The sequence below is a fragment of the Ctenopharyngodon idella genome, chromosome 23 (assembly GCF_019924925.1).
Source record: "Ctenopharyngodon idella isolate HZGC_01 chromosome 23, HZGC01, whole genome shotgun sequence".
Lineage (NCBI taxonomy): Eukaryota > Metazoa > Chordata > Actinopteri > Cypriniformes > Xenocyprididae > Ctenopharyngodon > Ctenopharyngodon idella.
Window position 1 is genome coordinate 21,596,198 of NC_067242.1, and position 131,251 is coordinate 21,727,448.

A 131,251-nucleotide genomic window follows, 5' to 3' on the forward strand; every position below is an offset into this window, starting at 1 on the left:
TTCTTAATGTAAAGCAATGAAATGTCTATGTATAATATAGGCTATATTTGCGAAAATATGTATTTTAGGGTTCCTGAATCTGTCTCTAAAGAATTCTTTTGGCTTACAGAAGGAGGTGATATGTTTCCAACCCTATGGGGGAGACAGACCTTTAACACAAAAGCAAAAGCCATTTCTGAAGGAAACTGGGTTTAAACAGAGCTCAAAGGATTTACAGCTGCTTACACAGATTCCCCTTAAACTCCCCCTAAACAAAAATCAATGATTCATGTAACAAATTCATTTTATTAGTTATATAATTATATTTATGTTGATTATTGCTTGCTTACTTATACCTTTACCTATATGTAAGAATCAGCACAATTTCCCCTTGAATATCCCATTGGGCCTTAGTGTTTAATATTAAAGCATGAAAGAAATATATTTTTGCCCTATTTCACAGACAAGGTTTAAGCCTAGTCCCAGACTAAAATGCATGTTTGTGCTGTTTTAACTGAAAGCAACTTGACATATCTTAAAATATGTCAGTGCTATTGTTTTGTCTTAAGATGCACACCAGTAATTACAAGACGTAATTAATGCATTAAAAATACTTTATAATGCATTACATAAACACTTCAAGTAGAGTGTTACCAGACAATCATTCTGAAACAGTGATGTCACATTTCAATATTATGTTATACTGTTACCATTAATATTTAAACTATTATTTAATTTATTTTAACATTATATATTGTATTTTATGTAGTAAAACAAGCTAATTTTATTTTTTAGTTATTGCTAATTATGTGAATTAGAAAACAGAGGAGGAAGATATAGGGAAAACATTGCTCAGCAAATGGCATGTGTGATCAGAAGACTATTCAGGGGTCTTTGGTCCATTCTAAGACCCTTTTTGTGGCCCCGGGGGACAACAGAGGCCCTGGCAGCTAAGGCCATTAGCAATTAGCATGGATATCTTATGAGGGAATGGGTCAGAAATGACCCTCAGAGTAGGCAAAAGGAGAAAGAGAGGGAGAGGGGCTTGAGTGCTTTTTCTTGTTTCTCCTCCTGTGTGGCCGACAGGGAGTAAGGCGATCCCAAACACACACACATACAGTACACACACATTGACACGCGCACACACTCCCCAGGTCCCTTCACATATGCTTTTTGGCATGAAGAACTGCCCTGGGAGCCCCTGTTTCATTAGTGTAATTAACTGTGAGAGAGAGAGCGAGAAAAAAGGAGAGCGCGAGAGAAGGCGGGACTTTAAGGTAGATGCTATGACTTTACATGGATTATTTATTATAATCTTTTTGAGAAAAAAAAAAAAGTTAGTTTGTTTAATTTGACAACAGCAAATAATGGACAAAAACAATAATACATTTAAAAAAAAAAAAAAGTTTAAAAGACTAAATGTAAAATTACACTACCGTTCAAAAGTTATGTAAGAATTTTTGGTCACACTTTAGGGTCCAATTCTCACTATTAATAACTTACTATTAACTACAACCTTTTCCTCAATAAACTCCTAATTACTGCTTATTAATAGTTAGTAAGGTAGTTGTTAAGTTAAGGTATAACTAAAGTTAACAAATTTTTAAATGTTTTTTTTTTAAAGAAATCTTCACCAAGCCTGCATTTATTTGATCTAAAAAAAATAAAAAAAAATCAGTAAAAAAAGAAGTATTGTAAAATATTATCACAATTAAAAATATCTGTTAAAATATTTTAAAATGTGATGGCAAAGCTGAATTTTCAGCATCATTACTCCAGTCTTAAGTTTCACATGATCCTTCAGAATTCGTGTTGATTTTTTGCTCAGGAAAAAGTTCTAATTATTATCAATGTTGAAAACAGTTGCTGCTGAATATTTATGTGGAAACGGTGATACATTTTGTGTCCCTTCTAAATAAAAATAAAAATTTCTTTTAAAGAATCGTACTTTTGAACAGTAGTTCAGTTTAGTTCAGTTTATTTCTAAAGCACATTTAAAAAAAGCAACAAGGTTGACCAAAGTGCTGTATAATTTTGTAAAAGCAGAGAAGAACTAAACAAGACATTACAATGTATTAAAAGCCAATAAAAAAAGAGATATGTTTTAAGACTAGATTTGAATGTAGATGAGGTAGAAGCAACCCTAATGTGTTTTGGAAGGCTGTTCGATAAAGTGGGACCAGCCACAGAAAAAGCTCTATTGCCCCGGCACTTTAAGTGAGTTCTTGGAATTTGGAGTAAGTTTTGAACTTCAGATCTTAGGCTTTGTGAGAAATTACAGGGTTGGAGTAAATTAGACAGATAGCTCTGCGTTTGATTATGTAAAGGTTTATAGACAAGTAATAGGATTTTAAACTCAATTCTAAAATTAACTGCCAACTAATGTAGGTCTTTCAGAAGAGGAATGACATGTGAGAATTTTTTACATCCTTTCAGAAATTGTGTTGCTGCATTTTGAACCACTTGTAAACAAGAAATTTGAGACTTTGAAATACCGTAATAAAGAGAGTTGCAATAGTCCAGCCTAGTTATAATAAAAACATGGATTGCAACTTCCAAAAAATTCTTGGATAGAAACGGCTTAATTTTAGCAAGTAAGCGGAGATGAAAGAAACTAGAACCAATCTCAGAGCTAATATGTTTAATATTTTGAGAAAATTTGTCAAACTTCAACCTAAATTCCTCACATAAGGAGAAACAAAAAAATAGATATCCAAGATCAATCTTGTTACTTCCCGAAGAATAACCTCTGTTTTATATGAATTCAAAAAAAGGAAGTTTTTAGAAAGCCAACATTTACCCTCATCTAAACAGGCAAACTTTAAAGCAATTTGATTAAAGTCACGGGCATGTAAATTTGCGTATCATTGGCGCAACAATGAAATGAAACCTCATGTTTCCTAAAGATAGAACCCAGGGGAAGCATATAGTGAAAAAAGAGCTGGTGATAAGACAGAACCCTTTGGCACTCCACAAGCCAGATTTTCTGACATTTCCTATTTTAACTGAGAATTTTCTGTTAGTTAAAAATACTTTTTAATACATTTAATGCTGTTCCCCCTAAGCCCACACAAGATACTAATCTGGAGATAAGAATCTTGTGATCAATTGTATCAAAGGCAGAGGAAATGTCTAACATAACTAAAATAACAGAGTTACCGAAATCTGTTGCAATTAAAATATCATTAAGAACTCTTAAAAGGGCAGTTTCAGTACTATATCGAGACTTAAACCCAGATTGAAATTCTTCAAAAATCTGATTATCAGTTAGAAAAGATTGAAGTTGTAAGAGCAATACCTTTTCCAACACCTTAGAAATAAAAGGTAAGGTGGATATCGGGCGAAAGTTTGCTAGGACAGTTGCATCGAGTGAAGGTTTCTTTAGCACAGGTGTAACAGTGGCCAATTTCAGTCTATCTGGGACAGACCCAGTTTGCAAACTTTAATTTATAAGTGACACCATCCCCAGACCCACGGAGTCCACTATTTGTTTTAAGTATCGAGGATAGATTACATTGTTCGGACACAAGGAATGTTTAAGATTTGAAATTATTTTTTATTAATTGTAAGGAAACAACATCAAAAGTTGACCAAGAGGCTGACACATTAAGATGTTAAACCATGTCAACATCTACCACCTGTAACTGGTCCCTCTAGTTTATGATTTTATCACATGATGTAACACTGAGTTTATAACAGAAAACAATATTATCGGAGTACAATAGTGTTAAGTAATCAAATTTGAAAAGTAAGTAGCCTTAGCTTTCTTGACAGCTCTTTGATACGTAGACAATGCATCCTTTAAAATTTCATAGGAGATTTGTAATTTGTCTTTTTTCCATTTTCTTTCCTGCATGTTTGTCTCAAAGTGTGAATATTCTGATTAAGCCAAGGTTCTGACTTGGGTTTTGAATGGTAGTGTATATTTAATTATTATAAAATAATAAAATGAGTAACTAGCAATGAACCACCTTAGCAAGCATCTAGATCTTACACACCTTAGCAACTGCGTAGAAGTACCCTGGCAACCAGTTGTGGTGAAAACAAGCACTTTCTTCAAAAAATTGTAAAATCTGGTTATAACTTGTGAAAAAATTCCCATTCTCTCTTCCCTCATTCTTTTTCTTGTAATTTTTCCTTCTGTTTTATTGTGCCCTCACTTCTCCAGCAGCCCGTGGTGAAAATTACATTGTATTGCATCCTCTCAGGCCTGTCCCCCCTCTCTCTTTCTCTCTCTCTCTCGGCCTCTCACAGCTCTCGTTCAGTCAACAGACTGTAAAGAATAAATAATAAAAAAGTATTGATTATTTTGATGACTTCACAATTCAATTAGGTATTAATTTTGCCCTCCACTGGACCTATCAGGCAGCTCAAAGGGGAGAGAAGGGATGGGAGGAGGGAGGGATAGATGGATGTTGTGTCTTAAATGAATGCAGAGTTAGAGCGGCGTTCTGAGATAGAGGGGCACATCGATGCGTTGGTGAGTCGCTTGTGCATAAGTGCACTGAGAAAAACTCCAGTGAAGCGATGACAAGAGACATTGTTGCAAAGCATATGAGTATTGACCAAGCAGGCCGTACCGCAAATGACAGCTTAAACTATTCCTATTGATTAACATTTTCATAGATTATCATGTGTCATATCAAACTCTCATGCACTCCATCTGATAAGCACATTAACAGAGGCCCCACGGGCTGCCATTCATCGACCCTCCTGAGGACGAGGAGAGGTGGGGCAGAATTAAGGGGGGCAGAAGCCCCGTGATGGCTCTTGATTTCCTCCTTTCCCTGCGAGGCTCGATCCAAACTGGTCATCTGGCCCCCATCTCTGACTCATTTGGGCAGAAACGACTCTATAAATAAGGGAGCGTGAAAAGAGAAAAGCTGCTTTTTTGCCCTCCCCATGTCTACACATTTGTTTGTGCGTCTCACCATCAGAAGGTGTGGGGGGAGGTACTTCTGAAGCGCACAAGAGAGAGAGAGAGCGCGAGAGAGAGAGTGGAGGTGACATCTCGAGCAAGTCTCCAGAGGCAATCCCAGGCTTGCACCAGCAGTGCTCACTTGATGTATCTGCGTTATCCACACTGGTTTTTGGGCTTTGTGACAAGCATGCACTGACTGATCTCACACCACACTCTGGCATGCTTTAACTGCTCTTGGATTTTAGCAAAGTAAGATTTTTGGAGCGTAAAAATTCAAATATTTTTCTCTTTAATCTGGAAGCACCTTTCTGGTAAGTTTCATGTTGTTATAGAACTTTTTCTTGCTTCTATCTATTGATTTAAACTTTATTTATTCTATTTATTTATTAAACTCTTTACTTAAATTGTCTTTAATTTTTATTTAGATATCTTTATTGAATTTAAATCAATGTATTGATTGTGTGTTTTAATGAATAGTTCTTCAAAAGAACTCTAGAGTTAATACTTAAAAAAAACATCAGAACATTGCTCTTCCAATCAACAAAGCTAAATGGATGATTAAGAGAAAATGTAAATCAAAGTTGACTGAAGTGGGATGAAGTCTCAATGAAGTGTTTCTGATTCTTTCTCAAATATATCTACATATTTTCTTGACAACCAAAAAACATTTTAATTCTCATTTGCATTCTTACTGTTAAGTGCAAAAACTTTTTGTTAATTAAAACAAAACACTTTTTTTGCTTAACAAATGTGGCACATTTATATGTAGCTTAAAGTGTTCTATTTTAATGCTGATGGCTCTTGGGTGATACTCGTGAAAATGAGTCATTTGACAAGTGGAGCATTTTTAACCAAAATCTTTTCAAATTTCTGCCATCCACAAGAGCTCTTCAGCACTACAACCAGCAGCAACAGCCAGAGTACCGTCAGAAAAAAGAGAGAGAGAGCAAGCACTACCATTGAGAGTGTTAGAAGAGGTGGTGAGTTTCAGAAAGCAAAGAGAGAGAGATAGAAAGCGAGGAAATGAGCGGACATGTGTGTGCGTGAGACCCACAGAGAGTGAACCAGTGCGTACCAAAGCTAACATCACTTCTTTTGCCTTTTTTCCCCCCCTCATTGTCTTCCCGACCTGGTTCTTCCTCCACTCGCATACAGGATCCGATGATCACAGGGCAGCTGAGCAAACCGCTGCTCCCCCTGCGTGCCGATATGGACGTCTGCGAGCTGCGGGATGACGACAAAGCGGCCAGCCCGGACAGCGAGCTCAACGAGGAGCCCTTGCTGCTGTCAGCTGACACAGACTCGGAAGAGAAGATGTATGGTGAGTCCAGCTTTCATCGTCCTTGTTATTGTGACTGACACCCGGGGTCATGCGCGGGGGAACTTAACACCGACGAGTGTGTTTGTTTGTTTGTGTTTGCGAGATGTTGTGGTAGAATGTGCTGGAATAGAGCAGGTGAAAGTTGTGGTTCAAGTGTATTGATTTTTGTGCCTCTTATTCCTTTTTAAATGCTGAGTGACCTCATAATTCCTTAGATTTAAGTTTATTGTAACATGTTGTTTCTATTGAAAGTAAATGTTTAGAAAGTCCAAATGAAGTTGTTCTTCAAGTTTACTCTGTGTATTTGAATAGTTGATATTTTCATTTCATAATGCGTTTTAACTGCCAATCTGTCAAATTTCCACTGTGGAAAGCTTGTGGAGGAAGTGTCCTTTTCCTGTGACGCTGGTGGGGTGCAGCCATGCGGTATGTGGGGACCAGTTTTTTTGTTGGTGTTCATAAAGCAGAAAAATGTGACAGAATCTGGGGCAAATAGGCAACAGGAGACATATAATGTACACGCACACACACACTCGCACACACACTCATCTGTCATACAGGGTGACATTTCTTCACATTTGAGATCTCCTCGGCTTAGGCTGAAGATAAAATGAGAGAAAGTGAAGAGGCCTGAGGGAGAGAAATGTGATTGTTGTGGCTCCACGGCCTCATGAGGAGTTCAGATCTAAGCAGACTGAATTGTATATTCTTGATGAGGAGCAACTTATACCCTGAATCTCTTTAAAGGACGCTGCAGACATTCAAGAGTGACGTAGTTGTTGTTATATTATTATTATGGTTATTATTATTATTATTGATTAAAATAAATTGATATAGTAAATCATATCGTTATTACCAATATTTTATTATGATATAATTATTAATAATATTTATTATTATGTACAATTATATGAAAAGTTCTGTTTCAGTGCACTGCTATTTCAGAAGATTAAAATTGTTAATATGCTAGATGAAGTTCAATTTAAAAACATTAAAAAATTCTTTTGATCATTAAACAGGCTCTTTAATTATGCTTTATCTTTTCTGAGTACTGAGGATACTTTATCGAATTTTGGCATATTTGATGAGCGCTGACACAAAATATATTAAAAAATCTTAACATGTTGGATTTAATTAACATCCTAAAATAGTATGCTCTTCTGTATTATGTTAAAATTTGATGTTCCTTGCAGTCAGGATGATTGCTCAGACCTTGTTTAAAAAAAGCCTTTAGAATCCTTAAACTGATCGCAGTGATGTACTTTGTGAAAAGACAAGTTTCCAGCCCTTTGGATTCACCGTGCATTGATGGACTGTTTGCTGTTATTGTCAAATTTGCAACGTTAATGATACACTTTAAGACTCGTGTAACCTTGCCGCTGGCTTCTGTCAGACAGAATTTTATTTTTCAATTTGAATAGAAGTCAGAAACACATAAACCATGTTTCAGAATCAACCTACAATTTTCTCAGTTCGAATTCCTGCTATTGAGCTCATAGACTTCAAACATCACTTTTACATTTTTTCCCTTAAGAAAAAAATATATTTAAAAGTAACACACACCACACAGGAATTTTGTAACTTTTAGTTTATCTTGTGTCTGTCCTTTTCTCCTCTATAATCTTCTACTTTATAAAAAAAATCTTATTTTCAGTTGTGGTTATATATTTAATTTATGTGCATAATACTGAATTGAGTACAAACAGTTTATTCTTACTGAAGAATGCACTTTTAATGACAGAACAAAGAAGGACAAGTGCGAACATGTGCACACCACCACTAACACATTTGTACTATGCTTTTTATTAGAAAATTACATTAATGAAAGTGAGTCAACATGTTCTCAGAGATGCATAAATGTAAAAGAGCACATGCATGAAAAGGAGCAAAAAAGTAAAGTAAAATGACCTCCTCAGAACACTTACAGGCTTTAGAAGTGTTTTGTACTCAGCCTCGAACATGTTCTGCTGCTATTTGCATTCATCACTGTAATTCCTGGCAATTTATCACATTAATATTTCTAAAGCTAATTATTTTAGTTGATACAGTGTAAAGTCAGACAGTCAGGGTGGATTCTGTGCTTCAGGTTTGATATTCAGTAGCTGTGACTGCATCTTCCTCTTGTCTGTGTTCATAGTTAGACTGACTGATGCCCGTAGGGAGCTTTTCTATTGCTTTCTATGTTAGAACTAACAGCATTACATTAATGATAATAGATTTGGACCCCCTGCCGCTTACCTGATCAGAATAAACTTTTAATGCAATCAGAAGACTTTTTATGTCTATAAAATCCAAACTATTAATTTTTGTAAATGTGTAAAATATATGCTTTTATTCACAGTATTTAAGAATATCCTCTGTAGGTTGTTACAGAAGTAATAATTTTCCTTTTTTGTTTCAAAAATAATTTACGTTTTATTAGAATATTACATTTGTTGATTTGTTGAAAAATTATGTCAGGTTTAAATGAGTATTATATTTTTTCGTAATGATGAATTATGAAGCATTATTGCTGAATTCACATTGTTTTTTGTTCTATAATAACCTTACTTTTGATGAACTGGCTCAGGTCCTCGGTCCTCATTACAGTCCGGTTTGAGCTATCACTGAAGTTGTGTTACATTAGACATTAAAAGAACAGAATAAAGAGTATTGCTTGGTGTTTTGAGATGAATTATACATCAAACATCAGCTACCCCCTTATGTGCACCAAACGCACATAACAAGAGTGTATGTGTGTGTTTGCGTGGGGCGCATAGTTTAGAACGCGGTAGACAGAATTTTTGGAGAGAATGGATTTGGGAGCGGGACTGCAGGCGGGCGAAGTGTAGGCTGTCACCACGGTGATGGTGTGTCACCACGGCGGGTCTTTTTGCTGATTTGATTTCGGGAGTTGGGGTGGGGGTGTTGGCAAGGGGGGGCATTTGTGTCTGATCCCCGTCCGAACCTCTCTGTCAGGCCCTGATCAGTCTTGTGGTTCCCGCTGTCAGTCTGATGAATTTTTTAGAATATCCCAAGGCAAGAAAAGCCCAGTTACTGTTTCATAATGCCAGTGTTACAATTTTCTTTAATAAGCATCAAACCTGCTTTTGTTTGCTTGTTGCTTTTTCTCTTTACGCTCAGCTTTACAGCTCATTGTCTATCTGTCAATCTATTCTTTTTTGTAAAATCACACTTTTTTTTGCACGCTTACACAAACATAAGCACGCACACACATTTTGATGTAGGCGCATTCTTTTTCAGACCTTTTTTTACCGAATCAATACATTTCTCATTTTCTAGCATGTGGTGAGCATAGGTTTAACATTATTAAAAAAAGATTGCCCTTTCTTTTTAAGGCCACCAAATGGAGCATCCTTTACTCTTTTCTTGCCCCGTGAGAGGTACACCAGGCTGGGGCCGTGGGCAGTGCCAGGGGGCTGCTCGGGGCAAACGGGCACGCAGAAATCTGTCCTTGGGCATAGTTGCCCATCAGTGAAATGTCTGAAAGGTCATTGTACTTTGGTTACAGAAAGAATTGAAAAGGAAAGATGGGAAATAACAGGAAAAAGAAGTGCATTTTATGATATTCTGTGTTAGTTTTCTTTTTATTTGAACTCTGGTGTGCATCTTTTTTGTATTTGTTGATAAATATGTAACATGACGTTTTGCCATCAAATTGAATTAATATTATTGTAATGTGTATATATATAATATATATATAATTATTAAAATTTCATTTTATATATATATATATATATATATATATATACACATATACACATGTATGTATATATATATATATATGTATAAAATATATATATATATATAAAAATCAAAGAAAAGACACAACATTTGAAAAAAATTAAATCCTAAAAAATACATTAACCTAATTACAATAATTAAACCATATTGAGTGTTATAAGTTTAAAAAAAATCACTAAGATTGATTTGAAGCCACCTGCTGGTGCATCTACATTATTTGCATATACATGCTGGATGCTTGCAATCTCAATTTTAAGCTTCATATTGAACATTCAAGAGGCTATATTTTCTCATCAGCTCCATACGGCAATTTATGCTGAAGTGATTTCTTTTCTTTGGCTAGACATTGTTTGATTAAATCATCTTCTGCTGCCCTTAGAGGATGTTCTATATGTTTAAAGGTCATAGAAGTGCAATTCATATGTCTAGCAACTCAATTGATGCTCAACAAATTGATACGGCATTGAGTGAGCTTTTGCATCCCATGTTTGAAAAGATCTGACCAAGAGGATGAGGAAATTAAAAGGCTTCTTTTCATCCTTTTCCTTGGTTGATTTTCTACACCGATTGAGTGTAGGTGATAATAACAAGAATGTCGCCTAGATGTTTTTCAATGAAAAATTCAGCATAAAAGGCCACATCAAAGAATCACTTGTGCATGTATGGACAAATGTGCAGTCTAATTTCCACACAAACGCATACGTGTGATGGCCGACAAAAGACTGGCCTTGACATTTGCTTTGAAATGTTGAATATGGGGGGGGGGATGGAGAGAAAAGATGGAGAATATGATAGGAACATTCTGTGGGTTTTGTCAAGATGTTAACTTCATCGAAGCTCCCAAAGAAAGCATGATGGGAGTTTGTTGCAAGGACAATGGAGAGAGTAAAATATATAGATGATTAAACAAACACTGTTACTTTTTTTTTTTTTTTTTTTTTTTTTTTGCGGTGGAGTAAATGAATGCAACTGAATTTCCGTGAATATGCAGTATATATAGGCCTATATTTTTCCATTATAACATTGTCTACTCAAACAAACAAAGTACAAAAAAGTGAAATATGTTTTAAATAGTTATAAAATGGTTCATATCCAGCTGCTTTTATTCAAAATGCACTTAAAAATCCTTGACCAATTCATCTGGCCTGCTCGGGTGGTGTTTCATGATAAAAGAAGCTGATTAGTTCTCAACCATGTGTTTCTGCAGTCTGCTTTAAACCCTTTTTGTGTCATTCGGAATGGGATTATGACTAAATTTAAGGCCGTCGACTCCAGAATAACATCTTTCTCCTTCATCTCCTTCTCACTTTCAACTCCCAATGTTTTTCGACCTCCCCCGCCTTTTAAAAAGCTCATTTCTCCAGGTTTCACTCCAGCTATCACACGCAAACATCCCCAACAACCCCGTCCCTATTTATTGTCAGGTACATTAGCTGCAAAAGCAGTGGTTAGGAGGCCAAACTCCTGTTTTTTCGCTCTTACTCACAGAATAGGAGATGGGTTGTGTGTGTGTACAGTGGCTGTCTACTCTTTTCTAAGAGACCCGCCTCCTCTCCAGCATCCCAAGACAAGATAATAAGGCACTCGGAGGCACAATCCGGCATTATATTCAGCCACCAAAGCCTCGTCTCTTGTCAGTTTGCATTTTATTCGGGCCCAGGATGTGACGCTTCTATCATCAGCCTGTCAGGAGGAGAGGACCAGAGAGAGACAGGGCCACTCATTTCATACACTTAACGTCCACGCCAAATGGCCAGCACTTATACCGATTCCGCCGAAATGGAGGACACGTTCCAGCCCAGGGGTCACCTTCAGCGGAGAGAATGGGAGGAAAAAAAGGCACGAAAAGATAAAAGAAATGTGTATTGATTTGTGTAATTGAGGGGGAGTTTGAGAGGAAAATGTATCTGTTGTAGACAAGAGAAGGGGGAGAAGGTTTATGACTCAATGCAGTGTTCTTTAAGAGAGAACGTACCATTCAACTGGAACATGCAACTTTTTGAGTCGGGAAATTGTATTTTAAGCTGAGGTGATGTTTTTGGACAACCAATCGTCATTCAAAAGTAACGCTGAGTGTCTCAAAGTCAACCTGGAGCCATAAATTAATGTATTTTAATGGATAGCCACAAGCAAAACATTAGTAGCTTGTCCTAGTCCTTTTTTTCGGCCTCATTTGTGCACATATATGTGCATGCACATACACATTAGCCTCTAAGGCCCCCCAAATAAAAAAACACACACACATTATGTTTGTGTAATCAGCTTAGCTGAAAATAGGGAGGAGGGGGTTCAGTGCTAATGCAAAAGGGCCTTGATGTGCCTCGCTCAGGTTAAGTAATAAAGTGACACAGACACAGTCTTTTAAATGAGGCTGGCCCTCTTTAAATAGAGCGCACTAGCCCCGAGTGCCTCTCCTCAGGAGTTAGATCTCATTATAGGGCAGGCTTGGGCCTTTAGTTGGCTGCTTTGAGCTGGGATCTGCCCCCATCTCCCTAATGCATGCCTACCAAGCATGTGTAATCCACTCGCTAATGCGTCTGTACCGCCAGCGGCTACAGATAAGATGCTATTCAAGCAGGGAAGGAGGGGTTGGGCAGGAGTAGTCCGGGGTCCGCTTTTGTTTTAGAAACATTGCTGGTAGGGTCAGCGAGGACAGGGGAAATTAATTGGCACTTCCATCTAAAGTTTGTAATGGATGGAGGAAGGCATTTTCTGCTCAATTGGACAAAGGGCTGTTATTGAAGATATTTTGGGTTGTTCCACAAGTATTTGCTGATTGAAGTGAATTGTGTTGTGCTCGAAGTTAATCTCCAAACTGCTTCTCAGCATCTTATGGAGACAGTTTCTGAGCCTAGTTAAATTAAATGTTTGGGTGTGTTCATATTTCACAAACCATAATGCAAAACATGGTCTCATAACGTATTATGATCTGAAATTATTCCCTTTGATTATGTAGTGTGACATTGCTCTTTAAAAAATCTTTCACATCAGAGATGTGTTTTGGATGCTGGCTCCCAGTGTGGGATGTTGGTATGCTGGAGTCCCTACCAGGCTTCTTAACTTTTTAAGACATTTTTTCACCTTTTTTTTTTTTTTTTTGGCCAGTTACAAATGATGATTTTTATTATTTATTTATTTTTTATCTTTTTTTTCTTCTTTTTTTAAAACGAAATTTTACATTTTCTTTGTAATTTATTCCTTCACATTTTTTTTTCCTCTTCGCAATATTACACTATATATATATAAATGCAACAAGCTGGAAATTATACAGCTGTAATGTAACTTTATAAATTCATAAACACACTTTCAATGTCAGCTTGCCTGAAAACTCTTGCTCTGGGCCAGTGGGCTATCCTTGTTATTGATCCTTGATCAGAAAGACCATGAAAGACCATGTTGGTTGACAAGGTTGATATTGGATATGCTAGTTCAATGGCACCAGTACTGAACCTATAGCTCAGACCAACATGTTCAAAAGTTTGAGGTTGTTATGATTTATTTATTTATTTATTAAAGAATGACTACCAATGCTGCATTTATTTGATCAAAAATACAGTAAAAACAATTTAAATAACTTTTTCTTCTATTACTATATTTTAAAATGTAATTTATTCTAGTAATAGCAATGCTGAATTTTCAGCAGCCATTACACCAGTCTTCAGTATCACATGATCCATTCTAATGCTGATTTGGTGCTCAAGAAACATTTCTTATTATTATCAGTCTTGAGAACAGTTGTGCTGCTACATAATGGAAACCATAATCAATTTTCTTCAGGATTCTTTGATAAATAGAAAGTTGAAAAGAATCTTTTGTAACATTACTGTCACTTCTGATCAATTGAATGCATCCTTGCTGAATAAAAGCATTATTCAAAAAAAAGAAAAAAAAGAAAATAATGATATGCTTATTCCATATGCTGATTTATTATTCTGAATGTAAAAAGAATGCAATATTTACAAACAGTACAGAAAGTCCTCTTCTCCATTGAGATATGGACAAATGTTCCCTCACAAACATTGCCGAAACACATTCTACACCATCACTCTGCATGTTGCTTCCATCTTGTGGGATAATTGAAGCCGTCAGCTAATCATACGGGTAGAGAGGGTGGTCATCGCTGGATGAAAAATGACAATCTTGTGTTTGTCTGGTACGATGCGAAGCGCAGTGCGTAGCCGGTAACTAGAGTCTGGATGTCCTTCACAGACCCTTTATTATTTATGATGGAGTCTCTTTGAGCACTGACCAGTACTAATGCATAACCCCCTGTCCTTCTGCCTTATACCATCCCTTTGAAACCAAAGATTGAGGAGATGAGAGCCAGGAGTGACTGTGCGTGTATATGCGAGTGTTTGCGTCCGGCAATCCACAGAAGTTATAATGTGATTTTTTTTTTCCAAGGCATCCTTCCTGTCATATTTAAAGATGTGGAACAGAAACTGAGGGTGCCGCTCCTCTAGCAGGATGGAGTTCTAGAGCTTCAAAGCTCCAGACTTTCCCTGCAACCTTCATTTTGTTGTAAGACAGGTTGGAGGATGACCTTGCGTAGGGGGAGTTGGAGAGATTCGCCACGTTTGCGCTCCGATTGCTTGTGTTTATGATGATGTCTATTGATGCTGCCGAGTGACCTGGGAGAGAACGAGATGACTGCTTAGGATGAGATGAGGAATGAGATGAGAGACTCATGTGTAGATGCGGAAATGAACACGAGGGGAGGAAGTGTGAGACTGTAACAGGCAATTGAGGTTTACAATATTGTTTTTTCAGGATCTTGCTGAACATCAATACATTTATTTAGATGTTCCATTCAGATAAATAAACCCCACAATGCCTTACCTTTTTTGTGTATTTTAGTAGGAGTAGTAGTTCACCTAGAAATGAAAATTATTCACACTCATGTCTTTCGAAATCTCTATGACTTACTTCTGTAGAACACAAAAGGAGATATTTAGCAGGATGTTTATGCTGCTCTTTTCCATACAATGAAAGTAAGAGATTTTCAAGGTATACTGAGTTAGTTCACCCAAAAATTAAAATTCAGTCATCATTTACTCACCCTAATGTCATTCTACGACTTTATTTCTTCCATGGAACACAAAATAAGATATTTCTGTCAGGACAACTCATCAAAGATGATTGACAATTAGCATACAGTATGGATTGGCGGAATGGTTCTGTTCATGGCAAGAATTCCCCACCCATCCATGCAGCTTAGCATGGATAAGAGGAAGGAGCACAGCGATAACCCCCTTAGGGTAAACAGAACAGAACCAACATAAATGTTTTGTAGATATCATTAATGTTCTTAAAGGTTAGTTCACTTTCAAATGAAAATTACCCCAAGCTTTACTCACCCTCAAGCCATCCTAAGTGTATATGGCTTTCTTCTTTCTGATGAACACAATTGGAGAAATATCTTGACGCATCTGAGCTTTGTAATGGCAGTAAGCGTTACCAAAGAGTATGAGATGAAGAAAGTGTCTCCATCCACATCCATCCATCATAAACATATTCCACATGGCTCCGGGGGGTTAATAAAGGCCTTCTGAAGCGTATATAGTGTATATATACTTTATAAATATTATCCATATTTAACAAGTTATGAAGTAAAATATCTAGCTTCCACCAGACTGCCTTCCGTATTCAAATTACGGAAAAAAAGTTGAATAGGGAAGGCGTAGGATGTAGCGTAAGCTTTCTGAACTGCTAGAGTTTTACACTTTCTTCGTTAGTAGAATACAGAACGCAGTCTGGAGGAAGCTAGATATTTTACTTCATAACTTGTTAAATATGGATATTTTTTTACACAAATGCATCGCTTCACTTCAGAAGGCCTTTATTAAACCCCGGAGCCATGTGGAATATGCTTATGATAGGTGGATGGATGTGGATGGAGACACTTTCTTCAGCTCATACTTGTTTGGTAACGCTTGCTACCATTATAAAGCTCAGATGCGTCAGGATATTCATTAATATTTCTCCAATGTGTTCATCAGAAAGAAGAAAGGCATGGCTTGAGGGTGAGTAAAGCTTGGGGTCATTTTCATTTGAAAGTGAACTAATCCTTTAATGTCAATAATTTAATGTAACAACATAAATCAAGATAAATCTTGAAGAAGAATATCAGAAGGCCAAGTCCTGACTGGATGAGAGGTGGAGCTGGGGATGGAGGAGGGTAATTAGCTCCTGAGCAACACAATAAAGCTGCTGTAATATTGAATGGACTATTCATTTTTAGCAGAACTATTCATTTAAAATTTTGGGCTAAAAAGTTTGGGGTTAATAAGGTTTTTAAAATGTTTTTGAAGTCTCCTATAGGTCACTGATTCTACAGTACATAAATACAGTAAAAACAGTAATGTTGTGAAATATTATTACAATTTCAAATAAAAGTTTTCTATTTTAATATATTTTAAAATGTATTTTATTTCTGTGATGGCAAATCTGAATTTGTAGCATCATTACAGTCTTCAGTGTCACATGATCCTTTAAAAATCATTCTAAAATACTGATTTGGTGCTCAAGAAAAAAAATGATCAATGTTGAAAACAGTTGTGCTGCTTTATCTTTTTGTGGAAACCATGATACATTTTTCAGGATTCTTTGAATATAAAGAATATAAAGTTTAAAAGAACAGCATTTATTTGAAATAGAAATCTTTTGTAATATATAATTATGTGTCTTTATTGTCACTTTTGATTAATTTAATTTAATCCTTGTTGAATTAAAAAAAAAAAAGAATAAAAGTAAAAAGAAAAAAGAAAAAAAGAAAGGGAAACTAAATAAGAAAAAAATCTTACTGACCCCAAACTTTTGAATGGTAGTGTACGTACTGAACTAAAAGGCTTATTTTATTTTATACATATTTGTATGTAGACGCCTGTGAAAGATGTCTGCGTTAGGGGGAGGGATGGACACAAGTGTGGCTGTACAGCCTTGGGGTCAGTGGGCGATGTGCTGGCCATGACATGTGGGCATCTGGCGTGTTGCTAACACCATCCACAGAGCTCTTGTTGTCACCCCCACAGGCTCCTATAAACCCCCACTTGCATTTCTATGTAAACGCTATAAACACTGACAGATATGACACGCTTGCAAGAAACGACAAACGTGGAAACCAGTATTTTTACTGTAGTAAAAAGTAGTATGGGGATACAGACATTTTGAGGTTGCAAACAAAATTGCCTATTTTTTTAAAAGGAACAACGTGGAAACATAGAATTTGACTGTAATTGACCCTTCGCCGGGAGTTTGATTGACAAGCGATCTAACCAATCATAATGCCGAATCCGCCATTTTGTCTGACAAAGCAGTCAGGAGTTAGAAGATTAACCTCGGTGGACTTGAACTTGAAAAATAGTGTGTACTGACATCTTTCCGCATTTGAAACAACATTCCTTCTCATGTTCATTCACGTTTATTTGATGCTATAAATTAACTAGTAGGAAGAGATTGGTTCATGAGCCACTTGAGCTGAGGCGCTACAGCAATCTGTCACAACACATTAAAGAGCCACAAAACATTTTTTATTGTTCGAATTTCTGTAAAAATTACACAATTTGAAAGCTGGGACTTTATTTAATATCATAAGTAACCTGCTCTGTCTTGTCTGTCGACGTGTTGTCAGTGTCCTCTTTGCTCCGCAATGTATTTTTCACTCTGTGTGGCGTGACAGCGCCATGGCTTGTTGGACAAAGCAACAGTAACTAAGGGGGGGGCGGGTCTTTGCGAAGGGTCAATTAGAAGGAGAGTACCAAACAAGATGGAATGATGTAATTATTATTATTATTATTTTAGTTTTTGTTGCTTCTGATTTGCTAGTCCGCAAGCTGTGATTTTTGCACGACAAAGACAAGCAAACGTGCTACAAGAATACAGACTACACCCGAGAGTACAAGATGAATGAGCTTTTACTTCCAAGTACAAAGACTTTTACAGCTCTACAGCGTTAAGGATTCTACTCTGACGAGTTAAAAATAATGAAAAATATGTCCCTTATTTTCTTGCCACGATTGCAAATAGCTATTAATATTCTTATTCACAAAAAGTCAGAGAGCATGTGTTAAATCGCCACATGAGAGCCGAACAGAACACGTATAGAAAAAGAGAACAGGATGCACTCAAAGAGATGCCTCACAAAAACGGCGAAATAAGGAGAGACCTTATGCCGAAGACGGACAATGTTGGAGGTCAGAAGGCGGAATCCTATTTGCCACAAATATGCTTAAGGTAATTTAGGAAGAGCTTGGCGTCAGTGAAAAGCATGGCGACCCTGGCATTTTTCTGTCTTCGCTTTAAAAGGGTTTGATTTTCTTCAGGCAGGGTTGGCCTCACATCCTGGCTTTGCAGATGGGCCTAAAAGGATGAGGAGTCATGTGGATGGATCTTTGTCTCTTTCAACCCTGCGGTAATCGAGTTGACATTGCCTGAGGATGAGAGAGAGGAAAGGCTTCTTCAACAGATGTGGCCGTTTGTGTGTTAATGTTCAGATCACGCAAAATCAACACCCTGTCCTTTTTTTCAGGCCTTTCCTTTGCCTTTTTTATCCGTCCTTTCTCACAGATGTGTTCTGTGAGTTTCTATCACTCTTTTAATAACATAAATGCCCTTTTTTCTGCCCCCTGCTTTAATTCTGTTTTCTTCTTTTCTCCCTTTTCTCTACTTTTGTCTTCACATCGGTTTTTCCACCTCTAGCGTTCTCAGCTACATTGATCCATCCCCATGTTTGTATATTTTATATTTGATTTTATATGTTATATAAAAAATGCAATTCTGAACTAATTTGTCTGCTGTTGGGAATTTAAAGTTTCCTGTTATTAAGCTTTTGGTGAAAGAGCACCTTCCTATTTCATTGAGAGTTTAGTGGGTTTTTTTTTAGAGTATTTCTGTCCACAAGGAGGTTTAGATTAAGAAGCTGTGTACTTTGACATGCCATAGAGATTTATGGTCATTTAGATGTACCATATTACCAATTAGTGCTAGTTGTTGACACCAGATAAATTTATATCTTGTAGAAATAGGTCAGGATTTCCCTTCATGTCCATTAGGAGGATAAGAAAAATGCTTATATATTTGTCTCATATCTGTCAATGTCTGCTGCTTTATTCATCCCTGACTTCTCTATATCAGTTCATCGCACTACCATGTCCAGGATAGCATACTGATATTATTTTTGCATCTTAAAGTATGTGCATAGTGTATAAATCATCAGTATGCATGGATTACCTAGATAGGTAATGTTTGTCAAAATATGCAGTATACAACATAGCACAATGAAATAATATATCCCATAATGTAGTGCACTTGAGTCAAACTTTTAAAAAAAAATATTTGGCCAATACAGATAAGCTGGTATTTATTTTCATTAAGCAGCAGATAACCGATAAAAGGCTTATATTGAAATTCTATATAATTTTGTCTAAATAAATAAAAAATAAAACACTAAAATGCTACAAGTGAATTTAGGCATCACAACATTATAATGTACAGTATTAAAAATTTATATTTATTGTGAGATTTGCTAAAGATTACATTTAGAAAAATTCTCTATAACCTATATGGTTTTATACATGGATTACACTCAAGTAAGCCACTACTACAGTTTATCACTACTGTTTGACATGTTTATCATTACATAATACGTATTTACATGCTTTAAAAAATGTTATGTTCTTTGCCATATGCAGTAAGCAGGCTAGTACTCCATTACAAACATCATCCATTTCCCTGGTTTTAGCTGCCACATTAAGAAAATCAATAACCCAACAATTTGAACACAATTGGTTGATTATTGACAAGATTTACAATTGTGTTAAATGTGACCTGTCATTCATGTGGCCAGGGCTTTAAATTTTAAACTCTCTGTTGCACCAATGCAATCTATTGTCTTCCATGGGTTTTAACTTTGATTGATCCTGTGGTCAACAATACATCAGCGGTGCTTAAAAATTAAAGTGTGTTATGTGCCCTAAGCAAAATTATGAATCAAATCATATGCTCTGTGCCAGTACAGTTTAATGTGTTTCAAAGAGGTCACTGCATCAGGCTTAATGATTTGTATTTACAGTGGCTTCAATCTCAGTCATATTTTAGATCCGAATGGGGAAGATCAATACACCACTGAACATGTCTTTCAGTTGGATTGGTTGGATCAATAGATAATGCAGATATGATGCAGACTCTATTTTGTTATAACTCAACACATTTATGGCCTGTTTCAGTTTATCATGCCTTTTAGATGACACAAAAGCAAGTGGGACACTTACCGTGCTCTTTGAAATTCAAATTGGTTTAACTGCGCGATAGTGAATGAGATGATAAATAGACGAAAGATCACAAAGCGGACACACACATATGGGTTGTTTAAGATGAGGTTTGGGGGTCTGTCGATTCTGAATAGCCTGAAAGAGCATCTCTCACCATTACTGAAGTTATGACATAATGTATTTCCTTTGAAAGTGTTAAAGCTCCTCTTTTATGGAAGGAAAAATTGATTCATAAATGTCTGCAGGGGTGAATGCCAACCCCTAACTGAGCACTCGACAATGACTGTTTAATTCAGCCGTGTCGATTTAGTGTTGCCATCTGCGAGTGATTTGGCACTAAACGAGATGACAACAAAAACATTGGCTTTTGTAATTTTGCAGGAGCTGTCCTTGGTGGGTGGGTGTGGGTTGTTCATTCGGCATTGAAATGTAACATAGATGAGATTCCGTTGCCGTTTTGGTCCCTTGCGGATTCATTGCGCTGGGCCCGTTCAGCCTCACTGGATATTTACCATTCAAATGACCAGTGAAACTGAATTAATTTGATTAATTAATAAATGAATTAATATTCTTTTAATCAGCAAGGATGCATTAAATTGATCAAAAGTGACAGTAAAGACATTTATAATGTTACAAAAAATGTATTTCCCTTTCAAATGGGAACTTGCACTGCATCTGACTAGACGCTATGGGGAACGCCTCAGCATGACTGGTGTCTCAAGCACGTGTCAAACGCGACAATAACATTTGCCGCCGACAGCCTATGACATCAGTACCGGTGCGACCAGAGTATAAAGGGGCAGCTGAAATACACGTCATCCTCTTCTTTTTCTTCAGGGATCATTTGTGACCTGCTGTACATCTCCTTCAGATAAAGAAGTGGATGACATGTACTTCAGGTGCCCATTTATACTCTGGTCGCACCAGTATTGACTTAATAGGCTGTCGCGGCCAATGTTATTGTCGTGTTTGACATGTGCTTCAGACACTGGTCATGCTGAGGCGTTCTCCATAGCTTCTTGTCAGAAGCAGCGTCTCGTTCCCCTACTCAGGAAACCAGAGTTACATTTGTAACCTAGATGTTTTCAAATAAATGATGTTCTTTTGAAATTTTGAAACAATGTTAAGTCAAGTCGTGATGTATCGAATACTGTTTCTGGGTCCAAGCCTCAACTCCGTTTAAAGGGATAGTTCACCCAAAAATGAAAATTCTGTCATCATTTACTCACCCTCAAGTTGTTCCCAAACCTGTATACATTTCTTTCTTCTACTGAACATAACGGAAGATATTCTTCCCTTTAAAGTGAGAATACTGGTGTACACAGTCTTAGGGCACTCTGTGTCCTAGACACCAATATTTTAACGGTTCAATCACTGTCTGGCCACCTGAGATTTTGATATGGGGAAAAGGAGATTTCAGTAGTACTACAGCATACTACACGTTTATTAGCACTGTTTTTTATTAGTTAAAAAATGTAAAAAAAAAAAAAAAAAAAAAAAAAATTAAAAAAAAAGGAGAGTTAAGAGTTAAGACACTCCTAATCATCCTGCTTATAAAATATGACAGCCATTGAAACATATTATTTACATATACTGTATATATATATATATATATATATGCAGTCCACATAACATCTCATAACCATTCTGACCATTCAGAGGTCTTTTTCTCACCCCTGTGTTAAGGAAGTTTTTATAAGAAATAAAAAAAAACAGTTGAACTCTGACCTTTTGGAGTCTTAGCCACTTTATCAGAGCTGGCACATCCAGACTCACTAGGTGAGGTATTCCCCCTCTTACTGTCGGTCTGGGTCTCTGTTGTGTTTTACCTACCATAGATAGGGCTACACTGAGGAGATTACAAATGATACACTGTCTGACCATCTCAGAGAAACACGGCCTGTTAGTGTCCGTTGCCTGCTGTGTAGGAGGATGGGCGAATGTTTGAAAATATGCTCACTTATCAATACCTTTATAAATTAGTGAGCGAGGTTGAGTATCCATAATGGTCTTTGGCGGTTTGATAAGTGGTTTCTTTGGGATGCCGTGTGCTGTAAGTCTGTCAACCTTGAGAAGCATGTTTGCGTATTCTTTTGGACTCGTTGTCTGCGAGTTTATCGAAACACCCTCAGGCTTTTAAACTCAAACAATAACTAGTACTAGCAGTTTGGCTGCTAGTACATGGCATTTAGTTTGGTTGAGGGAAGGGATACTTCCCAGGAAAAATTCTCCTCAGCTAGAGTGTATATCAGTACGTTAGACGTAAGATATCCTCAGCGCTTGAAGGGTAATCCACTTAAGGCACAGGCTGTTTTAATAAACAGGTCATAAGAACAATGGGATTGGGTAATGGGAGTGAATCGCTGTTGATAATCCCCAGACACCCCATCACTCCTCCTTCGGCTTTTTAATTTTGTTGCATGGAGGAGAAAAAAAACACACCGAAAGCCCCCTGAGATGAGGGACCTGTACATTTATTCATTATTGATCCCCCCTCTTTCGCAGCCCGTTCAACTAAAATGTGTTAACTTTACTATTATTTGCAAAGGGATCAAGCGTTCCCCACTCAACCAATGAAAGACACTGGTTCAATAGGCCACGCTTTGCTGCTTTACTTATAGACGCGATATATTATTCACAACTCGCCAAGTTACACCAAAAGCATCAATGCGTAACGGAAGCATTATTTATATATGATATTGTCATGTGCTCTATCAATGCGATGCTCCTCATCAATTATGCAGCAGAGCGACTCCTTTGATTAGACGCGGAATCGGCTTTGTTTTTCATTTTTGATATTGAGCTCGTGAACATATGATAATGGAGTCTGACACAGGAGATTTTCCTCTGATGTTTGTCATTTGCCAAACTTTGAGACAAACGCGTCTTCGCAGCATCATTAGTGCTGTCGCTCATCTGGAACATCAAATACATGACAAAACATCTCTGTGATAATATGTGATCATCCCACAATTACAAAAACAATGGTAATAATGCAAAACTTTGTTTGTGTCATCTTTTTGCTTTATTAATCTTTTAATATATATTTCTGAAGGATCATGTGACACTGAAGACTGGAGTAATGATGCTGAAAAATCAACTTTGCAATCACATAATATTTCACAATATTACTGTATTTTATAGTATTTTTGATCAAATAAATGCAGCCTTGGTGAGCGTAAGAAACTTCTTTCAAAAACAAACAAACAAAATCTTACAGACCCCGAACTTTTAAACAGCAGTGTACATATAAATTAATGTGAAAATGTAGCATGTAATTAAATATGAACAATATAGACATTATTAAACTGGTGCAGCATCACAGACATGGCCGAACTGTATTGTTATTAATGTTTTTTTTTTTTTTTAATTAATTAAAAATGAATCAAGTTAAATACATTTTATTTTTTAAAATAATTTAATTATTTAAAATTTATAATATATTTATATTAAAACTTTTTATATAATTTAATTCCATTTTGTTATCATTTTAATTTGAAAAATTATTAATGTAAGCATCATAACATTAAAGTCACATCTTTCACTCTGTTGTGTTTGATTGACTGATTGATTGATTGACTGACTGACTGACTGACTGACTGACTGACTGACTGATTGATTGATTGATTGATGATTGATTGATTGATTGATTGTGTTATGCTTGGAAGTTGTGTAATAGTACTCAAAGATCAAGCCTAGCACAAGGAACACCATCCAACACAAGGACTCTGTGGACTGTCTCAGAAACAGTCCAAACTACATGATTTCATTTTTTAGTTATGACACATTTACTATTGACTTTACTTCTCTGGCTCAATTTTCCTCGCAGGCAAGATTTATGTTTTTGCAGGCATTCAGAGGAAACCAGAACTAACTAATCATAAGCTTGTGGTGTATAAAAGCACACATCAGAATGGCTCGCCGCTAACCAAACAACAGTGGGTTTAAGCGTCCCTTAGGTGAGCGGTCATCAGCAGATGTTCTTCATAAGTGTGCTGGGTAGCTTGATTACAAACTCTTTTATTAGGTTTGATCAGTGTGTGTGTGTGTGTGTGTGTGTGTGTAAGATTAGGGCCAGGGAGACAGGTCTTTACCCTCCAGTGATCTCTGGAATAATGAGGATATGTTACCATGGTGATTCTCAGAGAAGCCTCTGTAAGCGAAGAACCATTTAAAATCAGTTGCTTTGTTTTTCTTTGGCCATCACTGCCTTCCTGTTCCTAGTTATTAAATGTACAAGAACTGCATGGAAGTGTAGGAACAGACTCAGTACCTGTTAAAAATGTAGTAATGACAAAAGTTACAGCAAACTATTTTTTTTTTTTGTCAGTATTTTTAATCTACTCAGTGTTTCGTGGTACAGCTGTTGAAAGAAGGAAAGAAAGGAAAAAAGAGTACTATATATAAGTAGAAAAAAGCAATTGGTTGGATTTGAGTAGAATCCGGCCTTGACCATGAACCAAAGGCAGTGCACCACAAAAGTAGATGACTAGCTATAGCAGACACCCTTTTAAAAAGCAGCATTAACCACCCGAGACCTTGCCTGATCATTTTCTGACTGGTTAAATAGACTTTGACGGCATGGCATGAGCTCTATGAGTTAATTATACATGATAACATATTTGAATGACTTTATTCAAGTCAATGCGATGAACTTTTAACTCTTATACCAGCCTAATGTCAACTCTTTAACATTGCTGAAAGAGGATCAACAAGCCAGATTCCATGAGCTATTGTATGTAAACAAATAATAAAAAAAATTAAATACTGTGTTTTCAAAAAACGCTGATATAGGAGTACAGCAAAGTCTTTGAATCAAGCAAATTATGCTTATGCTAAGGCAAATTATGCTGTTTATATAGGCCTTGAATACACACAATTGAATCATTTTGAGACATCAGTTGAGTCATTTAGTCATTCTGTTTCTAATAATAATAATAATAATAATAATAAAGGTTTAGAAACAAATTAGTTGTTTCAAAGGCCACTCCTGGAATATATTTTAGTGTGTACTTTGTAATTGATATGTCAGAAGTTTCATATGCAGATGTTATGCACAAATGCATGCATATACACGGTTAGTGAATGAGTCACAGTGTTCCAGGTTCAAGTTATGCTCAATGGACAACATTCTTCTAGTTACCACAAAAATACACTACTGTTCAAAAGTTATGATTTTTTAAAATGTTTTTTATAAAAAGTCTCTTATACTGACCAAGGCTTCATTTATTTGTTAAACAATACAGTAAAAACTTTAATATTGTGAAATATTATTACAAACTAATTTCTATTTAAAAGAAAAGAAAATATAAAAATAAAAACGAATCCAAAATATTGATAAAACCTACTGTATAATAGTATCTCAATTATACTAAAATAACACTGCAGGTGTGTAGTATCTGTGGTGAAGCGCAGTATCTCATGTCAGCCCTGTGTATGTGTGTGTGTTTAAATGTGTGTATGTTGACAGCACAGAACTCAAGCATGTAAACTGATGTGTGGTTTGAGTCGCTGAATTAAGGATATGCCGTGACGTGTGTGTAACAGTGCTGATGTGTGTTTAGCAGAGAACACATGGTGAGCAGGCTCTTTTATTGGTAAAACGCTTTACAGCAGCAGTTACAGAGCACCCTACTGAGGGCTCACTGCCGTCACAGCATGATACTGTCTCTGAGTGTTTGAATATGTGGTTATGGGAGGGGAAAATGGAGGAATTTATTGAAAAAGGATTTTATTCTTTAAGAATGGACAAATAAGACTATCTTTTGCTCTCTCTCTGTCTCTCTCAGGGGGTCGAGTTGGTTCAGTTCAGTCTGATGCCAGCAGCAGTCCCACAGAACACGGTCATATGGGTCAATCTCACCCCACGTACCCTCTAGGACCACAGGTGAGAACACACACTTTTTCCCCTCACACCATTACATTAACGTCAATGTGAAATGGCATTTACCACCCATTTTACATCTAAAATGTGACATTTCTGAGTGAAAAAGTACATGGCTTGATTTTATCCATTACCAATTGATTGGACCATGAAACGTGGGTGTTACATACTAGAATGGAACCAGACTGAATGCGAGTTTGCAAAATGTGGCTAGCATTACCCAAAAGTTACTCCTCAACACTGGCCTGTCCGTCTAACTAAAAGTAGCATTGCTGCTAACTTAATATTTTTCAGTAGTGCAGAAGTAGCCCAGCTGCTTTTAAAATAATATACCTAGTGTATTTACCAGCTACTTTTTACAAATAAAAGCATAAGTAGTGTGGCAAAACCTGACATTAGTGGTCGACCGATATCTATCACTAAGGCTGAAATATCAGCTGATATAGGCATTGGCCGATAATTTGGCCATAAAGTGGGATCTTTATTTTGACAGTGCTGTAACTTGACAGTTCTGAGAACGCCTTGCAGTGCCAAAGCACAGACCTACAGAAGCTCCTATTCTTTTCTACATACGTTCGCTCTGTTAGTTTAATGAGTTATTAAGCAGAACTATGAATCGGCCATCACTAAATAAGTCGTTATTTTGTTTTTTTTGGCGCACCAAAAATATTCTCGTTGCTTTATAATATTAATATTGAACCACTGTACTCACATGAACTGATTTAAATATGTTTTTAGTTCCTTTATGGATCTTGAGAGAGGAAATGTCATTGCTCCCTATGTAGGCCTCACGGAGCCATCAGATTTAAACAAAAATATTTTAATTTGTGTTCCGAAGATCAACGAAGATCTTACGGGTGTAAAACGGCACGAGGGTGAGTAATTAATGACAGAATTTTCATTTTTGGGTGAACTAACCCTTTAATACCAGTTACAGCGCAAAATAAACACGACTAAACATCTGAAGGTATATTAAAATATACAGTACAACTTACCGAAATCCGTATTTCAACAGTGTTTCAACCTCGGAAAGACGTCAATGAAACAGCTTGTAAACAATGTCACGTAACGTCACATTTACCTCAGAAAAACATATTTAGTGACCATAAACTCATTAGTCAGCTAGAAAAGTGAACTCTAGAAAGCAACATTCTGATAAATATAGCTATGCACCATTACATATTCATTATCATTTTTAACGTTCTTCAATATTTAATGCATGTTTGAATAAATCAGTTATGACAAGCGCGATTTAAATGTTTATATTTTTTAAAAAAACGAATTGGAGTAGAAATATGATTATGTAATTCTAAACTTTATTTATAATAAAAACATCATTGAGTGTAATTTAAGTGTTTGTATATAAATAAGTTAATTTAACCTTTAATATTATTATAGTAGTACCAACTGACTTACATGTGTAGTTTACAGCATTAGTTGAGAGATTATACTAAGAAATACTACATCCAAAATAATCGATATCGAATTGAATCGAAACGAAATCGTAATTGTAATTTAATTGAATCGAATCGAAAGCATGTGAATAGTAATCGAATCGAATCGTGAAAATTGTGTCAATACCCAGCCCTACAAAAAAGCATTAACTTCCGAGTAGTACAAATGCCATGACATTCTACACAATGACATGATGTACATACGCGTTATAGCATAGGACATAGCGTAGTACGTCATGGCGTAGTGTAGAACATGTGTACTCCTTGCACAGTATTGAGATTTACTTGTTGGGCCTTAAAGGGATACAGTAGTTCACCCAAAAATGAAAATTCTGTCATCATTTACCCAACCTCATATTTTTCCAAACCTACACTGTAACTTTTTTTTCTCTTGATCAGAAAAGAAGATATTTTAAATAGTGTATTTATATTCCATGCAGTTACAGTAAATGGGGGGGCCAAAGTTCTGAACTTTTAAAAATGGACAAAAGCACCCTAAAAGTATTATAAAAGCTTTTAGTACATATGACTGATGAAATGAATAAATGTATGTTGTTATTCACTGATAATCTTTCTCTCTGCTGAGTCAGTGAGTTGAATTTGAGAAATCAATTCAACCAATTTAAACTGGTTTTGAGTCAGAATCAAACCAATTGTTAAAAAAGAATGTTCACTAATTGGACATTGAATACATTTTGACATGTCCATGAGAAAAATAACAATGAATAACACCTTTTAGTTTCTCACACATATCTATCAAATGGCTTCTGAAAACTTATAGATGGTGTACAAGTCATATAGACCACTTTCATGATGTTTTTATCCTTTTGATACTTGAAAAACCTCATTCCCATTCTTTGAAATTGTATAGGAAAAAGCACAGATAACTCTTCACATTTTTTTTTTTTCTGCAGAATAGAAAAGGTATATATTTTTAGAATAACATGATGGTGATTTTTGTTGAACTATTCTTTTAAGGAAAAAAATAAAAGATACATTTTGAAGACTTTATGATGACTTCAGGGACCATACCATCCAACCCAACACCTAACTATTGTCCCAATAAAACAAATAGATACGCACATACTTGCAGAAAATCAACTGTGGTCTTTTTTAGGATGAGTAGAACAAACAAGCTCTTTCAAAAGATGGAGAATGATCATTGTCTGTTGCCATATCCAGCTCAACACACCACAGCGATGTCCAAGCCCTTGTCTTCTCGTTCCCCTGAGCTCTGCCTTAATAGATGAACCCTGTCAGGACAGTCCCACAGAAACAAACACTTTTCAGCCACACTGCTCTCTCTCTGTGCCATGGCCAATTCCCTTGTTTCTGGATCAATATGTTTTGATGGATTCTCACTCTAGAGACGGATATTGTGTGCACTGCCATTACGGAACTGGATCAGTAAGAGGGCAGTTAGCCCTACATGGGTCCGACTCTTTCCTGTGCCTCTGGCTTCATTCGCACACACTGCTATCAGTCTGATTACAAGTAATCTTTCAGCGTTTCCTCCGCTGAGCCGTTCCCTCCGTTCTTCTTATTAGAAAGAGGGATGAGATGGGTGGGAGGGGTAGAGAAAAGAAAAGGGTAATTTAATCCCAAAAGCCAGATCAAGAAGGTATGGCATGTTGCTTATGGGTCAAAGGTTCTTGGAGACTCATACATTCAGTACTGATTCTATTAAATTAGTCTTTTTAATGATTTCTCATATTTTATCATGCCTTAACATTAAGATAAGTTAATTAACATGTCTTTTAACAATCCTTATACATGTTCCTTGTCGTATTGCGTACAATTAATCAAAGTGACTTCCTAAAACGACTGAGGTCACCAAGCCCTCCAACACCCACTTTTCACGATTCGGTTCAAATCTAATGGATAAGATCAAGTTCTGCCCTACATTTTCTGAATGAATATCCAATTTAACTCGAAAATACAATACAATGTCATTTCAAATGCTGTTTCACTTCAACTTTAACAATGAAGTATAATTTATACAACATTTATGTTAGAATGTATGTTTAAGACAAAATTATACGGTAGCAAAAGAAACAATTTTACATAAAAAAAAACAATACTGAGCTTTTATAAAATACAGAATGCACATGTACAATGAAAAACAAGATCTTCAACAAGAATCCTTTCAACTATTAGTATATGTATTTTAAATATGCCACAATATCATTGAAAAGTGTATTTAGTGTATGTAAATGGACATTTAGGAGCAGCGACGTGGTAGCGTGACTTAAACATCCCAAGGGTATTTTGAGTGAGGAGTTGTTCAGCCATTTTAAAGTGTGTTTTGATCCTGGGGGATCCCATTTCACAGACACGCTGGGGTTCAGATCAGTTTGTCAGCTGCCTTGTCGCTTAGAGAGAGGGCTGATGGGAAAACTGTGTGAGCCATTAGTGAATCTAACACGAAAAAAGAACGAGAGAAGATCTGGTTTTCATGCTGAGTCAAGGAGTATATGGCCCTCCCATGATTCCTGACACAGGCGTTCTGCTGGACACAACACAATAGTTTGAATTCCTTGGCAAAAGCCCATGAAAATGATAACAACTAAAGTTTTATTTTATCACAGTTAGATTTCCTTCCGCCAGCTGTCGTCATGTTCATACAGGTGTCCTATAAAGTAACCACAGTTGTAGTTCATCACATTATCTATGAACATGTTCAGCTTATGTTTGATGACCAGAAAAAAAAGTTTAAAAAGTATCTTATTTTATTTGGACAAAATCTAACTTGTTTCAAGTACATAAATAAATAATTATTAAATAAAATAATAAATTCAAGTTTTTCTATCAAGGAGATATTAATCTATTCATTTCCATACTTGGGTGCAATCTCTTGCTTTTTCCATTTTTCTCAATAAATGTGTGTTTTATTTTATTATTGATTACTGAAAAAAAAGCTATGAAAATCACCAGATACTATGTAATCTCATAGCAGATGGAATATGATTTGTGATGAATATGAAACACGGACTTGCCTGATTTTTAAATGTTTTCATAAATATCTGACAATGGTGACAAAAGTAGGGGCACAGCTGTAAAACCTTATAAAAGAGGTATATTTTTATTCATTTTTTTCTTAGTATTATTAATAAAATCTGTATGAAGTATGAAGTTATGAGGACAGGTAATTTTAAGTGTCATGATTGAAAATTTAGCATCTTCATTTCAATCAAATAAAGAGTAAATGAAATGAAATTACGGTAACACTTTAGTATAGGGAACGTGTATTCACTATTACCTACGACTTTTCCCTCAATGAACTCCTAATTTACTGCTTATTAATAGTTAGTAAGGTAGTTGTTAAGTTTAGGTATTGGGTAGGATTAAGAATGTAGAATAAGGTCATGCAGAATAAGGCATTAATATGTGCTTATTAATTACTAATAAACAGCCAATATTCTAGTAATATGCATGCTAATAAGCAACTAGTTAAAAGACCCTAAAATGAAGTGTTACCGAAATGACATATTTATCATAAGAACATTCCAGTGATCATCTCTGATTAATTTCAGTGCAAATGTTTAAAAATAAATGAATAAATAATGACAGGTGAAGTTGTGGGACATGTTTTGTACCAGGTCTTAAAAATCAGTGGTATGTAATTGTGTCACAGAGCCTATGAATTAACATAAAGATATCCTCATATTATATATATATTTTCTGGTTAACCTGCATCATACCAAATGGACTCTATAAATCTATGTGTTCTATAAAGTTTGCCCTAAGCTCTAAGTTAGGGGCCAGTTGCATATACATAGTTGCTAACTTGAGAATGTGTCTTAAGAACTAGTCTGACCAACAAGCAGTTAATCAGTCTTACTTTTTAAAATTCAAATTAGACCAATCTACCTTTTTATGTAACTAACTTAAAGTTATAACCAATCTTGAAGAAAAAAAATTAGATGACTAACTTGTAAGACTAGTCTAAGGAGTTTCTGCAACCAGTTTTAGTCATCTTCAGACTGATGGAGGCTGTTGAGCTCTGTTGTTTACGTCAAGTGCCTTTTTAATAATTTCCTCTGTACTATGAGTGGAGTTCAGAATGGGCCATTAAGAGTTAGTTAATTTGGACGAAAATGCCAAACCCAGTGCTATAGACAAATTTCATCCTTTGAAATAATTCAGACAAAGCCACACTAAAATGGCTACATTTTTTTAAAGGTACAATTAACTACAGTCCTGAAATAAACATGTGGGTCATTGAGGTTGTCTTTAATTTAACCCTTTGTTTATAGATTGAAGAACAATCTACCTGTGCCAAAAATATTTTTTCTTTGATGCATTGGCTTAAATTTATGGCAAAGCCTGATCTCATTATACACACTACTGTTCAAAAGTTTTTCTTTTTTAAATGAAATAAAATAGTGAGAATAGGATACTTAATAAAAAAATGTTTCGACCCCAGACTTTTGCACCGTATAGTGTATATTCTTAACTCTCAAGAATATGTCAACATATGGATTTCTAAACTGACTTATTCAAAAAGCAAAGATTTCAAGCATGGGCACAGAGGCAAACCAGGCAATGGCATTCACTTTGAGATTGAGATGAGATGCTGGCAGACAATCTTTGATTTTGTGCCTCAAATAACCAACATCACACACACTTAAAACAGCAAGATTAAGCATGTCACACAGCTATGTCAGAAGAGTCTTTGTTGTCGTCCTTTGACTGGTTAATTGATTTTTTTTTTTTTTTTTGCATTCTTTTTATGTCAGTGTTTAAAGTGAATGAAATGACAAATGACATCTCTCAGTATGTTCTATAAGAAGGTTTTTTTTGTCTTTTTGACATTCTTTTTGTCTGTTTTTTCCATTTAGATGGAGAAAGAATAATTAATACTGTTGTTTTATGCTGATTACCAATAGATTTAAGATGTTGTCGTAAATGAAATGTTAAAGCAACGAGTAAAGCCTTGTCTTATCACACAGAAGTCAAATAAATCAGGGAACCACTTTCAGTTTGAAAGTTTTCTCTAGATCCTCCCATATAGAATAGTTGCACCTCATATCTTTTATAGTCATTCTATTCCATTTTTTCATTGTGTTTAAAAATTAGGAAAACTGCATCGTGCCAGAAATTATTGGCCTTCTACTTAACTTTAAAGTCCTCAGATTAAAATTAATGTTGATCCAAACCTGTATAGCTTTCATTCATCTGTGGAGATCTAAAGAGTTTGAGAATTTATAAATTTATAAACACTGTTGTCAGTACACAAACTCACCACTGAGGAAACAATGCTTGAATAATCAGACTTAAATGGAAAAGTCCTCAGTAGTACTGTACGGTTGACTGTACAAGATCAAGCCAAAGAAACAGCAATAAATTACTAAATGGGAGTGATCATAATGTAGCCAATGTGTAAAAATGAGAGAGAGAGTGAGAAAATTGTAGGAAGGAGTAGTAGCACCTTGTATCTCCATTTTATTTTTTCTCTTCATAAATCATTACCAATGGTCACCCTTTATGCCTGTCTGTGGGTTTTGCAAATATGAAAAGTATTAAGAATAACTTGTGACTAAAGCTCTTAACTCCATTGGATCCTCAAACTGTCAGTAAAGCCTCATAACCCCACCCGCGCCTCAAGAAACACTATATGTTTAATGTTTATGCTTATGTTTTATGTGTTTGAGCGGAAAAGAGTCTAGCATTTGTCGTTGTGTGATAGTCAATATTGTTTTAGATAACCTGTGCAAAGCACTTTTATAAAAGAGATTTTGGCAAAACAACAGAAAAAACTGACTGCCCACATAGCTATAATAAACTTTATAACCTGTAAGAAAACATAATTCGATGCACTTACTGCCCCAGATGCGGCCCCATTCTAATGACGGAGAAATCACTTATGTCTGAAATCCTTCGAAATTTCTCAGGTCAAGCTCCATATGTCCGTATAAACTCTAATGCTGGTCCATAACTCCAATGTAACTCCATATGAGCTTGATTTTGGTAAAATGTTAATGATATAATAATAACACATGCAAGTGTCTGACCTTATATAAAGCCACAATATTAACTTTTACAACAGTGTTTAATTATTTAAAAAATTTTTTTTTTTTTTTCCCCATTTCCTAAAGAGTAGCAGTTTTGGACATACATGGTTTTCACCCAGAAGTTACAATATGTATATATATATATATATATATATATACTGTATGTATATAAACTTTAATGCTGGTCCATAACTCCAACTTAACTCCATATGAGCTTGATTTTGGTAAAACATGGTTTTCACCCAGAAGTTACAATATGTATATATATATATATATATATATATATATATATACTGTATGTATATAAACTTTAATGCTGGTCCATAACGCCAACTTAACTCCATATGAGCTTGATTTTGGTAAAATGTTAATAATATAATAATTACACATGCAAGTGTCTGACCTTAAAGCCACAATGTCAACTTTTACAATACAGTTTAATTATTTAAAAAAAAAAAAGGGGGGGTTTTTCCCCCTCATTTCCTAAAGAGTAGCGGTTTTGGACATACAAGGTTTTCGCCCAAAAGCAACAATATATAAAATTATAAAATATAAGTCATACATTGAAAAACTCCTCTCTTTCAGTCTCTACTGGTTGCTCAGCAGCTGGCATCGGCAGTTAGTGGAGTGATGTCCGGTGGAGCTCCGGGTCTGAACCAGCCCATTCTCATCCCCTTTAATGCTGGTGGGCATCTGGGTGGACAGCAGGGCCTGGTTCTCTCTCTGCCCACTGCTGCCAACATACAGGGCCTGGTGGCAGCCGCTGCTGCTGGTGGCATCATGACACTCCCCCTACAGAATCTGCAAGGTATGAGTACTTATTGTTCAGTATCAAAATTTTTTGTAATTATTATTATTATTATTATTTTTTTTTTTTACCACAAATTATTTAATTAATTAATCATTTGTTTTTTTATTTATTTTTTTATTTATTGAGATTTACATAAATAATGCTAACAGTCTATTTTAATTCTTTTAGTGGTCATCAAATGCACATCCTATGAATATATTCTTTAGCTTTTTGTTGTTTATTTATTGATTTATTGATTTATTGGATATCATGAAAACGTTCTTTGGTATACAGCATTCGGTTCTCTACAGTTTGTTGTGTTTTTGGGACTCATAAAAGTAGTGCCATCTCAAAGTACCATCACCCCAACCAAAAAATACATGTTTAAGATATACCTGCGGAAAGTGCTCGAAAAAGGCAGAGGACAGGAGGATCAGAGCGATATAGGCGGGGAAAGTAGTTCACATTCATTACAGGTCAGCGTTTTGCAACGAAGCGCAAAAGCACTTTAAGGCTCTTTCTTCTTTCAGTAGGAGTATTCACTAGCATGCTTGTGTCTTCTCCTCTTTACCTCTATCTCTCCCCCTCCTCTTTCCTTCCGTCCACACATCCATACTTCTCCTCGCTTTTTAAACTTTAATGCACGAATGTTCTCTTTTGATCATAGTTGTAAATGGTTTTCATTTTAATGTTTAAAACATTGTCTCTTTTATACCATTAGATTGAGGGGTGGAAGGGGGAAACCATCAGTCATAAATCTTAGATGAGGTACCTTCTCTAATGCCTGACTAAAAAATGATAGGTTATAAATTTGAGTGCATGTAAAATAGCACGTTTTCCTTTTTCGGATGTGGAGGAGGCTGAAGATTAAAATAATGCACGGCAGGAAACAGGTTGTCCCGAAGAGATGGATGGATGGATGGCTAAAATAGTGGGATGGAGAAGAAGTCTCTAATGGACACAAACATGCATAAATAAAAACACGCATCAGAGCACGTCTAGGCTTTTAATAAATGCTCACATGGGCTAAATAAATATCTAAAATTTCCCAGAATTCCCTCAGTCACAATAATGTGCCTGTGGGGCCTGCTTCGCATTTCGAGGACTCTCTAAAATAGATACTATAAAAGAGGTTCTTCGTTGCAGTGAATTTTAATGGTCCATTAATTGTCTGTCTTAACTGGACATTTACTTTTTATGCTTGTTCAGCAACAATGTTGTGAGTGAGTCCTTTTTTGTCTGAGATTCTTTTTTTTTTCAAGTGGTCATGAACAGTGGAGTCTTAAAGTCTGAGACTATGTGGAAAGTCTGGGATTAAAAATATTATTTAAACTTGGTGCAAATGATTTTCATTTTTTGTAAAAAAGTTAAAAAAAAATTCAAAATAGAAGTGGTCTGAGACTTTTCAACACCACTACCCTGAACACTTAAAGGGATAGTTCACTGACAAAAGATTCATGTTGTTCCAAATTTTTACGACTTCTGCAAAACATTTTGAAAAATGTCTCAGTGATTTTCCCCACATTCAGTTAAAGTCAACAGGGTCCAGTGTTGTTTGGATCCCAACATTCTTTAAATGATTTTTTTACATTCTGCCGATGTAAGAAATTCATACAAGTTTAGAACAACATGAGGGTGAGTTAATTTTTGGGTAAACTGTCCCTTTAAGTACTTCTTGCACTCAAATCATGAACATTGACATTGTGTTTATGTGTGGTGCAAATGCAAACAGAAAAGTCCTCATCCTAAAAAAATACCCAGTGACAAACTAGTGTGAATTATTCTGACTAGGCCTCTCAGTTTTAGAATCAGAACCTGGGGGATTCTCCAAGGGCGTAGTGTCACGGGTGCCATGTGACATTAAATGATTTGACTGTGTCTGCTCTCCCTACAGCAAGTGTCCCACAATCCCCCAATCCTATCCCATCACCCCACCCCATTGATGGAAAGCTGCTGGCACAGCGCTTCTGCCAGACAGTCTTAGTTGAGCGGTGAGCTCAGCCCCCCAGGCCTGATTAATCACAACCTGCAGAGATCTAGACCTCAAGTACCAAAAAAAGACACAGAGACACATAGGGTGCTTGTGTAGTATGTTCTAATTAACTCTAGATCAAAAACTCGAAGGTGAAGCAGACATGCCATTTTTTATACGTTTTAATAGAAAGTCACACTAATGAGGAGCAAATAAGATAATAGCTCATGTCAGGGTGAGAATTCAATTAAAATTTGTGAGTTTAAAAAAGTAAAAAGTAATTTATGATGTCATTATCTCGTGGATGCTTTGTGTCTATCAGAGCAAGATACCGATTATTTATGCATTGTTGCATCAATTAAACGAAGACCATAAAGTCCTGATGACGTCATCATCAGTACGGTTACACATTCCTAAATAGGGATAGGAGTTGTAAAGAATGCAACACTTTACAATAAAGTTCCTTTTTTAACATTAGTTAACTACATCATTTAACATGAACTAACAATAATAAAAATACTTCTAAAGCATTTATTAATCTTAGTTAAATGTTCCAAACTACTAATACATTAATAAAAACAAAAGTTGTGTCTGTTAATATTATTTAATGGACCTGAGCTAATTTTTATTAACTAACATTAACAATGATTAATAAATACTGTAACAAATGTGCTCTGCTCATTGTTACTAATTGAGCCTCATTTAAAAGTGTTACCTAAAGGGTTCAGTAGTGATTCTAATTCCTCTTTTAACAATTGTGGCTCCTTAAAGGTTCAATTAATGAATAATTAGGAAATAAATATTTGGCAGAAATAAATTTTATGTATTTATTAGTTTATTTATTTGGCTATTTAGCAGGGTCAATGCACATTTTTTTTGTAAATGTGCCAGAATTAGCCATTAACAATTTTTCATCACCCTAAAAATGAAAAATGATATTGAAACTACAAAATTATTAAAAATTATGTAATGCAAAATATATGCAAAGAAAATCTTTTTAAACTGTTAATGCAAAAGGTGTGTTTACATAGACTTTTCACACTTTCTAAAGATGGTAATAATTGGCCTTAACTATATATTAAATAGCAATACTAAAAAATACTACTTGAGAATTACAGTGTTTTTGATTCATTCAAAAGAGATGACTCATTAGAGGCATCCATTACAGTATTCTTTTAAAAACTGGAACTCATTCTGAAAAAGATCATCATTGTAAACATATTGACTTCTTGAACAGTTTTCTTGTCTGCCATTGGTCGGGCAAACATATGGCCCCACTCACTTTTTGTTGGTATTTAGCTTATAAATAATTTACTTATAGTTGTCATACTTACAGTTATATTCACTAGTTTCAGTATTACCTAGTTGCTTATTAGCATGCATATTACTAGGATATTGGCTGTTTAATAGTACTTATAAAGCACATATTAATGCCTTATTCTGCATGACCATATTCTACATCCCATAATCCTACCCAATACCTAAACTTAACAACTACCTTACTAAATATTAATAAGCAGTAATTAGGAGTTTAAGTCAAAAAAGTCAAAGTTAATAGTTAGTTAATAGTTAGAATTGGACCCAAATCTAAAGTGTGACCAAATTCTGTCATCATTTACACGTTTACTCAAAAACATGAGTTTCCAAACATGTATGACTTTCTGTAGAACATAAAAGAAGATATTTTGATAAATGTCTGTTTTTGTCTATACAATGGAAGTCATAATTTTTTGTTTTTTTTGTTTGGTAAGGACATGAGGGTGAGTAAATGATGAGAGCATTTAATTTTTTAGTGAACTAACCCTTTAATGTGTGAAGTGTAAAAAAAAACCCCATCACTTTTAAGGCAAAAGGACATGTATAACTGCAAGAGCCCCTTATGACATCATAGCGCTCACCTTTTCCAAATTAGGAGATGGCCGCCTCACTGTGACCATCCACGTGAGCGTGCCGAGCTGAAGGCTCAGTGGTGCGTGTGCACACCCGCCACTGCGTCTCTGCACTGATGAATGGTCGTCACAGCGATGGGGCAGCTTCATGAAGTTCGGCACGGTCGTCTAAATAAAAGCCTGCGCTTGCGTTACTCCGCGCTCATTTTAAACCCTGGCGCCGCTGTAGCTTGTTATTTTGTCAGGAAGATTAATGTCTGGACATGTCAAGTAAAGAAAGTGAATTCCCTCTTGAACACTATGTGTACGATTCCAGCCGTAACTTGAATAGAATAAGAATCAGCCTCATGTTTGTTTGTCCATCAGACTGTAAACATGGTGTTAGGAATAGAATTAATTATTTATTTTTTAGGAATTGTTAATAAAAAAAGAGATTGGATTTGAAATTATAATGTGAATATATATATGATGCAGGGTGTTGTTTCAAAAAACATGGCAAAATGAAAGTCTGTTTGCTTGACACTGTGACATTTCTTCCTGCCACAAATAACATCGTTTGATTTCATTTGACTTGATATGAGACTTAATGATATGATTTCGCTGTTTTGAAAATTACAAATCCCTCTGTTGTACATTCCTTCCATATTCTGTCTCATAACAAACCAAATGACAGAATGTGCTTCTCCTTACATCAAAGCGTCTTTCAATAAGCTGCAGAACGAAAATAACATCTACGTTGTTGCTCATCAGCTCAGAAAGCCTCAAAACAGGCCTCTCGCAAAAAACATAAGGGTAACCCTCAGATCATGAAATAACTGTCTTTTCATGACCTATGAAAAGGCTTTTTGGAAACATCCTTGTAATACGGCATATTTTCCCTAAAGAGATGTAAGGCAAATGAAAGATCAGTGCTACATTGTCAGCCTACTTTGAGTTAATGCAGAACAAATGTATACTCTGGCTCTTTCATATTCATATTGTAAGCTGCCTGATCGGTGCACATCAGAACCTGCAGCGTAGCGTGTAGGGGGAGTGTGGGGGGTTCTGGGAAGGAATAGTGTGCGCGTTCCCTTTGCAGGAAACATAAAACGGCACTCAGGGATGAGGAGTAATTGCCTGAGTCTCTCCGTGCTCGTAGGCTAATGAGGAACCATGTTGGCTCTAATCACAACACTGCTCCTCTGTCTCAATGAAAGAGCAGTTGTAGTCTCACAGGAATCGCTCTCCTGTCAGACCGGGGCATCGCTTTAGACTGAGTACTGACACAGACGGGGAACTTGAAGCTGCTAACTCACTTAGGTTAGCTAAAAGTAGCCAAGTCAAAGAGAAACTCGAAGCCTTAAGGGTGATAAAGTTGAACACAGGAAAGACAATAGAAAGCTCATAATTTGCTAGTGACTTGTTTGCAACTGAGGTAACAAGAACTGTTACTCTTGCCATATTTAAAAAAAAAAAAAAATACTGCAAGTGAAAGTTAATTTAAGAGACTTTCGTTTCGAGTCAATACTTGCTACAGGAAAGTTGCCTGCTACAGAAAATGATGCCTCCCTAGAGAACATGGGTTTACAACTGACAAGATGATAAAAACTTTGTTTTTAACTAGAACAATTACATTTAATTACATACATTTTTAATAAAAAAGGGCAACACACATATATCTGTTAAAATCTCAAAAATGTGTCGATTTATGACTCTTGAAGACACAGTTTTATCTCCATAAAATGCTTCTTGTGAGTGAGCTGTCCGTGGTGCTGAACTGAACCTGTTCACTTAATAATACTGTGTAGACATGAAAACACTGATATTTCATTATGAGGAAAAGGTAGAGAGTAAAAGACAGAAGAGTCAAGGAGAAAGAGGTTTGATGTACCCTGTATTTGTGTTTTAATGTTCTGCCACCAAAAAGAACATTTTGACTTTTGTGTTTAAGTAACATGAAAGATTAATTAGGTTTCATTGATTGATTTTCTTCAGTAAAGTGCCTTAGCAGTATGTTAAAGGATTAGTTCACTTTAAAATGAAAATTATTCCAAGATTTACTCACCTTCAAGCCATCCTAGGTATATATGACTTTCTTCTTTCTGATGAACACAATCGGAGTTATATTAATAAATATCCTGAAGCTTTATAATGGCAGTCAACGGGGCAAGTTTTAAGCTCAAGAAAGTGCATCCGTCCATCATAAACATACTCCACATGGCTCCGGGGGGTTAATAAAGGCCTTCTGAAACGAAGCGATGCATTTGTGTAAGAAACATATTTTCAATATTTAAAATATTTTCATTATAATGAATGCATTTTCTTGAGCTTCAAACTCGTTGCCCCATTGACTGCCATTATAAAGCTTGGACGCATCAGGATATGTATTAATATAACTCCGATTGCGTTCATCAGAAAGAAGAAAGTCATATACACCTATGGCTTGAGGGCGAGTAAATCTTAGGGTCATTTTCATTTTAAGTGAACTAATCCTGTAACCTAATTAAAGGGATGTTCTGGGTTAGATAGAAGTTAAACTATCAATTACCACTGAAAATAATCAACTCTAAAAAATTTTTTTATAGTAATCCACAGGTATAGGCACACAATGCAAAGATACCTGAAATATACAACACTGTTCATAAGTTTGGTGTCGTTAAGATTTTTTTTCATGTTTTTCAGTCACTTAAAAATAGTATTATTGTGACATATTATTATTTATTATTAACTGTGACAGCCATTACTCCAGTCTTCAGTGTCACATGATCCTTCTGAAATCATTCTAATATGCTGATTTGGTGCTCAAGAAGTATTGCTTATTATTATCAATATTGAAAACAGTTGTGCTGCTAAATACTTTAGTAGAAACAATGATGCATTTTTTAGAATTCTTTGGGTAGAAAGTTAAAAAGAACAGCATTTATTTGAAATAGAAATCTTTTGTAACATTAGGACTGTACTTACTGTCATATTTGATCAAATTAATGTGTCCTTGGTGAATAAAAGTATTGCTTTCTTATTGAACCTAAACTTTTGAACAGTGTTGGGTAGATTACTTACAAATTGTAGTCGGTTACTGATTCCAAATTACATGACAAAAAAATAATGATAAAAATAACTGTAGTCTAATTACAAGTATTTTATGAAGAGATCTAATCTAATTACAAGTACTTCATTTTTGGAATCTGATTACATAATCCAGATTATATGTAATCAGTTACTACCCAGCACTGCTTTTTAATAGGAGTGTACCTGTTTACATAGACAAATCCATCTATAGCATAGCAAGTTTATCTATCTAGAACGTTAATCCAGCCACTAAAAGGAGGATTTAGACAACTTCTAGATCAATCTCAAAAATCATATTTTGGTACAGAAGAAATTATGAGCTGCACTCTGGAATGTCTTTCCCCATTATAAGTGCATTACTGTAACATGCAAAAAAAAGTTAAAATTATGTGATGCTCTCCATGGAGTTTAACTTGTTTTGGACCCTAAACATTGATTTAATATAAAAATAGACAGTATCTTTTTTCTCTCACTCTCTTTCCCTGCATTTCTTGGTTTAACTTAAAAGTACTGTATTCCCAGCATGCCTTCCACAATGTCCTTTAATGTTTTAAGTTTGAGGCAGTTGTAAGACGACTCATAAGGAGAGAGTCATATTAAATAAGAGTGATAAAATTGCTGCCGCCCTCATACATTTCAAAGCTAATGTGACTAGCAATGCACTAGCAGCACCTGCACACAGACTTGCTGTGGTAATTTGATTGATTTGTTGTGACAGCAGCCAAATAATTGAGAGTGAGAGGTGGTGTTAGAGTGTGTGTGTGTTTTAGGGGGATTACACCACATGTTCTCCAAGACAATTGAGAAAGAGACAAAGATTCTCATGTGCCGCTCGCTTTGGATATTGTTCAGTTTTCTTTTCTTTCCCACTGAGTGTGATGCCGTGTGACTGCATATGACAGTGGCTTAGCCACAAAAATAACACAAATCGTATTGTACACATACGCACGCAGTGAGGTAGGCCCACACATATTCATGCGCTCAAACAGAAAGCACCTCACGTCACAAACAATAAACATCATTGCACAAGTACCAACACATTTTACCACATCACACTCAAATGAAGCATCTGCACACTCACAAGAAATGTTAGCTTGGTATAGCGTGCTTTTGCAGGTGCTTTCTTAGCAGAATGACTTTAAGGACATCATGTGATTTAGTAGGACAGGTAGCAAAGGATAAAACATTAGGTAAGCAAGGCCTCAAACAATAAGCATATATAAGTTGCAAAATGAATTAACATATAACTGTGATTCTTTCTTATTTCTACCTGTTTTGACCTTTTAAAGTTACTTTTTTTATTTGGAATTTAAATATATATATATATATATATATATATATAGCTGCTTTGTTTACGTGGTTTCTGGGGTAACCGCTGCATTTCTGCTGTTCCATCAGCGCCATCTGCTGTCAGAGAGTTAACATGCACTTTCATTTAGCGCGTCTCCTTCACTCGTTCCCTCATGTGCTTCTCATGCGCGTTGGGCTTGTTTATATCGAGTGCGCAGTGTCCCTTTGACGCAGCATACAGCAGTGATGTGCATTTTATACAGTTGATGGGGAACGTATTCTTAAAATGTAATTGAAAATTTGAATAATTCGTAATAAATAATTATTCATGGCATTTTTAAGTGCCTATGATAATAATATTGTGCATATTCATTATCGTGATATATCGGCATTATCGGCATATATCATCGGTATTTCTAGTGTGTGTGTATATATATATATTTTTTTTTTTTTTTGTATATATGTATTATCTGTATCTATATATAAAGTATCTGTATACAACATGTCTACATTATCGTTTAAAAGTTTAGGGTCAATCATTTTTTTAAAAAGAATTTAATATTTTATTCAGCAAGGATGCAATAAATTGATCAAAAGTGACAGTAAAAATTTACTTTCAATGTTACAAAAGATTTCTATTTTAAATAAATGCTGTTCATTTGAACTATTCATAAAAAATCATCATGTCCAGCACAACTGCTTTCAGCAATGATTGTAATAATAAGAAGAAATGTTTCCTAAGCACCAAATTAGAATGATTTCTGAAGGATCTTGTGTTACTAATGACTAGAGTAATGGCTGCTGAAAATTTAGCTAAAATTTAATGGAATAAATTACATTTTAACAAATATTCAAATATAAAACATATTTTAAAGGGTAATAATATATAACAATGTTACTGTTTATATATATATATATGATCAAATGAAGCCTTGGTGAGCATTAGAGTCTTCTTTCAAAAACATGAAAATAATGTTACTGGTGCTAAACTTTTGAACTTGTGAACGGTAGTCTATGTATGTATGTATGTATGTATGTACACTTTGTTAGTTATTTAGTCTTTTTTTAAAGGTATGGATGTGAAAACAATATGGATAAAACAAAATAAAAATAAAAAAAAATCTTCATTTGAGTGTTTAGAGGGAGTTATCCTAAAAAGAACAAGCATTTTATGTTTGTTTAATATTTATATTAATTTACATGTTTACATGCACAATCAATTTACATTACACCAATGTTCCCAAACTGTTCTTTTATCTTTTTGATGCAGTTCATAAGTGGCACATCATGTTTGTTCGGATTTAGTAGTCAAACCTGATGATTTAATTGTGATTTTCTTACAGTTTTTGGGTTTAATCCGCTGCTTTTGAGCGAACTGAATGTTATTATTTACTTTAGTCTTACTAAACAAAATAAGACCTTTAGCTACATCAATTGTGCGTGTGAAACATTAAGGGCACAGAATGTCCTTCGGGTGTCAAGTAAAATCGAGCTGTTAATGTTTGACATATTGGTGGCGTTTGTCATCTTGAAATGGCTTCACCAGCTGCCTGTCTTGCCACATACTGTTCTGTCCTGCATGACTGGTGGCATTGTCACTCTGTTTAAACTGTGAAAAGAGGAAAAATATCCGTCCTCAGAGAGAGAAAGGGGAAGAGAAATGGAGGGGGGATGTGAAGGAAGATTGGAAAAGACAATAATAATGGTAATCGGATATGGCTTTGTCCGTTTCGATCGAGGCGGCCACATTGCTTCGGCCCTCCTGTGGTAAAACCGAAAGAGACACACGTGCTCCGTATAAGCCGAGAACCGGGACACAGAGCGGCCCACATATACAGTATGCCTCTGTGATTCTGCTGGGATTTAGCCTCCCTCCACTCATCCATGTTCGATACATATTTTATGGTAATTGCATCAGTCTACAAATAATTGGGAAGTGCCAGTAATGTTTTTTAAAGGAGTGAACTGGCAGTTTTCTCTCCCGATGAAGAACTGGTGCAGGGAGGCCTGAAATAACTTAAGCCTCTCAAACTGGCATTAAATTAAACCTATCGTTTAGTGCGCGTTCACCGCGCCTCCTCCTAACCCCCTCCCACACCGCTGAGACTACAGCTCCTCGGAGGTAGAACATCTGAGGCAAAGCCACATGTTTGTGCTGGCAGAGTCCAGCCCTGCGCCCATGCTCACTCAGATATGTAATGAAAGAGTAGGAGGATGTTGGAGTAAGGGATATACATACATACTACAAACTGCTCAGGACACACTAGACATGGGATAAAAAAAAAGCTATTAAAGTAATGATGGAGAGGAAGCGGAGAAGGAATGAGAAACATAAGAGGTTTTGGAAATATTGGAACGAGAAGATTATTATGAGTGTCTTATCCAAAGAGGAAGTCTAGAGTCAAAACTAGATTTATATATTTGGATTAAGGTGTTTGTCTGTGCAAAAGTTGTTGCCAGGATGCTAATGTGTGGATGGTTGCCAGGATGGTTGATAATGTGTTCTGAGTGGTGTTTAGTGGGCTGTTATGCAGCTTCTGGGTGTTTTTTCAACTTTTATGTCTCAGAGGTTGATTTTTTTTTTTTTTTTTTTTTTAACTAACAGTTTTCTGTTGATAGTCACAATGAAACTGCCTTGGAATCTTACTAGCATGTCTTTTTTAGCTACTTTATAAATGCTCCTCATGTATTGTTTTACCCAGATCCAGACATTCAATCCTGAAATATGAAAATCTATCATAAAAATATACATTATGTGTAAATCTATTATAATCTAAACAAGGATTTTAAATAGTCAAAACAATTTAATATTTATTAAAAATATTTCTATCTATCTATCTATCTATCTATCTATCTATCTATCATATATATGTATATATACAGTACTGTGCAAAAGCCTTAGGTATGTCAGTATTTTCACCCCCCAAATATATATATATATATATATATACATATATGGTAACACTTTAGTGTAGGGAACATATATAAACTATTAACTACGACTTTTCCCTCAATAAACTCCTAATTTACTGCTTATTTATAGTTAGTAAGGTAGTTGTTAAGTTTAGGTATTAGGTAGGATTAAGATGGTCATGCAGAATAAGGCATTAATATCTGCTTAATAAGTACAAATAAAGAGCCAATATGTATGCTAATAAGCAAATAGTTCAAATACCCTAAAATAAAGTATATATATATATATATATTTTTTTTTTTTACACTGTCAGTTTTGCTTCAAATAAAGTGTTTGAATGTATTTTTTCTCCAAAATATGAGATAATTCTTCAACAGAATATTTTTATTGTGCGTCATTTTAAATTAAGCTGTAATTTTGTCATATTTTGTCACATGTCTGCCTTTTTATTCCATATATGCCATTTTCATTTCCACAACAGAAAAGCAAGAAAATACATAATTTGAGATGTGGTGGAAATGACTTTGAGAAATATGAACAAAAATGACAGAATTCTACTGGACTGCATGTATATACAGTACACTGTTGGACATAGTTATTACAAGTCCACAGCCAAAAGTACCCACAGTTGATTTTTTTTTTTTTTTTTTTTTTTTTTTTCATTTTAAAGTGGTATTAAATTAAATGTATTCATTCATTCATTATAAATACAATTTAAAAAATGAACTGAATTAAAATGCTAAAAAATAGTAATGAATTTTTTTTTTTAACTGCAATCATATATATTTTTTTGTTTTTTTATTTCTCCTCAACTATTGTTTTTATTGAATGACATACAGTACAGTTCTTGAACTTTTAGAATCACAACATTAATTGTGGTTAGTTAATTTGATATATGTCCCAGTTTGTTTTAATAAAAAGACAGGCAGCTTTGATATAATTACAGCATAAATACCCAAAGAAATATTTGAGCGTATACCTGTATCGGGGGCCTTCGATTAGTGTTGGACAAGGGGGACCTTTGAGTTGAGAACCACTGCCTTAGAAAAGTAATAGCACATCTCTCCTAAATGATTTATGCACTGAAGTTGAATACTTAGGGTTAGTGGTTTGATAAACCGGTTAGGATGGATTCTGAAGCCCTTGTTTAACTGCTTAAAGCCTAGTCATTCAGCACAGAGGTACTATATTCCTGTTGTAATTTTCAATACCTCGTCCCATATCTTATTAAAATCTTTACATAGACTTCTGAGACACATTTCATAGGCTTTCAGTTGTCAAGCTCTGGAAATGGAAATTGATTAGTGATTTACATGGTCAGTGAGGGGAGCATGAACTGACGAAACATTGTAAATGAAATATTAGAGTCAGAGCAAGCAGAAGGCGAAAGAGAGAGATGGTAATCTGTGGGGACTGTTATTCCTGTCTGGAAGAACCGGGTAGCGTTTTTACATTTATCTGGGTTCTGCATGACTCGTAATGCTAATGGTAATTTCATGGGAGTGAAACGGAATGAAAATGGGGTTATCACACTTCACTGACAATGTGCGATTGTGCTCTGTCACAGGACCTCGTAAACCATATTTCATTCTTTTGTGAGTGTGTTTGTGTGTGTGAAATGCATGTGTGTATAATATGACTTATGGCTGAAACTCCCCTGCAATTTACTGTAAGAACTCAGAGTTTTGGCAGAAACAATTAGACTGAGAGCGAGAACAAAGTGCATTTGTATGGGGAGATAGAGAGTTTGTTGCGACCTATACACCTTCTTGTGTGAGTAAATGGTATTTTATGTAAAAATATGATAATTAGTCTTCTTAATGGATGAAAACAAAGAATGTTTGGGCCTTTGAGTGGCACACATCGCTTTTATTTCATTTTAACTGGAAAACCACACTTTAAAACTTCATTTCAGCCTCTGTGGAAAGTCAAGTTTGGCATTGTTACAGCACCCCGGGAACTTTTAAAGAAAGTCCAAAAATACGTAGGTGTTCAAATGAATTTTGCTCTGGCCACTTACGGCTTAAAAGAAGAAACATTTCATCGATAAAGTACAGTGAAATCTCCAAATGAAAACAAGTGTATTGAATGTCCAAAACGATCAATAGCAACCTCACAGCTTATCATTGCCGACTTACAACGGAATCAATAAAAACCTACACAAATCTAGCTTCGTCATTACAGCTGTGCCGTTCAATCAATATCTAAAGAATCAGCCTATCAATACACATCACAGAGCGTTTTAATACAAGTGCTATAACTTTCTTTTCCTCTTTCGCTTAAGCTGCTGCAGGTGTATTAACAATTCAATCCATATAAACCCGGCAAACGTATTTTAATAAGGATCACTATTCAAGCCAATAGTGAGTGACACATGATAAGAGTTTCATTTGTCATTTCATATCAGATGAAAAGCCTAAATATGAGAGGGTCTAGAATTTGACCCTTCGGTCGGGTGAAGGTCTATATCTCAGATAACGGCGCTCGCCCTCCTCTCTCGGAAACACAAGATGCTGTGGTGATTTCTGACGCGGCAGATGGTGCTGAAACCAAGCCTTTTTGGAAGCGGCAGACAGGCTAAAAGCTATCTGCGGTTTCTAATTGCCATCTCAGGGCCTAATTACCTTAATTAATAGATGTGCTTTCTGGGGAAGGGCTGCAGATTCAAGGGTCTTCTGTAAGTGTTAAGGGGCCCTAAAAGGCCCCAGAGGAAGGCAGGGTGGAGTGTAATGGTCCCTGAGGGCTCCTTGCTGAAAACACAGCAGGCGCATCAGAGTTGGATCATGTAGCTGGTAAGTAGACCACAGACGTGAGAGAAGAGGAGATATCGTCACATTAAACTCGTACATCTTTCACAAACAGGGCTGAGTGTTGGACACTGCTGGAAGAGGAGAGGAGGGGGCTGAGGGCAAAGAGGCACAGTGAATGTGTCATTTTACCCTTAAAAACATGAAACTTTTCATTCTCTCTATCTTTTTCTTGCCCATTGCTTTTTAATGTCCTTCTTTTTTCTCTGTTGTTCGTTAACAAGTAACAGTTTTCATTTTATTCTGCTTTGTCTGTTTGTTCTCTCTTTAAAAGGCTCCACAGCATTCAAAATCATAAGAGTGTGTATATGATTTTATTTAATTTCATTAATAGAGAATTTTATTTAATTTTATTATCCTATATATATAGTGTTTTAGAATTTCCAGGCCTGGAAAAATCATGAAATTTATTAATACTTTGAAAATTCACATAAATTATCACTGCACCTGTCATGGATTGGCTGTAGCTTAATCCACAAGAAAGATGCGTGACGCAGAGTGAACATAGAAATCACTTTTAATAAACAACAGGAACAAATACAAACTACAAAGATCCATGTAACGTTAATACGAGACCATGAACCTATAGGAGAACAAAAGGCTTAAATACACAGAGGATGATGATTAACAGAATGGTGAACAGGTTAGGTCTAATTAGAAATCATAGTAACAAATGAGAACTCAGGCAATGACAATGAAACTAAACAAGACTAAATAATTACATGGATTATTCATATTTATACGCACAAGAGAACGCCCAACGAAATATTTCTGCCTAATTCACAACACGTGTGTATATATATATATATATATATATAGTCTATGTATAATGATGACATATATTTATGATGAAATATGTATAAAATTTCATTTTAACACATTTATAAGACCACCCAGAGTATGAGATTTTTGCGTACATTTGGTTTCAGTTGCTCCTACTTTCGTAGATTTTGAGTAAAATTAAAATGAAAGTTATTGATGAATCATGCTTTGGGTTACACTTTATTTGGTAACACTTTATTTTACAGTGTCATTTTTACATATGTTACATGTAGTTATATAGTTATTATATAGTTATTAGTATGGTTATAACAGTAAATTATGCATAATTGCAAGTAACTAACCCTAAATCAAACCCTAACTCTAACCCGTAACTCTATAGTAAGTACATGTAGTTAATATTACTCGGTACTCAAATGTATAATTACAGTGTAACAAAGACACCTTAAAATAAAGCGTATTTTATTTATACTTACTCAAATAAATCCTGAGTAATAATAATTAACAACATGTACTTACTATAGAGTTACGGTTAGGGTTTGATTTAGGGTTAGTTACTTGTAATTATGCATAATTTACTGTTATTACTATATTAAGTACATGTAGTAATGTGTAACTATGTTAAATAACCTTAAAATAAAGTGTTACCATGATTTGTTCGTGAAAACATATGCAGATTTCACGTACAAATCCTTGCGTATGCATGGTTAGTGAATGAGACCCAGTGAAACTAAACACGATCTTGACAGCACCATGGTACAGTGGTAGTACTTTATTTATAAGGGTGTAAGGTAAATTGCAAAGAATACTATGATATTTTTCATCTTCTTCTGCTTTATCCTTTTATTTTCTTTCTTAAAAAGGTTCCTTAGCATTGTTACCATAATAACTATTTTATTTTAATAAATGTAATTTTTTTTATTTTTTTATTTTGAAACTTTTGTGTAAGTTTAAACCGGATCTTTCATTTAATAAAAAATGACAGATTTTTTTTATATTAAAAATTCTCATTTGAAATATTTAATATTATGATAATGTGCTTTTTTAAATAGAAAATGATGACCTTCACTGACAAAAAATCCAACAGAGCTGCATCAACGTAATGTGTGCACAGCCTATGTGCATTACGGTATTTCATCATGATAAATCTCCTCTCTATGAGCCCTACGTGTGATATTAGCCATGGCAAGTTCTATTTGCTTTCCCGGCCTGGGCAGTTAATGTTAAAAAAATGAAAAAAGAAACAATGTCCATCAGCTAATAGGAAATCCGTTGTGCTTCCACACATCCCAGACCATATTTCTTTCCTCTCCTTCTCTCCTTGTTACCCTTTCCCTCCATCTTTTTTTCTTCTACATTTTCCACCCCCTTCTTCTTCCTCCTCCTACCCATAAGGCCGTTGTCGGTGTCCTGCACGAGCGGGAGACGCACGCATATACGTCTGGGCCGCATACATTTGCTCTGATGATGTATTGTCCTGCTGAGGAGTTTCATTTACTGTGGCTGGCCTCTGCTGAACCTGTTGCTAGTCACTGAGCACGATAAGCGCATAAGTAGCACGCCACTTCATTCATCATGTATCTCTCAGACCACTCAAATACCTCATAGGCCATGCAGGAGAGAAACTACTAAACCGGCAGAAAGGATCACGGTGCTTGTCTCAAAAAGCTGAGGTCGTATTAAACACCGTATGCTTGTTTTTTCCCCCCAAAGAATTGTGCAAGGAAGTCTGCTGTTTAAAATGTTGTTGCAAAACTGTTTGCGAGCTCATAAAAGGGTTCAGTGTATGTCAGGGATGCTCGTCGCAACCAAAAAAAAAAAAAGCGTTGAACAACGCACACAAATTTGTACGTATTTGATATTTCGGGATAATTCGCGTTTCAAATCAGTGGGTGACTTTTTTGCTTGCATTTTCCAGCAGTATTGGATTTTATTAAAGTGCATTAGGAATCACAAGCGGTGTCATGTCACTTAGAGCTCTATGTTTCAACAGACCGGCTGCCCGCGGGCACGACGCTCCTCTCCTCTTCATTCGGTAGTGCGCAATAGCGCTTACATGCTCCGCGAGACGAGCAAAAGGAATAATTAAAGAGGTGAATGATAGTGGGAGAAGGATTTAGGGCAAATCCTATTGTTTAAAGCTGTTTCATTCCATTGAAACTTCTTTTTCCTTTACACACTTTCTCAGAGCCCTGGTTTACACCCCGAATTGGTTTTTCAGTTACATGCGTACACATTCCGTCTTGTGTTTTCAAAGGCTAAAGCAAAGCACAATGCAGGCAGCGAACAACAAAGGCCTTATGATGTCTTTAAATCACTTCATTTCGACACCGCTGCCTGCACAGGCTTGCGCTTATCAACATCAGGAATGCAGCTAAGGGCAGAACAACAATGATTTAAAAATGCATTTTTAATAACAGGTAGAACAGGAGTGTAATCTTTTCTAAAAACTTTTCTTCGTTTAGAATATAGAAAGAATTGCTATCGAAATCAGACTTTAAATGAGGCTGTAATATGATGTGGATGGGCCAATTCTGTGCCGTCGTCCACCTATCCTCGCTTTAAAAGTGCCCCCTCAATCCCCTCCTCATGCTTTTACTGTCAGTCAAAGAGCACTCTTTCTCCCTGTGCATCAGGGCCCGGCGGTATTGATTTTTCCACCCACTGAAACCACCTCGTGAGCATAAATTTTGCATTAGACACTAAGGGGAAAACGGGCGGGGGGACAGGACCTCGGGAACCGGGCGCATGGGACAGCCAAGGCAGACAGGCGAAAGAGACAGACAGAGATGGTGAGCACAGGTAATGTTAGTGTGTTAAAGTGGGTGGTGATGAGCTGTCCCTTATAAAGAAGAAGTGCACTTTAGCATACTTATTACATACTGAAATACTTATTATGGAAATTATATAGTTTAAAAGAATATACTTTAGTGTGAACTGAATGTAATGTGTTTGGACAATTTATATCGAATGCAGTTATTTACATTTGTTTATTAATAACTTTTCCAACCCACTTAAGTAGGACTTAAGTAGATTTTTATATGTCATTTCATAGTTATATTATCTTTGAAATATAGTTAAAGTGTACTGCAGATTGTATTGATGAGCATTTATAGTAAACTAAAATATCCTCTAATGTCATTTCAACTGAAATGTCATATATTTATGTCATATAAATATATCATATATCATATATTTAAATGTATTTGTAATTACACATTAATGATGATTCAGTTGCAATTTAGTACTTTTATATATTAACTTAATATATTAACTTTAAATGTAATATCAAACAACACACTACAGTTCAAATTATAATCAAGCATGAACTTTAGTATTATAGTCAACACATCAAAATAAGTGTACTTCTTTAAAGCATGACAAAATATAAAAAAAAAAATTTAAATGTACTTTAAAGTAAAACTTATAAGCCCGGTTTCACAGACAGGGTTTAGATTAAGCCTTAGTTCAATTAGGGCATTTAAGTCGTTTTTATAAATTAAAAACATTTTTATAAAAAAAAAACATTACTGGTGTGCATCTTGAGACAAAATAATGACACTAACACATTTTAAGATATGTAAGTCAAGTCAAGTCAAGTCAAGTCACCTTTATTTATATAGCGCTTTTTACAATGCAGATTGTGTCAAAGCAGCTTTACAGTGATAACTGGTATATAATTTTGGCTGCACAGTAGCTCTTAAAGAAAATAGTGTCAATGCAGGCAGATCAAAGCACTGTTGAATATCAAATGTCAAGTGTCCCCAACTAAGCAAGCCAAGTCAGTGGAAGTTTTTAGTCTGGGACTAGGCTTAAACCTTGTCTGTGAAACCAGGGGTTAATTTGACATTACTAAATGAACTTTTTAAAAGTGTTTTTAAGAAACAGTCATGAAAGTGTATTTTTTTAAGTACACTTAAGTGGCCTTTTATTTCATTAATATTATATTATCTGCAAAAACAGTTTTGGTTACTTTATTTTAAGGTGTCCTTTTCACCGTGTAATTATACATATAGTAATATATTACTGAGTAATGTTAATTACCAACATGTACTTAGCGTACTTAGGTTAGCATTAAGGTTAGCTGCATGTGTGATTATGCATAATTTACTTTTATTACTACAGTAAGTATATGTAATATATGTAACAATGACATTGTAAAATAAAGTGTTAATCTGTTTTTTTTTTGTTTTTTTTTAAATGTACTTTTAAGATTTCTATTACACTACAAGTGCACATTCAATACAATTAAGCGCACTATCTCACAAGGTGTTGTAGGAATATTATCATTGAATGCCCTTACTCTGAAAAATGTCACCATTAAGTAAGTAAAATGGGTTGCGAATAGGTTTCTTATATTTTACTAGAAGAAAGAATACAAAATAAAAAGTTTAAATTACTATATTTCCACCCAAAACATATTCAAAGAACATTCTGAGGCTCAGTCAAATGTTTTTTTGTTTTTTTAATCATAAAACCACTTTTACACCTTCTTCTCTCTGGAAGACAGCCCAGAATTCCTTTAAATCCCCAGCAGAGCCCACAGCAGTAATACACTTTGATCAGACATGCATGTCAGACGAGGGGCTTTGTGGTCTGATCCTAACATGCTGTCCACTTCAGCGTTATAAACACTCAAGGCCTCTCACTTGCAGTCTAACCTTTCTGCCTTTTAGCATTGTCTGATCCCAATTCAAATCACTGTTTGGGAATCATTCAATGATGTCTGAGCGCCACTGTATGCAATGGAGGTGCCATCTGCTAAAGGTGGTACTGATAATTTATTTTATTTCCAATTTTATTAAGCCTTTTTCTGCTGGTAAGTAGGCTTTTATTTACATTTTTATAGTGCAAATGCATTTCCAGACTGAATTAGCATCCTTTTTTTCCCTGGCATCCTTTGACTAGAGTTACAGTATATGATCATTGCTTTCATTCATACTTTTAAAGTACTTTTAAAGGCACAATATGTTAAATTTTTGGATTAAAATATCCAAAAACCACAAGAACAGTGTTATATATTTTGTTGACTTGTGTACTTACATTATACCAAATGCTTCCAATAATGTTTAAATCGAGAGAAATAAGCAATTTTAATCAGGACTCGGGACGTGTCCGTGCATCGCTTATCAATGACATCATACCTGCATTACCCTCGGTTTCCGGTTTTATTTTGTAGAAACCATGGAAACACCAAAGACGCTTTATTATATTATGTGTTTTTATTAGACAGGTGAGCAACTGTTTGGATGGATACATTCATCGACAGAAAACTAATCATGTTATATAGCTAAACACAGTAAGTCTTATTGTTTAAATCTCGTTTTCTTGATTTACAGCTAGTACCATGTTTTACCATGCCTAATATCAATCTAGCATACTGCAGTGTGCAACAAGTGTCTTATAGTAGCTGCCGAGCGAACGCAGAGTAGCATTATAACAACTTTCAACACACAAATATATCTAATATGATAAAACAGCGCTGCTTTACCCCATATACGAATGACGAGAAGAAACAGAAGCGGCGACTGCGGCATAATAAAAGCTCCACTGCTCTCAAGACGTGTGTTACGCTCGTCTCTCATTATCAATTGCTCCAGCAGCCTCGTTTCTGCTCTCACAGCACTTGGTCCTGCTCTGCTTCATACTACAGTAATGTTAATAATTTCATCCAAGAACATGATTTCTGCCCAAGTCCCATCCCGATTCTTTTTCTCCGGCTGTAGATGTGAAGACAACACATCCCATGGTTCCGTGAAATCAAGGCGTCATCAAGCTACACCTTTATTTTGAATGAGTGACCTCTAGCGCCGAAAAATTTGCATATTGTAGCTTTAAAGCCAGTTAAGCACTATAAGATGCAAAAGAGAGCTCAATTTGGTACTGGTGCACTGTTTGTGAACACACACCCGAAACACGCACACAGAAAGCCGCTTCTCAGACAGTGCGCCGGTACTGATTAGAGTTCCCTTTTGAATCTTATTGTGCTTAAAAGGACAAAAACGAAACAAAAAATATGTCAAAATGTCCATTTGGCCAGTATCTTCATAATTAAATAAGTTAAAAAGTTTTAAATGAACATAAAGAGTTGGGGTGTTGTGTCTGATCTGCATCATGTGCGTCAAGTCTTAAAGTGACAGCAGCCTAAGATAACTGCTGCAGTCTGTGTCATTAAAGGGATAGTTCACCCAAAAATGAAAATTCTGTCATCATTTACTCACCCTCAAGTTGTTCCAAACCTGTATAAATTCCTTTGTCCTGTTAAACACAAAGGAAGATATTTTGAAGAAAGTTTGTAACCAGGCTGCTTTGGGGCACCATTGAGTTCCATAGTAGGAAAAAAAAATACTATGGAAGTCAATGGTGCCCCAGAAGTGTTCAGTTTCCCACATTCTTCAAAATATCTTCCTTTGTGTTCAACAAAACGAAGACGTTTATACAGGTTTGGAACACATTGAGGGTGAGTAAATGATAACAGAATTTTCATTTTTGGGTGAACTACCCCTTTAATGTTAATTAATAAGTCAAAAAACAAGAAAAAGAGAAAATCACTCACTGCTCTTGACTGAGTAACTTTTGTGAGCACATACAGTACATAAGAACACCATCAAACCTCTCTTGTTCTTCTCCTTTCACTTGTTTTTACATATCTTTTTTCCACCACAGTCATTTTCCACAGAATTAATTAACTCAGTGTTACTCACTTTGGCCTTGCGATTGGCCTTTAATTCACTGCGCAACCTGTGCATGTCTGTGTATGTGCGCTTGTGTGTGACTTCTTTTCTCTGTCACTATTATTTCTGCATCATTAAATTTTAGTAAAGTGTACTATTTTTGGCATCAGTCACTTTGACAGGTCTTTAACAGGATTAAAATGTCAGTCAATATTTCTGTGAGAGAATAAGATGTATGCTTGCATGTAATAGATTTTGCATTTTAATTGTTAGTTAATCTGTCACACTCACACTCTATCTCTAACTGATTTTACACACAGATCAGACCCAAACACACTTTGTTGTGTTCATCAGGTGGACGCCCCCAGAGAAAAGGGTGTTGTATGGGACAGACAGACAGTGTACCGTATTAATGAGACAGGTGGATACTCTGCTTTGCCCTGTACACACTCTCTGATACAAGAAACAAAAATAGTGCTATCACCTTGTCGCTTCTTGATGACCTCCACGCTGACCTCTGACAATCAGCCGTGCTGCGCTTCACACACACCCACACACACTTACACACATCAAACACACGACAGGTGATTTTTACACTGGGAGTATGGCACACACAGGGTCGTTGAGGTGAGGGGAATGAGTCTCTGTTAAACAGAGGCGCCTCTGTGATCTGTTCTGGAGAATTCTGTTTGCTGCTACTTTGCTTGAGTTCAGGTCAGTCTCAAGAAAAGGGAAGAAAGAAAAAAAAAGGTACTAAATTGGAGTGGCTTCAGGTGCAGGGAGGCAAAACAGAGCATCCATACGTCAGGCAGGTCACAGAACCTGTCAGGATGGGCCTGGCTTCATTTGTGTGTGCTGTTGTCAGGTATTATTTCATAACTATAGACTTTTGAGGGTCTGACAAGGTTTATATGTCTCCTCTTTTGCTTATGGAATAAAAATGAATTAAATAGTCAGGTAAACAACCTGCCAATTCATGTTTTAATATGACATGCGATTTGAATGTATTATGACCTTTAAAAGAGAAAAAGGACAATATATATAGTGTGCTACAAATCTAGATGCTTTGTCCACAGGCAGTGCATTTATTATTTATTTTTTTATTATATTGACTTATGAGCAATGCTAGCTTAAGCAGTGCAGGGGTATTCTGTGGTTTTGTAAACATAAAAAAAAATATTTATAATAATATTTAAAATAAAACAATATAAATATTAATAATTCAGCTAATAATAACAATAATAATATAAAATAGATAAAGGGATGTTGTTAAAGAACATATCTAATTAAGTAACTTTTTTATTTTTATAATTTAAATATAACTTTTTTCCAATAATATATTTTTAAATGTAATTTTCAGCAGCCATTACTCCAGTCTTCAGTGTCACATGATCCTTCAGAAATCCTTCTATAGAGGGTATGCACGTGACGTCACCGTCGACCGTTATGACTGCGGTTACGCCCACTGAGTGGCAAAAGACGAGAGTGGCAGCACTGGTTTTCATCGTGAATGCCACGCAAAACACATCCAAAACGGGAAAGAGCTTTGTGACTGACTGTACAAATAGCTTTGACACAAAATCTGAGGTATATTTTTACAGACTGCTGAAAGCTACAGAAAAAAGCAGCAAATACGTCGCTACAATTCACAGAAACAGTTGGACTCAAGGCAAAGAAACATGTTTTGCAGTTATCATTTTGTGTCAAAATGTTGGCTTTTGGGGTAAAATCATACCCTATATATTGTATTGTTATATATTGTGTTGACAACTCATCAATTAAATATTTACCATCTTATATTCTCCATGGGTGTTTTTAAATGAACACTGACAAAAACTATACAAGTTTTAGGGCTGGACGATATAACGAAATATATAACATTGATATAAATGATCACTCCGATTTAGACCTACCTATATTGTAGTTATATAAAGCATTCACAGGCTGATTTGCCTTATGTATTTCCCCGGCGTCGAAATCAGGCACATATAAATGTCAGGAAACACGATTCCTGGCTGCATGTCAATATCCATGGATAAGGTTTCTTTGACATGTCATAAAGAACACTTCCGAGCCCAACCTTTAGTGTAATCGCTTGTTTCACTCGTGTTTTCACAGTTTCCCCTATTAAATCCAGTCATGCAGCAGGTTCTTTTGCCACTCAGTCCAGCTGAGGGAGCGCGTTCCGGCGGGAAAGTGACGTCTATGCATACCCTCTATTATTCTGATTTGGTGTTCAGGAAACATTTCTTGTTATCAGTTAATTTAGATTAACTTTTTTAGGTTGCCTAAAAATCAATAATATATCTCAAATATCTCAATGATCCTCTATTTCTATACTTTCAGTTGTGTAATAAATAAATCATGGGTGATAAATATGCCATTTTCATTACCTTATTTTAAGTCTTGTTTAACAAGCTGTTTTAAGGTCTTAAAGTTCATCCAAAAATGAAATTTCTGTCATTAATTACTCACCCTCATGTCATTTCACACCCGTAAGACCTTCGTTCATCTTCGGAACATAAATTAAGATATTTTTGATGAAATCCAAGTTTTTTTTGTTTTTTTTTATCCCCCATAGAAAGCAATGTAATTACTGTCATTCAAGGTCCAGGAAAGTACTAAAGACATTGTTAAAATAGTCAACGTGAATTAAGTTGTGCAGTTCAGCCCAAAAAGTATTCTCGTCGCTTCATAACATTAAGATTGAACCACTGTAGTCACATTGATTTGAAACGATGTCTTTAGTACTTTTCTGGACCTTGAATGATGGTAATTATGTTGTTTTCTATTGGGGATAAAAAAAAAAAAAACCTCTTGGATTTTATCAAAAATATCTTAATTTGTGTTTTGAAGATAAACGAAGGTCTTACGGGTTTGGAACGACATCAGTAATTAATGACAGAAATTTCATTTTTGGATGAACTAACCCTTTTAAATGCCCTGTGGTTCATATGAAAACTGTTAGATTCTATACATTACTATTGTTGCCCTGCATCCTTGAATTTTTGTCATTCTATACATGCGTGAAGTAACTATTTACTGCTTTCTGTATCTCCAATGGGACATCAGCAGATAGGTTCATTTTCAATGGAACTGAATAGGGCAATGCCCATTGTCACTTTTATTACATGTTTTTGTCATTGTTGAAAAGAAATGATGCTTTCTTTCTTGGGTAAAGTCAAGGTAAAAGTTTAAAGTACTCTGGAGGTGTGAATGAGATCCAGTCTAGAAAACAAATTCACACTGTCATGTGTTATGTTACTATTGTTCAGGTATTTATAGATGATGACATGAAAACTTTTATGTTACAATGCTAAAGAATCTTCTGCTCTCCATGTCCTTGTCTTCTTTTCATATAAACACTCCAGCAAAGTAAACGCAGTATTTCTGCTCTGTATTCATGTAGATATTGTGTTTCAATGCATTCAGACCTTTGCAGCTCTGTCATTGCACCCAACTCTTTGGCTCAAGGTCTGCATCACAGAAGTGCGTATGCCTCCTCTTTCGCATGCAGCGAGACCAAGTCTGTTTAAAGGAGAACGGAAGGTTAGCAATGTTTCGTAAAGAGAAGACAGAGTTTATAAAGCACTCGCTCTCAACCACAGTTTTACCTGCAGTGCTGCCCATATAATAGGGCCACATGGGGTTTCTCTACCATTCTGTGCCTCTCTCTCCGTCTCTCTATTTGTTTTCCTTTTCTTTATATTCCTTTGTTGTTCTGTCTCTTTCTCCGGTCTCACGACTGCTGCGGGAGGAGACCCTCCCATCACCTTTGATCTTCCCCTTGGTTTCGATAATATCTTTGACAGGATTCAGGCTTTCTCTTTTCTTCGTCCTTTTTTTCCTGTCCTCCTCCTATTCTTTTTCACTTATTTTCTACTTGTAGCAGCTCGCTCGGTTTCCTCTATAGTTGTGCGATGGAGCGCCACATATGTACGCCCTGTCAAGGCCTGCGAGACAACTTGCCCCAACATTTCAAGCGCGAATTGGACTCTTGGAATTTTCCCGGGCGCAGATGATATATATAATTCATGCTGGGGTGTGAGAGCGGTGTCAACGTGTCAGGCGATTGAAGAAATGTAAAAGTGGGCTGTTTACTGGTTGAGAGACACTTTTTTTCTTTTCTTTTTTTTCTCGGAGTAGGGAAGAGAGAGCTTGTGGTGCGTCAAAACCTCGCCTGCCTGTCCGGCTGTGATGCATGAGTAGCCACGCTAATCAAAGAAACGTCAGCGCCAATGTATTTTCTTAGTTATCTTCAGCAAAAAAATCTCCTGGTTTTAATTATTCATCTGCGTCAATTAATTATGAACACTTCTTGTCAAGTACGCTGTGCACAAACACATATTTGCCGATACAAGTCTCGCTTTGTAGCTGAACATCGATCCATTGTTCAGTTATTTTGTGATTTATTTTTGGGATAGATTAAACTTGGCTGCGATTTAAAAAATCCTGCAAATTATTACTGATGTTAGCAATGTAGATGCTTTATGTCTATAAATGATGATTTATTTGTTTGTTTTATATAGGCCTAAATATAACATTTCTTAAATAATAACTTGTCAGTTAGGACATGCGTTTGAAGGATGGATGGATGGATGGAAGCAAGGAAGGATGTCCTATAATTATTCTAAATAATTATATCTTAAAAAAGCTATTTACTTAAAAGATGTTTTCAGAGAATGCATTAAGTTTATTTACTTACCACACTGGCAATTTTTTCTTGTTTTTGGTGTAATTTAACCAAATTTATTGAGCTTTGTGCTGGGGGGGAGGAAGAAAAAAAAAACAGTTTGTCATTGAATTAAAAATAAAATACATTTTTTTTACGTTTTAAAAAATTTGTTTTAAAAAACAAAATAAAGTAAATATATGCAATATTTATGAATATATTTTTAAAAATGTTAAAATATGTATATTCTGAACAGAAGATATAACACAATTTTGCTGTAAAACAAGATAACAATAGGCTACTGAAATGGTTTTTGCATTGTGCATGAACAGTAGGGGTGGGAGAAAAAATCGATCCATCGATGCATCGCGATTCTCTCTCCAATGATTCTGGATCGATTCTGAGAATTTCAGAATCGATTCTGAGCTTAGTTTTTATTCAGATGTGTGATGACACTGAATGTGCTTTAGAAACACCCGGATTCTTGCTTGCTTCCAATTCCTCACACAAATACACCACTCAAACCTTCTGAAAATAATCATTCATAAAGTTCGGAAAGGTTGAAGCGAATAACAACGACATTCGCAGGCTTCACTGCACGGGATGAGCTATGAGAGACGCACGCTTTGTTTAATGTTGCTGTGCACGGTCTCGCCCTTCGGTATTTTCCTTACAAATGCTCTAAGGCATCGTTTATGTCATTTGGAATGCAGTGGACTTATATATCTAAAATGTGAAACTCACTTACAGAAGGCTGCTTTCAATTTCAAATGCTGACGCTTTGTTTGTGAAGAGTGCTCGTGCATGTGGTTGTGCGCGACTCCGTGTAAGTGGTTTAATGTACTTGTGTCTCAAAATGGTTTTATGACGCAAAATTAATATAGCCTAAACACAGCCAGTTTTGTCTTAAGGGATTAAATGGACAGGACAAACCGCATTACTTTCAAAAGAGATCCGTGTGTGAATGCAACTTATTAGATCTCCCGCTGTCTATGATGTAACAATCAAACGACAGTAAACATGAGAAAGAAAATGTTCAGATAATCTTAAATACTGAAAGCACTCTTTGTTTATTGCTTGTAATATGTTTCGTTGTTCCTCTTTATTATTTGCTACTTGCTTGTATGTTATATTAGTTTAAAATTCTTTACGTACAATTGTTTTAATCAATTTTTTTCAATTTGTAATTATTTTAAAAAATAGGCCTACTTATAATTACTTATGTAAGGATATGTAAATGTAAGGAATTTAAGGTTAAGTCAGTAAACTAATTAATTAATAAGAAAAAAAAAGTAGATCAAGAATCATTTTGGAATCGGATCGTGAGTCCCAGAATCGGAATCGGATTGGATCGTGAGGTGACTAAAGATTCCCACCCCTAATGAATAGGATAATTTGAGAGTCACACTTGTTATATGGTTGTCAGTCTCAAACACCGTGTGGATTCCACACCTAAATGGATACAAATATTGAGATATTGCAGTGCAATATCATCTTAGTGCCACCAAAGGAGAACATCTTGGTGGTTTTATTTCTTTTATAACTTCAAAATAATGGTGCCCATAAAATGTATGTGACATCTTTGGTTTAAGTGCAGAGTAGAAGAAACATCTCTGTTTGATGACTTTGCATTATCAGAACGTTGAGCAGAGGGCAGGCATCTGTCTGCAGAGCATTGCTCTGGTTCCTACAGAGAAGAACAGAAGGTCATTTATTCATTCAGATATGTTGCCAGTGTGTTTCTCAGCGTTTTCTTTCATAAGGTATATGGATAATTTGAGTTGACACTTTTTGGTATGTGGGTCATGCTTCAGTGTGTGCAGGAATAAGGTTGATTTTGGCATGAGCATGTGAACGGAAGAGGCTACTTTCTAGAGTCTAACCTAGGCCATCTTGTTCTGTCATAGACTAAATTAAGTCTTGCTCAGTGTATAGCTCTTTTCGGAGTAAACTTGTTTCTCCGATCTCAGCAGAGTGTCCGGTGAGTCAGAAGGCTGTACGGCACAATTTAAGCTCTATTGCTTTCTTACAAAGAAGTCTAATAACTTCATAAGAATTAGAGTGAATTGCTTCTCTTTATGTATCACAAACATAAAAGCATTCATAGTTTGTGCATTCATAGTTTTCAGAGAATTCACATGAATTCTGTTCCATTTATTCAGAGGAAAACTATAAAATATGGTAACATTCCTACTTTAGTCATTTTTGTACTCACCTTTTTTCATAGTTCTGAAAAAAAAGATTTTCTTTACACTGAAAAGAAAAATGTTCCCTTTCTGAATGAACGCTGCGTCATGCCGTTGACGCTATAGGAACACTTCCGCGTGAGCCGGTGTCTGAAGCACATGTCAAAATCTCGATTGGTCAAGCTTTATGGATGTCGTGACATGACGTAGCGCATCACCAAGTCCATAAATATATGCCTGAAATACGCATCATCAGCTTCTTTGTCTTCAGAAGCCGTATGTTTGAGCGCATGTCTATGATTCTCAATTGCCAAGTCTGTGTGTGAAAATATCAGTCAGGAGATTCGTCTGTTAAAGGGTTAGTTCACCCAAAAATGAAATATCTGTCATTAATTACTCACCCTCATGTCGTTCCAAACCCGTAAGACCTTCGTTCATCTTCGAAACACAAATTAAGATATTTTTGATGAAATCCAAAAGCTTTCTGTCCTTCCATAGACAGAAACACAACTACCACTTTCAATGCCCAGAAATGTATAAAGACTTCATTAAAACAGTCCACGTGACAGTGGTTCGACCTTAATTTTATGAAGCAACGAGAATACTTTTTGTGTGAAAAAAAACAAAAACAAAAATAACGACTTCATTCAACAATTTCTTCTCTTCCGTGTCAGTCTCAGACGCTGTTCATGTTGTAAACACAGTGCAGCGCTTCCGGGTTATATGTTAGTACGCAGGCTATTGGCCGGCTCCTGCGTCAGCACCGCATGCGTCTTGGTGCTCACGTGAACAGCATTGGAGACTGACACAGAAGAAAAGAAATTGTTGAATAAAGTCGTTATTAATCAATTAATTAATTTATTTATTTATTTGTGCACAAAAAGTATTTGCGTTGCTTCATAAAATTAAGGTTTCATCCACGCGGCAAATGCTAATACTTTTTTCATATACTGTCTTTCTTTGTATAACAGCTCTATCTAATAACGTATTAGACAGGACTGTTAAACAGATCGTAAACTAATGAAGATGAAGAATGGGAGCACTCTGAGCTCAGGCTCTGGCATTCTCAGCGCCGTCACAATAAAGGTCTGCATCTGTTATGTCCAGTCCATACCTTGAGGATCTCTGTCCACTGCTCAGGCCAGTGGTGTAAGTCCTCTCAGCTTCTCATTTGCTTTGGTGGTCACAATAGAGGGAATACAGTCATCAAGCAAAGTATTTTGCATTGATACGGAAGTTCCAATAGCACCAATGCCATGATGCAGCATCGAACCTGAGATGTTTTCTTATTAATATTTTTCTCTATTTTTCCAATATATATATATATATATATAGGAAAACTCGCCAAGCGCCAAATGTGAGTAAAAATCGGTGTTGGCGAGTATATAAAACTGTGTCAGTCTCCAGATGGCTGGTAACATTTTTATGAGTTCTAACAATGCTGTGTTGTGAGAACATGAACATGTACGACGCTCTCTAAAGTTGACGGTCAGTGCTGCATCATCACGAAAGTTTAAGCCTTTCCACTGTAAACATTCAAGCGCTGGAACACGCGAAAGGTAATTCATGTGGGAAGTTCAACATCCGAAGCGCGTGCCCTGAAAGCCACGGATCAGACAGTGTGCAAATACTAAGCTAAGCTCTCTTTCATACCGTCCTGTGCTTGAACGGACAAATTCACACAAAATTATGTAAAAAAAATGCCCGTCTCTGCGAGTATCCTAGTAAACACAGTTGGTTATCTCTTCAGTTGAGAAAGAAAATGCATTCAGTCTTAAAGTGACAGCATCCGAATAATCCTGCTGCTGTGCTGTCTGCGTTTTTAATGCTAACCAAACAACAAAAGGAAAATAAAACACTCTCTTGAACTTTAAAAAGGATATGAAGACTATGTATCGAAACTGGAATAGAGGACTGTGAATTTTCACTAGTATCTAAAATATTTGTGTCATAACTGCCTGTTTTTGTTTAAAGGCTGGTAAAAAAAATGTTTTGGCTGGTAAATTTTCTTAAGTCACTGGCCATTGGCAGGTGAGGCAAAAAGTAGTTTTAGGTCCTGTATATACATACAGTATATTTGTCCCAAATCATTGTATTTCAATTACAACCATTTTAACTAATAAGAAGAAAACAAGCTTTTTCTATTACAGAAAAATAAATAAATAAATAAATAAATATGTAAAATATATTGAAATAGAAAACTTGATATTAATAAATGTTTTTACTGGTAAATTAATACTGTAATTTCATATTTCCAATTAATGATTTATCAGCTTGTAACATTCCTGCAATGTCAGTTTTCCTGTTTCAAGTTGTAACTCCGAAGGCTTTTTAGAGGGCTTAAGCACATTTAAGAAGTGCAGTGAATTACTTTAAATGACATCTAACAGTCCTCAAGATGAAATGGAGAAAAAGTTCTCTGACTTCAAAAGAGTGGAATATCGTTTTTGCAGGATGGTTCTTACCTTCTTGAAGTCTTCTGCTTGGGCTGTTCTATTATTTCAATAAAGTACCAAAAAAGTTATTGGCCAGCAATCAGTGATGGTTCTGCAGTTACGGGCTAGGGAAAGCTCTAAGTAAGGGGTATTCAATTAGTTCAAAATGTCCCAAGAGGTCCGGTCTTTATATTTCCTTCCCAGCAGAAGTCCAGACAATACTTTTTTGGAAGAGCAGCTCACTGTGTTTTTGCTATTGTTGTTAAAATAACCTTATCATCTTCATCGTCACCTTAGCGTCTTTTGTGGGACAAAGAAGCAATGTGCACAGAACGGAAAGGGCTTGAATGAAGCATGTTTGACTATAACGTCAAAAAATCATTACCATAAATGGCCCAGAGCGCTTGTGGTGTGTACATCGTGATGCTTGCTGATTTTTTTTTTTTTTATATATTTTATTTTATAAATACTTTGGCTAAGATCATGAAAGAAATCAACATCTTTCTTCCTCTTTCTCTCATCACAGCTACCTCATCCCTAAACTCTCAGCTCCAGCATCTCCAACAACTCCAACAGCTACAGCATCACCAGCAACAGCATCATCATCATCAACAGCAGCAGCACCAACAACAACAACAACAACAGCGAGAACGAGAACGAGAGCAGCGCGAAAGAGACCAACAACAACGAGAACGGGAGCAGCACCAACATCTCTGCGGCCCAACGCATCTCCAGCCACCCAGCCATCATCAGCTCACTCCTCCGATCCAATCACAAGTGTCTGGACATTCTCCAGGCTCCGCCTCCACCTGTACCACCTCTAATCATAGCTCAGCTCAGCCTCCCCAGTCTCCGCCCCCTCACAGGCAAAACCATTCACCAGCTCGCAGCCTGCCATCACCTGTCACACCTCCTCTACCACTACAGGTAAGATTGGAAAAGAAAATTAAACTTTTTTATTTTACTATTTCATTTTTATTTTATACTGTTAAAGTAATGAGTTGAATTCACTAAACACTTCCCCTTTAAAATAATAACTGAATTTTTCTGAATTCATATTATTTTGCATTCTGCATCCATTTTTTATTTAATTTACAAATTTGCTTACCACTTCCCATTTAAAACAATAACTACACTGTTTTATTTTATTTTATTTTATTTTATACCATTAAAGTGATGAGTCGAATTCACTGAACACTTCCCCTTAAAAATAATAACTACATTTTTCTGCATTCACATTATTTTGCATTCTGCATTCATACTTTTTTATTTTTATTTATGTTATTTTATATTAATGTAATGGGTCAAAATCACGTAAAAGGCTTTTTTCAATTTTTCATTTTTCATTTACTCACCCTCAAGTTGTTTCAAACCTGTATGGGTTTCTTTGTGGAACACAAAAGAAGATATTTTGAAGAAGCTGTTTAGCTGTTGACTTCCATAGTATTTTTTTTCCTACTATGGAAGTCAATGGCTACTGTTAACCGTCTGGTTACCATCATTCTTCAAAATAACTTCTTCTGTGTTCAACAGAAGAAAGAAACTCCTACAGGTATGGAACAATTTGAAGGTAAGTAAATGATGACAAAATTTTCATTTTTGGGTGAACTATACCTTTAACACTTCCCATTTAAAATTATAACTTATAATATTAATTATAATAGAATATTTTTCTCCATTCATATTACAACAGTCCAGAATTTTAGGTGGTTTTGATCTGGGAAAGGATAAAAAAAAAGCTTTCTTGTGATATCAAAATAAATGCCTCACATTTCCAGGCAGCTGTAGCCAGCAGCCTTTTTTGTATTGCTCCTCACCCAGTTCAACTCTTGTTTACACACTAAAAGTGAAGTTATTTAAAGCTATAATATAAGTTGACTCGTGATGGGGAGCAGCTCCGGAGTGCTGCATGGCACGGGGGCAGCAGAGACGGATCGACTCAATGTAATGACCCCTAAATATGATGTCGCCTCACTTAAAGAACTCATTCTTCTACATTATTCACAACATGTCTGGAAGAATGGAGCTTTGGAGTGAGACGAGGTCTAGGATGAATGTTAGAGAATGGGGCAGTAATTCAATTGAATGATTGAATCTGTCTGGGGAAATCTTGGATATTACAAATATTGTTTCTGGAGGAGGTGCCCGTTTGCCAAGCCTGTCCCTGAAAAAGAATGAAAATTGAAAGTTTATTGTTAAGAGTTTATCCAAGCCATCTTGCTAGCGACAGCAATAGACTATTATTGGAAATGAAGAGCTGCGGAATATTGAATTACGAGTAATGATGCTTTTGGTGTAACTTGATTTGAAACAATTTTATGATAATCACTTATTGACATGTTGTGAAAATGTATAGTATATGCAGCCGATTGAACCAGATTAGTTTTCAACATATTTTATATTTTGCAAATAAAATCTTGCATTGGGAAGTCCAAAGTACCATATGCCAGTGATGACTGGCTAAGATGAGTTTGTTGATATTTTATTTTGTTATCTGTTATTGTCATGTAAGCTTATAAAATTGAAACAAACCCCACAGATGGCACACATGAATCTTTGTTGCTTCAGTTATGGTAGCTCATGTCTTTTAAAGGGGTCATGTCATATCAAATTTGCCTTGACCTGACATTTTCATTAATAAAAAGCTTTTTCAGCTATGAAAATGTAATTTTCAGCTCAACTCAACTCAAAACTTCCTCAAAATGAGCATTTATTGGAACTAATCTGCAAAAACAACTGCAACTTTGTGTAAAACTAAATATGACATACAAAAAATGTTACTAACACTATATGATGTATGATCTGACACCCTTAAATTTTTCACACAGCTTGTGTTTTAAATGATAAACATACTATAAGTGACCTTTTCATATCTTTCTCCCTCAGTCTGTCTGTCTATCAGTTCCTCCTCTTCCTCTTCTCATCTGGCTGTCTGAGTCTGTCACTAATAACATGCCCTCCTCCCTACGTGTCCCAGTGGTTTCATTTCGGTTTGAGAGAGGCCAGGGTCGCCTCTCCGTCCTTCCCAGCATTCATCAGCGTCACAGCCCTTATTGCTCTGTGCTGTACCACAACCCCACTTCCCCTTCCCCCTTTTTATGGCTGCCATCAGTTTAGTCATTTATTTCACCTTCTGTCCCTCTGCCCGGCTTGTATCACCAGCTGGACCCAATGGGGCCCTACACTTAATGGTCTCCAGAGCCCAAAACTAGTGGTTTCCAAGGGATTCCTTAGGAAAGGCCAGCCATATATTTCTTCATTTATAGTTGAAGCACACCTAATTCAATCTGTCAAGTTATCATCAAGCCCTTCTGATACGTGATTCAGATGTATCAGTGGTGGAATAGATTAAATGGGGGGGATGCATCCTCAGGTCTAGATGTTTGTAAATTGTCTTAAATGGAAATATTTATCTAAGCATCTGTGCACAGGTTATAATTTATATTTGCGGTTGTAGGTGTAGGTTGTTTAATGTGTGTTGTGATTTTATCTGTTTTAAAGGGTTAGTTCACCCAAAAATGAAAATAATGTCATTTATTACTCACCCTCATGTCGTTCTACACCCGTAAGACCTTTGTTCATTTTCGGAACACAAATTAAGATATTTTTGATGAAATCCGATGGCTCAGTGAGGCCTCTATTGCCAGCAATGTCACCAAACCTCTCAAGATCCAGAAAGGTACTCAAAACATATTTAAAACAGTTCATGTGAGTACAGTGGTTCTACCTTAATATTATAAAGTGACAAGAATACTTTTTATGAGCCAAAAAAACAAAATAATGACTTTTCAACAATATGTAGTGATGGCCGGTTTCAAAACACTGCTTCAAAGCTTTACGAATCTTTTGTTTCAAATCAGTTGTTCAGACCACCAAAGTCACGTGATTTCAGCAGTTTGGCAGTTTGATACGTGATCCGAATCACAAAAGATTTTGTTGAAAAGTCGTTATTTTGTTTTTTTGGCGCACAAAAAGTATTCTCGTCGCTTTATAATATTAAAGGATTAGTTCACTTTCATATAAATACTCACATACTCACCCCCATGTCATCCAAGATGTCCATGTCTTTCTTTCTTCAGTCGAAAAGAAATTAAGGTTTTTGATGAAAACATTTCAGGATTACTCTCCTTATAATGGACTTCAATGGCCTCCAAACGGTTGAAGGTCAAAATTATAGTTTCAGTGTAACTTCAAAGGGCTTTAAACGATACCAGATGAGGAATAGGGTGTTATCTAGCGAAACGATCGGTCATTTTCGAAAAAAAATGTCAATGTATATGCTTTATATAAACAAATGATCACCTTCCAAGTGCTTCTGCCAAAACCATACTTTCGTGTTCTTCAAAAAGCATACGCTGTATGTCCTACATCTTCCCTATTCAACTTACGGAACGAACGCAGCGCCAGTTACATTTTTTGAAGCTGCACTGAAACTATAATTTTGACCTTCAACCGTTTGGAGGCCATTGAAGTCCATTATAAGGAGAGTAATCCTGGAATGTTTTCATCAAAAACCTTAATTTCTTTTCGACTGAAGAAAGAAAGACATGAACATCTTGGATGACATGGGGGTGAGTAAATTATCAGGAAAATTTTATATGAAAGTGAACTAATCCTTTAAGGTAGAACCACTGTACTCACATGAACTGTTTTTGAGAACCTTTCTGGATCTTGAGAAGTTCAGTGACATTGCTGGCAATAGAGGCCTCACTGAGCCAACGGATTTCATTAAAAATATCTTAATTTGTGTTCCGAAGATGGACGAAGGTCTTACGGGTGTAGAATGACATTAGGGTGAGTAATAAATGACCCTTTAAGGGATGATGTACAAGCATCTAGTCAATATTGCAAAATTAACCCTGACATTGTGGTCAGGAAAGGATTTATTTTGCAATGATTACTGGAGAAAGTGTCATTGATAGAGAGAAAGTGTCATTGATAATACTGAAGCAACCCTTTTTAAACATCTTTATAAAGTTACAAGATTTATGGTCTTAGCTACCTTCGTATCAGGTATTACATATGGAATATAAAATATTGCCCTATTCAGTTATTCAAGTATAATTAAATATGAGTTGTGTGAGCAGGTGAAGTACTTACCAGGGTTTTGACAGAGAGAAAACTGCATGAGGACCCAGAACAAAGCCTTGTAGAACACCCATCGCCTGGGGTGTGTTAAGAGAGCTTCTCTACAGGTTTTTGAGCTGTACTCTCTGGTTTCTTTATCCCCGGGGTCCATGATTAGATTTTACTGCTAAGAGTCATGTGCGACCCTCTTGTTAATCCAAAGAGAGAGTGGCACCAGAGACGACAGCATCATTACCCAGCCCTTCACTGTGTGTGAGAGTGAGAAATATAGAGCGATAAGTGTGCATGTGTGTGTGTCTGGAGTCAGAAGGGGTTTGAAGTTCCCGCTTCATGGGGGTCCACATTACCACTTAACCAATGTGATTGTGTGTGTGTGTGTGGCAGAGTTTGCAGGCTGCCTCTCCTGAGGGGCTAGAGTCCGTAATTGGGCTTATGTCTGAGTCTGCTTGAGAAAGTTACAGCATACTTCAACAGAGTGCTGTTACTAGCCTTTAGGGACAGCCACAGTTAGCCACTGCGAACACCTAGAGAATTTTGGGAATGTGTATTTCTAGGGTCTGTCATAATTATCCCTTCTGGTCACACAGGTACCACCCCGCCCTCTCGGTTTCTCTTGCCTCCCATTCCTCTCTTTGGGTGTAATCATTTTGGTAAGGGAGGGCAGACAGGTCTCCTATTATCTGAAGACACCTAAAGGCCCAGATAGAGGCCTTCTGTTGCTGAACTGACAACATGACAGCGTGTTAGCATCCCACTCTGATAATACCACAGTCAGTGTGTCCAGTGTACGAACCTAAGTGCTCACTCCCTCTCCCTCTGTCTCTCTCTCTCATTTTTCTTGTCTCGTCTTTTTCTTTATTTGGTCAAAATTTCAGACAGGGTTTTTTTGTAAGTCTCTGACCCTGAGTTCTTTTAGACAGGTCAAATTTATGATTTTCCAGTAAGACTTTGCTGAAGGCTGAGATGTTTATATACTGCTTTTAGTGCAGATTCGTACATGTACTAAAATAAAGAAATGACAAAACTAGTATTATTAATGACAACCTTTAATTTGAAAATGTAGTTAGCTACAATACAAATGACCAACAAAATTTATCCAAGTTCATTGAAGCCAAATCATTGAGATCCAAAAATCCAATATTTGGATCTCAATTATGGTCACTTCATCATTTAAACATATTAATGTACTGTAAATACAAATAGTACATTTAAAAAATATATATTAATCAAAAAATAAATAGCAGTATTTAACTACAATTTGCATTTTCACTATTGAATGATGAACCATTTAAAGCAGCGAGGTTTTTTTTTTTTAAACCTTATAAAAAAAACAACTGTTTAGGGCATAAATATGAAAAAACCATAAAATAACACAAAAAACAACAATGTAGCAGTTTTGTCATGCATGTTGTCATGTGCTTTCAAGAAAGTACACTATTTAAACAATTTTAAAGATTGAAACGTGCTTAAATGGATAGATTATTCAAAAAATGAAAATTCTGTCATCATTTACTTACCCTAATGTCGTTCTGAACATATATGACTGTCTTTCGCTTACTGAACACAAAAGAATATATTTTGAAAATATTTCAGAGTATTTTTTGTCCATACAGTGTTGTTTTGGACCCCATTGACTTCACAATCATATAAACTGAAAAATTAAAACCTCTCCCATCCATCTCTCCATCTATTTTTAAAAAAACCATGATTCTTTTACCTCCCAGCAAACTCTCCCTTTGGAGAGCTAGCATTAAAAAAAAAAGATCAGGGGAGGTAGAGATGGGCTTTTGTGACGACAACCAGGCGGTGGAGATTATGAAATTTGCCTAAGTGTGTTAATTGGCTGATTAGCAGGGTGGCTGGATTTGCAGGTGCTGATTGATTGGAGCGACGGGGTTTCTCCACGCTGAGGGGACTCGGGGATTTGAGGAGGAGGGGGTGGCTCGGTGGGCAAGCTGGTTACACCGGAATTGATCTTAATTAGATCTGAGAGACCTGCCACAGCAGAATGGTCACAGCGATTAAAATGAAAAACAGGAGAAATTACTGATCAAATTAATCATAATGTCAGCCTACAGCTGTAGGTCTGCTGTAATTTGCCACTCCACTGGCTTACATCAGCCCTGAGCCACACGCACACACTGATCTGTGGCACAGAGAGAGAGAGAGGGGAGCAGAGCAGACCATACACACACTGATGCAGGCACATATACAGTAGACACACTCATGTTGTGACGATTTGTGTGTGTGTGTGTGTGTGTGTGTGTGTGTGTGTGTGTGTGTGTGTGTGTGTGTGTGTGTGTGTGTGTGTGTCTGTGCGTGCATGTGTTTTTGTGATTTATGAGGACACAAATTTGTATAATGACAAGGTTATTACACTGGTATTATGAAATATGTCATTTCATGAGTCCTCATATTTAAACTAGCTTTAAAAACATACTAAAAAATGTTTTATAAAAAATGTGCAGTTTGTACAGTATAAAAACCATTACGCCTATGGAATGTCCTCACTTTGATTTTTTTTTTTTTTTTTTGAGGACAACAATAAATACATACATTTCTTTGAAAAGTATAAATACATATATATTTTTGAAAGAAATTTTAATTTATTTAATCAAAAATACAGTAACAGTAATAATAATAATAATAACAACAACAACAGTAAACACAGTAATAGTGTGAAATATTATTACAATTTTAAATGACTGTTTACTGTTTTAATATGTTTTATTAATATTCCTGTAATATAAGCTGAATTTTCAGCAGCCATCCGTCTTTAGTTTCACATGATCCTTCAGAAATTATTCTAATATGCTGATTTAGTTTCTTTTTATTATCAGTGTTGAAAACAGTTGTGTGCTTAATATTTTTGTGGAAACTCATATTTTTGTGGACACATTTTTTGTTTTACATATTTATGATTCTTTGATTAATAGAACTTTCAAAAGAACAGAATTTATTTGGAATCTGAATGTTTTGTTTAACACTACAAATGTCTTTGTTACTGTCACCTTTGATCAGTTTAATTCCTGTTCTTGATTGCAAACATAAAATGCAGTCTAGTAGCCATTGTCTCCTTTTCTGTGGTGTCTCTCTATCTCAATCTCTCTTATGTTCTCTCTCTCACAGCATGTCATACTCCTATGCTCTGTCTGTTCAGTCTTTGACCTTGCCACTGTGTCTGCCTCCATGGTTCCAGGGCAGACAGAGAGACAGAAAGACTCTGATGCCAAAAACATTTGTTCTTTGCTGGCAATATTCTGATGCAATAACATTTTTATATAAAATAAATTTATATTTTTGAAGGACTTTTAAAGGGAGATCACCCAAAAATTAAAATTTTGTCACCATTTACATGTTCCAAACCTGTATGACTTTCTTTCTTCTGTGGAACATCACAGAACATACTCTGAGAGATGCCTCAGGGTTTTTTTCTTCCCCATACAGTACAATCCCAGCAAATGTTTGGACGTTTAATGACCGTTGAAAAGACGTCCTTCCGACACATCCTGTCATGGTTGAAAAATATTTCCAAAATGAAATTTGAACGGAATTAATTATTATATATTGAACTACACATAGCTAAAAGTCAAAGTAACAATTATTCATGCAACCCCAGAGAATTGTAGACATGTACAAACATATCTAAATGCATTTTTAGGAAATGTTCTGTGTTATTTTTACCGATTTATGCCATCAAACCGCGACTATTTTTGGCTAGGGACACGGCGTTGCCGTCGGACCAATGTTTGCTGGGAAGTCAGTGGTTACCCAAACTATTAGGTTACCAACATTCTTTAAAATAAAAAAAAATAAAAAAAATTGTGTTCCACAGAGTAAAGTATCACAGGTTTGAAACAACATGCGAGTGAATAAATAATGACAGAATTTTCATTTTTGGGGTCAACTATCTCTTTAGGTTTGACTTCTTTTTGTCTGTGTGTCTTGCAATGATGTCATTTTTTTGTGGCTCCAGAAGTGATTAGTCACATGACATTTACAGCTTAATGTTTTTGAGCCTGTGCCCATGAGCAAAGATGCCAAAATTCAGATTGTGTTCTGCACCACTTCAATAACTGCCATTGAGACAGTTCTAACGGACTATTTTCTCCAGGTATTATAGACCACCTTGGTCTTAGCTGTCTCTCTTTTTCCCTTCTCTCAGACAGAGTGGCTTTAAGGGTCTGCCCGGACCCCCGACCCAGAGTCTTACGGCAGTAATTACAGGCTACTGCCCGGGATTCAGCCAACGCCAATTTATTGCCTCAGTGTATGGCAGACTCCCCCGTCTCCCCCGTCTCTCCGTCTTGCTCTACCGTTCCTAACTTTCATTGCTCTCCTCTTTCCCTCTTACCTATCCCCTTTTCTATCTCACTCTCTCACTCATTCATACTTTTCCTCAACCTCTGTAGACCGTACTGCGCCCTTACTTGTCCATCTTTTACCCCCACTTTCTCTCCCACTCGGCCGTTGCTCTAAGACACACCCCTTCTGATGTACTGATGTGTGCCACGGGAGGCTCAGACCCACGAGTGCTGCAATTACGCCGGCCTCTTCTCCTCCGTCCTTTCTATTTCTCTGCTCCTCTCTTCTCCTTTCCTCTCATCTACCTCCCTCTATCTTTGTCCATTCTCCACCATTCCCCAGCAATCAGCCATCATTATAGCTCGCTCCTGAAACCCCATCCCTGCCAAGGTCAGGCGCCCTTCCAACACTCATATGCTCATGGACAGACGCTTATACGCACACACACGCTGTTTTTGTTTCTCGCAGTGCCCCCTTAAGAACATACTGTAGTTTTTCTCGTCTCAATAAGCTGATCTGCTTTTAAACATCGCTGCCCTTGAATTTCCCCTCTGAACACTTATTATGTGGCTTTTATTGAAAGGAAACATGCAGCTTAATTTTCAGAAAATGATCAAATATATGCTACCGTTCAAAATATTGTGGTCAGTACAAATTTTTATTGTTTTTGAACAAAGTTGTATTTTTAAAAATAAAAATACAGTAAAAACAGTAATACTGTTATAATTATTAATTTTGTTACAAATATTATTACAATTTAAAATAACTGTTCTATTTGAATTTTAAAAATATAATTTATTCCTTTGAAAGCTGAATTTTCAGCATCATTACTCACATGATCCTTCAGAAATCATTCTAATATGCTGATTTGGTGCTCAAGTAACATTTCTTATTATTATCAATGTTGAAAACAGTTGCTGCTTAACATGTCAATATAAGGATTTTTCAGGATTTTTTTGAAGAATAGAAAGTGCAAAAGAGCAGCATTCATTTAAAACAGAAAAATATTTAATATAATATAATGTTATAAATGTCTCTCACTTTTGATCAATATAATGCATCCTTGCTGAAGGAATGCTCCTTGCAAAAGAAAAAAAAAATCTTACTAACCCCTTTTGAAACTAAGTAAGTAAATGCAAATGTATCACAAGTCCTGCCCAATTTTTATTTATTTTTTATTTTTTGAATATCCCATTTCACTCTGCATTTTACAGAGTAAAAACGTGTTCTAGTGTTTCATGTTGACATTTAATAATATTTGTAATGTTTAGCATAACAAGCTGCTTAAAGACTGTGTAATTAGGGTTGTAAGATCATTTAATATAGGATTATTTTATTTACTAGTAGTGTTTTGTTAATTATTCATGTTAAGAAAGACTTCACAGTACTTCCTGTGTAGCTGGAAGTTCACATTTTATATATTTAACCGCTGTCCTGTTCTCATTTTTCCTTTTCTCACTTGTTTCATCCATGCCCTTTAGAGTCTCTTTTCTCGCTCTTCTTTTTTTATTCTCCCTTCCCCTTCGTACCTCTCTCTCTCTCTCTCTCTCTCTCTCTCTCTCTCTCTTTCTCTCACACTCTGTCACTCACTCATTAATGCAGCCCAATAGACAGCCCTCCTTAAGAAGGCAGAAAATTGCCTTACATAACGAAACTCCCACTATATGAAAATACAAATGTGCACTGGTGACTGAAGCAGAAAATAAGACTATTGCCCATCAAAAGTAGCACAGCGTTTGGTATGAATAATTATAAAGCATGTGATGCAGCCAGTGAGGAAAATCTGGGTGCTGAAAGCAAAGCAACTTTTTTTATTTACTCAAAATGAGGGATTATTTTCAGAAAAAAAAGGGGGGGGGGGAAGAAAAGGCAGCACTGGGGCGTCTAGTAAGGAATTAAAGTTTATAAGACTTCCAACTGTAGACAGTTGGATCTAAAATTTGCCAGTATGTCTTTACACAATGACAATTTGACATTTATAGTGAGTTGTCACTTGCAGGTTAATCATTACTTCATATTTTCTGCATGTTTGGAGTAACCAATTTTATTAAAAGACATCTATGATAAATATAATAAAAAGTTTAAAGTCACATGAATTGTGTGACTGAAAAAACAAAACAGATGAAAAAGAAAATAAATTCTGTTTACTATAGCAAACTATGAGATTGATTCTGTCATCTGTCTCACATGTTTCTCAATGTGTCTGTACCTACTAACTGGACCAGCCTGGTAAAAAAAATAAATAAATAAATAAATAAATAAAATAAAAAACCTTTGTTTTTCCTGATTTAAGCAAAAGAAGTGAATTGAGTGAACTGACTTCACTTAATGGGACTTTACTGTCTCTTTGGCTATGTTCAGACTGCAAGCAAATAGACTGTCCCCACTATTAATTGCAAGTGATCAAATAAAATTTGTGTGCCCAGACATAACCAATCTATCTTCATGGGTTGCTTTGATAAAGTAGGTGTTTCTCGACATAGGCGTACCCACATATGTCATGAGGCTTTCAAAATGGATGCAGGAAAAATGGAGGTGCATCATTTCACTCTCACTGTTTTACCATTTGAATGCTATATGAATACTTCCGGCATTTTCGTCACCGGTTTTGATGTTATCAGTGTGTGTCGCATTTAGAGTAATGCAAAAGACAATTGGAAATCCGATTTGAGCAGCTAAAAAGTCCTGACTGAGATATATCTGTAAAAATCTGGAAACACATTTCAAACCACCTTCAAATGTGATTTGAATCAGATTTTAAAAATCAAATTACATTAGGTATGCACCAATGTATCGGCCAATTAAAAGGAATTATTTTCACTATCGGCCATCGGCTGATTGTTTAAAAACAGCCGACGATCAGTACTGATTATATCCTGTCAATTAAAAGAGGCTGGAAAAACGTGTACTGTGTGTAAAGAAAATGTTTATGTGTTGAATTTAGGTCTATCAAAGTTAATGTGACAATTTGACCCTATGAACCACCTGTAGTTCAAGTCAGGCTTGCCAGATCAGCAGTTTTTCCCTACACCAAACATTATTTGTAGTGCACCTCCCATCCAGTAATCGCAAAAAGAATTGTGCTTTGTTACTTCTGATAAGAAAAAAAGTCTCAGCTTTCAAATTCTTTCCATTTTATCTCAAATTTTGACACTCTTAAATGTGAAGTGACAGATCACTGTAGCGCCTCAGTTCAAACGGCATCGCGGAGTCCTTTCTACCACTTTAATACAAGTTATAGCACGAAAAAACATGCATGAACATCAAAAGGTATGTTGAAAGATACAGTACAACTTTCCGAAATGTATCATGTCTCATGTAATCGCTCAATCAGAGTTTTAACCGCTGAAAGACGAATTAAAACAGCTTGTGAACAATATCACTTAACGTTGCATTTATCTCAGGAAAGTTATCCAATGTTCACACTTCGTTAGTTAGCTATAAAAAACACTAGAGAGGATCTTATTTACTGCAAAGAAATCTATTGCAAAAAGTCCGAACATAGCCTCAGTCTCTCTTTTTCTCTCTCTCTCTCTTAATAAATATCTGGGGTAATCCTCAAGGTTCTGTCCTGGGCCCCATTCTGAAACGTTTTTATCTTCTACAACTCCTCTTACTCTTTTTACTCGCTACAATATTTATCCCTGCATCACCCACTTCATTTACACTTATCAAAAAAGTAATAAATGTGGCATGTTAACCCAGGATAATGGTGTGGTTGCAGAAAACACGTTTTTAATATCATTCAGCACTTAAGTTTCTTCTGACCTTTTTAAACTGCCCAGAGAAACACTGGGAACTTTCTGATCAATGTTGTGTCCAAATGTTGCCAGTTCATCATTCCACTTAGGGATGAGTGTTTGTGTTAAGGTTTGGTTTAGCGTATTTGCATGTGTGTGTGTGTGTGTGTGTGTGCTATAAATGGATGAGTGGGTCAGGTTTGTGTGTGTGTATTATCGATCGGACCTCTGACCACATCATAGCCACAGAGCCCTGCTCAGTCACCATTAATCTCAGTGCTCCGAGTTCTCAAATGGCAGCTGGCAGCCCCAGCTCCAAACCCAACCATTTCTCTTCATTAGCTCGGCTCACTCTGAGACGCCATGCGGAGGAGTAATCATTTACCATTATTCTAGTTATGAAACTCACACACAGCTGACGGTGGACTTTATTGAATAGAGGCCATCAAAAGATCACCAGCCATTGATTAAGCCAATATTAAAGTCATTCAAATGCGGATCTGTATGTCAAACAACAGCAAGTGAAAAGAGATGGCATTCTGTTCAAATGCCGGAGAGGAGAATTTGACATGATGAATTAAAATAGTTGAAGTTTCCTCAAAAAGAGACATGCTGTTCCATATTTTCCACTTAGATTAAGACATGCAATATTTTGCTTTCAGTCATTTTAAGACAAACAACCATTGATCATTTTGCATTTGATGGTTTTATTATTTTTTATCATTTTTTCATCACAGGAAATAAAAATCTGATGGAGACTTTGTCTCTGGTGACCATCGGAAATGTAATATTAACTTTTCACAAAACTGATGGTCCTACATAGTTACTCTTTTTTTGTGTGTGTGTACAGAAATAACAGTATGTGTAACACTGCAGTCAGCAGTTTTGCTCGGAACTTTAGTTTTTCAGCAAACATATTCTTTAATCAATCACATGGAAATGTGGCCAAAAACATTCAGGTAATTTTTCAATAGGAAAAATGATAAAAGATGGAATTTGTAAATAAATTTATAAATAAAATGTACATTTGTTTAAACCATACTGGTTACCCAGGCCTGCCTCTTTGCAGCGAAAATAGAGCAAGAATGACTGATGGCTTAAAATTACTGTATGGATTTTAAGGGCCACAGTTATGGAAGCAGGATTTTATATAATGACACCAAAAGCAGTTAATTATGCTTGAGTTAATGAGTCACATGATTGACGGTCAGCACTGGGCAGTCCATCACACCTTTATAGGTACATTTGTCATTAATTTCCTTCCTTGTTCCTCTGTCATTTGCATTCCGGCCCGTTAAACGTGACCCCTTTTGCCCCCTCTTTTCCCAACAGTTGTGCTTTTTATCTGATGAAGTGCAGCATTTTAAACAGCCCTTGTGTGCGTCAGAAGATGAGGCCCTTTATGCCGTCAGTGCAGTGCATCATGGGAGGGCTGACCCAAGACTGCCAGCTTAGCTTCTTCAACTTTTCAGCATTGCATGTCTCTTCATTCCTGTTTTTCTTCCTCTAGCTTTTTACTCTCTCACCTATTCTTCCCTTGAGTCTGTATATTTCTGTTTTTCTCTCAGCTATTTATTTATTTGTCAATGGGCAGGTGAAATGGGGCTCTGTAAGTAGCGTTGGTAGTGTGAGGAGAGTCCAGAGGAGACGGCAGGTGATGTGCTCCAGGGGTCCAACAGGGGAGCTGAGGTGTTTGGGACAGTCTAATGGTGTTTTGATGTACCCGGGCAGAGGGGAGGCTCCAGGCTGGGGAACGTGGGAGAAAGAGAGAGGGTTTTTTGAAGGAGGTAGCATAAGGTCTGGATGTGACGCTGGGGAGACTGTGAGCATGCTCAGATGTGTCACTTCTGATTATGTCCACTCTCTATAATGGGAAAACGGAGAGACAGAGAGAGCGAGGGAGAAAAGAAAAAAGGGTGAAACAGAGGTGTGATCATCTTAGGAATTGCTATGATGCAAAAACAATTTTCTTTCGGCTTTTCAGATGTTTAATAACCGTCCTTGTCAGATATGTCCAGACACAGAGCCATTGTCTCTCATCCCACTGACAAACTGACAAAGTAAAGCTGCACAATGCAAAAAAATGTTTTCTTTTTTCAGTAAAACTGTCCAAATACATTAAAAAAGTAAAATCGTGAAAGATAATATGATTTTTTGATAATATATCTTGAATTAAGTAAAAAAAAAAAAAAAAAAAAAAAAAAACCTTACCTAATTTGGAATTTTTAAAACAATTTTTCTTTTAGGCATAAATCTAACAAAATTTTAGTGAGGTTTTAAAAAAAAAAATTGGCAGTCGGATAAGGAAAATAAATTTAATAAAGTTATATTCTGTAAAAACATCCTGCCAGCATACTTTTTTTTAAACTTTTTTTTTTTTTTTTTATCTTTAGAGATGGTGTTTTTCCACTCTGTTTTTACTTGTAGTGTTAGCGGGAGTCTGTCCCTTGAGGCCTGCCTCTTCCTATTGTATTAGCAGAGAAAGCGATTAAGTGTAAATTTGCAGTCTGAACAGAACGGGCGGAAAATGAACTCTAGCTTTTGGAGTGCTTCACTTTGATGTCCAGAAGTCCCTTGCCATGGTAACGGCAAGCTGTTTTTTCCCTTGTTCAGGAGATTACATGGGTTGTTGCTCCATATGACCCCGCTGGTCAAACGGCCATTGCAGGCCTCGCAGAACTTAATAGAGTTTAAAATTTACTCACCCACTTTGCCATGAGGCGCAAAACCCGTGTGAGAGGGGTCATTTTTTTCTTTCCTTCTTTCTTCCTTTCTTTCTTTCTTTCTTCGAGTAGCTGTAGCTTCTCCTGTAACAAGCTTCTGCCTGTTTACACACAGGACTTTGCAGCCGAGCAAACATAGACAATATTTAGTTCAGATTTGACATGTAACCCCTTAAAAATTATTCACTGATTCTTTTAAAGGAATAGTTCACCCAAAAATTTGAATTATTTCATAATTTACTCACCCTCAAGCCATCCTATGGGTGTATATGACTTTATTCTTTCAGCCGAACACAATCAGAGTAACATTAAATAATATCCTGACTCTTCCCAGCTTTGTAATGGCATTGAATAGTGCCCTAATTTTTGAAGCTCGAAAAAGCGCATCCTTCCATCATACAAGTAATCCATACGAATCCAGTGGGTTAATAAATGTCTTCTGAAGTGAAGCAATGGGTTTTTGTAAAAAAAAATCCATATTTAAAACTTTATAAACTCTAATCACTGACTCCCGGCAATGGCCGTACGCACGTTCACCAGAGAGTCTAGTTCCGATAGAAGGGTGACCTCTGACCCAATGTATGACGTAGGACGTAGCTCCTCTTCTCTTATAAAATCCTCTGATATTTTTCTTTGAAACTTCTCGTTTTAGACTTCTAATTCATGACTGGCATTTTGTTTTGTTCTATTCTCTGCGCTTCCTCAATTCACACATAAGCTATACGCCTATGCCATACGTCGGGTCAGAGGTCACACTTCTGCCGAAACTGTGTACAGCGGTTGCTGAAAGCTAGTGATTATAGTTCATAAAGTTTTAAATATAGATATTTTCCTTACAAAAACCCATTGCTTAACTTCAAAATTAAAATTGTGATTTAATTGTTCTCAAAACTCATAAGACATGTAAACTTTTTTGCCACTTCATTTTCCCTGGCTATATTATTTACAGATATAATGTGTATGCATTGATGGCTATGAATTTCATTATTTAAGAAATTTCTTTCTGTTGCATTAAAAACAGCTTGTAATGGCATAAAGATGCTGAATCAAATTACTTCAGATGAATAACAGCACAATTTCCGGTTTAAAAGACTGCTTTTGTGCCTCTGACACCACAGCGCTCATTTAAACAGACAGAGCATCTTTGCCATGGCACCGACAAGACAGAGAATGACTAAACAATGATAAAGCCATACATTTAGTCACATGGCTGCAAACCACCTACAAGCCCAAATACGCAACTGTATCCTAGAAATAAGCCCCCAAAAAATACACAACCTAGGACTGCAAGCGACTTCTTGGTGGAAAAAAACAAGCTCAAGGTTGCTTATAATAAGTGGACTTGGCAACTCTGATTCTTATATGCTGATTTGGTGCTCAAGAAACATTATCATCAATGTTGAAAACAATGATAAGCAGTTGTGCTGCTTTATATATATATATATTTTTGTGTGTGTGTGTGTGTGTGTGTGTGTGTGGAAACTGATACATTTGTTGCACCTTAAGTACTTTAGCTTTAATGTATCAAGCTACTTATTGGTAGTAGCTTAGTAGTGCAGCTACATACATTTTCAAAAGGGTAGTTTGATAAATAAACTAAATCATGGGAATTTGGGAGTTTATATTAACTTGGAAAGCTGCAGTTTCAGAGTAGCTTCCTCAACACTGCTTATTAGATCAAGTCCTTTTCTCAAATCCCTTCAACTTTAACCTCCACCTCTCCAAGAGGAGAAAACGAGATGGTGTGAAAGAACAGGCGTTTTGTCACATTTACCCAGAGGTTTACCTGCTGTTTTTCTGTAAAAAGGATGCCAGCTGTTTAGATCCACGCACAAAGATACAATCAACACAAATAGTGGAGCAGTAACGCGGTTTCCTGCCTCCCCACATGGCTCCAAGTGGAGGCAGCCTGCCGGAAAATCACCTGTTTAGATGACAAACACTGCAATCCTCTGCAATCCGCACATTCTCCATGTCTCCTTCCTGCTGCCCCCCAAGATACAGAGTCTTAATCTGTCCCGCTGTGCTGCTGAGTGTTTTATAATGGGCTTAAATATTATTGATCGAAATGGTAAACAATAACTGGACAATAAGGCCTTCTCCATATATGCCTAAATATAAAAACAACAGTCTAGGTTCTTTGGCATATAGTATTTAACACAGTTTATTGTATTTACTTAACCTGCGTACAGTTTCTTAAATAAATTATTTCTTAAATAATCTTAATAAGATCATTGTTTGGATTATTTTTTAAATGTACAGTACATATCCTCAAAATGAAAATTATAATGATGCTCCGATATTACAATTCTGTCTCAATATATGTTATGGCCGATGACTGCTAAAAGACCAACATTAAAATTTATGCTATTTTGTCTAAATAAATAAAAAATAAAACACTTAAAACTAAAACTATATATGTTAAGAGCTAATAAATTCACAGCATTATAAAGTATAGTACGAAAATGCATATTCATTTTGAGATCGGCTAAAGATTCGATTTAACTGTTTTTTAAATTATTAATGTTTTTAAAATGTACTTTAAAGGGATAGTTCACCCCAAAATGAAAATTATCCCATGATTTACTCACCCGCAAGCCATACTAGGTGTGTATGACTTTCTTCTTTCAGATGAACACAGGAGTTAAATTAAAAAATATACTGGCTTTTCCCAGCTTTATAATGATAGTTAATGGTGGTCCTGATTTTGAGTCCAAAAAAGTGCATCCATTCATTATAAAAGTAATCCATACGACTCCAGGGGGTTGATAAAGGCCTTCTGAAGCGAAGCGATTGGTTTTTGTAAAAAAAATACCATTATTAAAAACTTTAGGTCAAAGATTACTCTTTTGCCATACGTTGATTTGCGTAGGCCATCTGCCGGAAGCAAGTTATTTTAGTTTATAAAGATTTAAATATGGATATTTTTCTTACAAAAACCCATCGCTTAGCTTCAGAAGGCCTTTATTGACCCCTGGAGCTATGGGGATCCATCTTTTATGATAGATGGATGCACTTTTTTGGACTTCAAAATTAGAAGAGCCAGGATATTTTATAATATACTGTAACTCCGATTGTGTTTGTCTGAAAGAAGATAGTCATATACACCTAGGATGGCTTGAAGGTGAGTAAATCATGGGATAATTTTAATTTTTGGGTGAACTATATCCTTTAAGTGAGTGTTAGATGATGACAAAGGTAATCAAAATGTAAAAAAAAGAACATGCACAATAAGAAATATCCAATATCAGCCGCTACCGATTTTTTATTAAAATGAAAAAATAGACCTCAGTTTGGTGCTTGTGAGCATGAGACCATATTTGGGACAGGGTGTACACCTCATCTTTAAGATACTTCCTCTGAAAAAATGTTTGACTCTCTTTTCAAGTTAAGCTAGGAAATGAACTAAAGCAGATTCAGATGTCAGTGGATCACTAAAGATGATCCTATATGTATCAGCTCATATAATTCACTGGCCTTCTTATCATTCCAGGAGAACGTGTTTTATCTTCTCCGTCAAAGAGAGAGTGAAGGGGCGAGAAAGAGAGAGTGTTTGCCCTCAGATAGGGTGAGAGGATTATCTATGAATTCAATCCCTGCTTGATATTGCCATCCTTGTCCATCTCTCTCTCGTGTGCGCTTTCTCTCTGCATCTCACCCCTCTCAGAAATACATGTTTTTATTATCTGAAGATGTTAGCCCAAGATAAGATGCTCTCTACACCGGCACCTTTCCTGCAATCACAAAGCTATTCTCCTTTTCTGTTTAACAGAATAAGCACTCACAGTGTCACTGGGTTACTCTGCAGGAAATCACAAGCAGTTTGAAATTATACTAATGCACAACAATAAAAAGGCTGAGGATATTAGTTGAAGCGTTGCAGAATAAATTGCAATTGTTTTTAAGTAGCATCTCCATGTTGCCTCTGCATACAGGAGAATCATTTGCAAATCTCTTGACAAATGCTAAAGATGAAAGGCTGAAATGTCCTGAAGTCTCAGAGAGCTTTTACCGCTCACAATAGCCACATGGTGAGGCATTGAGGAGCTAAAATCGTTGCCCTTAACATTTTGGGTCGCTGATATTATCAACTGGCACTTGACTTTTGCAGAAGGACAAAGAAACGCCGGCCACAAAGAGGCGATTTCTGTGATTAGTGATAAAAAAAGGGTGACTTTCAGTCCAGGGGACATAGTATCAATCTCAGGCAATTTTAGGCCACCAACATGAAATATGATTTCATAAGACAAATGCGGTGTCATTCTTAATGTGCTTAACCTTTACTGTCAATGAAAAAGTATTGATCGCTCCGTGGTATTTTCTCATCATTTGATTTCAGAGAGCCTGGTAATATATGATGGTGTGATAAGATGAAAGATGAATGGCAGCTGAATGCTCTCACTTTAACAAAGCTGAATGGCCCCTGCTGAGAGATGGGGGGTGCGGACAGAGGAGACAGGAAACAGGAATATAGGCTGAAATTTGTTAGAGATGGTTACTTCTTTAGTTCCTCCTGCTACTTCTTTTCACCCTAAAATCAAAATTTTATCATCATTTGCTCACCCTTGTGTCATTCCGAACCTTCTTTTTCGATGAAATAAAAAGGAAATAGAACAGAACGTTCTGGTCGTGCTTTTACATGTAATTAAAGAAAGCTTCACAAGGACTTAAAAGGATTAAACTCAAGAACCCAGTCAGTCCCATTCATTAACAAACTGATTCATTCTAAGGTTATGACTCAAAAGAACAAATCATTCGTTAAATACTTCTTCGATCATGAACTCTTATGAACATGACAAGAAGAGCTTGGAATATATCTTTTACAGTACCATTCAAAAGTTTGGGGTCAGTAAGATTTTTTTAAAAAGAAATTAATACTTTTATTCAACAAGGGTGTATTAAAGGGTTAGTTCAACCAAAAATTAAAATTCTGTCATTAATTACTCACCCTCATGTCGTTCTACACCTGTAAGACCTTCGTTCATCTTCAGAACACAAATTAAGATATTTTTGATAAAATCCCATGGCTCAGTGAGGTCTCCATTGCCAGCAAAATGATTAACACTTTCAGATGCCCAGAAAGCTACTAAAAAACATATTTAAAACAGTTCATGTGACTACAGTGGTTAATTATCTTGCTGGCAATAGAGGCCTCACTGAGCCATCAGATTTCATCAAAAATATCTTAATTTGTGTTCTGAAGATGAACGAAGGTCTTACGGGTGTGGAACGATATGAGGGTGAGTAATTAATGACACAATTTTCATTTTTGGGTCAACTAACCCTTTAAACTGACCAAAAGTACCAGTAAAGATACTGTAATAAGAAAAATAATTTCTATTTCAAATAAATGATGTCTCTTTACAAAAAAAAAAAAACTATTATGGTTTCCACAAAAATATTAGGCAGCACAAATGATAATAAGAACTTTCTCTTGGGCACCAAATCAGCATATTAGAATGATTTCTGCATGATTATGTGACGCTGAAGACTGGAGTAATGGCTGCTGAAAATTCAGCTTTGCCATCATAAGAATAAATTACATTGTAAAATATAATAAAATGGAAAACAGTTGTTTTAATTAAATACATTCAGCCTTGGTGAGCATAAGAGACTTTTGAATGGTAGTCTGTGTCCTTTTTGAAGTCTTAAAACTTCAGCCTCCATTCATTGTAAAGAGCGACCGATGCATTATTCCAAATTTTATGTTCACTTTCTACAGAAGAAAGAAAGTCATACAGGTCTGGAATACCGTGAAGGTGAATAAATGATGACAGAATTTTAATTACAGGCTGAACTATCCCTTTAAAGCACAGTGGCATCAAAAATATCATCACCCTACACCTGTGAACTCTTGTTCTGACAGCATCTTTTGGGATTATACGCTTTGTGATTCGTAGCAAAAGCAAACTCAGAACTTGTCAAAAAAGAATAGCAATTTGATTTCAGAAATAACCTGCTGTCTATATCACTGTTGACTGCCATTAGGATACGCTGTTTTTTATTCTTTCTGTCTGCTGTCACCGCGCCTGTTCTCCTCTGTCTGCTTGCAGCGCTGTTTCCATTACTGCCTCATTGTGATGAGTAATTGGGGACTCTGTGTGCAGTCCTGCGTGAGCTCTTGATCTACTTAAAGAACCTAATAAGCCTGTATTCTGCAGCCCTGCAACCAAATAAGCACTGCATTCACCCGGCTTATTAGGAGGTTAGCTTGATTTATTCACCTGTGCATTTGTATGTGTGCTTGCGTGTGTTATTAACACTGGCAAAGCACTACAATGAGGAGAAATCAACCACAGGGGTTAAGATGAGAGTAAAAAAATCTATCTATCTATCTATCTATCTATATATATATCTATCTATCATCTAATCCAACAGGAGCAGATAATATGGAATATTCACACTCATTACTTGGGAGTAACTAAAGTAGAGGTGCTACTAATTTAACTAACTAGAAAAACTTAACTATGATTGTTTTTCAGTATTGTTGCCAAATGTTGGCACTTATGTTGACAATCATGTTGAACAATGCAAAAACATTTATTAAATCTTTTTTTTTTTTCTCCAAAGTGACTTACAAATGAGGAGGAAAATGTAATTTACCATAAAAGAGCCAAAATGTTAGCAATTAAGCTGTTATTTATATGAAAAAAAAAAAAACATTATTTTTCCTTTTTTGCTGCTTTTTTGAACAAAATCAGCTTTATTTTGAAAAAAACAAAACAAAAAAAAAACAATGAAAATGACATATGCTCATTGTAAAAAAAAAAATAGTTATTTTCAGTGGGCTTACATTGCTATATATATATATATATATATATATTATGTATATTATGTATAATAGTTCACCCAAAAAATGCAAATTCTGTAATTTACTCACCCTCATATCATAACATCTTTATTTTTAATCCATTAAACACTGACTTAAGTATTATTGGTTCTAATAGGTATAAATGTATCTAATTTAAAGCTGTCACCATATTTAAAGGCACAATATGTACGATTTTTGGATTAAAATACCCAAAACCCACTAGAACAATGTTATATATTTTGTTGATTTGTGTACTTACATTGCCCCAAATGTTTCCAAGAATGTTTAAATCCAGAGAAATAAGCAATTTTAACCAGGATACGCACCGTGTCCGTGCATTGCCTATCAATCACTTCATACCCGCGTTACCCACGATTTCAAGTTTTATTTTGTAGAAACCATGGAAACACCACAGGCACTTTAATATATTATGTGTTTTAGGCACGACGCAGAGCGTTTTAAATTCACTAAACCACGGCTTCACGGGGCTTATTGCTTTTATAAAAAGGTTACCACACAATACAACTATTAAAGCCAAAAAATATGTATCAATGCAACTTTCATGAAGTAAAATCATTAAAAGGCTTCCTTCCGCTGGAAAAAATAGTCCCTGACTGTGAACAGCATCAGAAGTTACATTTATTACGCCATTAGATGGCGACAAAGATTGTCTTTATGAGCGAGTCAGTCGCAAAGACTTTTATATTGAAACATGTGAATAACACAGAACAAGACACAAATGACGACATGCTTTGACTAGCGCTGTCAGTGTCAGTGTCAAATGTTAAAAGGACAAGATCGCATCTGACATTCAAACAGATTTTTTATTATGAACATAGGACTGACCTGAAGGAAAATGCTGAATCTGAATGTAGGTAATACACTCGCTCACTCAATATCTCTCTCACAATACTCTTCTACATAATGCAGTAAGCTTCAATGAACAAAATCAATAGAGAACAAACATATGTTTACCATGTTGCTAAGAGTGGTTGCTAAGACATACGCAGCAACATACACACTCAGTGGCGCAGCGATACTTATGTCAGCTGTATGTTGTCTCTCATTAGCAATCGCTCCAGCAATTAAATCTTTAAATACATTAGCTCATCCATGAATATGATTTCTGCCTGAGTCCCGTCAGATTCTTTTCCACCAGTTGTAGACGTGAAGACAAGATCTCGCATGATCCCGCGAAATAATGTGTCATCAAGCTACGCCTTTTTTTTTTTCAATAAGCGATCTCTAGTGGCGAAAAATTACATATTGTGCCTTTAAGAATTGTTGTGGAAAAGGGCCTCTAATTGCAGAATTAAATCAATTCCTACTATAATTAATTTGTCGAATCATTCGTTTTTCATTCTATGTTTTCTTCCTTAGCTCAACCCTCTGGCCAGTCAGGCAGCGGTTGCCGCAGCAGCAGCGATGGGTTCAATTGCCGGGTCACAGGTGTTTGGAAATGCTCTCTCCAGCCTGCAGGGGGTCACTGGACAACTGGTCACCAATGCACAAGGACAGGTACATCCACAAACAATCAGCACATTAAAAAAATCACCGCTGAAGTCTGCCGCACATTAATCGTAGAACTATAAAACGATGTACAAGTAAATATGGAGAAGTGTTCTGAAGTAATATGAACATGATTTTCTTTATTAGTGTAATGTTACTCAGATACCTAAATCTAGTCTTGAGTTCTGACCTTCATGCCCTGTCTTTAGCCATGTAAGAGCGAGCCCGAGAGGGACGTTGTGTTTAGATTGGACAGCAGTGTGGGAGTGCAGGGGATAAAATGCTGACCTTGTCATATTTACGGGGCCGGCTGCAGAATTGTTCCATCAGTATCCAGAGGCTTGAACGATGAGGCTTGTCAGACCAGGGCCCTATCTAATGAATCATCTTATCGCAGGTGCGCACCGCTTCCATATTAAAGGAAAGATTGTATAGCCAATGTGCCCTTTCACGCTACAAACAGCATTATTTACCTTAACCCTTGTCTCATTCCCCTCCTCGCATTGACACTTTCTCTTCTGTAATACAATGGAAAGCATTATTTGAGAAATCACATGCTGGGGGCCTCTTTATGTAGCCGACCCACTCTTATTGAAGGCTTTATGGGTGCTTTTAACAGTTTTGGCTGTAAATGTAATCAAAAATATTTAATGACATATTATATGTAAAAGGAACCATATGCACAGTAAGGACAGCACAATAAATCGGCTTATCAACTTTTAACAGGGTAGAGAAAATGGTCTCCATATCTTTTGTTGTTGACGTTAAAGGCAATGCATCAAATCAAACTCATCTATAACCTAGTAGAATCTGGCCACATTAGGCAGATGGATGTGGATATATATGTTTAGTACACAAAATATATTTAATAAACATACACTACCATTCAAAAGTTTGCGGGTAGTAAGATTTTTTTTTTTTTTAAAGAAATTAATACTTTTATTCAGCAAGGATGCATCACATTGATCAAAAGTGACAGTAAAGACATTTACAAAAAATTTATATTATAAAATGTATCAGTTTCAACACAAAATATTAATCGGCACAACTGTTTACAACATTGAAAACGAGAAGAAATATTTCTTGAGCACCAAATCAGCATATTAGAATGATTTCTGAAGGATCATGTGACACTGAAGACTGGAATAATGATGCTGAAAATTAAGCTTTGCATCACAGGAATAAACTACATATTAAAATATATTAAAATCGAAAACGGTTATTTTAAATTGCAGTAATATTTCACAATATTTCATCATTGAAATATGGCATAAGAGACTATATATATATATATATATATATATATATATACATTTCATTTTTTTATTAAAATTTTAAATATATATGCATGTATTCTTTTACTTTTTAAAATTTTTGTTAATCATTTTTTGTAATTTTACATTTTTTTTGTTAGTAATAATTTTTTTAAATAATTTTTTGTTAATGTTAGTTAATAAAAATCCAGCTTTTCATGGATCGTTCATGTTAGTTTACAGTGCATTAACTAATGTTAACAAATACAACATTTGATTTTAATAATGTATTAGTAAATGTTCAAATTAACTTAACTAAGATTAATAAATGCTGTAGAAATATTGTTAATTGTTAGTTCATGTTAACTAAAGTAGTTAATTAATGAAACCTTATTGTAAGGTGTTACCAATTATATTTCTTTTTCAGTACATTATGTAAATGTAATGTAAAAAAAACCACTGTGTTCAGGTATAACCTCTTGATGAATATTTTGAAGATGAATGCACAGTTCTTGTCTGCATTAAAAAAAAAAAATATATATATATATATATTCTGTACTTATGTTCAGTGTATAATAAATTGTCACTCATGTGAGAACACGCCAAGTGTGTGCATGTGTACGGTAGATGTTACCTAACGAACTGGTATGGTCTTGTCTATACTGAAAGTGCCTGCAGGGCTTGGCTGGACGTATTGGCATGGCGATGCCGTTGATGGGATGCACTGTGTTTGTAGTGTCGTGGCGGCTGACACTGGCTGACATAATCAGGTCACTGAGACGGTCAAAGCCCAGGGCTACAGGCTCTGCTCTCGACCTTATTACTGAGGCACATTATTCAGTTTGAGCCTGCTAAAACACCCACCACCCTTTTGAGCCTCGTCCCCTGCCCTTCTTTTGCTTTTAACATTAAAATGATACTAATACAGGCCGCAGACGTGGCCAGGGGAGCAGCAGATGCTGCCACAGACCAAAAAAAAAAAAAAAAGGAAGGAAGAAAGAAAAGAAAAAGGTTGGAGTAAAGGGGTGAGACAATGTGTTGTTTTAGACTGAAGCACTCTTTGTTTGGTTAGGGTGTTGATTTAGCTCTTGGGTGTTAATTTTGGCCTGATAGTAGATTGCTAAAATAACACAAATGTGGCTGTGTTGCTTTAAGCACAGTCTAAAAGTAGCAGAGTTTTCCCTCAGCTGCCACACAGCTGAATATTGCCTCGTTTGGGATGAGACATTGCTACAATGTCTTAGAAAAGGATGTGCATTGTGTTTGTGGAGGATTGAGAGTTAACGGTGACATTTGAAGAAGAAACTAAATAATGAATGTTACTGAATCTGAGAATTAACACATTTTCAAATAAACATGTTCATTACTTGAAAATGACTTAGTCTGATATGTTTAACTGTATTATTTATAATTTGGCAAATAATAGGCTTTATGCAAGACGTCACATGAACATACATGAAAACAGGTCTCATTGCATCTGCTTGTATGGTAGTATAAACTGATAGCAATATCTATAGACTTTGGAGTTATGGAGGGGGTGGAGTTAATCAGCTAACCTAGTTCTTTTTATTGTTGGCGTTTCATTAAATTTAAATATCAAAACGTTAGTGAGAAGAAGAAAAATAAATTTATCTGCATAGACGATGAACATCACATCAGCAGACATTACAGCAGTATTTGCTAAATATACTATATATGACAGTATTTCCTCCGCCATCCACACTCAAGTTTAGTCATTCATCTTTTAGATGGAAAAGAAACACTTTTTTTGCTTAGGATCAAATGAGTAGAAAGATCAAAGTTTTTCACCACAATGACTTTAGTGGTCTCTTCTGGGCCTGACTGATAGCAGGGGCAAAATTCCCAGCTCTTTTAACACTGTTTGGCTTTTTAACATCTCCCTCCTTTGAATTTTCAACTTGGTTTTATCCATTCTTGGTTTAAATAATTCTAATTTTGTCTGGGTAAAGACTCCATTGACTCCACTCAAAAAAAAAAAAAAAAAAAATACAAACAAATAAATAAGTAAAAAAGTTTATTTTCTATTATACTATAAATTTAAACTTAAAGGGTTAGTTCACACAAAAATGAAAATTCTGTCCTTAATTACTCACCCTCATGTCGTTCCACACCCGTAAGACCATTCATCTTTGGAACACAAATTAAGATATTTTTGATAAAATCCGATGGCTCAGTGGGGCCTGCATTGCCAGCAAGACAATTAACACTTTCAATGCCCAGAAAGCTACTAAAGACATACTTAAAACAGTTCATGTGACTACAGTAGTTTAACCTTAATGTTGTGAAGCGACGAAAATACTTTTTGTGCGCCAAAAAAACAAAATAATGACTTTATTCAACGATATCTAGTGATGGGCAATTTCAAAACACTGCTTCACAAAGCTTCGAAGCTTTACGAATCTTTAGTTTTGAATCAGTGGTTCGGAGCGTGAAGTCACGTGATTTCAGTAAAGCTACATGAAACATGAAAATCTGAAAAATCTAAAAATATGAAAAATATCTGAATTTGTGTTCCTAAGATGAACGAAGGTCTTACAGGTGTGGAACAACATGAGGGTGAGTAATTAATGATAGAATTTTCATTTTTGTGTGAACTAAGCCTTTAAAGAGGACCTATTATGCCCCTTTTTACAAGATGTAACATACAGTAAGTCTCATGTATCTGCAGAATGTGTCTGTGAAGTTTCAGCTCAAAATACCTCACAGATCATTTATTATACCATGTTGTAAATGCCCATTTCTGAGTGGAAGCAAAGACATGCTGTTTTCGTGCATGTATCTTTAAATGCAAATGGGCTGCTGCTTCCCACCCCGCTTTCCAGAAGAGGGCGGAGCCTGTACAGCTCGTGCCTCAGATACTCTGCCAAAATCTAACAAAACATCTGTTTGGTTTTGATTATCATCTCTATCGCAGTCAATTATTTGCATGCGTTTTAAAGTCATAACAGTTTGTCAAACGTCTGATAAATGGCTTTCTGAGGACACTTATCCGAAGCACGCACAGAAAGCTAGATGTCAGATGGTGCGCCCCATGAGTATTAAAATGATTTCTCTTACATGCCTTATTGCACTTAAACTGTCAAATACACACAAGCTTGTGTCAAAAACACACAAAGTTCACATTAAAAACAATTAGTTATGTCTGTTAACGTAAACTGCTATATATGCAGTGCATGGCGGACTGAGTTCAGCTCACTCAGGGGAGGAGCTAAGCTAATAGGGCAGGGCAGGAAATCTGGAACCGCTCGTTTGGAGAGACTGTTTATGATTTATGGGGATTATAAAAAAAAGGAGTGGGTGGTTTACACAATGGACACACATCTGTGTTCAAACACCTTATAAAAGTGAATTTTGCATAATAGGTCCCCTTTAAACATTTATTTAATACCAATGAATAGTTTATACTTGTTGCGTATATCTTTAAAAATTATAATTGTCGTATAATTGGATTGATTATATTAACATGCATTATGAATAACATGGAGACATAATATGTTGCTGTTTTAGCAGTCATGTTAATAGTTTTCCATTGAACTTTGACCAAGACTGCATCAGCAAATGCAGTGTTTGACCGTTTCTGATCTTTGTTTCTTTCACAGCGACGGGTGTTAGAAGTTTGGAATTCTCTCTCAATATGTGTTCCCATCCTATTCCCCTCCAAACAGCGGGCAGTAGGGCAGAAAATGGGCAGGGATATTGCCTAGCGGCCATGGCTAACACTGAAGATTGGCCTGGCTGCAGGAAGAGATGACATTCCCTGGGAATCACTGCCAGTATAATCCTAATGAGTTCTGCTCAAAGAGGAGAAACAGAGAGAGAGAGAAAAAAGTAGGAAGGGAGATGAGCGTTCACCACAGTGTAAAGCACGTATAAAGTGCAGAGGAACAAAAGCAAGTCATAAGAACAACAGGGAAAAAAACAGTTATTGACAGATGTATGACACAATATATGGACCCTTTAGAATTTACTTCATAGTAATTCTTTTATCTCCTGCCATTTCAGGCAGGTGTTTCTCATGCGGACAAAATACATGATCAGATTTAAGAGCACAGCACAGGCTCATGCTGGATTGGTTGACAATGTTTCAGGAGATTGTTTACATCAAACACCCAGTGTGATTGAGTCACCGGCAAAGTCCACATATGTTTCACACTGTTTTACCAAATCAGATGGATTTTTATTTGCTTCTTATAAGGATTCATGAGGAACATGTCAACTATAACATGTCAGACATTGATGGAAACAATTTTAAATTTAATTTGTCCATCTGCATATTTTTTTTTTCCAGCTTAGCTGCTTTATTTAAAGGGAACCTATAATGCCCCTTTTCACAAGATGTAATATTAGTCTCTGGTGTCCCCAGAATGTGTCTGTGAAGTTTCAATTCAAAATACCTCACAGATCTTTTATTAGCTTGTCAAATTTGCCCCTATTTGGGTGTGAGCAAAAACACGCCATTTTAGTGTGTGTCCATTTAAATGCAAATGAGCTGCTGCTCCCGGCCCCTTTTCCAGAAGGGGGCGGAGCTTTAACAGCTCACGCTTTGGTTGCTCAACAACAACAAAGGTGGATCTCACGCAGCCAAAATGACAATTGTCAGTAACGGTGTTCAGCCTTACATTGTACAAGAATAAGTTACAACGTTTAGAATGCAACTGGACATTTTTTAATGGTTAGTGGATAAATTTATGTAGTTGCTGTGGAGTTGATTCAACTCATCAACTAGCATGTGCCATCATGTTAACCTTTTGTGCAAATCCAGCATTGAATTGACTGTCGTTTGTGAAGCAGTCCGGCGTAAAATGACGGCATTGCAACAACACTCTACTAGAACAACTCTTCCTCTTCTCTAAATCAGCCCATCATGGCCTCACCCCCTTTGTTGTGTGTTCCCAGGGGCAGGGTTTATGTAAATTTTGGGATTTGTGATGTCCCAAAACCCGGGAAGTAGCTTGTTGTAGTCCGTACCAGCCGTTTGTTGTAGTCTTTAAAAGGAGATTTCTGTAAAGGAAATCCCTTTGCATTGAATTTTGAGCATCATAACTTTACAGATGTTATTTATGCTCAAACAGCAACATTACACACTAGCTAAAGTTAAAAAAGTGAAATCATTATCAAGGATCCCTTTAAGACAAACATCATACATAAACAAATTCAACCCACATCAACCTAAAAACTTATAGAGGTAGTTCTCTCAAAAATGAAAATTCGGTCACCATTTATTCACCTTTATGCCAATATGTCTTTATTTATTATGAGGAACATAAAAGAAGACATTTTGAATAATGAACTCTTTTTGTTAATCCAATGACAATGTCAACGTGGTCCACAACAACTTTGGATTCCATTGACTCCATTAGATTCCATTGATTTTTTTTCCCTCCAAAATTGACTTTAAAAAATATCTCTTATGTTCCACAGAAGAAAGAAAGTTATACAAGTTTGGAACGACATGGCGGATGACAGAATTTTCATATGTGGGTGAACTACCCCTTTAGTTTTAATTTCTGAATCTGAAATCAATTTTAATCCTCATTTAGACTCCATATAGAGTAGATTGACTTTGGGTTGTTTAGTGTTAATTAGAATGTTAATATAACTATTAAAATGATCTGAACAGACTGAGGAGTCTTCAAATTAAAATATTCAACTAGACACACTTACATGTAGCAAACAACAAAACAATAACAGTAATCTGCATCATTTATTCTTGCCAAAGTACAATGCAGGGAACCATAGTACATGCCTACAGCATAATTGATTGTATAATTGAACTAGTAAAAGAAATCGAAACTCTGACACCTCATAATATTCTGTAGAAATGCCAGAAATGATTGACACTCTTTTTGTTTTACCAGTGCAAAATGCTGTTTTTGCTTGAGGTTAATGCAGTTGCAGGTGTAAAAACATGTTCTTGTACGCCACAGTAAGCTGCGAGCGCAGTGAACGTGGCTGTTCGGAGCAGCCCGGGACAGTATGTAGCTGTCAGCTCGTGTGCTGTATTATTGCTCGTGTTAGAGCAGCCACTTAGTCCAATGAGAGTGAATAATTGAGCGGAACAAGCCCTGAGACAAGACGGCATGCAAATGCCATGTCGGGGGACACGAGCGCCACACCGCACAATAAAATATGCTAAGTGGCAGGAGAGAGGGCCGCGGAGGATTGAGAGAGAGCGATAAAGAGCGACGGAGGGAGGGAGAGAGAGAGATAAATTATCTGTCGCTTAATGCGAAGCAACGCAACCAAATGAGCCGTGGTGAGGGTGAATTACATATAGTCAGCCTTCCTTTTTTCCACCGCTCCATCGTCATTATGTCAAAAGAGGAGGGAACAGGCGGAGGAGAGGAACGGTCAGAGATTATACAGATGCAGAGCTTGTTAGCGCAGCTGGGGGTCTACTGGCAGGCGAGGGTAAATTATACGCGATAGATCAATGGTGCTTTTTCAGTCTAGGTGGTATATCAGACGTGCGCACACACAGACTAGCAGAAAAGCGCTTTTTTAACATTTTCCGTTCCTCTTGGTTGTTTTTTGGGGGCTTTTATTTCTTGACAGTATGTGCTAGACTCAAACTTGCAACTCTCGCATGAGCACCATAGCTCAATGTGTCCACTAGGCCATAGGTCTACAACCTTTTCCGGCCTTTTCTTGGTGGCATAAAATTTAGCGCTGCATTTTAATGTATATAGTACCATGTTAATGTATTCACACATACTTTATGATGTTCACATTGCAAAGCCATTAAAACAAAGTTTGGTGGACAGAATCAAATAGAGTGTATTTGTACAATATTTTTTAATTTTACTTACATTTTAATGTAGGAGGGGCCATCTAAAGTTTAAACTCCTAGTGGTGTTTAAAGGGTTAGTTCACCCAAAAATGAAAATTCTGTCATTAATTACATGTCGTTCCACACCCATAAGACCTTCGTTCATCTTCGGAACACAAATTAAGATATTTTTGATAAAATCCGATGGCTCAGGGAGGCCTGTATTGACAGCAAGTTAATTTACACTTTCAAACGCCCAGAAAGATACTAAAGATATATTTAAAACAGTCCATGTGACTACAGTAGTTCAACCTTAATGTTATGAAGTGTCGAGAATACTTTTTGTGTGCCAAAAAAACAAGATAACGACTTTATTCAACAATATCTAGTGATGGGCGATTTCAAAACACTGCTTCGTGAAGCTTCAAAGCTTTACGAATCTTTTGTTTCGAATCAGTGGTTCGCCAAGGTTACGTGATTTCAGTAAACGAGGCTTTGTTACGTCATAATTGTTTCGAAATTTCAATGGTTCACGTGACTTTGGCAGTTTGATGAATGCGCTCTGAAAAGCTGATTCAAAACAAAAGATTTGTAAAGCTTCGAAGCTTCATGAAGCAGTGTTTTGAAATTGCCCACCTCTAAATATTGTTGAATAAAGTCGTTATTTTTTTTAAAGTCGCTTCTTAACATTAAGGTTGAACCACTGTAGTCACATGAACTGTTTTAAATATGTCTTTAGTACCTTTCTGGGTGTTTCAAAGTGTTTTTAATGGATTGAATTGGCATAAAGTCAGTTCTATCCACCTCTTTTCTAACAAGCCTACTGCATTTTAGATTATGGGATGTACTTCCGTACAAATAATCCTTATACGTCAGTTTGCCCGAATTAACTAAAATTTCTTTCATGTTCTATTCTCAGACGTCAAGAGAATAACACAACGCTTGGTATTTTAATGTGACATGGTATAACAAGAATATTTATTGCAAGAGCTCTTTTAGTCGCTAAGTTCTTTTCCTCCTGATTATTTTCTTTTTTCCTTTGTATTCCGCTGTAACAGTATTAAAAAAGACAACATATACTGCGCATTTGTGGTCTGCTCTCCCGATTTAATGTATGATATACTTTTACACTTTTAAGTGTCCTTTTAATGTTTGATGTTGGGGTGAGTAGAATAATGTCATCACATTGTACCCAGTTTTTTGAAAATGATTATTATTGCATTCATAGAGTGAACCTTTCATTGATTGTTTACAATTTAACACAAGTTACATACACCCATAATTTGTTGCAAAGCATCATGGGGCGTAGGGAAAAGGTAGATAGCACAACTCTCCTCCTGAAACACAGCTGGCATTCAATGGTTGAAAATTAAGCGGCCTTGGTGATGTCACCTAAAAAGAGAAGTCATTTCAAAGGTGGGGCAAGTTATTATATTTTGATCAAAAAAGACAAACAGATGTATCCTCCATCGAAGAATGTTCAATTATGAATCAGCAATGATGCTTTAAATTCATCAAAAGTGACAGTAAAGACATTTATAATGTTACAAAATATTTCTATTTCAAATACTGTAAATGCTGTTCTTTTGAACTTTCTATTTATCAAAGAATCCTGAAAGAAGTCAATCACAGTTTCCAGCACAACTGTTTTCAACATGTTGAAAATAATAAGAAATATTTCTTGAGCACCAAATCAACATATTAGAATGATTTCTGAAGGATCATGTGACACTGAAGACTGGAGTAATGATGCTGAAAATTCAGCTTTGCATCACAGGAATAAATTACCTTTTAAAATATAGTATATTAAAGTAGAAGAGTTATTTTAAATTGTAATAATATTTTACAATATTACTGTTTTTACTGTATTTATGATAAAATAAATGCAGCCTTGGTGAACATAAGAGACTTCTTTCAAAAACAAAATCTTACCGACCCTATAAACATTTGAACGATAGTGGCAGTTTTGATCTCATGGTGAGTAATATGTGTAAAAAAACTTGAAAATGTTTTTTTTACACACTGTTACTTGACTCAAGCATTTCGATTTCCTGCATTAGTGCATTGCATGAGTATAGTGTGGTGCTCTGGATGAAAGAAGTCTTGCGGTTCCACTGACATAAACCCTTGTTGTGTGTCGGGAGGAGGCGTTGAGTCCTTTTCTCCAGCGCTGTTGTTCTACATGGCTCATTGAAGCCGTGGCCTTGAGAGGTAAAACAGTACAGCTACAAAGGGTTACGGCCTTTGATCTGTGACAACTGGAGAAAGGGGGTGCCGAAGTGAAAAGGATTGTGGGAGGAGGGCGTCCCTTATACTAGCACCAGAATTATAAAGGTGTGCATGTGTTTTATTAGGGGACGAGTGGTTAAGAGGCTACATGATTAAGTCGGCCCTTCTCTGCATTTTACACACACAGTTTTCCTCTGGTCTTATGATAGATAATACAGTCAGTGGTGTGCACCAGCACACATAAAGGTACTCAGAGCCTGACCTTTAGAGAGGAGCAGAGAGCACATTTTGTGTGGGGGGCTTTCATGTGCACATACTTGTGTCTGTGTGTAGACTATGTACGTTCAGCTAGGTTTGTGGTTCAGTGCAAGTGCTAATGTATGAGTGTGTGTATGTCTTTCAAGCCTCTCTCAAAAATAAAAAGGTTATACAGTCTATTTTCTCCGCCCAGTACTAAGTAGCCCTCTATCCGATGAAATCTGAGGGCTTTGATACTCTGACACTGATGAGGTCCTCAGAGTGTATGAAGTGCTATAGTTTGATGTCTTTGTTGTTTTGTAAGGTACAAAGATTATAAGTGTGACTACACATTTTTGCCATGTCCATCTCCTAATACTTTGTTCCATATATAAGATTATTTTTGTACAAACATAAATTAATATGCTTGAGTAAGTACACACACACACATATTCGGCGGCCATCTTTGAAACGCCTCTTGGGCAGCTATTTCAGTCATGCAAGTACAGCTCCTATTGCTTTGAATGGGGAAACATCAAATTCTCCAAAGCTGTTCACCAAGCTTGTGATTAAATTTCATATTTGAAATCCCCAATAAAATATAATGCATGTGAGGATGCTGCAGGTAGCAGATAATTTATAGCCTTTTCTCACAGCAGCTGGAATAATTAAATTTTTCATTTTGACAAATTAACGTTAGAGATTAGACTGTACAGAAATTGAAATCTACAGGTAACGCTAATACACACAAAATACACATAGTCACGCAATGCTGATGTTGTTAGCATTAACAATTTGAGAACAAAATATAACAATAATAATAATTTGTACGGTTTGACACGATCCGAGCTAAGCGATCGTAAGATTTAATCACTATTGGCAGTGCGATTTATTGTAATGCTTTTTTTTCTCAGTTGGTCAGAACAAAAGTGACAGACATGTTACTTACTTGTTCAGATGACATTTTCCGTGAAAATTCTTATTTTTGGTCATACTTCCAAGACGTAGAATCTGTGATTCCGAAATACAGTATCAACATGGGTGTGGTGACTGACAGCAAACATTAGATTCATCCGCGACGAGGAGCCGTGCCGATGCACAACCCACGTAAAGATGATAATTCCGCAAATAACTGCAGTTGCAGGTTTAAAACAGAGATGGCGACAAAGAAACAAACTTACGGACTGCAGCTTTAAAGCGCAGCATTCAAACTTCATGAATATTTATAGCAAATTCTCGATGGCACGAGTCTGAACCAATGAAATGTGATTTTAAACTCATGCTAATGTAAACAAAACGATCTTACTCGCGCTGACTGACAGATCCGAAACGTGCACAAATACAAAAAAAATGTATGAGGCACAGACAGCACGCAATTCTGATATACACATATACACAGTATTTCAAAATATCTGTCTTGGTGAGTATTCACGCAAACATTATCTGTTATGTCTTAAGTAAACATTTGGTTAACTGTTGGGAAAAAAGCATCTCATGTGTAACATTATATTAAATTTGTGTGATACAGTAGGTCTTAATATATAGGTTGTCTGTTTCATATGTTAATCAAACAATTGTGGTATCATTAAAAAAAGTTGGTGTGTGCTAAATTTGGTGTTTTTACCAGGGATTTTAAGGTATGGTGATTTGGTTTTGAAACCTTCAGAAAAAAACTCGATTTTTCTCAAAAATGACTTTGCTGACTGTCGACTTCAAACAGGTGTAGCCCATTCATTTTTTTTTTTGTCTGATTCCAACAAACCATAGATCATTTTGAAGGTTTTTTAATAGAGAATGTGAAAATGTGTGACTCATTTTGCCAGCACGGGTCACATACAGGTGCATCTCAATAAATTTGAATATCATGAAAAAGTTTTTTTTTTTTTTTTTTTTTTTTCTGTAATTTAATTCAAAAAGTAAAACTTAAATATATTCTAGATTTATTAGACATAAAGTAAAATATTCCCAGACTTTTTTGTTTTCATTTTGATGATTACAGCTTGCTGCTCATCAAAATCAAAAAATCAGTAACTCAAATTATTAGAATATTTAATTTCAAGTTCTATTAAATTACCATTCTCAGGGTATAAATACTGGGTTTAGGTCAGTAATCCCAACAGCAGTCAAGGGGACTTGACAGTTGTCCAGAAGACTATCATCAACACCCTCTACAATGAGGGTAAGCCACAGAGGTTCATTGCTGAAAGAGCTGGCTGTTCGCAGAGTGCTGTGCCAAAGCATATTCATGGAAAGTTAACTGGAAGGAAAAAGTGTGGTAGGAAAAGGTGTACAAGTGAAAGGAATGACCGCAGGGTTGAGAAGATTGTCAGGCGAAGCCGATTTAAGAACTTAGGAGAGCTTCAAAATTAGTGGACTGAAGCTGGAGTCAGTGCATCAAGAGCCACCGCACAGAGACGTCTTCAGGAAATGGGCTACAACTGTCACATTCCACATACCAAGCCACTTCTGAACCAAAGACAACGTCAGAAGCATCTTACCTGGGCTAAGGAGAAAAAGAACTGGACTGTTGCTCAGTGGTCCAAAGTCCTCTTTACAGATGAAAGTAAATTTTGCATTTCATTTGGAAATCAAGCTCCCAGAGTCTGGAGAAAGGGTGGAGAGGCACAGAAACCATGTTGCTTGAAGTCCAGTGTGAAGTTTCCACAGTCAGTGATGATTTGGGCTGCCATGTCATCTGTTGGTGTTGGTCGACTGTGTTTTCTGAAGTCCACAGTCAACGCAGCCATCTACCAAGAAATTTTAGAGCACTTCACGCTTCCTTCTGCTGACAAGCTTTATGGAGATGCTGATTTCATTTTCCAGCAGGATTTGGCACCTGCCCACACTGCCAAAGGTACCAAAAGCTGGTTCAATGACCATGGTGCTACTGTGCTTGATTGGCCATCAAACTCGCCTGACCTGAACCGCATAGAGAATCTATGGGGTACTGTCAAGAGGAAGATGAGAGACACCAGACCCAACCATGCAGATGACCTGAAGGCTGCTATCAAAGCAACCTGAGCTTCGATTACACCTGAGCAGTGCCACAGGCTGATTGCCTCCATGCCACGCCGCATTGATGCAGTAGTTCATGCAAAAGGAGGCCCAACCAAGTATTGAGTGCATAGAAATGAACATGCTTTTCAAAAGCCTGACATTTCTGTTTAAAATATCCTTTTTTTTATTGATCTTATGAAGTATTCTAATTTTTTGAGATAGTGAATTTGTGGGTTTTTGTTAAATGTGAGCCAAAATCATCATAATAAAAAGAACCAAAGACTTAAAGTACTTCAGTCTGTGTGCATTGAATTTATTTAATACACAAGTTCCACAATTTGAGTTGAATTACTGAAATAAATGAACTTTTCCACGACATTCTAATTTATTGAGATGCACCTGTATATTAAAACAGAAAACAGCGATTAAATAAACACAGCCATAATGAGCCAAATACACTCTTTCAAAAACATTAATCTTACTCTAAACATTTCAGTGGTAGTGTGTGTGTCTGTGTGTTTGTGTGTATATACAATTATTATTACAGCACATTTAAATATTCTTAATTATTAGCTGTGTTTATTCAAGGAGAGCAGAATAGATTATATATTGTTGATTACTGTGTGAATTGTTTAACCTGGATTTTATTTCTCTTTCCTTGCTATTTTTATAGATCATTGGTACGATCCCTCTGATGCCAAACTCTGTAGGACCTTCCAGCCAATCAGGGGGCGGCACTCCCTCTCTGCAGGTCCAGCCAATCACACCACAGCTGCTGACCAATGCACAGGGTCAGATTATAGCCACTGTGATTGGCAACCAGATCCTGCCAGTGATCAACACCCAGGGAATCACACTGTCGCCCATTAAACCTGGACAGCAGGTACGTAATGACGGTTTAAAACAATGATTTCAAAAACTACTGTGGAGTATTGGCGTGAAATTATGCAAAGCTTTATATGCAATATGAAAACAAATGCAAATACCAGGAAATATGCATGATACATATATCCCAATAATCACATAACAACCTATAATAAACAGCATAACATAGCTAAAAACCTGTGTAAGACAAAGACAGAGATACTGTATGCTAACAGAACCCAATACAGCTCTCCAGTCGCACAGTAACACTTTATTTCAAAGGCTTGAACCTATAATAATATATAACAATACTCAAATTTTATAAATCTTCCTCAAATAACAATAACCAAACTCCTATGTCAAATAATAATCAAGAAGGTAGTAAGAATACACAGTTAAAGAGACTAACAACAGTGCAAAACAAAACTATAGAGGCATGCATATTATCCCCCATCCCACTCTATAATCTACAGCAGTCAGCTATAAAAGCATCTATAGGTCAACCTCATTTCTGTTGGAGCAACTCTGTGTCATATTTACTGGAACCTTTGATCACGGACGTAAACGCAGTAATGCATTTGTAATAATGTTTATGGATTTGTCTGCGTTTCAAATTGACTTCTGAACATTTTCATGCAGCGATAATTTATGGCTGTCAAACACGGTGGCGGCAGAGAGATCCACCGAAGCTCGGTAATTCTCACAGACCTGTCGACAGTTCTGACAGTGTGTGCAACACTACTGACATCTCTCAGTATTCAAAGAAAAACACACTCACGCACAAACACACAGAGGAGAATTAATAGTGCAAGAGAACAGCAGAAAGAAGCCAACCCACTTTTAGACAGATGAGACGCTTGTTTCTTGAAGAGTGGAGATGCACCATCTACAAGAGGCGCTCGATGGTGCATAAAACATGAAAATGTATGGTGCCGCAGTCATGCCACATTGCCCATAATAATGACTCATATTGTAGCCACATAATTTTGATTTCTAGGCTCAGTAAACGTGTGTGTTTTCCTTTTCGTGTTAAGGTTTTGGTGCCGTATAGCCAGGCGCTGTCGTTTCTTTTGTGTACTTGAAAGTATCTGACAGCTGTGTTCAATGAGAAATTGCATAGGGAGTGAATGCAACCTCTAGCATCTCCACCGGTCCGCATCTCTCATCTCTAATAAACAGGCATACGAGTATACATTTGCTCATTCTAATAAACAGACTCAACCGTTTTACCAAGTAAACAACCACACGACAAAAATCTTGTCTCTTGAAACCCAAATAGCCTCTATATTTTATTCTCAGTAGTTTCATGTTCAGATTTCATGTTCAAAATTGTGATGCTTTCTGAATAGTATGTCCATACATGCTGAGAAAAACCTAATATATATATATATACATATATATATATATATACACATATATATATATATATATATATATATATGTGTGTGTATATATATATATATATATATATATATACAAACACACACACAAACAACACCACTAAAAAATCTCCTAAACAGACTATATTAATACTCTTATATACTGTAATACTATGTTTTGTTGGACAGAGAACGTAAAATAAAGATTCCGGTTTCAATCAACAGCACTTATGATATAATGTTGATTAAAACAAAAATGTATTTTATGTATAAATTATACATAAGTGAATTATTGCAAGGAGCGCTATTTACAATAGAAAAACTGAATGGGGCCAATCCGTAAATGTTGAAATACTCACTGTTTCAATAGAATAGCCACAAGACTTAAACAATATGTGTGTTAACACAATTTTAGTGTGAAAATATCAGTTATTAACCTTTTCTGTGTGAAATTACAAACGCTTAAATACTCTAATCGAATACTCCCCTATAGTATGTGAAAAACAGTATGCCAACAGAGTATATGTCCGGATACATAGTATTCGAAAAACAGTAGGTAAAAAGTACCTGGATGACCTACTACTTCCGGCGAGATTCTGAAGTGTGCATCCGATGGACACTTTACTATCCCTTGAGGCCACAGGAGAGGATTTATGAATCGAAGTAAAGCTGGTAGGTCACGTGACAGTAGCAACATGGCAGATGTAGTACATCTGAATTTCATTCATACTACACATATTCTTACTATATCGAACATTCTTTTTTAATGGTCGCAAAGTAAGTTCAAATTCAAATGTAGTACCTACTCAGTATGTGATTTCGGACGCACCAAAAGTAACGTTATTAACCAAAAATGACCAGCAAAATGTTGTAATTGTTTTAACAGAACAATTAATGTGAGTGGTTTTATACAATTATTTCTGCTTTTATACCCCATTCACTTTCATTGTAAGTGCCTCGTTCAGTTTTTTTTTTCTTTTTTTTTTTTTTTTCCAAAACAACGAGTCAAAATTAATTTTGTCACAAATGCTGTCAATTGAGTTTAACTTCTACTGAACCTGTAATATTCCTATAATACCATGTTTTTTGAACATCTTCCATGGTACCAAGATTTTTTTAATGTTTTTGAAAGTCTCTTCTGTAAGACTGTATTTATTTGATCAAAAATAAGATAAAAAAACAGTAATATTGTGAATTATTATTAAAATGTAACTTAACTGTTTTCTATTTGAAAATATGTACTAATTTACTGCTGTGATGGCAAATTGAATCTTCAGCAGCCATTACTCCAGTTTTTATTGTCATATGATCATTCAGAAATCAGTCTAATATGCAGAATTTGTGCTGAAGAAACATTTCTTATTTTCATTGTTGAAACTGGTTTGTGGAAACCATGATACTTTTTTTTTCAGGATTCTTTGATGAATAGAAAGTTCAAAAGAACAGCATATATTTGAAATAGAAATGTTTTGTAATATTATAAATGTCTTTACTGGCACTTTTTTTTTATCAATTTAACATGTCTTTGGTCAATAAATTGATTAATTTCTTTTTAGAAAAATATTACTGACCACACAGTAGTGTATATTGTGTTCTCGTATATGTGTGTGCAGCTTGGTGTGTGTGTGTGTGCAACTAAACATGTGTTTTTCCACAGCTGCCACAGGCCGGCCAGGCTTCACAGGCCCCTCCAGTTTCTCAGCCAAGTCTGCTCCGTATGCCCCACAGCCAGAGCCCCCTCCGCCAGGCCTCTTCCTCCTCCTCAACATCATCATCCTCATCCTCTGCCCTCAGCGTCGGCCAGCTAGTCAGCAGTGAGTGTACACTGTATCTCTACATGTTAGCTGATCCACTTAGGTCTACAGTTTGGTCAGCTAGACGACAGAATCAACTAAAATCTGATAAAAACAGAATGAAAAGGCAGCATATTTTCGTTAACACTTATATGAAAACATCTAAAAACAGATGATTTTACCTGAGATCAACCATTTACCTGAGTAAACTCAGTGTAAAGTGTTTATGTGTATTTACTACACATATGGTTGATCTCAGGTAAAATCATCTGTTTTTAGATGTTTTCATATAAGTGTTAACGAAAATATGCTGCCTTTTCATTCTGTTTTTATCAGATTTTAGTTGATTCTGTCGTCTAGCTGACCAAACTGTAGACCTAATGCATGGAAGGTTGTTTAGAACGGCTTTGGCCTCCAAAAGCACCACATATAAATCACTTCCTCCAGCCTGTCAGAGCCACAGCGGCCCTTTTAAAAACTGTTTTACTTAGATAAATTCTCATTTGTCATAGCCAATTGGCCTAAAACCATCTGCAGTGGAGTTTTAAATTCAATAAACAGGAAGTTGCCATTGATCAACTTGCTGTGGATATAACCAATGGACTTTGGTTGTGTTTTCATTTTTTCCCCTTTTTTGTATCGTTCAAAACATACACAATACCTTTAGCATTCTCTATTCATTTCATCAGTTTACCGCTGTGGTGCAGCTCTCCATGCCAGATTGTGTTTGTCGCGATGTCCTTGGCTAACGTTAATTCCCCAGAACATGTTTTGAATGGAGGGAGAAAAAAGCCTGACTGACCCCACAGCCACCACATTCAGCTCAGATGGAATACATGGCATATTTTCAAGGACCATTCACATTTTGTATTTGGCTAATCTTTTTTGTATTTTTTTTGTATTTTATTAGATGAGGTGGAAGTCATGATAACAATATTAAATCACACTGTTGGGCTTTGTTAAGACATTAAATGATTGGGTCATGGTTGTCCTTTTGGGGTCAAATTCGTCAGTCTAGGTGTATTATTAAAAAGGAATTAATTTTAACAGTTCAGCAATGAATAATAACAAGGCAAAAGGCAATGTGCCATTACAGTTTGTCATAAATCGTTATTATATGGTCACAATACAAAACTGCTGCATGTAATGCAGGAATTTTCAGTATTGCACAGGAGCAAGTTCAGGTTTCAACAACTGATTTGCATATGAGGAGTGACAGGGTGCTGGTTCAATAGATTTTGACTTTAAATATGGCTGATGGATTCTTTTAATAATTCATTCATAATGACGTCCATGAATTATTTAGTCGGCCAAATTTTTCTTATGTAAGCAGTAAGACCACCTGGCAGTGATGTATAATACCCAATCAGGTTTTATTAAACTAAAATGCACAAAATAAAATCTTTAAACTATAGACCCTGAGGTGCATTTCTAAAGCTGCTAAATGAATCAAATTGAAATTGAGGCACTGCATACCTCTGTCATTCATAGCAAAATGTCCACATAAAGAAAGAACATGGCATAAAAATAAATATGCATCGCTTCTAGAAAGGCGCTTTAAAATGCTATTCACAGAAGCATTCATTTGGGAAGTGTAATTCCTAGCTTGCCTAATAATTTTATTGTCACTGGCATTCAGCCTTATACCATTATACAAGCCTGTAAATCAGAAACCATATCTTAAGAAAAATCTGTCAATGTTTGGAAAATACACAGTAATAATAGATGAATGGAAGCTATTTTGAAATAATTTTTGTCAGAGACATATTATAACAAAGGTAGTGCACTTGTATTCAGTTCTGCATTTAGTCTCTGAAGACTCTCAAGATGTTCCTGTTATATTAGATCATGTAAATGAAGATAAGTCAAACAAAATCATGAATGCAAGATATTGAAATAGTGAAATGAAAATGATCTTTTAAGCGGACACTTGAAAATGCTGGAAGGTTTTCAATGTCAGTATTATTTTGTATAAAAAGAATAGCAAAAGAAACAACAATTAAGAGTAACATTACATTGTTTCAAGGTGATGAAGCAGTATGAATGGAGAGTTTATTCATTTCTCTTCTGTTTTATAGACCCTCAGACTGCACCCAGTGAGGTGGATGGTGTAAACCTGGAGGAGATTCGAGAATTCGCCAAAGCGTTTAAAATTCGCCGGCTGTCTCTGGGTCTGACTCAAACTCAGGTGGGCCAGGCCCTCAGTGCAACTGAAGGCCCTGCCTACAGCCAGTCTGCCATCTGCAGGTATGGAGGTCACCAAACAGATCAAAGTGTACTGACACATTTAAAAATTGAAAAAAATTATATTATATTATATTATATTATTAAAAAAAACAATTATAAAGATAGAGGGAGCGATAGAGTGATAGATAGTTTGCATGATAACTTTACCGCGGCGGATAATAGCAGACTATAAAACATTTGATAATAAAGAAAAAGAAACCTTCTACAAAGGCACCTTGACTTGTTCTGGCAAACAAAGTAGTCTACTTTGTGCACTAGTGTCACCCAGGTTTACATAAAAGTAGTACCCTATTTATATTTAATCACAAATAATTAAGATGTTAAAGAGAAATGCTAAACATTCATAACTGATGTGCAATATATGTCAGGTACATCCATTTTATTCCAGTCTTTGCCCGTCTCCACTCATCTTTGCACTGTCTATATGAAAAGATTCAGTTACTAATGTAAAATACATCAGCTGTGGTATTACAAGAAGCACTTTAAGCACTTAATAATTTCTAAGGTCCATTGCTATGTATTCACATGACATTTAGCTGAAAGGAACTTGACGGCTTGACTTTTAATAAAAGGTAGTATTCCACAGTACAACAATGACATGCATTTGGTCATGAACTAGGACATTATGTAGCATGAGTAAATGAAATATTTAACATCATCATTGGAGCGCCAATTTTAGGACTTACATCAGGGGACAATTTGCACTAAACTTAGGACAAATGTGATGTCAGATTACATTTATAAAGGATGCCATATCTTATCACACAAAACTTTTGAGGCTTGTGCTATTAGACATGAATAAGAATAGGAAAAGAAAGGATAAATGCACAAAACCTAGTGTGATTACTGCATGATCAATGGTAGAAGGCACTTTCCATATCTAGGGTACAAAATTAGACCCTAAACTCTGCTTTCTGAATGTCGACTCTCAACCTCAGAAGTAAAAAAAAAAAAATAAATAAAATAAAATCATTAAAAAATCATAATTAAAAAAAAGAGGCTAACTTGTTTGGGTCAAAATATTGACTTGCAGATACTGATAAACTGATTTTACATAAATTAAAGGGGGGGGGGGAATTCTTGTTGAGCTTGATGAATGTAAATTGTTTACAAATTAAGAATATGTAAATATTATGTTTTTGGTAATTAAAGTTGGTTGTTAATTTTACTACTGTAATTTGAATACAAGTTAAAACAATGTATTTGGTATGATGCAAGTGTTTTTTGTGGGCGCAACTGCAACTGCTGTTTAAACAACGTGGTGCAGGACATGAAAATGATAACTGCGTTGGGCTGAAACTAGCAAAAATATTTGTTTTGTTATTTAAAGAGCGCGTTAGTATTATGCGCCTATAGGCGGGTACACAATGTACGTACACTCTGCTTGTTACACAGCAGCACACAAACATGCCAAATATTAAAAATAAAAGGATTACAATCTGAAAAGATTACTATTGTGTGCATGAAGATTAAAATGCTTTGGTGGAATCCGGCTTGTCCCGTAGATGGTCTGCTTGTGCACTTTAACCTCGCGCATGAGCAGATCCGTTTCCTCGCTAGAGAAGTGTTCAGTTTCTCCACTCGCAAATTCCGCCATGTAAGTAGTAAATCCGCCATGGCACGAGCATATCTGGATTTTAAAGGGAATGGGAGATGAGACTCTGATTGGTTTATTGCATGCTACGCCCAAAACACACCTATTACGCATTAAGAGAATAGGGACAACCCTTTTAGACCATTTTCCCGTCGTTATAGTAGCAAGATTGCTACTATTTGCACTTGCGCCGTGCGCTTTAGACCATGCGCTTAGATCGTTAAAATAGGGCCCTTCATTTCGATAGTCCACTTTAGACATTCTGCTAACTATAAGTAACTTTGCAACTACATGTCAACTAGTAGACTGTTAGTAGTAAACTGTTAGGTTAGGGTTAGGGTTAGTAGAATAAGTTGACATGTACTTGCAAAGTTACTTGTAGTCAGTTGAATGTCTGTTGGGGAGCACCAAAATAAAGTGTAACCAGATGTTAAGCAGATAGTCTACTAATACTCTAATGACTGGTAGTTGACATGTAGTTGCAAAGTTACTTATAGTTGGCTGAATGTCTGTTAGGGAACCATCAGAATAAAGTGTTAGCAGATACAGTATCTCACAAAAGTGAGTACACCCCTCACATTTCAGCAAAGATTTTATTATATGTTCTCAAGGGACAATACTATAGAAATTAAAATTGGATATACTTTAGAGTAGACAATATGCAGCTTGTATAGCAGTATAGATTTACTGTCCTCTAAAAATAACTCAACATACAGCCATTATTATCTAAATAACTGGTAACAAAAGTGTGTACACCCTAAGTAAACATGTCAAAACTGTGTCCAAAGTGTCAATATTTTGTGTGAGCACCATTGTTATTTAGCACTGCCTTAATCCTCCTGGGCATGGAATTCACCAGAGCTGCATAGGTTGTTGCTGGGATCCTCTTCCACTCCTCCATAATGACATCACGGAGCTGCTGGATGTTAGACACATGGCGCTTCTCCACATTCCACTTGAGGATGTCCCACAGGTGCTCAATAGAGTAAAAGTCTGGAGACATACTTGGCCACTCCATCACCTTCAGCTTCCTCAGCAAGGCAGTTGTCATCTTGGCGGTGTGTTTGGGGTCATTATCATGCCGTTCGGCCCAGTTTCTGAAGGGAGGGCAACATGTTCTGCTTCAGAATGTCACAGTACATGTTGGAATCCATGTTTCCCTCAATAAAGCAGAGCTCCCCAGTACCAGCAGCAATCATGCTGCCCCAGACCATGATGCTACCACCACCATGCTTGACTGTAGGCAAGACACAATTTTCTTGGTACTCCTCACCAGGGCGTCGCCACACATGCTGGACACCATCTGAGCTAAACAAGTTTATCTTAGTCTCATCAGACCGCAGGACAGGGTTCCAGTAATTCATGCTCTTAGACAGGTTGTCTTCAGCAAACTGTTTGTGGGCTTTCTTGTGAGCCAGCTTCAGAAGAGGCTTCCTTCTGGGACGACGGTCATGTAAACCGACTTGTTGCAGTGTGCGGCATATGATCTGAGCACTGACAAGCTGACCTTCCGCTTCTGCAACCTTTAAAGCAATGCTGGCAGCACTCATGCATCTGTTTTTTTGAAGCCAGCTTCTGCACCTGACGCACAGCACAAGGCCTCAACTTCTTTGATTCAACTTCTTTGGCCTGTTCCCAGTGGAACCCGTCTTGGAAAACCTCTCTCTATGACCCTGGCCACTGTGCTGTAACTCAGTTTCATGGTGTTATCGATCTTCTTATAGCCTAGTCCATCTTTGTTGAGAGAAATTATTCTAATTCTCAAATCCTCAGAGAGTTCTTTGCCATGAGGTGCCATGTTGAACATCCAGTGATCAGTATGAGAGAATTGTACTCAAAGCACCAAATTTTAACTGCTCTAATACAAGATACACACATTTGTATGGTCCTGTCAAGAAGATGAACATGATGAATGGGACATGTGGCTTTGCATGGTTAAACGATATACAACTGTTATCACTTAGGGTGTACTCACTTTTGTTGCCAGCTATTTTGACAATAATGGCTGTATGTTAAGTTATTTTCAGAGGACAGTAAATCTATACTGCTATACAAGCAGCACATTGACTACTCTAAAATATATCCAAGTTTCATTTCTATATTATTGTCCCTTAAGAAGATATACTAAAATAGCTGCTGAAATGTGAGGGGTGTACTCACTTTTGTGAGATACTGCATTAAGCAGACAGTCTACTAATAATCTAATGACTGGTAGTTGACATGTAGTTACTTATAGTTAGAATGTAGAATGTCTAAAATGGACCATCGAAATAAAGTGTTACCATGTATTATTTGAATTGTGTAATAAATTGCTATCAGTATATCTAACATTTATAATACTTCTCACAACAAAAACATGGGATTTGTACCTTTAATACTCTAAAAACGTTATTGAACACATGCCCTATTCAACAAAAGTACAAAATAAGCAATATGAACAATACTCTAAATAATAAAAACACAACACACACACTGCCACACATAATTACCTCTCAACATAAAATGTAATTGTTTGAATGAACTCTTACTTAACCGCACAATGTCTCCATGTGTCGCATTAAGGTTTACAGTTCAGTCAGTGTTTCCATTTCATTTTAATGCAGCGGATTGTAAAAGGCTTATAGTTCGTTTGATGAGACACTTGTGTTTATCTGACATGCCGCTGTCGCACGCTTTTTAAAATTTCATCATATCAGCAACGAGCGACCGATAAAACCTGAAATTGCTCGGTGGAGGGAGAGTGAGGGAATTCCTTATGAAGCTTCAAACTAGTGCAGAAAGTCTTAAAAATCCTGCATGAAATATTTAGCCGCATGCATTATTTAGATATTTATAGCATACATTAAAAGCCATTAGTTTCCAAAATAAACAGGTGATGTGATGTTTTTTCTCTATATGCATCCTTTCATCTCGTCAGAAAAGAAGGGGGATTTTTTTTTTCATTATTTGTTCATTTGTATGACATTGGACATGACAGTGTGCAGAGTGTTTTTGGCTTTAAAGGCAGACTTCACATGCTTTAGTTTAGTTAACATCAGCAGAGACAAGAGGGGAAAGAGGTGAATGTGCTTTCGCTTGTGAGTGTGTGAGCTCTTGGGGCTCTTGTATTCTTTGCTCAGTCAAACTCGGCCTGACAGATGTCTCTATCTTGTCCGATCTCATAGTTCACAGCGGAAAAAAGCATTATTGGTTCGTCTGAACAATCAAAAAGGTGCATCGTCAAACTGATCAGAGACAGGGGTCATTATTAAAGCCCGGAGAATTCAGATGTCTTATGACTGATGTGAAGAATTTGACATCAATTGGAAGAAATCATAAAATACATATTTGACATACTGAGTTTATTGAGAATAACATATTATTAAGAATGCAAATACTTTTGATAAAAAATAATAAAATCTAAATCATATTATTAAAAACATTTGCCTCCCTCATTTGTTTAAATCAGTTAAATACACCATACTCAGTGCGGCAAATTACATTTTATACAGCACGTTCACAGCCGTTTCTCTTTTGCATGCACCGTTGCACACGGATGCTCATAAGATGTCATATCATCACATAATTGCGAGATGGGAATCGCTTTTCCACTTTTAAGCCGTGTGGATTTACAACATTAATCCACACCGAAACACTGGATTCACATCAATGATTCATGTCTCAGGCTGCAAAGCTGCCATCTATAATTTGCACGACAAATTGGGCAGAAGAGCTGCTTAACATGACTGTATATATATTTAATCGCACCTATTTTCCCATTGCCTTTCGCTTCAATTCTGTCTCAAGGCTGTCCTCTCTAATCACCTCAAAAACCATTTCCAGACATCTTTTGAATGGGGAGAGAGGAGAGAATTGTAACATATACATTCAGTAAATGTTCAGCCCAAACCTTTGAAATTTTGTTTCAAACATTCTTGAAATATTACAGTAGCTAGTACCTATATCAATTAAATGAATGACTTATTTGAGTCAGAAATTACACTGTAAAAAGTAATACGCCATATCTACTCCATAAAATGTACTCCATAAAACAGATTGCAAGCAATATTATTAATTAAATTCAACAAATAGAATTGAGTTAGGATTAATTAAATTAATTCCTTAAATGTCAACCATTTAAAACGAGTAAAATTTAAACAAAAATTTCTGAATAACAGACAGACGTCAAAGATTAATTAAGAACTCTTTATTTTTTATTGCCAGCATTGAAGACACCTGATGATAACAAGCAGAATCACTGAAGGAAAGAGAAACACAAGAATTAACAGAGGTTTAGATGTTGATGTTGATGTTATTGAAAATGTTTGGTCACCATTATGGTGATCTATGTTGGCAGTTTGACTCTTTGCTTTTTATGTCAGTTTGTGGTTTTTGTAATGTTGTTTGCTAATTTACACATTTTAAATTTTTGACTTTTAAGGAATTAATTTGATTAATTCAATTCTTATATGTTGAATTTAATTAATAATACTGTTTGTAATCTGTTGCTACAATTTTATTGAGTAGATAGAGTGTATTACTTTTTACAGTGTATATACATATATTTCGGTTCAAAAACATATGGACAATAAGATTTTTTTTTAAATAAATGAATACTTTTATTTAGCAAGGATGCATTGAATTAATAAAAAAGACATTTATAATGTTACAAAAGATTACTATTTCAAATAAATACTGTTCTTTTGAACTTTCTATTCATCAAAGAATCCTGAAAAAAAAATATATATATATATCACGGTTTCCACAAAAATGTTAAGCAGCACAACTGTTCTCAACATCGATAATAATAAGAAATGTTTCTTGAGCAGCAAATCGGCATATTAGAATGATTTCTGAAGGATCATGTGACACTGAAGACTGGAGTAATGATGCTGAAAATTCAGCTTTTTGATCACAGGAATAAATTACCAAGAAAATTATATAAAAATAAAAAAATAAATTCTAAATTCTAATAATATTTTAACAATAATAATGTTTTTACTGCATTTTGATTAAATAAATAAACTAAATAGATATAAATAGGTCAGCATGAGAGACTTTTTTTATAATATTGCTTGAAAGTCAGATCTCAAAATAGCACAAAACCTTATCAAAATTCTGAAATAGCGATGACACTATGTATGATTTGAATTATTGTCAATTTATTGAGCAATTACTGACCAATTACAATTATACACCCCCTCCCCCATACACACACCTTTTTTTTTTTTTTCTTAAAAAAAAATTAAAATATAAAATAATGTAGTCACTACTAAAACCCACCCAGTTTTATATGGCTGTGATAAGGAAGTGGTTTTTGTTGATTCTGTTTCCTGTTCCATCTGCTTTAGCATTATTCTATTCCCACTGTTTCCAACTAGAAGCTGAAATATTTCACTTATTTTTGGTATTATTGCAGTTAACAGGGTCTAAAATTAAGAAATTAAATAATACATGACTTAATAAATAAGTTGGCATCTCAATATGCCTGAACTTCTGTATTGTTTCCTGCTCAGTTGGCTTTAACAGGGTGCTGTCACTCATCTCCGTGCTGAAAAAACGTCTTTTCGTTTGAGAACCTGGGAGAGCGAGGGCCTTTGCCCCCGCTTCAGGCGTCTTTTCAAATGCCAGTTAAGATTCCATCAAAGGCCTCCTCACAGGAGCCTGTCCAGGAGTTCAGGACCAAGAGAGACTGTGTGTTGTTTCAGAGAGCAGTAGTTCACCTCTCTCCCCTCTCTCAGCTGGGCTTTTCTCTGTCTGCCTGACAGATGTCCATGTGTTGGATAGGAGCGCAGGTCAGGGAACTCGCTGAAACATCTCTCCATTAAAGCTGGTGCGAGACACACCTGGCAATCTCCACGTTCAGTGGAGTCATTGGAGACAAAAGCTCTTTTTATGGATCTTCTGTAACTATATATTCTGTAGCTGGTTATAATGGCTGTAGATCAGTATCAGTGCTTCTCAATGGGTTTTACTTCAGATTTTAAATTGAACATCCAGTAGAGATACACCACATTTTTCTTAACATGGCTCAACAATATATATATATATATATATATATATATATATACATATATACATACATACATACATATTTATATATATATATATATACACACACACACACACTGTCATAAAAATCCCCGTAAAAAATTACGGTAAAAAATGGCAGCTGTGGTTGCCAGAACTTTACCGTAAAAAATACGGTAGCAATTAATTACATTAATTTAATTACATTAAATGTACCGTTAAATCTATTACAGTTATCACTTTATATAGTACGGAAACTTTCTGTAAACCAATTAACTGTTTTTACCGTAGCATTTTTACAGACTTTTACCATTAAAATCATGATCATTTTTTACAGTGATACAGTATAATGTAATTCTAAATAATAATGTAAAATAACAATAATTTATATTTATAAAATAATTCATACTTTAATTTGCACAATTATATGGTTAGTTTCTTTCACAACAGACCTGTTTTTAAGGTTGTGACCCACCAGTTTTTACTGCTTTAGAGACAGATGAACAGCTTGTATCTATCCAGACTATAACTATTCAAAATATATTCAAAACAATTCCTATAATTCAGTGGAGCCCCAAATAAAGAGCCACATAACGTACTAAACTTTTACCAGGCATGTCTTTCTTGCAGCTCAAGTGGCTGCTATGGGAAATTTAGCTGTTTTTTCTTAGTTTAAACAAGTGTAAAACTAGTTACCTTGACAAATTTTCCATTATTGTTTTTGTTCAGAAAGCAAAGTTTCTACAGCAATAGCCAAGACCTAAATATTAGACTGATTTACCTCCCTGGAGACCCCATAAACTTGCAGACATATTCAAAAGTGAAGGTGAAATGTATTAGCATTAAACATTAAATGAGCATCAGGGTTGCTTGAGGAAGACGGAGAAGTTTTAGAAGTGTATTAAAATGTGTGTGCATTTGAGTGAATAATTTAAACCATTTGTGAATTAGTAATGCTTTTAATGTTTTATTGCATGCTTGTGTTATCCATTTGACAATATGTATTAAAATCTCTCACGAAAAGAGAATTCCTAATCATATGTGATGCCATCTTGTGGCTTTGATTGTACAGAGGAGCTAGAGAAGAAAAATGCAAGGCCAATAAATGAATTCATTCTTTATGATATCAGTCAGGTGCTTGCTTGTATTTGGACCGGCCTGTGGAAGAGTCCTCTTGGTTCAATGCGTCATGGGTACAGAGAGTCAACAAAAGCATCTATGAAGGAACATTTGATGTACTGGAGTGCACAAACTAGCTCTTTGGGCTTAGATTCATTTGATTTCCAGCACACAACAGCTGAAGCAATGTAGTAGAGGCCATGAAACTCTCTGTCCCATTGGCGGCTTGGACCAAGAGACCCCTTCTGGCCAATTTGGTCAGACAGGACACCCCTTGCCCAGTCTGGGCACTTGAAGTAAGCTTGTTCTCTCTCAATTCTCCCCCAGACACACCATCCTGAGAAGCCACTTTTTCCTACCACAGGAAGCCCAAGAGAACACTATAGCTAGCAGTCTGACAGGCAAACTGAACCCTGGCCTTTTATATCCTGCCAGGTTCGAGAAGTTGGACATCACCCCAAAAAGCGCCCAGAAGATTAAGCCTGTGCTGGAGCGCTGGATGGCCGAGGCGGAAGCCCGCCATCGCTCCGGTATGCAGAACCTGACCGAGTTTATCGGCAGCGAGCCCTCCAAAAAGCGCAAACGGCGGACCTCTTTCACGCCACAGGCTCTGGAAATCCTCAACAGTCACTTCGAGAAGAATACTCACCCCTCCGGTCAGGAGATGACCGAAATCGCTGAGAAACTGAACTACGATCGCGAGGTGGTGCGCGTCTGGTTCTGCAATAAGAGGCAAGCATTGAAAAACACTATTAAGAGGCTGAAACAGCCCGAGCTCGGGCCGGTCGCACCAATGGACCCTCTGGTCGATAATATGGAGGAACATCCTTAGCTCGACATGCACCGATGGTGAAACTTCTGATGTTGTGGACTTAAACCTGGACAATTAGTATCCGATGCATCATCGACTGGATGAACTGGCGACAAAGGCAAAAAGAAATATTGTCAGTGTTATCATCACAAAAGCAAAAACCAAAAAAGTCAAGAAAAAAAGAGAGTTAAAGTACTGATTCATAAGCAGTTTGTGAGGAGTTAAGAACAAGGATCATATTTAAATCAAGGATGGTGAAGAAACTACTTACCAAAGTTTGTTGCATCTGATTCCTGAGGTTTTTTAATTGTAAATGTGTTTTACATTTTTACATTTTTACTGGGGGGGGGGGGGGGGAATGGAGAAAAAAAGAAAGAAAGAAAGAAAGAAAGAAAGAAAGAAAAAGATTTGTGTGATGGGGTTGGTGGGTGTGACATTGAATCTTTGTCTTATTTTATCTCTTGGGTTTTATGTAAATATTTCTGGTAATCTGTCACCAAACTGAAATCACAAGTTCCAAAAATAGTTTATTTCAAAATTGTCACATTTCTGCTGTCCGTAAGGCCATCGTCCACTGTGTCATCTCACTCTGTTCATAAACATTAAGGCATCCTTCATAAAAGACTGCACTTGGGAGGAATATTTTGCAAAGAGATTCTCAGTGAACATACCATAGATATCCACATTTGTTGCAGCTGTGATTAAAGCTATTTTACGGTGTTGCCAAAGCCTCCTAGCCAAAGAACAAGGACATTGTTGTCATACCTTGGCCTTTCTCAAACCATTTTATTCTCTTCATGTGATCGGATGTTTTTATTTTTGTCACACTCAACTAAAAATGTATATATACATATAAAGATTTCAATGAGATGAATTTCACATGGGTTATGCAAGTTATCTTTTGTCATCGTGTCTTTTTCATTTTTGGTGCTTAAGGGTTTGTTTTTTTTTTTTTTTTTGTGCAAGAACTCCATTGTGTCTGTCAGATGGAAGAAAGAACTGGAAAATGCTAATGTTGGACATTTGATGGAAGCCAAACATTTTACTGAATATAAACCTTAATATAGATTTAAGAATTCATTCTCCCAAATACTGCACCATCCTACAAACCCTATCATATTTACATTTACAGTATTACATTTACAGTACATTTTATGAATTATTTTCTTGTCTCTTTTTTTTATCCTTTTTTTGTATAATTCTTATATTATTATCACTAAAAATAAAAAAGGTCTCAGTTTACAGAAAAATTGAAGTATTTTTTTCCTGCAACATTAAAGAAAAAAAATGTTTTGGAATTAGCTGTATGGCATTTAAATATTTAACTCAAACACAGTTATAAAAAGTTGCTAAAAACTACTTAGTAACGATACTGTTGATATTCCTTCCTATAAAATTTTGCTATTTAATTCAGTCTATCTGTCCATCAGCAATGAACAGAAAATGGCAAGAACAAAGAAAATCTTATGAGGTATTTATGCAAATGTAGTACATCACGATGGACATTTGATATAATTAAAGTTACAGAAAATTGTCCGGCTTCTGACAGCTACGTAACCGATATATTGACTCACATTAAAAGAGCTGTCTAATTACATTAACTCAACTCATATTGTATAATATGACATTCCCCCAGCTCGTTCATTTTCATGAATTCAGAAGCATGGCATCTTTGTGTGGTTGCAGAGACAGGACGTCTTAAGGTATACAGGCTTACGAAACAAAGCTGTAACCAAAAATTAAAACCAAGAGACGAGAATCTACGTTCTGCCTTTGCTCATCTTTTCAATGCTGGACCAAAGCTCAATAGTTATATGCACATTGTACAGAGAAATGGCTAAATGTCGTTGACAATCTTGAAATATGTAACTGATTGAAGAAAATTGATTAAATGGAGTATATCATTAAAATTACCTCAGCACTGTCCTGCTAAGTAGTGAGCATTGTCATAACATGATTCCTTTCTGCAGAGGTTCACAACAATACATAAAGGACTTGTGTATATGTTTGTAAGTAGTTTTTATGACCGTCATAGATTGATTCTCACCTGCTTTTCTTTACGATGTGCTTTCCAGGGTCACGTGTATAGAACAGACATTGTTACATGACTTTGTTCTTTTTTATTGTTTAGTTTCTGTATTATGTTTGTTTAACTCCTTTCACTATGTAAGATACATTTTTGAGTTTGATTGCCTGGAATTGCCCTGTATAAATGGGGAACAAAGAAAACTTTGTTGTTCAACTCAATTGTTTTCTAAAGATGATGGAAAACCTTTTGAGATTTATTGAAGAACACACACACACACACAAACAGACACACAGTCGAGTTTGAAACGTTAACGTTGTTATTACTCTCAAGACCTCGAAACCAAAGCTGTTTAACCTGCTAAGGATGCTTTAAATTTTATAGACTGAAAACTGTATGTATTATATAGAGCAATATCTGTTCGGTCAGTTAAGCTGCACTTTGTGTATTTCTTAACAGCTTCAAGTCTGTCACATTAATTTGTACCATAATAATTAATAATAAACAATTGTTTGAGATGAAACACAATGGCTGCATTTCTTACTGAAGAATATTTTACACAGCAGAACAAAGCATAGTCTTATGGTCTTTCATGGTCTTAAAAATCCAGTTTTAAAGATTAGTACCAGATTTAAAGTTTTAAAGGAAGAATACCCAAAGGGGAAAAAATCCACTTTTACCAAGCAAGTGAATACTCAATGATATTTATTATTACACCGCTCTCTTGAATACTTGATTCTGATTAGGTAAAGGATTAGTTCATTTCAGAATTAAATTTCCTGATAATTTACTCACCCCCATGTCATCCAAGATGTTTATGTCTTTCTTTCTTCAGTCAAAAAGAAATTAAGGTTTTTGAGGAAAACATTCCAGGATTTTTCTCCATATAGTGGACTTCACCAGGGTTCAAAGGGTTGAAGGTCCAAATTGCAGTTTCAATGCAGCTCCAAAGGGCTCTACACAATCCCAGATGAGGAATAAGGGTTGTGTCTACTGAAACGGTCAGTTATTTTCTAAAAAATTTTATTTAAAAAATGAATACTTTTCAGCCACAAATGCTCATCTTGCACTGCTCTGCAATGCGCCACATATTACGTAATCATGTTGGAAAGGTCACGTTGTAAGCGGAAGTATCGATCCAGTGTCTACAAAGTGAACGTGCAAAGACTAAAGTCAAACGGCCTTTACAAAAAAGGTAAAACAACGATGTTCGACAATTTTGAAGTTGGAGGATAAAACGAGATGGAGTTTTTCGCCCTACCGCAGTACTTCCGCCTACTGCCGTGACCTTTCCGACATGATTATGTAATGCGTGGTGCATTGCAGAGCAGTGCAAGACTAGCGTTTGTGGTTAAAAAATATATAAATTAAATTTTTTTTAGAAAATGACCGATCATTTCACTAGATAAGACCCTTATTCCTTCGGCTGGGATCGTGTAGAGCACTTTGAAGCTGCATTGAAACTGCAATTTGGACCTTTAACCCGTTGAACCCTGGTGAAGTCCACTATATGGAGAAAAATCCTGTTGTTTTCCTCAAAAACGTCTAGGTTACAAAGGTAAACCTCGTTCCCTGAAGGAGGGAACGTAGACGTACGTCGGACAGACCGACGAATAGGAATCTCGCTAAACAGACAAATCTGCTTCGAGTGTAACTAAAATGAGCCAATGCACATTGGCATGCAATCATATGCAGCAGCTGCTCGCTTCACAGCGCGGGTATTTAATGAGCAGCAGGTGCATTGCATCTTTAGGTTTTCGCTGAGGAGCCAAACAGGTTAGGCGGCAGCCTCAGCGGGGTCTAGCGGCTATGGCGACGGGACGTACGTCTCCGTTCCCTCCTTCAGGGAACGAGGGTTACCTTTGTAACCGAGACGTTCCCATTCAGTCGGTCATGTTCGACGTATGTCAGACAGACCGACGAATAGGAATCCCTACTAAAGTGCCACAGGAGCTGCCCCCTTCCAGCGCTCTGTGCAAGCCTCCTGTACCCCTTTGCCTAAGGACAGTGGGGCTGGGCTAAGAGAGTGTCGATCACTGCTGTTCCCCAAAAAACCTATTCAGTGAGACTATTGGATAACACTGGGAAAGCGTACCCTTTCACTGGAACTAAATCCGGTTCTTAAGGATACAACGGAGTATAGGCCAGTCGTCAGACACTCCGCTACGTCTGGCTGCTGAAGGAAATCGGAGGACTCAACAGGGTCTGCCTTGTAGGGACTCTCTGGAGCAATGAGTGCATGAAGAGCAGCAAGCCGACACTAAGCCGGGGCCTCTCCGTGCCTCTGACTGGTTGAGGTGAGAACACGGGAGGAGACCGGCTCGACACGAAGGCTATAGAATCTAGCGAACATCTTAGGTGTCGCCCAGCCCGCAGCTCTACAAATATCTGTCAGCGAGGCTCCACGAGCCAGCGCCCAGGAGGATGCAACACCTCTCGTAGAATGAGCATGCAACCTGAGCGGGCAGGGCACGCCTTGTGTTTGGTAAACCAAGGCGATGGCATCCACTATCCAGTGGGCCATCCTCTGCTTGGAGACAGCCTTTCCCTTCTGTTGGCCTCCGTAACAGACAAAGAGCTGGTCTGAGGTCCTGAGGCTTTGAGTTCTGTCTATGTACAGTCGCAAAACGCGGACTGGACAGAGCAAAGCCAGGGCTGGATCTGCCTCCTCCGGGGGCAGCGCTTGCAGGCTCACTACCTGGTCCCTGAAGGGAGTGGTAGGAACCTTGGGCACATAGCCAGGCCGGGGTCTCAGTACCATGTGGCCGTCAACCGGCTCGAACTCTAGGCATAATTCGTCGACCGAAAATGCCTGCAGGTCCCCTACCCTCTTGATGGAGGCCAATGCAACCAGCAGCAAAGTCTTCATAGACAGAATCTTTAAGTCTGCTGACTGCAAGGGCTCAAAGGGAGCATTCTGGAGTGCTCGAAGCACTAGAGCAAGGTCCCAAGAGGGTATGGAGGGGGGGGTTGAGGAGAATTTAACCGTCTCACCCCCCTAAGGAACCTGACGACCAGGTCGTGCTTACCAACAGACTTGCCATCGATGTGGTCGTGGTATGCGGATATTGCAGCAGCATGAACTTTGAGGGTGGAGGGAGACAGCCTACGCTCCAACCCTTGCTGCAAGAATGAAAGCACGACTCTGATTGAACATCTTCGGGGGTCTTCTTCTCGAGAAGAGCACCACTCGACGAACAGGTTCCACTTCAAGGTGTAAACCCGTCTTGTAGACGGTGCACGTGCCAAAGTGATGGTGTTAAGTACCTCAGGATTTTAAGTCATCTAGAACCTTTGCGTCCCATCCAGGGATCAGACATGGAGTTTCCAGAGGTCTGGAAGCGGGTGCCAAAGTGTGCCCTGTCTCTGAGAAAGAAGGTCCTTCCTCAGAGGAATGCGCCAGGGAGGGGCTGTCATGAAACGCATATTTACGAAGGCCCTGGGGCCAGCTGTGCGCCGTGCATCTGTACCAAGTGTTCCCTCGGACAAGGAGTAAAACAGCTGGCAATGGGAGGTTTCTGGGGAGGCAAACAGGTCTACCTGAGCCTCTCCAAACTCTCTCCAAATCAGCTGGACCACCTGGGGGTGAAGTCGCCACTCTCCTGGCAGCGCAGCTCGTGAGAGCTCGTCTGCCACACGGTTGAGCACACCGGGGACATGAATGGCGCGAAGCGACCTCAGATGCTTCTGACTCCAAAGGAGGAGATGGCGGGCGAGTTGCGACATGCGACGGGAGCGTAGACCACCCTGACAGTTGATGTATGCAACAGTTGCAGTGTTGCAGTGCAGTGCAGACCAGCACATTCTTGCCCTGTAACGGCTCAGGTGGCTCAGGGAAAGACGTACTGCTAGCAACTTGAGGCAGTTGATGTGCCAATGCAGCTGGGGGCCCATCCACACCCCTGAAACTGCATGCCTGTTGTACATGGTATCCCAGCCGGTGGCAGAGGCATCTGTGAATACCACAGCATGCCGGGACACCTGCTCTAGGGGCACTCCTACCCGAAGAAACAAGGGGTCCGACCACGGGCTGAAGGCTTGGTGGCATTCCGGAGTGATTGCCACTCGGTACATGCCACGTTGCCACGCCCATCTCGGGACTCGCAAACTGAGCGGGATTACTGCCGCTGTGGCTGCCATATGCCCCAGGAGCCTCTGTAAGAATTTCAGTGGGATCGCTGTCCTGCCTTTGAACATATTCAAGCAGTTCAACACCGACTGAGCATGTTCTTCTGTGAGGCGTGCCGTCTGTTCGACCGAATCCAACTCCATACTGAGAAAAGGGATCCTCTGCACAGGGGAGAGTTTGCTCTTTTCCCAGTTGACCTGAAGGCCCAACTGGCTGAGGTGACTGAGCACCAGGTCCCTGTGTTCGCACAACTTATATCACACGACCCACTGACCGCGCCGTAACCTTCGCCGCATGAAGCGCGAGGTCCGTCGTGGCACGAAGCTCCTGAAGAACTCATGATCATGACCACCCTTGTGCAGGTCCTTCAGTGCTTTGGCTTGATGGACTTGCAACAATGCCATAGCGTGTAAGGCGGAAGCGGCTTCCCCACAGGCCTGGTAAGATCTGACGAGTGCTTATAGGCCTGGGAAGGGAGAGACGGCTCCCCCCGCCAGGTGGAGTTAGGGCACAGTTGCATAGCAACAGCCCGCTAAACAGGGGGGTTGCACGTAGGACCCACCAGAATGGTTTTGGGCAGTAAAAGGTGCCGTCCACGTACCGGTGAGTTCTTCATGCACCTCCGGGAAGAATGGAACCAGGGTGGGTGGCTGAGAACCAGCACGCGCCACCCCGCGATACCAATCATCCAACCGCGAGGACTCGGGACAAGGTGGAGGATTCCATATGAGCCTGACCCAGTTGGCGGCCCGGGAAAGCATAGCCATCATCTCCAGATCCGAATCGGGCACCGTTCCCGTTCCCGAAAGAGGCAACTGTGCCGACTCGTCATCTCCAGAAAAATCAGGCTCACCCTCCGATGCAGCTATCGACATCCAGTCATCGGGGGGAGCTCCTGATGGTGCACACCTTTGAGATGGCCCACCGCACTCCCCCGGCAGCTCTACTGGCTACAGAGTGCAGGAGGAGTGAGGGTTCCCCGAAGGAAGCGCGCTCACTGTAATCCTCAGATCACCGGTATCGCTGCCCGAAGCAACCCTCTGAGGAGGATTGGATCGAGGCAGCAGCACCGGGACTCCGCCCCTTTGCAGGAACTGGAGTCTCGATCGCAACTCCGAGATGGTCATCTTCCCACAATGGGTACATGACGCATCCCTCTGTGCCAGGTAACGACCGCATCCAGAAACACACAAGTAGAATGTCATCTTTAAAAAGATGCAAGCTCTACTTGTGTAAGCTCTTTTAGGGACTTTACTCCTTTAAATGTGCTGAAACACACAGGGGAACGGCCGCGGCAAGGGATTGTGTGCAGCCTGCCGTGTGCTCTCTTCTCTTTGAAGGCGCTCACTCTTATCAGCTGTAAAAACAGCTTTTCAGCGCTCAAAAGCACACCATACCGAAGCCTTCTCACGCTGTCAAAACAGCTATTTGCTCAATAAAGGCAAACGAAACGAAATAATAACAAACAGAAACCAAAGAGAGGACTTTGACCCCGCTGCTGTGCTGTACGCCCACACTTGAAAGAGAAGTCCAACCCAAAAGCTCGACTCGTCTTTTAGCAGACACTTGCTTGCAGAGAACAAGAACAAACACCGTTCGGCTCCGAAGCGAAAAGCTGAAGATGCAACACACCTGCTGCTCATTAAATACCCGTGCTGCGAGGCGAGCAGCTGCTGCATATGATTGCATGCCAATGTGCATTGACTCGTTTTAGTTACACTCGAAGCAGATTTGTCTCTCTAGCGAGATTCCTATTCGTCGGTCTGTCTGACGTACGGTGCACGACTGAATGGGAACCTTAATTTCTTTTCAACTGAAGAAAGAAAGACATAAACATCTTGGATGACATGGGGGTGAGTAAATTATCAGGAAATTTTAATTCTGAAATGAACTAATCCTTTGTCTGATAAATTCTTTAAAGGTGACACTAGACCCCTGATTCCTCTGTTATATTGCAATTAACCATGACAGTGGCTGACATTATCCCATATATAATATAGAGCTATAGACCTTATGTGCCAGAGGAACAAGCGTGCAGCCATCTTTAGAATTTTATCTTTTAACTTCTGTTTTTGCGGTTAGCTCTGTATATTTCTATGGCATTGCTGTCGAAGAGTGATTAGCTGGTGAAGTGGATTTATTATTGTAGAGTTAACGAACGTTTTCATGAGCAATGTAATGTTTGAAGCGGATGTCATAAATGTCAGTAGACTGGGAAGATTTTAAAACAAGCAGTTCATTCATAAATCCGTAAGATCTTACCTTCATGCTGTGGAAATACAAGACAGAACACAACGAGCACAGCGCTGAAAAGGGGCAGGGTCTATCACTAGGCTGTTGGATGCTTGATTCTGATTGGTTGACGAATGTTCTAAGATATCCAATTAACACAGCTATGAAGTAGTTCCAAGTCTGTCAACCACATACAGTGGGTACGGAAAGTATTCAGACCCCCTTAAATTTTTCACTCTTTGTTATATTGCAGCCATTTGCTAAAATCATTTAAGTTCATTTTTTTTCCTCATTAATTTACACACAGCACCCCATATTGACAGAAAAACACAGAATTGTTGACATTTTTGCACATTTATTAAAAAAGAAAAACTGAAATATCACATGGTCCTAAGTATTCAGACCCTTTGCTGTGACACTCATATATTTAACTCAGGTGCTGTCCATTTCTTCTGATCATCCTTGAGATGATTCTACACCTTCATTTGAGTCCAGCTGTGTTTAATTATACTGATTGGACTTGATTAGGAAAGCCACACACCTGTCTATATAAGACCTTACAGCTCACAGTGCATGTCAGAGCAAATGAGAATCATGAGGTTAAAGGAACTGCCTGAAGAGCTCAGAGACAGAATTGTGGCAAGGCACAGATCTGGCCAAGGTTACAAAAAAATTTCTGCTGCACTTAAGGTTCCTAAGAGCACAGTGGCCTCCATAATCCTTAAATGGAAGACGTTTGGGACGACCAGAACCCTTCCTAGAGCTGGCCGTCCGGCCAAACTGAGCTATCGGGGGAGAAGAGTCTTGGTGAGAGAGATAAAGAAGAATTCAAAGATCACTGTGGCTGAGCTCCAGAGATGCAGTCGGGAGATGGGAGAAAGTTGTAGAAAGTCAACCATCACTGCAGCCCTCCACCAGTCGGGGCTTTATGGCAGAGTGGCCCGACGGAAGCCTCTCCTCAGTGCAAGACACATGAAAGCCCGCATGGAGTTTGCTAAAGAAGTGAGAAATAAGATTCTCTGGTCTGATGAGACCAAGATAGAACTTTTTGGCCTTAATTCTAAGCGGTATGTGTGGAGAAAACCAGGCACTGCTCATCACCTGTCCAATACAGTCCCACCAGTGAAGCATGGTGGTGGCAGCATCATGCTGTGGGGGTGTTTTTCAGCTGCAGGGACAGGACGACTGGTTGCAATCGAGGGAAAGATGAATGCGGCCAAGTACAGGGATATCCTGGACGAAAACCTTCTCCAGAGTGCTCAGGACCTCAGACTGGGCCGAAGGTTTACCTTCCAACAAGACAATGACCCTAAGCACACAGCTAAAATAACGAAGGAGTGGCTTCACAACAACTCCGTGACTGTTCTTGAATGGCCCAGCCAGAGCCCTGACTTAAACCCAATTGAGCATCTCTGGAGAGACCTAAAAATGGCTGTCCACCAACATTTACCATCCAACCTGACAGAACTGGAGAGGATCTGCAAGGAGGAATGGCAGAGGATCCCCAAATCCAGGTGTGAAAAACTTGTTGCATCTTTCCCAAAAAGACTCATGGCTGTATTAGATCAAAAGGGTGCTTCTACTAAATACTGAGCAAAGGGTCTGAATACTTAGGACCATGTGATATTTCAGTTTTTCTTTTTTAATAAATCTGCAAAAATGTCAACAATTCTGTGTTTTTCTGTCAATATGGGGTGCTGTGTGTACATTAATGAGGAAAAAAAATGAACTTAAATGATTTTAGCAAATGGCTGCAATATAACAAAGAGTGAAAAATTTAAGGGGGTCTGAATACTTTCCGTACCCACTGTATCACTTTGACAAATGATTTCAGTTATTTCAAAGGTCCTTAGAGATGACAACAGCAAAAGAACAAAACCCACAAAGACACTGACCAAGCAAACATATGACTAACAAAATAGAATAGAAATGTCCGTATTTTTCCCTCTAAATTACATTTTATTATCTATGGAAAGCACATTTTCTTTCTCCGTCGCTCTCTCTTTGCACACAAGCCTCCGTTACTACCTCTAAAGTGACATTATGGAATTAGCAATGGAGGCTTGGGATGAGATGCATAAGAAATTAGTTCTACACACAAGAGCGTTTCAAGGACAGAAACCTGAATTAAAACATCTAAAAAATGTCTTGAGGTGTGGTAATTGCAGTATAAGCCAAATAATTGACTCCAGTCTGCTGAATTATTGAAATTCAATGGACATGCACTTTACTTAACGTAAGTTGAAGATCTGGATATGTAAGCTTAATTTCAATTCTTCCATTAACAATAAGTATTCAAGGTTGTACTTGAACTTTATCAACTAGTATCAGATATGTTTTCATTGGATCATTAGCAGAAAGCTTATATTCACACCATACTTCCATCTATAAAACAACAAAAGGTTAGAAGCTTTATGTAACAACTCTAAAACAATAAACGCTTAAATGCTGTATGATGATGATGGTAAATAATAGCCATGTAGTGATGGTAAATTTCTTTAAATTTCTTGCACATACAGTTCAAATGATGCCTCAGAAATCGTTGTCACGTAACAGAGTGGTAGATTCACAAGAGCGAAAATTTCAAATATTCATTCAGCAAAACAATCCAATTCAGCCTTTAAAAGACACATTGTCTTGCTATTTTAACCATGTTAAACCCACTTTATTTCCCAGTGATTCGTCTCTTCCTCTGAACAATAGCCGTCTTTCATTCTGTCCTCTCTAATGCTCCGTCCTTCCATGTAATCGCTGATATAAAGTGAAGAGTCACAGAGAAATGCTTTTCTCCTTATAACTGAACAAGCTTTCAATGCTGAATTCACACCTAAAAGCAAACCGACGGCCCACGGGCTTCCAGGGTCAGCAGCAATTCATTTAGATTTCCATAGGGTCAATAGAGAGGAATCCATGCCAGGGTTATTTCACATCAATATTTCATTTCTTTGCTGCAACAGATAACAATAATGAGCCGTCTCTAAGAGAGAAAGCACATTCTCTGCTGAAAGGCTTTTGAAAGTAAACTCTGAAGTTTGTGACGGCTTCTCTTGTCCATGAAGTCTTTGAAAGCTTGACTGGCTGGCAAATTGAAGAGCGGTAAATAAATAAATATTAATCATAAAGAAGCACACACAACATAAATTATTAATATTAGGCTAAGAACTGATGTTGAAGATGTTTGTGCTGTCCTTTCTTCCCATCCTGCTCTTCTTTTAAAAAGTAGATGTATTTTTTTTTGTTTGTATTCTTTTGTTTTGTGTCCCATTTCATCATATTTTCCATTAGCTCTGTAATGAATGTGCAGAGATGTGCTATTTTTGCAACCATTGTCTTCAGCATTCAGACTGAAGCTTTTTTTTTTAAACTTTGCCAAGTGGGAAGACATGGAGAGTACAACAGCTCCACTTTTGAAGCAATTACTGGGATATTTTGCCATATAAGCCAGTTTTCTAGTTTCTTTTAGGTTCATGTGACTTGTAAAGTGTAGTAGATGTACAATGAAATCCAAAAGTCTGAAACCATTAGGTTATATTTTGCATTTTAATGTCATTTTTAAATTACAAACAATGTTATCAGCATAACAAATTGAGTGAAGGGTAGAAGTGAAAAATGAACATGAATTCCAGAATGTCTTAGTATTTAGTGTGTCCCCTTCTGCTTTAATCAAAGCAGAACTCAAGCACCATGAACTCCACAAGTTTGTCAGACCTCATGATCATGTTCTTCAGCATGATTTGAGAATGTTCCAAATAGCATCTTGTGAGTTTCAATGTAACCAAGAAAATGGTGTCTTAAATATTGTTATTCATTGTCATAACATTTCTTTCTTTCATCATTTCCCCCCACAAAATTTCATAATCCTAGATGCAGAGGGTTTATTCCCAGTTGTAGATTAGATTTAGAATCACTTATGGAATCTCAGACTTTTGGACCACACTGTATTTCACTGTTATTTCACCGCAATGACTCACCCTTACCAAAGCATTGCTTTTTGACCAAAACTACATTGGGTTGCAAAAGTAAAGGCACATTGCAACATATTCTCATGGTAATTCATAACTATTTTACAACTTGGTAAATTAGTGGCATCTGTAGCGAATTTGTACAATCTGCTTAAGGCTAATTACAATAAAAGATTTTGTTGACCACAGACATGACAATAAAAATAAAAATAAAAACGCCTTCCGTATTCAACTTACGAAGAAAGTGTAAACTGGCATTGCGTCAGTTAAGCTTTTTCAGGAAGTTGAATAGGGAAGGTGTAAGACGTAGTGTAAGCTTTTTGAACTGCAAGAGTTTTACACTTTCTTTGCAAGTTGAATAC

At 36.8% G+C, this 131,251-nt stretch overlaps 1 protein-coding gene across 2 annotated transcripts; it reads left to right on the top strand.

The window, feature by feature from the left end:
* The first annotated feature begins 4,919 nt into the window (after positions 1-4,919).
* pou6f2 (POU class 6 homeobox 2) lies at positions 4,920-118,889 on the top strand. Of its 2 annotated transcripts, XM_051882396.1 has the most exons (10): positions 4,920-5,211; positions 6,056-6,221; positions 26,023-26,120; positions 34,171-34,393; positions 65,569-65,969; positions 89,090-89,227; positions 103,398-103,607; positions 106,625-106,781; positions 108,839-109,007; positions 118,057-118,889. In XM_051882396.1, the coding sequence occupies exons 2-10, from the start codon at positions 6,062-6,064 to the stop codon at positions 118,559-118,561; spliced, it is 2,061 nt and encodes a 686-aa protein (XP_051738356.1). In that variant the 5' UTR covers positions 4,920-5,211; positions 6,056-6,061; the 3' UTR covers positions 118,562-118,889. The 2 variants fall into 2 exon arrangements, with proteins under 2 accessions (XP_051738356.1, XP_051738357.1); XM_051882397.1 differs by lacking the exon at positions 4,920-5,211 and having other exon boundaries at positions 5,928-6,221.
* Positions 118,890-131,251: the final 12,362 nt, after the last annotated feature.

Excerpts from the sequence above, each read along its gene's own strand:
- pou6f2 (XM_051882396.1), top strand. The coding sequence starts at position 6,062 with ATGATCACAGGGCAGCTGAGCAAACCGCTGCTCCCCCTGCGTGCCGAT. Across the intron at positions 26,121-34,170 it reads CGTACCCTCTAGGACCACAG|TCTCTACTGGTTGCTCAGCA; the intron begins GTGAGAACACAC and ends CCTCTCTTTCAG. Across the intron at positions 109,008-118,056 it reads AGCCAGTCTGCCATCTGCAG|ACACACCATCCTGAGAAGCC; the intron begins GTATGGAGGTCA and ends ATTCTCCCCCAG.